Raw genomic sequence first — 144,179 nt, forward strand, 5'->3', positions numbered from 1 at the left:
ATTATTCCATGTTCATCAGCTTCCTTGAGCTATTGACCATCAATTCTGATTCCCTAAGCAACACTGTGATATATTATCCAGCTGTATTCAACAAATGTCTAAGTATCGAATACTGATATAATTTAATAGGAATATCACTTTAATGCAGAAGAATGAACCCCAGGGCAAATTGCCCTCTCCATTAACTTTTTGATTCTATGCATAATAAGACATAACACAAAATTTCTCCCTAAAATATAATAAAATGATCTGTTGATATTGCCATTTCTCCAGCAGTTGAGGAATCTTCTTAGGTAATTCCTGTGCAGCTTCAGTGGATCACTATACTAGTGTATCAATACCACTGTGTCCTTACCGTACTTTGTCATGCAGGCCAGAACTGAATTATTACTAGGCAAGACCATAAAATTATTAATTAGATAATTATATTAATTCTCCATCATATAGTAATATCCTTTATTAATTTATTTCTATTCTGTTTTCATTTCTTCCATTAGAGACATTTTTTAAGAAATATATTGATTCCACCTCCACATAACCAATGGATATGGCAACATTTTTGGTAAAGTTTAGTCTTTTGTCCCCCAATCCTTATTGTTAGAGATGAGCAGACCCAATCCAGTTCAGGCTCAGTAAGTTTGGCTAAACCTTGAAAAAGGTGAGTTTGGATATCCGAACCAACCACTGTAACAGTGGCTTTGTTAATGGCATTTAGAAATGTTAACACCTGCATTCGGAGCCATCCCCCAAAAAACCTGCAATGTTCATCACAGATTTGAATATGGAGGATCGCCTCATTAATCCCTTATATCCGAAAATTTGGTGTACCCAGCATTTGCATTATTGGGGATGGAAAACCTATTTTCAACGTTTTCAATAATTATGAATTTAATTCACTTGGAATCAATGTTTCAGAGAAGGGGTGAGCTTTCTTAACACATAGCAGTACAGGCAGTCCCCGGGTAACATACAAGATAGGGTCCGTAGGTTTGTTCTTAAGTTGAATTTGTATGTAAGTCGAAACTGTATATTTTATAATTGTAGATCCAGACAAACATTTTTTTTGCCCCAGTGACAATTGGAGTTTCAAAATTTTTAGCTGTAATTGGACCAAGGATTATTAATAAAGCTTCATTACAGACACCTTATAGCTGATCATTGCAGTCTGGTACTATAGTAACATCCAGAGAGCTTCACCAGAGGCCACAGTGGCCAGAGAGAGGGGTCCGTCTTTAACTATGGGTTGTCTGTAAGTCGGGTGTCCTTAAGTAGGGGACCGCCTGTATTTCAAAAACTCACTGCTCCCTATAGTACTTAAAAAGTAGTAAAAAACATACATATCCATATATCCAATGATTACAGTAAATACTTTTTTCAAAAACTACTGTTTATTGCATCAATTTTTTATGAAATGATTGAGTATCACATTTTTCCCTTATTACATTTTTTAACTATGCCTAACAAATGCACCAGGTACAAAAACAATCACTTCCCCAGTTCAACCAAAACCCACACAGAGAACCAAGGATAGAAGAAAAGGAACAAACACTCATATTATAAATCTTTACTTTTCATTTTCTCAGACTATTAAATAGGGACAATTTCTCAGTTGTAGTCATGACCTTGAACAATGCACAGCCCTAGGGATTGCAAATATTAATGATTTAGAGATTAATAGTAGCCTAATCCCCAAATCTCTATACGAAGTTAGATAAATATAATGTTTTCAGAAAGAATCTGCATAATTATTTTAGTAAGTAATGTTATATTAACATCAACAGATGTTTTTACTGTTACTCCAGGGGGGAGTTCATGTCACAACAATAAATTGTATCCTATAAACCTTCAAGAATATTGACAGTTTGTATATTAGTATGTAAAAGCCAGGCAGACCTTGAATATTATTGATTTTCTGTTGTTTCTACACACAACACTGTCTAGGTGTTAAACGACTTTTGATGAGTTGGTCGCAGTTCACACCTGCATTCTGTCGCTTCCATGAAAGAAAAAGGTATAAAAAGCATTCATCTGGTAGTTGGTAGTATCCCCTAGGTCAGTGATGGCACTCAGATCACTCTTTGTGGGCACCCACACGGTCAACCCGAACAGTTCACCAAACAAGATTCACGGCATTCTCCTGCAGTCCGAGGAAGTCCAGGCCATGTTGAGTTAAGTGCTATTTTAAAGCATCATATCCTGTGTCGCCTGAGACTAAATGAGGAGGGAGAAGGTGTGGACAGACCTGGATTATCATTGTAGCTCCTGTTTCAGGTTACGCAATTCTTACTCTTCCTTTCTACTGTATTGGTGTCCGCAGGGAGCCAATACAATTGACAGAGCAGGGAGCAAGGACCATGTTCGCAAGTTACAATAAATAACAGGTTTTCATTGTAGTTTGTCTAAAAGGTTTGCCATTACTGTCCTGGGTGGTTGTTGGTGCGGCGGAGTGCATGGAGTAAAAAGACACTGGTTCGGTTACCAGGTACAACATGGAGTGAGGCAAAATTGCAACCAGTTGTCCCACACTCCAAATGGGTAGTGTAGCAAAAAAAGTTAAAAAAACTACATTTTAATTACTACATAAGCTAAAATCCTTCACCCTTCCCACCCTCACTCATATCTCCTCCAATCCTCCAATCCCGGCCAACTATTCCACACACTATTAATCTTTTTCCTCCTATCACCATCAGAATATTCTAATATCATCATTAATGGGTTGTCAATTTTACACCAATTCCTTCCGGTCTGGTTATAGCTAGTGTACAGGTGTGACTCACTTTACAGCCCATGTCGCCCCTTCATGTCCCTTCACGGTATTGTAAGTGGGGAAATGGTCACCATTTCTGGATGTATACAAGAAAATGCAACTTTATCAAGGCTTGTAGGCCCCCCTCAGTGTCTGTTATTAGGTCCAACTTTAGTACATGTGAGTTTACCTTCTTCCAGTAGAATTGTAGATCATTTAGCTTGAACAGAAGGTAACTAATGATCACTGATATCTGACATAACTGAATTTGCAGTATACAATATTTTTCGAATGCTCCATAGACCATGGATTCTGCTATTAACTTCATGGAACATGAACTGCCCAGAGTCTTATCTTCTTACATTTTCTGTGAAGAGATCAGTACCCAATGATTGCTATTTTACCAGCTGTGTCTCCAAGTTGAAATACATGGACTGCAGCTAAGAGAGACAAGTTTTGTTCATACACCACCGAAAATGTAATGTTCATAGAATCAAGTGATAGGTAAAAGGGTCCTTTAAAGCAGAATCTCAGAATTTTCTCATGTTTGTTTGCTTTCTGAATCTATTCATACACAGCTTCAAGCTTTAAGACAAAAAACGCATTTAACTGCAACAAAACGGTAACAATTAAATCCCCTTTATATGACTATGGGGATTCTAAGTGGTAGAGCTTACAATCGTTTACACTTTGCTGACTGGTAAAGTCGGATATCAGTTTCATATGTTCTCATGGGAGGGGGGAGGGGTTGGATTTACCAAGTCTTGTACTGGTATACAAGCTTTGAAAATGTTGCAATGCCAGGAATTGCCATTTGCCTTGCCAGGGCGGCAAGTGTTGCAGATTATAGCACAATTCTATGCCATGAAAAGCATCTCTTAGTATATCTGATGCAACATTGGCGTGGGATGCCAATTCCTCCCACTGCCCCATGTTATTTTTAGCAAGCTTTACGACACTCTATTTTTAAGGTTTTTATTAAGGTTTTTAGGCAATAAACACATTTATTAAAAAAATCAATTTCTCTATATATTTTCTAAATAACTAAAATAATTATTCTATGCCTTTTAAGAAGGTATAAAAGCATCTTTTCCATTATTGCTTTGCATTTAATATAGCTATGAATGTTTACTGGATACTCTTCAATGAGTAAATGGGTTGTCCGACCATTTAAAAATTCTACAGGCGGGTTGGGGAGGGATTTTTTAACCAACCGTCGTCTCTCCAGGCCTTGCCCCGAGGTGTCTAGCCACGTCCACTCATCCTCATATCCCAGCTTCTGTGAGCCTGTAAACAAACAGACAGTGACAACCATATGGGAGTGACAGAGGAGGAGAGTACAGCCTTGTTTTTTTTTTTAAATGCCTCCCCAGCTTGCCTCTAGAATTTTAAAAACAGTGGACAACCCCTTTTAATAGCTCAACCACAAATTCCAATTATGGCGCCATAGATAATGTTTAGATAATGTTTAAGCCATCCCTTTCTGCTTATAAAAAACAAATGTTCTAGAATAGGTTAGAAAATGTTGAAATATTATAAGAAATAGGACCTCATTTTCAAAACATCCTGCTTAAGTTCTCTCATTTCTTGGGTTTATGAGCTTTCACGCGGCTTGACAAATTTCTTGACTTCTTTTGTAGGGTAGTTGTGAAGAATGAAAAAGGATATGTAATTCTTTTGTGTTAATTTAATTGTCATGTACTTCAGAATAAACGGCAGTCAAGCATCGTACCTGTAATAGCGCAGCAGTATTTCATCCATATAATAATATACAGAATGGCAGTTGAATGTACCCATTCTTTCACTTAATGTATTTGACTGCACTCAATCCCTATTAACCTTTACATGGTGACAATGTGTCTCCAGAATTTCCATAGTGAACTCATCGAAATTCATAAGTTGTCTTATTTCTGTTGCCTTCTAAACCGAATTAGAGTACATTAATTCAGTGCTTTGCACAAAAGCAAATGTTCTATCCCTTTTTCAGTGTATTCAATCATAAAACAAGATACAGGGTTTAATAACATTCCCTAACAACATTGTGTCTTTGCTGACTTCATTACTAAACTGCATGTACTCGGAGAGAGATGCAGTATAAAAACAATATGAGTTAATATGCGCTGTAATATGGTTGGTAGTGCTTAACATACAAGTTAACAACAATGGTTGTTTATATTAACAACTGACTGTTAACTATGCACTTATTAAAAATGTAATTATGCAAAAAGCGTTATTGGTTTCTATTCAACAGATCAGAAAAAAAGATTTTTATTATGTTTTCCCATTGAGGAATTTTGTAACAGTCCAATAAACTTACAGATTTCATGTAAAAATCTATAACATGACTGAAAATAAAAAGAAAATGGCAGCACTCCAGGATTCCAAGAAAAAAACATTGTGGGGCAGATTTATCAAGCAGTCTGAAAGTCAGAATATTTCCAGTTGCCCATGGCCACCAATTACAGCTCAGCTTTCATTTCACCAGTGCTCATGAATATTTTAAAGGGGAGCTGTGATTGGTTGCCATGGACAACTGGAAATATTCTGACTTTCAGACTGCTTGATAAATCTGCCCCTGTATGTTTCTTTACATAAGTCCACAGCGACATTTCAATCCGTAATGTCTGGGGCTCAAGCCCTCAAGACCCTCAGGACGGAAACGTTGCTGTGGTCCTATGTGATTAAAGGTACTCTGTTGTCACTCCCTAGAGAGACCATTGTTAAAGGCATATGAAGACTTATAGGCCATGCTGGCTTAATTAAGAATCTTGGGACAGGAATATACATCTAAGTTTTTCTGGATGGAGAAAGTAGAGCGCCATTTATGTTTTTTCCTTTTCTATCAATAGCTAATGCATATCCTCACACAAGTAAGAACAAATTGCTGTATTATACCTGCATTACATTGTAACAATACAAGAGGAATGTAACATATGTTTATATAACTCATTGTACTTAGTACTGATAAGATATGTATAACAACATAATTTTATGTCTTAGTGTATTTGTTTTTCTATTAAAATTCAATAAAAATGTTTAAAAAAAAATCTCTTCCAGCAGCCATTGGGTTTGGTATTTTATTTTTCACCATTTTGCCCTACGGAAGAGGCCAGACCAGGACAGGGACACAAAATTTACTATAGCCTGTGCCTAGGTTATAGTTGAAATCTACGGCAGGTAGGTAATTCTGGCATGTTGAGTGTATTGCCCCAACGATTAAGGCACAGGTTGCATCAGTCTTAATATATTGCCCCTTTTTCTCAAATGCCTCTTTTTAGAAGAGAGCTTCAAATAAAAGACCACAATTATTAAACTGGCTGAGACAGTTTTCGGTCTGACTGTGCAGTGAAAAGAACATGCAATAGGCTTGCACGTGTATTTATAGAGTGTCTGTGCCAGTTTTGTGTTGCAGCTGCACGGTGTCCAACGCACCACAAAATTCTGCACCTAAAGTGGGGTGCTCCACTGCCAATTCGGACGGTGCACCACATTTATTACTGCGACTCAACAGAATTGTGTAACACGCTTTATGTTAAAGGTGCACCAATGAAAAAGATGGTGCCCACTTCCCAAGCAGTGCAGGGGGCGCCAGATTATTGAAGACCATGCACCAGTATTCAATAATCTGACACACACCACACAATAGTGAGGCAAACTGCACTATTATTAACTCAAAATCAAATATATTAGATTCCAAAAGCACATCAAGTAGCCACATGGTGGAAGGTTTTGTTATATTTTACGAAGGGTTTTCTTGTGTGTAAGTTAGTTAGAACACATAATATTAAGGAAATTACCAATAGATAAAGCATATCCTTATTCCTAAAACGCTCACTAATCCATGTAGATGACAGCAGCCATCATGGCTAGTGATAAATATGCATATGAATAATTTATGACTTGGATGACTGGTACTAAAACTGAAGAATACATAATGTCATAGGATTCTGAAACCATATACAGTATAAGCATAGTCCTTGTCTGATAACCTATCACCAGATCATTTCCACATCCTTAAATTATCTCAATTAAAAAAAAACACTTCCCATGAACAGTAAAAACTCCTGTACTTATTAGAAGACATACATGCACCACTGCAAAAATGTCACAAATCATCACTCCTTTGGAAAGTAATTGAAAATTGCTGGGTGCAATTTAACTTGAAGCCCATCTGTCAGCCGACATTATGATGAGTCATTCCAATCAAGATTCAGGAGGCTCCTCTTCATAAACTGAATGATATTCTGATGACAACGGTCAAGTTTTATTTTTCACTTCTGATCTTCTGATATCTTTGTGGCACTGGCTACAGATCAACGCACATTATTACAGTGTCTGAAGGTTTTATGTCATTACTGACAAATAAGGCTCAGCTGCAAGAGATGTCTTCTTGCATTTAGGTTGCACAGAAATGTTTTATGCTTGGATTTACACGTTAAGATTTTTTTAATGCAGTTTTTAAAGTCGATACCGGAGGTAGGTCATAAACAATAGTTGGAGGTGCTTCTTCTGTGACAAATTGTGTAGAGAAATGGACACAACATACAGGATTGAATGAGTAAAGGAGGAACAAACACTAGATCCAGTCTCCTCCAGTTGACAGCACCCTGTGAAGGTCACCTCCAGTCCATTGAGATATTTTATCGAAAGATTTGTGCACCTGTTTTCTTATGAGGCCTAAATTGTTTAATATGCTTAATAAATAAATTTTTAAAAAAGTGTTGACGCCTAGATATGATTTAGGCATCAGTCAATGAAAAGTAACTAATCCCTTGTTATGTAACAGCTTAATTTTTCTATTGAAATATATTTCAATATTTCCAGTGTTTGTGAAGGTCCCATCGGTCAGAACTCTTAGTGATCAGACATTTATGATCTTCTCTCAGAAGATGGGGAAACATTTTAATTCAAATTTTTATAAACACAAGGTTATGAAAAGAATGTTGTAAACTTAAAAAGTAAATTCAATGAACTTTGCCATTAATGATATTGATTTTGGCTTTTTTTCCTTTCAACATTTGCAAATTGTTAATGTATTATCATGACCAGCAACAATTCTGTTTTGTAAATGCAGTCACTTAAGTAAGTCAATAAATCATAAGGACAAATGAAATGTAATAAGGTCATTTTGTATCAAAACATCTTGGCAGCTGTTTGAAATAAAAAAAAATATATATCTTACATTATTTTATGTTTGGGTTAACTCTTTCCCACTCATTGATAATGCCACCTGTTAACCCTAAAGAAATAATAGTTTCACACGTCTAATAATATTCTAGCATTTTGAAAAGGATCAAGGAGTAAGAGGTCTCCTTATAAAGACTGTGCCAATGTATGCTGCCTTGCAGGCATGTGGAGACTTGTAGCCACTGCTGTTCCACTAGGGGATTCTAAGAAATATACAAATAAGTTTTCCAGGATGGAACAAGGAAAACAGTTCTACATTTGCTAACTTGTATGGCGTCAAGCATGACATTTATGACATAATGTAGGAGTAAAGCCAAACCAGTTTATCTATTCCAGGAGGAACAGATTCCCAACTGTAAACAGGACTGTTTCAACATGGCTGAATTTGGTAAGGTGAGTGAGAGCCTTTTGACTAGGATCAGGGAGAATTCCACATCATGTCATTAGGCTTCCTGAAAGTCATGCTTGATGGTAAGCCTTACAGAACAGGCGTGGTTTTCCTTGTCCGTTTCTGGAAATCTTATTTGCATACTTCCCTAGCATTTTGAAAGTACACATCAAAAGAAAAAAATGGAACTAAGCGTGGGAAACACAGCATTCATGCGCCATGTGAATAAAAGGTCAACAATATTACACAGAATCCTACCACAGGTACTCTATTGGCAGCGTTCAATATGTATAACACTATATTGAGATGATTTCCACTAGAAACAAAACTCATCGAAAAGTGTACCTCCATAATATAGTCACTTCTCAAGGAAGGTTGGAACAACTAACCTGCAATTTTAACATCATAAGGATATGATGAGCTAGCGCACAATTTAATACAGCCTGCAATATCCAATATTCTTATTCTTCATTTGCTTCATAAAAATACATTACCATTAAGTTATAGAGCTAAAAATTCCATATTGGTGTGATAATGTGGGTAGTTTTTAACTTTTTTGTTATAAGTAAATATCATATCAGCAGAATACCGAGCTTATGAGAACATTTTAATCATCTTTACCATTATGGGATCATCACAATAGTCTCACAGTCCAAGTTTAATTTCATAATATATCTTTATTGGAGATAATGGGGCACATTTACTAAGGGTCCGAATGCCACATTTTCGCCGAGTTTTGCTTTTTTTTCCGTTTTGCCCTGAATTGCTCCATGTTTTTGGCGCACGCGATCAGATTGTGTCACATCGGCGTTGGCTTGCATGCGACACAAATCGGAGGGTGTGGACGTCAGACAACCCGACTGATTTGGACAAACCGCAGAATTTAAAAAGCAAATTGTGTCGCAAGATCAGCTTTCACCTGCACCAGAAAGAAGAAGTTGAAATCCAGTGGACCTCAGTGGGAGAAGCGACAAATGCAGGAAATTGGACACACAATGTAAGTGAATCACGGCAGACCCGAATCCTCGTCGGACAACGCACGGGCAGATGGGATGCGTAAGTAAATGTGCTCCAATGTCTAAGTTTATTGATTTAAATGATGTATGAAAGATTTATAAATAAGTTTAATTACAATTATTCTAGTGAATAACCTGGAATTATTAATCATGTATGTGTGTAGCTTATCTATATGACTGATGTCAGAGTTTAACAGAAATAGATTAATAGTTGTAACACATTAACAAGGATCAAAATTATGTTTGAAATATCCAGGGAACCAAGGTTTTTCTATAGATATTTATTGGTAAGGGAAATGTCTAACCCTGTGATTTGCTCATATGTTAAACTCATGTAACAATTGTGAATATGTACAAAATGATATTTATCCGCAAAACAAATGGAGGGCTGGTGTTGGATGCGTTAATGTGGAAATTCACAGGTATGCATCAACGTGGCCAATAGGAGGGGGAGACAGAAAGCGCAAAGGATTCAAGTGTATTGTTTGATAAGGAAATATATATAATAGAATGTCTCTCACCTGGTTCAGTGAAAGATAGAGCGTAAAATCGATGGAGGGACTGCTGCCGACGGGACTCAGGTCCGGGCAAACCAGAGTTGACGGACTTGGCTGTGTGCTGAAGAACCACGAGGAGTCGTCCCGTTCTGGAGGCGCTGTCACACTCAGATAATAGACTGGGATGGTGTATCCATAAAATCAGTTTTAATAAAAGGTAAAACACTACTAGTGTTTTACCTTTTATTAAAACTGATTTTATGGATACACCATCCCAGTCTATTATCTGAGTGTGACAGCGCCTCCAGAACGGGACGACTCCTCGTGGTTCTTCAGCATTTATCCGCAAAAGTATTCTATTTATAAATGCCCATTTTGTCCAAAATATAATATTACAATTAGAGGCGAACATTGCAGGTTGGGATCCTCAAGCCCAAACCCAGTTTTGGCTTCAAACTCATACCAAAAAGCTGGTGAACCACCATATACAGGAGCCATTTTTTGCTGGATGCTGTGGCAGTTGGAAGCTCAGTCGTAATGGTTGCTGTTTTTTCACAGGTCACTTAAATGAGATGGTCACTTAAAGAGACGGTCAGAGACAGTCACTGAAAGAGACAGTCACTGAAAGAGACGGTCAAAGACGGTCACTGAAAGACGGTCAGACAGAGACATTCACTGAAGATGGTCAGAGACAGTCACTGAAAGAGATGGTCAGAAACAGTCACTGAAAGAGTTGGTCAGAGACATACACGTAAGAGACAGAGAAAGACAAAGACAGTCAGAGAGAGAGATAGATACATAAAAAATTATTTTTGTTAACCCATTCTACCAAATAATTGGTGTGGTCAATTCATTGTTTCAATGTTTTCTGTTCAAGGAACTGTGTTACCGGTTTTGCTCCTTGACAGGGAGAATTTTTCTACATGAAAATTTTTTGGCTGATTGAGTGAAGAACACAAGGAAGGGACCACATTTTGTCAGAGAAGGTTCTGCTACACACTTGCATTCACTCTGCTATGTAGCTGTATGATAGGTATAACATGTGTGGCATAAAACATGACAAACCATGACACCTCCTCCACGACCCTTCAATGTCTTTGCCCAGTCTTTCCCCAGTTTGTTGACATAATGTTTTCCATCAGCACCCAAAATAATATATTTACTTTCATAACTAAAACAAATTGTGGACCTTCTCTGTCTATATAGCATGCTCCTCACATCTGTTGAGTCTAGCCTTTAGAGGTGTAGTCCCTTGGCATTCAGTTGAGATATTAATGAGACAGATACTTACCCTGTTCCTTACTGGTGAGCAATTATTGCTGCAGTGTTGAAACTATTATCTAAAGAGATCCCATCCTCTCTCGCATTTGTATTTTGAAGGCAACCCCACTTCATGGGGGACTTGAATGAGGTTGTGATGTTGGAAAGATGAAATATTCTAAAAATCACAGACTTGGAATAGCCGACGTCTCTTGCTACGTATGGAAGCTTTGGCATTCAGCTGGACAACCTGCTGCCAGAGTGTTTCAGTCACTTTGGAACAGCACACCATATTTGAAGTCAGTGAAAACTGGAAAGTTAGGCTCTTAGTTAAATAAGGTGTCAGATAAAAAAAGAAATTACCACCAGGTCCCAGATCAACACCAATGACCTTCAGGTTTTCGAAAGTGTTCTCTAATTTTGATCAATGTCACTTTTTATTCACCACATTTACATTTTTGTTTTGCGCTTTAGAATATTTACAATTTATGAAATAAGCTTAAAATACTGCTATTTATCTCATGTTAGGATATATTTACATAGGACTCCACAACGACCTTGACATTTAAGAAATTGGGGCAGATTTACTTACCCGGTCCGTTCGCGATCCAGCGGCTTGTTCTCTGCGCTGGATTCGGGTCCGGCCGGGGTTCACTATAGTAGTTCCTCCGCCGTCCACCAGGTGGCGCTGCTGCGCTGAAGTCCCCCGGAGGCGAGCTGGAATGCCCTAAAATTCACCGGCCTATACCTGGTGAAGGTAAGTGTAATTTTCGCGACACATTTTTTGTCTTAAATGCGGCGGTTTTTCCGAATCTGTCGGGTTTTCGTTCGTCCACGCCCCCCGATTTCCGTCGCGTGCATGCCAGCGCCGATGCGCCACAATCCGATTGCGTGAGCCAAAATCCCGGGGCAATTCAGGTACAATCGGCGCAAATCAGAAATATTCGGGTAACACGTCGGGAAAACGCAAATCGGGCCCTTAGTAAATGACCCCCATTGTATCTTGTTCTCTAATTTTGATCTCCAGTGTATATATACTGATTGAAAATACCATACATCTCTCCTTATCGAAGAAAATAGGAAAACAGTAACCTTGTTGTAAAGCAAATTTAGAAACAACTCCCTGTTCTTCAATAATTGCAGAGATTTGCTTTGGCAAATGTTAAATATATACAGAAATGTTATCATCACTGTCCAGATGGTGCAGATTGCTACACAGCTGCATTGTCTACTGTGAAACTCACACCGTTTCTGTAATTTTTCAATATTTGAAAAAGAAAAGGTTGAACTTCCTGAGATCAGACAACGGGCAAGTCTTTCAAAGCATTTCAGATAAGAAGACTTCACAATTTGAGTTTAGACTTAGTTTTGTACATGATTTATTGTTAAACTGAAATATCTCTCCTGTTTTCTGCCAAAACCTGCCAAAATAAACCCCCTGATGCCCAAATATCCACAATTTTACTAATTTCCCCACATTTATAAAAATGTTGGCGCCAGCTTTTGGCCTGACTTTAAAAGAATGTGCAAACTGCTTTCACATGTATTTATCATAGTATCATAGTATATAAGGCTGGAAGGAGACGCAAGTCCATCAAGTCCAACCTTCAAGAATTAAATAAATGTTTTATCCCCATAACCCGTGATATTTTTTCTCTCCAGAAAGTCATCCAGGCCTCTCTTGAACATGTACATAGAGTCGGCCATAACAACCTCCTGCGGCAGAGAGTTCCATAGTCTCACTGCTCTTACAGTAAAGAACCTTTGTCTATGGTGATGGTAAAATCGCCTCTCCTCTAGGCGTAGAGGATGCCCCCTTGTCCTGGTCACAGGCCGAGGTATAAAAAGATCTTTGGAGAGATCCTTGTACTGTCCGTTCAGGTATTTGTACATTGTAATGAGGTCTCCCCTCAGTCGTCTTTTTTCTAAACTGAATAATCCTAAATTTTGTAATCTGTCAGTGTATTCTAATCCCCCCATTCCCCTAATAATCCTGGTTGCTCTCCTTTGCACCCGTTCCAGCTCTATTATATCCTTTTTATACACTGGTGCCCAAAACTGTACACAATATTCCATGTGTGGTCTGACCAGGGATTTGTATAAGGGCAAAACTATGTCTTTATCATGAGAATCTATTCCTCTCTTGATACATCCCATTATTTTATTTGCTTTAGCAGCAGCCGCCTGGCTCTGGTCACTAAAATTAAGTTTACCATCCACCAATACGCCCAAGTCCTTTTCAGCTTCAGTTTTACTAAGTAATTGACCGTTTAGAACATAATTATACTTTTTGTTTCCATGGCCCAAGTGCATAACTTTACATTTATCTACATTAAACCTCATCAACCATTTCTCTGCCCATCCCTCAAGCTTCCACAAATCCCTCTGTAATGCTAAACTATCGACCTCAGTATTTATTACTTTACACAGCTTAGTATCATCTGCAAATATTGAAACTTGACTGTGTAAACCCACTACAAGGTCATTAATAAAAATATTAAAAAGAAGTGGCCCCAATACTGACCCCTGTGGCACTCCACTGGTAACATCAACCCAATCTGAGAATGTGCCATTAATGACCACCCTCTGTTTTCTATCACTAAGCCAATTACTTACCCAGATACACAGATTTTCTCCTATTCCCAGCAGTCTCATTTTATATACCAACCTTTTATGTGGCACGGTGTCAAATGCCTTTGAAAAGTCCAGATATACAACATCCACAGCGTCCCCCAGATCCAGTCTTGAACTTACCTCCTCGTAGAAACCAATCAGATTAGTCTGACAGGACCGATCTCTCATAAACCCATGCTGACGCTGGGTTATAAGGTTGTGCACAGTGTGATACTCCAGGATAGCATCTCTAATAAACCCCTCAAATATTTTCCCCACCACAGCAGTTAGACTTACGGGTCTGTAGTTTCCAGGATCGCTATTTGATCCTTTTTTGTATATTGGTACCACATTTGCTATGCGCCAGTCCTGTGGAACATAACCAGTCCTCAGTGAATCTTCAAATATTAAAAATAACGGTCTGTCTATCACGGTACATAATTCATGCAGAACCCGGGGGTGTATGCCATCTGGCCCCGGTGATTTATCTATCTTAGTGGTTGCGAGGCGGCGCCGTACCTCTTCCTGGGTTAAACTGTTGACATTATAAAAAGAATTAACATTATTCCTCATTGTGTCTTCCACCAGGGGATTTTCCTGGGTAAAGACAGTTGAGAAGGCAACATTCAGTAGATTGGCCCTTTCCTCATCTCCTTCCACCATGACCCCCATGTTATTTCTAAGGGGACCCACACTCTCTGTTTTTAGTTTCTTATCATTTATATACTTGAAAAATAATTTGGGATTATTTTTGCTCTCCCTGGCAATATTTCTCTCAGTCTCTATTTTTGCGGCCTTTATCTGCTTTTTACAGGATTTATTTTTCTCTCTATAATCCTGTAATGCCTCATCACTACCTTCACGTTTTAGCACCTTAAATGCTTTATCTTTCTCGCTTATTGCTTTCCTTACAAGACTAGTTAGCCACATAGGGTTTTTCTTGTTCCTTTTATGCTTTTTCCCATAAGGTATGTGTTTCTCACAGGACTTTTTCAGAATATATGAGAAAAAGTCCCATTTTTGGGTGGGGCTTTTGTCCTTGAGAGCATTATCCCAGTCTATGCCTTTAAGGTCTTCCCTTAGTTGCTGAAAATTTGCCCTCCTGAAGTTTAGAGTGTTGGTTGCCCCTTCACTAACGCTCTTAGTAAAGCATAATACAAAATCAATGATATTATGATCACTATTCCCCAGGTTCCCCCCAACCTGTAGTTTTGATATCCTATCAGGTCTGTTGGTAAGGATAAGGTCCAGCAGTGCCCCCCCTCTTGTTGGCTCCAGGACTAGTTGCGACAGGTAATTGTCTTTTGTTGTTGACAAGAACCTGCTACCTTTGAAGGACCTGCAGGTTTCTGCCCCCCAGTCAATATCTGGGTAATTGAAGTCCCCCATGATAAGTACTTCACCATGCTTTGAAGCCGCATCCATTTCACTTATCAGCATTTCCTCTGCTGCCTCCATTATATTTGGAGCCTTATAACAAACCCCTAGTAATATTTTATTATTCTTTTTCCCTCCCCTTATCTCCACCCATAGGGACTCCACATTTGCGTTACTGATGTCATCTCGCAGGACGGGCTTGAGGCAAGAATTCACATATAAACAAACCCCTCCCCCTTTTTTATTTATCCGATCCTTTCTAAAAAGACTATAACCATCTATAGTAACAGCCCAGTCATAGCTACTGTCCAGCCATGTCTCGCTGATACCCACTATATCATATTTCCGTTCCAACATCAAGAGTTCCAGTTCCTCCATTTTGTTTGTGAGGCTTCTGGCATTTGTGTACATACACTTTATATGGTTTTCCCTGTCCGTATTCCTTTTGTCCTTATTCCCCAATCTCATTCCAGCCCCCCTTCCTCCCCCATGGACTATGACCCTTCCCAGCTCTCTATGTACACCGTCTATTTGCCCTGCACAAGTGTAATTGCCCTCCCCCCAGGTCTCTAGTTTAAACACTCCTCCAACCTTCTAGCAATTTTTTCCCCTAAAACAGCGGCCCCCTCCCCATTGAGGTGCAGCCCATCCCTACTGTAGAGCTTGTAGCCGACAGAAAAGTCATCCCAGTTCTCCATGAACCCAAACCCCTCCTTCCTACACCAACTTTTGAGCCACTTATTTACCTCCTTGATCTCCCGCTGCCTTTCTGGTGTGGCACGTGGTACAGGCAGTATTTCGGAGAAAATTACCTTTGAGGTCCTTGCCCTGAGCTTATGGCCTAAATCTCTGAAATCATTTTTAAGGACCTTCCACCTACCTGTTACTTTGTCATTAGTGCCAATGTGGACCATGACCGCTGGTTCCTCACCAGCCCCTCCCAGTATGAAGTGTTTGTGCCAGTTTTGTGGCTTCACTATGTACACCGCACCACAAAATTTGGCAACTAAAGGCTCTTTCTATGGGCCAAACTTTGTATAGTGAGAATTTGACAGAATTTCTTTGCATGCTATATGTTAAAAGTGAACCAAAAAAAGGGAAATGTACTGATTAATGAAGACTGCGTGCCAGTATTCAGTAATCTGCCGCACTCTGCACACTCCACACACATTGGGGTACATTTACTAAGGGTTGCAGATCTCACTTCCGTTGGACTGTTCACGATTTTCAGGATTTATGCAGTTTTGACAGGTATTTAACAAGGGATTGTGTTGCACGCGAACAGATTTTGGCGCAGCTGCGCTGGCTTTAATGCGACAGAATTTGTCGGGCAGGCAGTTGGACGATCCGACTGATTCGGACTGAGCACAGGTTTTAACTTTTAAATTGTGTTGCATTGTGTCACTTAAATGCATCGGGAATAAGATGGTGAACTCCGGTGGCGGGGAAGCGGCACATGCAGGATATCGGGCGCACGATATTAGTGAATCGCTACACAGTGCATGATCGTCGGACAATGTACTTTCTGTGAACTTCTCGGACTGGGTGAGTAAATGTGCCCCATTGACTTTTGATAAATGTGGGCCATTGTGCTTGGAGATGATTTATCTTGTTTGTTTAATGAAGTTTCCAATTTACTTTTTGTATCAATTCCTCATAGGTTTTCTAGATCTCTGTTTGCTGTCATTATATAGAATGTTTCTATGTGGATAAAGAGCAGACCATGAGTATGTGATGTCACACAGGTGCACGGCTCAATATAACACACAACTCTGATACACCTGTGTGACATCACATGACCCTGGCCCAGTTATTATCCACTGTAAGTAAACAATGAAGCTTCCGGTAGAATGTCAGCAATTCATGATTTTGAAAACCATAGAAAGCTAAATGTAAAGTTGTATAACTTTATTACACAAACAATATCAATTAATTGTCGAAAGTGGACAATTAGCTTTTATCCTTTTATCTAAACTGATTTACAATTCAACTCTATCAAATTTCTCTATAGTGGTCCAACACTAGGTCATTTTTTCTAATGTAAAGCAACAATTTTCCAATAAAAAATATTGGAAGAGAATGGAGAGACTCTGTGATGTCGCTCTTGATTAAAAAACGTTGGCATCCTCCTGCAGCCTCGCTCCTGGTATCAGAGTTCTAGATATAATTTTATACCCCGTTTTTTGTTCTTTTTGTTTTAACGATTTTAAGTGTTTTTATTCGCACTAAATAAAATCGGATTCCATATTAAGTCATCCAGCGCCATACCTAACGCTCATTAAAACACACATCTTACACTCACTGGACACTTTATTAGGTACACCTTTCCAACTGCTCGTTAACACTTAATTTTTAATCAGCCAATCACATGGCGGCAACTCAGTGCATTTAGTCTGGTCTGAGTATTTCAGAAACTGCTGATCTACTGGGATTTTCACGCACAACCATCTCTAGGATTTACAGAGAATGGTCCGAAAAAGAAAAAACATCCAGTGAGCGGCAGTTCTGTGGGCGGAAATGCCTTGTTGATGCCAGAGGTCAGAGGAGAATAGGCAGACTGGTTCGAGCTGATAGAAAGGCAACAGTGACTCAAATCGCCACCCGTTACAACCAAGGTAGGCAGAAGAGCATCTCTGAATGCACAGTACGTCGAACTTTGAGGCAGATGGGCTACAGCAGCAGAAGACCACACTGGGTGCCACTCCTTTCAGCTAAGAACAGGAAACTGAGGCTACAATTTGCACAAGCTCATCGAAATTGGACAGTAGAAGATTGAAAAAACTTTGCCTGGTTTGATGAGTCTCGATTTCTGCTGCGACATTCGGATGGTAGGGTCAGAATTTGGCATCAACAACATGAAAGCATGGATCTATCCTGCCTTGTATCAACGGTTCAGGCTGGTGGTGGTGGTGTCATGGTGTGGGGAATATTTTCTTGGCACTCTTTAGGCCTCTTTATACCAATTGAGCATCTTTGCAACGCCACAGCCTACCTGAGTATTGTTGCTGACCATGTCCATCCCTTTATGACCACAATGTACCCAACATCTGATGGCTACTTTCAGCAGGATAATGCGCCATGTCATAAAGCTGGAATCATCTCAGACTGGTTTCTTGAACATGACAATGAGTTCACTGTACTCAAATGGCCTCCACAGTCACCAGATCTCAATCCAATAGAGCATCTAACGGGAGATTCGCATCATGGATGTGCAGCCGACAAATCTGCGTCAACTGTGTGATGCCATCATGTCAATATGTACCAAAATCTCTGAGGAATGCTTCCAGCACCTTGTTGAATCTATGCCACGAAGAATTGAGGCAGTTCTGAAGGCAAAAGGGGGTCCAACCCGTTACTAGCATGGTGTACCTAATAAAGTGGCCGGTGAGTGTATGTGTGTTATTCTACAAATAAAAAATATTGGTTGTTTAATAGGGTATAGTACTCACAGCATACTTTTGTAGACTGAACTCAATAGTAAAATAGCCTCGAGTGGTGACTGCACATAGCTAGAATGTTTTACTTTGTGTAATGTCTTTGAAGGTGAGCAGTAGGGTGCCCATACTGCTTATCCTAACACTTCTAGATGTCGAGCCTCCACCAATCTGACATTGATTACCTATATAAAGGAGAAAGCAAAAACATTTTTTCCCTTGAAAACCTCTTTGTCTTTGATAGTAAGGATATAAGGAAAATTCTAGAAAGCCTTTCCTTACAGTATCAACAGTAAATGTCATATGAAAATACTTCCAGTAACATCATGTTACTTCTAATGCTTTAAGCTATGTCATCTGCTAATAAAATTCATTTTGGTCTAGCCTGCTCGAAGATCTAATTGTTATAGTCATAGACAATCCATCGAATAGAGCATAGTGAGCTGATGGCTTCTAGCAATGAGCTACATGGGTAAGGAACATACACAATGGAAATGAATTGAGAATGTAAATAGAGCTTAGTTGATAATTTTTGTAGTATTTGTTGGGTTTTAACTTCAAAAAATGAACATCATAATTCCATTGGATCCAAATGAATGGGGCTCATGGGCTGAGCAATCTTCATAGATGATGGGTGTTTGCTGCATTATTATTATTATTTGTGTTTGCTTTGCTATGGCCACTTAACTGTCGGCGGCAAAGCTGCAAGTAGCAGTCAGGTTCCATTGATGCTTGGGCACTGCCATCTTAGATTGTAATGTCAATGAGGAGCCACGATCGATTTCCATGTCAGCGTGGAGTCTTATAAGACTATAGGGCCTTTCATATGGCAATATCTAAGAGAATACCAGAGCTACACTGTTATAGATCCTTAAAAAATTCCACATATGCAAGACAGTACCCTAGGGGGCCCAAATCATAGTAATAAAAAAATTTAAGAAAGTAAATAAAAGTCTAAAGTCAATTCCCCCAAAAACTGATGTAAAAATAAATAAACAAGTAAAATCTTCCTTACATTTTGCAAGAGGCTTCCTGGTGCATCTGGCACAGTGGGAGGGGTAGGGATAGCATCAAGTGGTATAGTGTGATGCTCCAGCATTTCAAAATACCCGCATAATATTTATCATTGAGTTCTCTAGTATATTGGTCATTATCTCTAGTATATTGATCATTTGTCAAAAAATGGCTTTGTATATTTTATCATGTCATTACTCTGCCATCTCATGCATGTCACAAATGCTTACAGGACAAATTAAAAATTTAAGCAGAAGAACATAAGAGATTCTGAAAAGGATACATAATAATTTCAGTTGACTAGAGGTTAACAACATAATAGAACAGTAATTTACTTTCTTGTAATTACTCAACCAGTTCCACCCATTAAAAGTTAATGATACATTTGTTCAGGGATACTGGACCAGCTAAATATTTCAGAATAATATCAAAGTCAAATAATATCAAAGGCATCCTGGTAATGTATGTGTAATATTTAAATATGCAGGATTTAAGTGGTAGATGATATCTAATACTTGTGCTTTCTGTGAACTCAAAGTAAATAAGATTGTAATTTTACAGTTTTGTCCACTTTATGATGGCTTTTATGTATTTTGAAATTCTATGGCACTATGACTTCTGCTATTTATTTATGTAACTCCACAGTATAAAATATTTTTTTATTTGCTATTTAACTAGTTTGGTATGACTAATACATTGGGGCACAATTACTTACCCGTCCCATCGCGATCCCCACCATGCGTTGTCCGACGAGGATTCGGGTCTGCTGCGATTCACTAAGATCGTGCAGCCAATTTCCTGCATGTGTCGCTTCCCCCGCTGAGGTCTGCTGGAGTTATCCTTCTTGGTGCATGTGAGTGTTGATCTCGCGACACAATTTGCTTTTTAAATTCCACAGTTTGTCCGAATCAGTCGGGTTCTGTGACATTCACGCCCCCCGATTTGTGTCGCATGCAAGCCGACACAATCCGATCGCATCCACCAAAAACCAGGGGCAATCTAGCGCAAAATGGAAAACATCACAAAACCCAACAAAAATGCGGCATTCGGACCCTTAGTAAATGTGCCCTATTATCTATCTTGGGCATGCCCCCTTACCTCAAGATTACTCCATATATCTCTACAATCCATATCTAATGAAGGTCAACTAGACCTTTGGCTTATTTGGGGCTAGGACCCTATACTAGCACCACTGTCTACTTAGCAAGGAGTGCTGTGAGATTCCGATAACCTACAAATCATAACCTGTAAATTCCTTTTATTATTGCTCTTTGACCGTGTCAGAGTCGCCAACTGTTTTATTGTCTTGAACAATATATATTGGGGGATTAATCATGTGCTGGTGCCCCTTTGTGTAATGAAAACTCTGCCCGTCCCACCCTCCAGCCTGGAATGGAATAGCGCTATAACATGTGGCAGTTCTTGGCAAAAGCTATGGCTAGTGTGCAGGTATAGAGCATGACCTCCTTTAATTGTTGCGCAGGTGGCGTAAAAGAGAAAATAGTCACAATTCCCTGCTATGCATCAGGAATTGTGACTATTTCAAGGCTTGTACAACAGAAAACGGGCGTATAACTTTGATAAATCCATATTTATTAAAACATTGAAAGAATATCACATTGGTAGAAAATATTTCACAGCATCATAAGCTCATGACTATTTAAAAGTAAAATACCGAAAAGCGACCCGAATAGAGGAAAATGCCATTAAATAACATAAAACTCAAATTTTTCGAAAAATTCATTAAAATACTAATAGGTTGAATACACAACAATATGGTGCTGGGTACCAAGAAAAAAGTTAATGTATGTACAAGCTAATATACATGTCGTATCTGGATGACAATAGACTGAATCACATATCGGGGCTGGTGCTGGGCAGCACGTCTTTGTGGTTGGTGCTATATTATAGGTATAGCCTGTTCTATTCTTACTTGAATTTGTACTGGAACTTTTTTCAGATTTTTTGCTGCTATACTTTGTCTTCCATGCCAACCAGACTACTACATGCACTTTAGCTTGTACATGCATTCATTTCGCAGCCCAGCACCATATTGTTGTGCATTTATTAGTATTTTTACAAATTAGGAATTTTTCAATAAAAGTTTTATGAGTTTCATGTTATTTAATGGTGTGTTTTTTTCTCTTTGCTTCTCTTCTTGATATTGCAGTATGCGTGTATAGAGGACACAGATACTATTATGTTTGCTTTACTAAATATATAAAAGCATTGGCCCATTAACTGTCGAGTATCATTTGGTTCTGATTTTCTTGGTTTATTCAATAATAAACTCTTAAATTGTTTAGGCTCCAATTATTTGATTCCTGGAAAAAGACTTGGGGTTATTTACCTCCTTTACCTTTCTATACGTTAGCAGGATGTTACCATGGTAACATGCACATGAGTAATGTCATTGATTAGATGACATAACCCATCAGCTAATGAACCAGGGATCAGTAGAACTGTCCTTGAAAACTAAACAGCAAATTTTGATACAACTTTTGTATTTCTGTAATGAGCTCGTTTCCAGATAATAATTGGATTGGGGTAATTATTGTACCGTTTCTCTTCTCCCCAGCATTCCTCTGATGTTACATTTTAATGTGTTTTTGCTGAAGTCAATTCAATTTATCAGAAAGCAAAAGGCATGAAGCATTCCTGATATGCTTTGGATCTTAAGAGGAAAAAAAAATAAACTAGAAAACTCAATTTTCAAGTCTGATCTTTAATCAGAGCAGCAGGAGAGAAACAATAAGTAAGCTTTGGATTTCCATTATTTACAGATATAAAAACATATAATAACATAAAGAAAGTAATAAGACCGATGCAATAGGACCCCTCTGGTAAATTTGCTGACACTTTATTGTATTGGTTTTATTGCTACATGGATAAAATAATTGTGCAGGTACGAATATTGAAAAGTATAGATTTTTTTTGTGTGTGTTATGTTTGCTCCGAGCTTCCGACTGTTTTATGGGGCATCATATATCACCAAATCCATTTTACAGCCTTATAAATCTATGTTATAAAATGTGCATGAAGGACTATGCTTGATTTATAATAAAAAGAATAACCTTCTTGAAAAAATTGGAACAGGCACTAAACCCTTCAAAAGTTCAGGATGTTCTGAAATTCTAAAACTGTAAACTTGGATACTTTAGAAGGCGCACTATATCCTCAGACCTCTTTATAGCACACACCATTTGAGGAGCAAAGTCCTATAGTACCTTATGAATATTAATAATTAGGAAATACACAGATATAAGCTGTTTCATTTTAAATGTAATTTGACTATTAGGTCTTCATTAAGTAAATCTTCATTAAGAGATTGTATCTGGCTCGTAAGAGCCTGTAATATTCATTGTGTACGGTGTATGTGAAAAGAGCGAACAAATTAAACCATATAGAGGTCAGTTAATTGAGAAACAAAGCAGAATTAAACTCATATTTGTGTGATTCGGAATAGGAATACTTTTGTTTTTAATTAACACTTTGAATTATTTATCATAAAAGCTATTAAAATTCTAATTGTGTTCTACAAAAACATAATTATACGTATTCCACTGAATGGATGGGCCACAATCAAGTATGATCAAATAGGGACACTTACTCATAGATCCAGGCACTGTGACTGTGGTAATCTTCTTATATTTCAAAAATCACTTTTTAAAATTATGTTATTGAGACAAAAGATCCATAGCTTCACAGGCTATTACACTGTAGAGAGGGAGCAGAGGGGAAGGTTGAGACAGTTTAACAGCCTGTAAAGCTACAGCAAGTCCTTCAGGCTCATTAGCATAATTTTAGAAGTTGAAAGAAGGAGGTCATGGATAAAAAATACAAGATCACCACAGTCACAATGTCTGGTTCTATGAGTAAGTGTCCCTGGTTTATCATTATGGATTTTGATGGTAGATAAGACTAAGTATAAGCTCAGGAGGTGAGCATATGGCACATGGATTTAAAGGGAACATATCACATTGAAAAGACAGTTATGTAAGCAAGCAGTAAGTTTTATAGTCAGAGGATTGTTTATGGCATCCTATCTACATGCAGCATGTCATAAAGGAGGAGGAGCTAAGCAGAGTGCACATGGTGTCATTTAATACATATCTTTATAAAACATCTTTTGTGACTTTTTTGGGCTCATGGGTGGATGATCCTATTTTGCCAATTTTAGTCAAGAATGTTTGCGGTTTTCCTGAGTGGCACCTGATTTATCTTTGGAATCCAGATGTAGGTCATGTAGGAAAAGGATTAGAATGGGTTGCTTAAAATGTACTACTTTTGCTCACATACTAGATTTAACAACCTCTAAGATAAATCAAATACACTCACTGTATGGATCAGTAATACACATCCATACATGTCACATACCATCACACCCTGTGCTGTCTGCAGCAGCCCTGGCATCCCACAGAGGAGTCTTCAGGCTTCTCCTCCTTCTCTTCGTCCCGATCTCTGAGCTGCCGGATTTCAGCATTACTGCAGCTCCGTGTGAAGAGGTGATAGGGGGGAGAGGGGGAGGTTAACCCATAATGTGCTGTATCACACAGGCAGCTCTGTAGCCTCTACCTGTGCTGTGTCTGTCTGAGTGGGGGAGGAACAGTGCAGGACACAAGTGAAGATGTGAAAAGTGTGTGTGGGCCCCTGGCAGCTCTCTGGGCCCCGGCACTTGCCCAGGTATGCCGGGTGCTGGAGCCGGGCCTGGCTGTGTATAAGTTATCCAGCTCATGTTGATTAGTCCTGTCTTGACTGTTCAGAAAGCTCATTTGTAATGTATGTAATATGGATCCAGCTTTCCCAAGGTCCTGAATTTCATAATAGTTTTTTCAGCAAAACCACTCAGCACAGGGATTAAACAAGATATGATTCTGCATCAGTGTATCTACAGCATTCTCAGTGCATGTTTGGTTCCTAATGCATGAAATCAAATGGTAGATTTTCTTTAAAGACTACATGTTATAGAACTTGGCGGGACTGAAAATATTGTATACTGTCCAATTTTCAGGCAGCGTGCTGGGACAGCTGAGCAGATTTAACATTGTTACTAGAGATGAGCCAGTATACTCGTCCGAGCTTGATGCTCGTTCGAGTATTAGCGTACTCAAAACGGCTCGTTGCTCGGACGAGTATCTCGCCTGCACGAGATCGAGCATTTACTTAAGGAAACACATTGAAGAACAGTGAAGAATACAGTGAAAACAGTGAACACAGAATCATTTAAGTGAAGAGCACAGTGAAGAACACATTGCAGATGTTTCCGTACATCTGCTAACTTATCCGAAGACACGAGTGCAAACATCTACAATGTGTTATTCAGTGTTATTAATCTGAAGACAGCATGTTATAGAGACTTGAGCAATAGAGGAGAGTGCACATATTATCTATATGCAGTCACCATATTGTAGAACATGTTGATCTGAGTAGATTGCAGGCAGCATGTTATAGAGCAAGAGGAGCTGAGTATCCTATCTACAGTCAACATATTATGCAAACACTACCAACACAGTAGACAATGTGGCACATTTACTTACCCATCGCGACGCTTCCCTGAAAGTGCATTGTCCAACCAGAATACACTCTGCTGCAATTCACTATGATCATGCGCCCGATATCCTGCATGTGACGCTTTCCCGCTCATGGCCGCCGGAGTTCACCATCTTCTTCCCGGTGCATGTAAGTGCTTGATCTTGTGACACAATTTGAAAGTTAAAACCTGCACTCAGTCCAAATCAGTCGGGTCGCCGGACGGCCTGCCCCCCAATTTATGTCGCATGAAAGCCGGCACTGTATTTAATTTTAGAAAGGAAAGTGGATGTCCAAAAAACTAAGATAAACACAATCGCTTTATTGATTCATCAAGTAAGAAGATAAAAACATTTTAAAAAGCACATATAAGTACTATAGAAATCCTAATGTCCCCAGTACAGCAGTATAAGTTCACAATCATGGTAGGGCAAGCTTATATATGTATAAAGAATAATCACAATATTTAAATGGTAACCTACACAAGTGTGGTACAAAAGAACATTATTAAAAATAGGATATAGTAACAGCCATGCGTTACCTAAGTAGACACTGGTCATTGCTGGGCACTGGGGGCAATGATTCCCACGCGTTTCGCCTGAATGCACAGGCTTCCTCAGGAAAGCCGGCACTGCTGCACCACAATCCTCAGTTAAATGCCTGTCACAGTGCCACAAATCCTGAAAACATTGGAAAATCTGACGAAAGTGCGTCAGCGGACCCTTGGTAAATATGCCCCAACATATACTCTATTCAGATGGTACTAAGTTGAGCCTTGTTTGTGCCTGGCTTCTTATTTTTGGGAAGACAACTGGTCTTATTGTTTGGATTCTCTCCTAACTAATTTTATGCCATGTGCAATTTACCACCACTTCAATTTAATATACATTGTATATGTTGAAGGGAATCTGTCAGCAGTTTTGACCACGCAAGACTGCCAATTTACATTCATGTAGGTTGTTGGTAGCAGTATTTTTAATCCTTGTTTGTAGCTGGACATGGTCAGGTAGGGGAATATCCATACACTACATAGCAGCTCCCTCATTTTATGAGTGGAAGCTATAATGGGGAAGGTCTTAAAGGGAACCTGTCCCTAGAGGGCTATTTTACACTGGGAATAGGTTCCCATAGACACTGTAAAGTAGATAGCAGATGTGGTTTTTTAATAACTGTGTGATGATTGGCTTGAGAAATATGCAATCTTAAACTTAACCTGGCTCCCTGCCAGCATCTTTCTCCTAGTCCTGGGGAGGTCACTTTTTTTAATCTAACGTCTGTCCCCTCGGTTACTTTTCTCATCACTCTGCTAATCAGTATGCCACCCTACATCCTACCTCTTTTTATCCCTCCCCCTTAAGATGTCAGCTCACTGCACAAGCAAACCTTGTGCATGCAAGGTGAGCCTTCTACCTCCTTCAACCTCAGTGGCCACACCTTATGACTCATTATAACAGATTAAGTTCAAAATGCCCAACCCTGCTACACTGTAGTAAAGCATAATATGGTAGGATTGATGGTAGGGTTAAAGTACCTTACGCGCGTTTAAAAAAACTGATATAAAATAAATATTCACAAAATGTAATTCCTGGTGGTGAAACCCATAATGGAAAATAGTACCCAAATGTTCAAAAAGCCACTTTTTTGTAAAACTTAAATAAAAAGTGATCAAATGTTCGTGCAGTCCCACAAATGGCATTAAACATCATCATCCATCAAAAATGACACCTTAAACATGGAACATACACGAAATTATGAAAAAGTTATTAATGTCAGAATAGAGCAAAATGAACAATATTTTTTGTAGAAAACGTTTAAAACCTAATTAAACCTATGTACATTTGGTATCCCCGTCATCGCACCGAACCAAAGAAGCTGTCATGAGCGTACAATGAAAGCCATAATAACAGAGCCCATAGGAAAATGGTGTAAAGCGACTTTCATCAATGGAGAGGGCCAATAGAGGGTAGAATTTGTAACACGGAAAACAAGCCCTTATAAAGCTCTGTGTGCAAAAATATAAAAAAAAGTTATGTACTTTGAAAGAAGGTGAGCATAAAATGAAAATGCAAAAATGAAAAATTGCATCGAAGGGAAGGGGTTAATGGTTGCTTGATTACATTCATTTATTGCTGTATGGATGAAATACAGGTTTAGTGCAGTTCCGTAGGTAATTTGATTTATTTTTGCAATTCAGAATAGAAACGGCTACTTTATTTCACAAATGAGATGAATTCCCGAGCAAAACAAAAGGTTCACAATAAAATTCAAGCAATTATTTTTTTTCTTGCTTTATTTTTACTCATGGCCACTGTCTAGTCTAGTGATTATCTATCTATTTATCTGTCTACCTATAATATAAAGGAATAGATAACAGATTACTGTATCGGACATCCCACTGCAAACCTGCCCATGGGTTTGCCCATACCTTAACAGCCTAAGTTGACTGGTGAGTGTAGATCATCAACAGGAAGATTTAGAAAACCACAATTATGGGGCCCAGTCCTAAACAAAATAGTTTTGTAATGATGTGCAGGACCATACACAATGGAACTCGCTTGTTTTAGTAATACTCATGTAATACTCTTAAAGGAATGAAAATTTATTGCAGATCAGAACATTGCTCAATTGGCTCCAGGTAAGGATCCTTGGCAAAATTGCAGTGCTCCAGCGGCATTTGAATGATAATATCCTGTAAACATCTGGGTGTTATGGTTGGGGGTGATCATTTGGGTTCAGGAACAAGTCAACTCATCCTTACTCTTGTGTTACATTAGATTTTTTAAATACTCACGTATTTTGTTGACCTGATATCAATTTTTACATAGATTTATCAAATAGGTAATGAAAAAATTCTATAAATGTAGACTGGGGATACAGGAAACATTTAAAGGCCCCTGACAGTATTGTAAGCAGCATTTAAATGGATCAATCTTCGGTGAGGCTGAAGATGCCCTTTCTCACGAAAAAAAAAAAATATTTACATAACAATATATACATAACACATAACATTATTGGGTGTAACTTATCACTACAATTTGTCTTTGACTTGATTGTCTATGTTTAATTCCATCTTTGTTTAATTTGAATTAATCAAATGCGGCTATGTAGGTGTTTTATCTTATCTCTGTTTGTTTTGGCTAGTTTTTTCCTTTTTTTCCAGCTGCTTCTTTGGTGATTTATCAATCTAATTTTTTCCCTTGTGTTAAATTTCTTTTTGAGACATTTGTTACAAATATCCCAAAAATGTTGCATAAATGTCTCAAGTCACTTCTTTCCCATTTTATAAGTTTTCCTTAAGGCTGGTTTTCACTGGAATTTATTTTATTGTGCCAAATATTGTCGTAAAATTGGAGAGAATTCAAAAAGATAAATGTCATTTGAGAGATTTAGAACATCTGGAATAGACGATAAAGTGTTCAAACTGCAATGCGCCAAAAAAAGAAAAAAATTAAGAAAACTAAAGAAAATTGACCCCCACGTATATATGTTGTAGTATATAGGGGTTTTTGTTTGTTTTTTTGGTTTGTCACAGAATATTGCTTTTTGTGTTTGTTGCTAAATGTTTTTTTTCCACGGCAGGGGGTTACTGTAGTCATTTTGCACAAAATCATGCACCATTCTAAAAGTTGCAAAATATGAATGTCACATTTGCACCACATTTATATGTTGCACGCTACCCTTTTGTGGCGGCGTAGCTGCACTAGGCATCGTGCGATAATTAGGGGTAGTTCCAGTGCTCAGTCGACCGCACTCCCGATTCGTCATGCAAAGTCTGAAAGAATTGTGTTGCACACTTCATGTTAAAGGTGAACCCCAAAAAAATGGTGGTGCACTCTGTCAAAGTTGAGCAGGGGGCAGCAGATTCATGAAGAACGGACGTCAGAAATCCTGAATCTGGCGCACCCTGCACTACACACAGGCATTTAGTGCAGTTTGCCCTGTTCTTAGTAAATGAGCCCCATTATCTTTACAATGTATCACCTCATACTGCATTCATTTCCTCTTTTTATCAATCGCAGTCATCATCTCATGAAATTTTCCAGCCTAATAGAGATCAGGTTATAGCATCAATTTATTCTGCGCCAATATTATGTAATTACTGAACATCTTATGAATTACATTTACACAAATACGAACCAAATGCAGAACTGTACATCCTAGCACTTAAACCATATGCTACTTTTTCTCTCTATAATGTCAGCTAATTGATGATCATATATTTCAGGCAGTGAATCATCCTTTGGTATTTTCATTTTTAATAATAATTACTGTTGACTTCCATGACAGATCTTGCTGAAAGTGGGAGTTAATAAGCTTCAGGCTTAAAAGCTATTTAGATTTGCTCTGTAGCGTTCTTGACTTACGGCATGAATTTTTTTTTTAATCAAATAGAAATTTAATAGGCCTGAATCTTCTTTCTACTTCTAGAGAAAATGTCAACTTGACTTTATTTTCAGTTGCGAAAACCTTCTATCCCCGTGTTGGACACCTCAAGCAGAGAGAAAAAAAAAGTATCATATTCAGGTCAAAGAATTTACAGCAATGAGACTTTATTCATTGAACTTCTACAATGTCTTTTATGCTTTGACTCAGTGAAGCATTTACAGCCAAGTGCTGAGTCAAACAGCTGAATGTAATGAAAGATCCCGATATCCAGTAACGTTAAGTTTTCGAGAGTTTATCAAACCCAGTTCATGAATTTCTAAGGTAAATAACAATCGTCTTTATTTAATTAAAGTGAGCGTTAGATAATGTATGTTCTCCTAACCTGGCAGGTGTTTAAAAAGTGAAGAATGAGAGAAAAGTACATTATCTACACACATTGTACATTCGGGAGCTCCAGTATATAGCTCCATCTTTTATGCTGACAAACATTCAGAATTTTGCAATGAGTTGCTTTTTTGTATGAGCATTTCTATTATTTCATGTTGTATAGTATTTATTGCAGAATTTCTTCGGTAACATGAAAAAGGTAAACAGTTTTGTGATGGAAAATGTACAGATATGATAGGAAAGTTGTTGCATGGGTTTGGGAGGGATGGGGGTGCCACATGTCTTGTTCCCTAATTGAAAGGTAATTTCTAGTTATTTTTTAATGGATTATTTATTGATTATTTTGAGGTCTTAAAGGAATTGTCCACTTTCAGCAAACAATGGACATTGTTTGTTTAATAAAATGGTGTAAAATGGTTTTCTAATGTACTTACTATGTAAATTCCTGATGATTTTCTAGATCTCTGTTGAGAAATCTCATGTAAAGTCACACAGATGCATGACTCATAATAAAAATAATAATTTTTATTTATATAGCACCATCATACTCCATAGCACTTTACAAATCACAAATAAAATAAGACATTACAGAGTAAAAACGTAGTCGTATGTAACTATAAAGGGGGTCACACAATAGTTATAAGAGTTTGTATAATAGTCCAGCCATTCTTTATAAGGGAACAGTATAAATAATTTAATAAATAAAAATTCTGCTGCTTGAAACAGTCATCAGCCGCCATCAGGTCCAAGGTAAAAGTGACTGCAGAGAAGCCTAGAACTTGGTGTTTGTTGTCTATTGTATAACAGGTATGAATAGCACACAGGATTAGAGATGAGCGAACATACTCGTCCGAGCTTGATGCTCGTTCGAGCATTAGCGTACTCGAAACTGCTCGTTGCTCGGACGAATACTTCGCCCGCTCGAGAAAATGGCAGCTCCCGCCGTTTTGCTTTTTGGCGGCCAGAAACAGAGCCAATCACAAGCCAGGAGACTCTGCACTCCACCCAGCATGACGTGGTACCCTTACACGTCGATAGCAGTGGTTGGCTGGCCAGATCAGGTGACCCTGGGATAGACTAGCCGCTGCCCGCGCTGCTCGGATCATTCTGTGTCTGGATGCCGCTAGAAAGAGAGAGCTGCTGCTGGTCAGGGAAAGCGTTAGGGTGTTCTATTAGAATAGTGTTAGGCAGTAGTGATTCAACAAGAACCCAACAGCCCTTTTTAGGGCTACAATAACGTTATACTTTTTTTTTTTTGTTTGCTTGTGGCTGGGCTTGCTGGCACTAGAAGTGCAGCTAGTACCATCAGTGTGCTTTCATACTTGGCTAGAAAATAGCCAAAGGAGAATCCAAACGGCTTACTTACGCCTACAATAGCGTTATATATATTTTATTTCTGGTTGATCTGCTGGTGGCTGTCCTTGCTGCAGTGCATATACTAGCCAATTGTCAGGAATTTGGAGTGAGACTTGCGACCGCTGTGTTTAGCGCTTAGTGACGCACATATCCATCGCAAAGACCGAAGTGGGAAAATTTATTAGGGGTTGGATTTCAATTAGGCACAGTCTGCCATTTCCTTTTTATTTTACGTTTATTTTTTCATAACTCAGCGTCATCTCATCAGTGTGCTTTTATACTTGGCTAGAAAATAGCCAAAGGAGAATCCAAACGGCTTACTTACGCCTACAATAGCGTTATATATATTTTATTTCTGGTTGATCTGCTGGTGGCTGTCCTTGCTGCAGTGCATCAACTAGCCAATTGTCAGGAATTTGTAGTGAGACTTGCGACCGCTGTGTTTAGCGCTTAGTGACGCACATATCCATCGCAAAGACCGAAGTGGGACAATTTATTAGGGGTTGGATTTCAATTAGGCACAGTCTGGCAGTTTCTTTTTATTTTACGTTTATTTTTTCATAACTCAGCGTCATCTCATCAGTGTGCTTTCATACTTGGCTAGAAAATAGCCAAAGGAGAATCCAAACGGCTTACTTACGCCTACAATAGCGTTATATATATTTTATTTCTGGTTGATCTGCTGGTGGCTGTCCTTGCTGCAGTGCATCTACTAGCCAATTGTCAGGAATTTGTAGTGAGACTTGCGACCGCTGTGTTTAGCGCTTAGTGACGCACATATCCATCGCAAAGACCGAAGTGGGAAAATTTATTAGGGGTTGGATTTCAATTAGGCACAGTCTGCCATTTCCTTTTTATTTTACGTTTATTTTTTCATAACTCAGCGTCATCTCATCTGGCATAGCAGTGTGCTTTCATACTTGGCTAGAAAATAGCCATAGCAATAGGATAGCATTGTTTGGTTTTAAAAACTAAAAAACACAAAAAAAAACTAAAAAACACAAAAAAACACAAAAAAAAGTTAAAAAAAAATTAAAGTTATAACTTTCATTTTCAAAATGTTTAACCCGAGGGCTAGGGGTAGAGGACGAGGGCGAGGACATGGGCGTCCAACTACTGCAGGGGTCAGAGGCCGTAGTCCTGGGCGGGGTGAGACACCACCTGCTGATGAGGGAGCAGGGGAACGCCGCAGAGCTACACTCCCTAGGTTCATGTCTGAAGTTACTGGGACTCGTGGTAGAGCACTGTTGAGGCCAGAACAGTGCGAACAGGTGATGTCGTGGATTGCCGACAATGCTTCGAGCAATTTGTCCACCAGTCAGTCTTCCACGCAGTCCACCCATGTCACCGAAATCGGCACTCCTCCAGCTCCTGCACCTCAGCCTCCTCCCCCCCAGTCTGCCCCCTCCCAGGAAAATTTGGCATTTGAACTGGCATACTCTGAGGAACTGTTTTCTGGACCCTTCCCACAGTCACAAACCACTTGTCCGGTTGCTGCTGAGCAATTTTCCGATGCCCAGGTTTTCCACCAGTCGCAGTCTGTGGGTGATGATGACCTTCTTGACATAGTGGAAGAAGTGTGTAAAGAGGTGTCCGACGATGAGGAGACACGGTTGTCAGACAGTGGTGAAGTTGTTGTCAGGGCAGGAAGTCTGAGGGGGGAGCAGACTGAGGGATCGGAGGATGATGAGGTGACAGACCCAAGCTGGGTTGAGAGGCCGGGTGAACACAGTGCTTCTGAGACGGAGGAGAGTCCTCGACCAGAACAGGTTGGGGCCAGACGGAGAGGCAGGGCCAGAGCAGGTGCATCAGCGCCAAATGTGTCACGTAGTGAAGCTCCCGTGGCGAGGGCTCCCGCGGCGAGGGCTAGATTTTCAGAAGTCTGAAGGTTCTTTAAGGAAACACCGGATGACCGACGGACTGTGGTGTGCAAACTTTGCCAAACCAGGATCAGCAGGGGTTCCACCACTACTAGCTTAACTACCACCAGTATGCGCAGGCATATGAATGCTAAACACCCCACTCAGTGGCACCAAGCCCGTTCACCTCCGGCCGTGCACACCACTGCTCCTTCCTCTGTTTCAGCTGATAGTCAGCCCCCTGCCCAGGACCCTGGCACAAAAACCCCATCGTCGTCTCCACGATCCTCCACAGCATCCACCAGCGTTCAGCTCTCCATACCCCAGACGCTGGAGCGGAAACTGAAATATAGTGCAACCCACCCGCACGCCCAAGCCCTTAATGTCCACATCTCCAGATTGCTTAGCCTGGAGATGCTGCCCTATAGGCTAGTAGAGACCGAGGCCTTTCGCAACTTCATGGCGGCGGCTGCCCCTCGGTATTCGGTCCCCAGCCGCCACTACTTTTCCCGATGTGCCGTCCCAGCCCTGCACCAGCACGTGTCAGACAACATCATCCGTGTCCTGACCAACGCCATTTCTGACAAGGTCCACCTGACCACGGACACGTGGACGAGTGCTGCCGGGCAGGGCCACTATATATCGCTGACAGCACATTGAGTTAACTTGGTGGAGGCTGGGACCGAGTCTGACCCTGCGGCTGGTCATATACTGCCGACGCCGAGGATTGCGGGGCCTACCTCGGTCCAGGTCTTTCAGGCCTACTATGCCTCCTCCTCCTCCCACCCCTCCTCCACCTCCTCCTCCGAACTACCATCCGTGGGCATGCCGCCATCAGTCGGTAGCTCTAGGCACAGCAGCAGTGCCGTCGCTAAGCGACAGCAGGCGGTGCTCAAACTGCTGAGCCTAGGCGATAAAAGGCACACCGCCCAAGAGCTATTACAGGGCATCACGGCACAGACTGATCTGTGGCTGGCACCGCTGAACCTGAAGCCAGGCATGGTTGTGTGTGACAACGGCCGTAACCTGGTGGCGGCTCTGCAACTCGGCAGACTGACACATGTGCCATGCCTGGCCCATGTGTTAAATCTGATAGTTCAGCGTTTCCTCAAGACATACCCCAATCTGTCTGATTTGCTCTCGAAGGTGCGCCGCATCTGTGCGCATTTCAGGAAGTCCAGCACAGATGCTGCCACTCTCAGGGCAGCGCAGCGCCGCCTCCAACTGCCCGCTCACCGACTGTTGTGCGACGTGCCCAAGAGGTGGAATGCAACAATAACCATGTTATCCAGAGTTTACCAGCAGCGCAGAGCGATTGTAGACTGCCAGATGTCAACTTCCACCAGAACTGGTAGTCAGGTCAGTCAGCTTCCTCAAGTCTACAATGAGGAGTGGACGTGGATGTCTGATATCTGTCAGGTGCTGAGTAACTTTGAGGAGTCAACACAGATGGTCAGTGGCGATGCCGCCATCATCAGCCTCACCATCCCGCTGCTTGGCCTGTTGAAAAACTCTCTGATCAGCATGAAGTCGGAAGCTTTGCGCTCATCACAAGAGACGGGGGAAGAAGAATCCCTTGTTGATAGCCAAAGCACCCTTAGGTCTGTTTCTCAGCGCATATCGGAGGAGGTGGAGGTGGAGGAGGATGAGGAGGAAGAGGAGGAGAATGTTGGCGAGACACAAGAGGGGACCATTGTTGAGTCCTTCACTGTTCAGCGTGTATGGGCAGAAGAAGAGGAGTTGGAGGAGTTGGAGGAGGAGGAAATGGACAGTCAGGCCAGTGAGGGGAGTGAATTCTTACGCGTTGGTACTTTGGCGCATATGGCAGATTTCATGCTAGGCTGCCTATCCCGTGACCCTCGCGTTCAAAGAATTTATTCCAGCACCGATTACAGGGTATTCACTCTCCTGGACCCACGGTACAAGCAAAATCTTTCCACTCTCATCCCTGGAGAGGAAAGGAGTGTGAGAATGCATGAATACCAGCAGGCCCTGGTGCACAAGCTGAAACACTATTTCCCTTCTGACAGCGCTAGTGGCAGAGTGCGTAGTTCTGCGGGACAAGTAGCGAGGGAGAGTAGGCGAGCAGGCAGCTTGTCCAGCACTGGCAAGGGTACGCTTTACAAGGCTTTTGCCAGCTTTTTGTCACCCCAGCAAGACACTGTCACCTGTCCCCAGTCTCGGCAGAGTAGGGCTGATCTTTACAGAAAGATGGTGAGGGAGTACGTAGCTGACCATACCATCGTCCTAAATGATCACACAGCTCCCTACAACTACTGGGTTTCAAAGCTGGACATGTGGCACGAACTGGCGCTGTACGCCTTGGAGGTTCTTGCCTGCCCTGCCGCTAGCGTCTTGTCCGAGCGGGTTTTCAGTGCAGCTGGTGGCATCATCACCGATAAGCGTACACGCCTGTCGACTGACAGCGCTGACAGGCTGACGCTTATTAAGATGAATAAAGCCTGGATTTCTCATAATTTCCAATCTCCACCAGGTGAAGGAAGCTCAACCTGAATAATTTATGCACTCCTCCTCCTCCTCATTTTCCTCCTTCTCCTCCTCTTTGTACAGTAAAGCAGAGGAAACTGGCTATTTTTTGACAGGGCCCACTGGCTCTAGCTATAGTACTTTATGCATTTAATTTTTCTGGAGGGCCACCTACCCGGTCCTCTGTTTTAAACAATTTTTGGGAGTGCCACATACAGGCACTCAATCTATTCAATTTTTCTGGAGGGCCACCTACCTGCTCCTCTGGTTTGAAAACTTTTTTGGACTGCCACATACAGGCACTCAATCTATTCAATTTTTCTGGAGGGCCACCTACCTGCTCCTCTGGTTTGAAAACTTTTTTGGACTGCCACATACAGGCACTCAATCTATTTCATTTTTCTGGAGGGCCACCTACCTGCTCCTCTGGTTTGAAAACTTTTTTGGACTGCCACATACAGGCACTCAATCTATTTCATTTTTCTGGAGGGCCACCTACCTGCTCCTCTGGTTTGAAAACTTTTTTGGACTGCCACATACAGGCACTCAATCTATTTCATTTTTCTGGAGGGCCACCTACCTGCTCCTCTGGTTTGAAAACTTTTTTGGACTGCCACATACAGGCACTCAATCTATTTCATTTTTCTGGAGGGCCACCTACCTGCTCCTCTGGTTTGAAAACTTTTTTGGACTGCCACATACAGGCACTCAATCTATTTCATTTTTCTGGAGGGCCACCTACCTGCTCCTCTGGTTTGAAAACTTTTTTGGACTGCCACATACAGGCACTCAATCTATTTCATTTTTCTGGAGGGCCACCTACCTGCTCCTCTGGTTTGAAAACTTTTTTGGACTGCCACATACAGGCACTCAATCTATTTCATTTTTCTGGAGGGCCACCTACCTGCTCCTCTGGTTTGAAAACTTTTTTGGACTGCCACATACAGGCACTATCCAAATTAAATTGTCTCCATAGCAGCCTCCACACGTTGTCTCCATTGCTACCTCCAAAAGTCGTCCATATAGCTGCCTCCATACATCGTCCCCTTATCAAACGAGGTGTGTCAGGCAGAAATTTGGGTTGTTTTCATGGATTCCACATTAAAGTTGTTAACTTTGTCGCCACCCTGCTGTGTTATCCACAAAATATACTGGCAAACTTTTATCATTTACCAATATTATTTCAGCGCTTCTTGCGCATCTGTTTACATTCCCCTCACCCGCCATATCCTAAACTTATAAGAACGCTACTACACTTGATCTTATACAAAAGGTTCTTAGAAGTGCTGTTTGGGGAGTAGCCTAGAGACAGGGGCTTGGATTGGCGAAAGCTCGCCTGGCAGCGGAGCGCCAGCTCCATGCGCATCATGCGCTTCTTGCGCATCTGTTTACATTCCCCTCACCCGCCATATCCCAAACTTATAAGAACGCTACTACACTTAACTTGGTGCAGGCTGGGACCGAGTCTGACCCTGGGGCTGGTCATATACTGCCGACGCAGAGGATTGCGGGGCCTACCTCGGTCCAGGTCTCAAAGGCCTAGTATACCTCCTCCTCCTCCCACCCCTCCTCCACCTCCTCCTCCTCCGAATTACCATCCGTGGCCATGGCGCCATCAGTCGGTAGCTCTAGGCACAGCAGCAGTGCCGTCGCTAAGCGACAGCAGGCGGTGCTCAAACTGCTGAGCCTAGTCGATAAAAGGCACACCGCCCAAGAGCTATTACAGGGCATTCCACATCAAACTTGTTAACTTTGTCGCCACCCTGCTGTGTAATCCACAAAATATACTGGCAAACTTTTATCATTTACCGATATTATTTCAGCGCTTCTTGCGCATCTGTTTACATTCCCCTCACCCGCCATATCCCAAACTTATAAGAACGCTACTACACTTGATCTTATACAAAAGGTTCTTAGAAGTGCTGTTTGGGGAGTAGCCTAGAGACAGGGGCTTGGATTGGCGAAAGCTCGCCTGGCAGCGGAGCGCCAGCTTCATGCCAAGATCCAACTAACATAGTTTTAACTGCAGCACCTTTAATCTACTACTAGTTCACTGCCTCCATACATGGTCCCCTTATCAAACGAGCTGTGTCAGGCAGAATTTTGGGTTGTTTTCATGGCTTCCATGTTAACTTTGTCGCCACCCTGCTGTGTAATCCACAAAATATACTGGCAAACTTTTATCATGTACCGATATTATTTGAGCGCTTCTTGCTCACCTCCTTTGGTTCCTCTGTGCCACCCATTGGTTTGAAGCCTGAGTCCATTTAGGGTATGTCGCCATGCCACTCTCTAGCCTGCCGCTGCTGCCGCTGCCTCTGCATGCCGTCCCCTATAGTGTCAGGGTCAATTATTGGATGTTTTAGATGCTATCTAGCTTCATTCTGTCACTCTGTCATGGCCATGCTGTTGCCCATAATTTTGGCATAATGGTGTGATTAAGCAACCTCAGAGGCATCCATGCATGCTGCCCCTGCTGTTTCCTGTCCATTTCCGTGGTGTTTCCATCCTTTTCTGAGGTTCCCAGGTGTTTGGCCAAGCTTCCCTGTGCAGAGCCTTGGTCCCCTTGAAAAATGCTCGAGTCTCCCATTGACTTCAATGGGGCTCGTTATTCGAGACGAGCACTCGAGCATCGGGAAAAGTTCATCTCGAATAACGAGTACCCGAGCATTTTAGTGCTCGCTCATCTCTACACTGGACTGGTTAGTAAATAGAGTTGAAGTTTCAAAGGTAATATGATAGGTTTGCCTACAGAGATGGTCTTAAAGAGTTTGTTTAAAGCTTTGGAGGTTTGGTATTAGTCTGTTTGTCTAAGTATTGTATTCCTGAGTATTGGTGCAGCTAAGGAGAAGTCCTGGAGATATGAGCTATTGCATTACTCTCAGTGATTCTAATGAGCTATACACCTGTGTGACATCACATGACCATGGGCAGGTTCTAAGGAGATTCAAAAATTAAGCTTTCTGTTGAATAACAGCAAGCAGAGATTTAGAAAACAGTAAGGAATTGATGCAGAAAATATAATTGTAATTTGGTAATTTTATAACTTTTCATTACTGAAACAAAATCAATTATTTATTGTCCCTCACTCCAGTGGACTCCATGTGTTACATATAGGGACACATTTACTTACCCGGTCCTGTCATGATCCCTGCGGCGCGTTCTCCGTCAAGGATTCGGGTCTTCTGGCGATTCACTAAAGTAGTGCGCCCTATGTCCACCAGGTGTCGCTGCTGTGCCGAGGTACATCCGAGTTCACCAACCTATCCTGGGTGCAGGTAAGCAAGTGTCAAGCGAAACATTTTTTTTTTTTTTTAAATGCAGCGGTTTTCCGAATCTGTCAGGTTTTCTGACAGCCACGCCGCCGATTTCCCTCGCATGCATGCCGGTGCCGATGCGCCACAATCCAATTGCTTGAGCCAAAAACCCAGGGCAATTCAGTGCAAACCGGCGAAAAAGAGCGATTCTGACCCTTAGTAAATGTGCCCCAGAGACCCCATTAACCTGGCAATAAAAACATAGTCGTCAGGATCTTACAAAGCTAGAACTGCAGCGATCATTAAAAACAAAAGGCTGAGGTTGCTAATGATGAAAGTGAGAGTTGTATATCACACCTATCGTAAATAATGTTCATGTATTAAATCACATAAGATATATTTTAGTAGGTTTTCTCATCACTATTTATGTTATTACTAAGGTCATGCTATATAACTGTAAATCTGTTTCAAAGTTTTTGCTTCTCATCAGTGTAGAACGGGAATGTGGTTTTGACCAGGTGACATTTGTCAACCGACTGCATCATTTATGGCAAATAATAAATTATCTTTTTGAAATTTATGAATTATCTCTTGATGTAGGAATAAATCTGATCTTACCTTAATGTTAACTGCCAATTTTATGGTTTGATCCTTGACGCTGAGTCTTCACAGGTCGATTGCACAAGAAAACAATAGATTTTAGAGACGCTTCAAGAGATCAAGATTGCCATATGTTACTCACCAGTCACTGGTTCAGAAACACTTTGGGTAAGGTGCAACAAAGCCTTACTAGATGCAACCTTGTGTAGACTAGATATTAATGTACTTAAGACTTTTTCCTACCATAGCTATGATTGAAAGCCAACGTTTTTAAGATTTTGGAAGAAAATAGTAAAAAAAACCTATTATTACTAATTTACATTTTTTTCTATAAAGCTCAGACAATACGGAAGAGTTAATGATTTTTAAAAATGGTTAGAAAACCAATCAGGTAACAAGTGATGCATCTATAAATTGTTTCCTGGGTTATTTTGCTATTATCTTCTAGATTATAAGTTCTTAAATAACTTCCATTACTGAAAGAAGTAGTGTAAAATTGGCTTATCTGTGAAAATTATTGAGCGACTGTACAAGGCATTGAAATTCAAAACGCATCTGCACTTCTGATAAATAGAACCTCCGGAGCATACATAATAATTACTCCTATACACATAGAGTTCTAACCACTTTATAAACAAAACGTATAAGAACATAAGATTTCTGATTAGAGCTGGTGAAAATGCGCAGATCATTAAAAGAATATTGTATTCCACCTTAGGCTAATAAAGTAGATATGAAAGCTTATTAGTAGATGAGCTCGAATCAATGTTCAATTCAGCCAGACAAATTTAGATCACTTAAACCTGAGGTTTGCAAAATACAGGTACAGAACTATAACACCAAAAGCAGTCAGCTGTACTTATTTAATAAAACAGAAATCTCAGATACCTGTAACTCATTTTTACAATGTTTCCGTTATTTTCACTATATAAAACTTCAAAGTAAAATACATCCAGAAAGTGTATTGGTACAGTAGTTCCAGGACATTAGGAAAACATTCAGTGAATTTTTCAGACAAATCCAGTAATTAGAAATATGGGCCAAAAACAAAATAAATGTCAAATGTCTAGTAAAGATATTTATGAGTTAAGCCAAAAATATTGATGAGTGGAGCCATAGAAAAACCTGAATTGAAAATCTGTTTGGGTCTGGGTTGTGCAACCCGAACCACACCCCCAGTAACTGTTTATGTGCTGGTGGGAGAGTCACCTGTGGCAGTTAAATTGATATTGCCCTCTGTGTGCCACCCTTTTAGAGAGGATTGATACTCCCCATGACATCATTGAGGAGCTCTGATCCTCCCCAAAGTAGCATCAAATTAAATGCCATCCCCTTTCTCGGCTAACACATGCTTTGAGCCAGAAAAGAACCTGGAGGCTTAATGTAGTCCTGACCCACCAAAATTTGGTACGGACTAAAATACCTTAGCCACAAATCAAATGTCCTACAGTTTCAATGAAGTACAGTTATACAGGAATCTAACTTTGATGGGTGCAGATTGTGGTCACCTGTTTGCTTGGTGTCTAAAAAACATGATCATCAATTGGTGAAATATTGCCACGTGGTGATATTTTTGAGACCGAGAAAGGGACAAAAATAATTTACATATGTGCTTAAAGAGAACCCGACAGGCAAATTAACCCCCTAAACTAAATATATTTTCATAAACTGCCATTTGAAAGCATTGCCTCTATCCCTTCATTGTTCCTCTACATGCCTGTAAACTTAAGCAATGAGGTACTAAAGCTGTATGAAAAGGATTTGTGAAATGAGTCATTATTATATTCAAGCTGTCCAGCTTATTCATGAGTGGGAGGCACAGCCAAACCCCCCAGTGACTGCATAATGATGTGAGGTATAATGGTGTAATGGCTCCTCCATGTGCTTCCTGGTGCTTGCGGCCACGACCCCTGCAGCCTTTGTGTGTATGAGATACTCCTATACACATGACTGAAAGCCTGTATAATGATGTGAAGTATAATGGTATAATAGCTCCTCCATGTGAATCCTGGTGCTGGCGCCCAGTGAAGCCTGTGTGTGTATAGGAGAGATACAAAAGCTCCAGGTAGCCAAGTTATAGCAGAATATGCCAGGTACTTGTGTAGCTGATGACTGTGTCTCATACATGTGTATGGGAGGACAGCATGTCAGCAAGTAAAGCACAGACACTAGCAATGCTTTACTATACATTACACACAGACATGAGCAGGGGGAGGAGAGGGGAGGGGTGACAGGAGTGACATCTCTGCCTCTGACCATGTGACCAGCCTCTTTTACATAATAAAAAAAAGATGATTTTACTATGATTAATGTATGAATTGATTAGATAAAGGCTGGGATGGAATCCTTGTGAGCTGCTCCAACAGGTAGAGGTGACAGAAAAAGTGACAGAGACCTGATGACAGGTGTCCTTTAAACAAGGTAAATAAAGAAAGACAAAGTGGAGTCTCCCAGCATCCATAAAGGGATAAAAATCAGTGGCGTAACTAGGAGAGACAGCGCCCCCTAGCAGGCTACTGCATGGGGCCCGCCTTCCCACTTAAAAAATATATATATTAGTATGCTCACACATATAGATACACTCATACATACAGTGCCATATGCAACATACACACATACAGTGTATACAGACACCATATACACATCACAGATACTGCATATATACATCACAGTATGTTATAAACATATTATGATGGACATGTGCAGTACAGTATAGATATAGTGGTGCACATCCTCCATTCTTTTTTGTGTCAGGTCGGATGACGGGGGCCCCCTGACACTGCAGGCCCCATAGCAGCTGCTATGGCTGCTACCACTGTAGTTACGCCGCTGATAAAAATATCTATAAATGTATTCATAATCATATGTATATATATTTTTTTTTAATTTTGAGGACTATTTTGAAGTTCATATATTCATTATATGGTTAATGGATATTTTTGCATACATCTTGTGGATTTTATTTAGATTTATGCATAAATATCAAGAACTATATATACATTTTGAGGGATTTTAATCACTTTTGGTTTCTGGAGGATACTTAGTTGTTTTTCTATACTTATCTATGGTATAAGTCCTGATAGAATATTTCTACATTGGTCATTTCTAGTGTACTAGCGAGGTTTTCTACAGTACAGATAATGCGGTCTGTTCATTATCTACAAAGCAATGAGTTTCATGTGATGCACTAAAGAGATCAGTTAGTGATCGTACTACTGGGAAAATCACTAATCCACAGAGGACATTGATTCAATTGTCTGATTACCCCTGCTGTTCACATTGGCAGTAATATGTGCATTCACTTACAGTATTTTCTAGTGCCTTAATATCGAACACTTGCAGAATTCCCAGACAACCATATTGTCCATCCAACTAATGGAAACAGTTCTTTCAATAGAAATAAATAGAATAAGTTAATTTGTAAAAGCATACCACAAAAAGTAGTAGTATTGTATTGCACAGCTTCTGAGTACAGTGCAAAAACTGAGTAAATGAGAAGACGTAATCCAATAAAAACACATAAATAAGTTTACAAACTACAGAAAAAAATTTTGAATTAAAAAATGTACTGAATATTGAGCATTATACATAAAAAATTAATATCTTTAAACAATAACCATGCAATAATTGGTATTTTCTATCCATAAACGTATGAAGTTATATGAGTAGAAACTTGTCCACCCAAACATTTCAAAATTTCTCATTTATGTTTCTTTTTCTAAAGCATGGAATTTACCAATGACTCCTGGTTTCTAGGGTGGTAAACAAAATTTGTAAACACAAAAGCCAAGCTTTGAGAAATTCTACAAACAACCTCCTACATTTAACCCACTATGATAAGATGAGACCTTGACTACTTATACACTCCATGGGTCTTGATAATCAGTATGCACCAGGTAGACCGAATTACAGAACAGCCAGTTCATCAAGATCTAGGCAAGCATTGACTTGTAGAAGGGACAGAAATTCTAATAATTGACACATCTTTGCAAATACACATCCACTGCTGTGCAACACATTAGAGACACATACATCTGCCGAATAATTACAGGCAAGTATTTTCTTCAGTTATTCCTTATGTTTTTTAAAATAATTTATTTATTTAAGAAAAGAAAAAAAAATAACCTCCAAAAGAGGCGTAGTTTACATAAGAAGGGGGCACGAATCATATTACATATAAATGCATACTCTTATGCAAAATAAAAGAAGGAAGTAAGGGTCAAGATCTGCCGTGCATGTCTCAGTCAGGAAGGGAACCAATGGGACTTATTTACTAAGGGTCCGCGGTCACACTTTTGTCAGTTTTTCCAACGTTTTCGGGATTTGCGCCACCGGGACAGGTATTTAAGTGGGGATTGTGTTGCACACAATTGGATTTTGATGCAGCTGCACCAGCTATCATGCAACAGAAATCAGGGGGCAGGCCATTGGATGATCCTACTGATTTGGACTAAGCGTGGGGAGAAAGAAAAGGCAGAGGAGAGTGGGGGGTGGGGAACATATAAGGGAAACTGGAACATAGGGACGGACTCCCTATGTTACCTAATCTTATTAAGTGGACTGCATTGTGCATGGAAATATAATATAGCGGTTAAATATGTCAAGGATAGAATAAGAGAAGACATGTTATGTGAGCTTATTTCCTAACATTATACTGCAGGAGGAAGAGTGAGAGGAGCCAATGTCTTTCTGGTGGTAAGTATCAGGAGTAGGTGTGCGTGAGTGTGGTGTCTACAATCCACAAACAAGGCTGCCATAGGAAGTGGAATGTGCCAACCACTTCCTCAGGACCATTTTTCCAGAAAAGTTGAGCTTTAGAAGTCTAAATCAGATTTTTATATTTTATCCAACGGGGCCACCTTTTTATAAATGAGTCATGCTATCTCTTCCAACCTGAATATTTGGTCTAGCTTTTGTGATTTTGGGCAGTTCAGCCTTTAAAAAAGGGATTAGAGGTTTGACAGCTTAAATAAGGTAAGTAATCAAGCTGTTTTAGGTGGAGTCAGAATCAATAAAAAAGGCTTTTTCTAGGGAGAAAGCAATTGACTGAGAAGTGATAAACTTAATTTTCAAAACATAGCTGTATTGTACAGCTCCGTCCATGAGCCCTTTCCATACTCCTGCCTCACCACCGTCCAAAGTATATTTATCATGGCCGGTCACGACTGGCTGAATGAGTAGTTTATAATTCTTGTCCTATCATTTTGAGGCCAAGTACACCAGGACGATCCCTCAGTGTCTGCGACAAAGTTTGCATGACTAAAACAAATATTGATGGTGATAATGGACAGCCCTATGATGGTAAACTTAAATTTTTCAGAAACAAATTTGTTGCTTGGGCAAAATCTGTAGAGCCTGTAGGACAGTTAGGGGTTGGGGAAGTTATATAGCTGGGGTAAAAGTCCTTAGACTTCTTTAGCAATATGTTTAGTATCTATAATTTTGGCTTTGTCGGATTTGGGGATAAACTAGGGGTCGTCTGGAAGTCGGGTGTCCTTAAGTAAGGAGACCGCCTATAAATACAATTTTAATCCATTAAAAAACATTGCCATGACACATTTGTGTATTCTCCTAATGCCTCAAAGAAGTAGTAGATATTGACAGACACCTAGTGCAGATATGCTGATTATAAACATGGACATAGAAAAGACTTACATTTCCAAAAAAATATGCATTGTTTATAAAGTCTACTGCTTAATTTTATTTAAGAACCTTTTCCTGTAGAGTCATGCCTTCTTCCATGAGTGATCCCTCTAGGGATAATTACTGCTGCCTGTTAATTATTTAATTTAATCAGTAGGATGAGCTCTAGGGTATCAGCAACTATTGATTATACAATTCTACACACCAAACGTATAGGTAATATGTTAAAGGATATCCCCATGTAGAAACTGTGCAGTCTAATAATCGTCCTTAGCCCTTGCCTGTCGTTTTCACCACTAATCTTCTTTCTGTAACATTGAAGTCAATCTCTCTGTCAATAAAATTTTTTGTCCAGGTAACAAACAAATTGCCCTTATGGCAAAGAAATGGAATATGATTTAAATATCCTACTATGTCTTAGATTACATATCACTATCTCTATTTGGTTTTGTACATTACATGGTTCCTTCTTTCCAGAAAACACTTGAGGAAACCATGGACAAAATAGATTTGATTCGGATTTGTATGGAATTTCCCAGAATGAAACAGACTTCTATGCATGTTTTTCTACAGTTCTGCTGAGTTGGGCCTGAAGCTATAATATCATTGGTAGGTTATAATAGGGGAAAATTTATTAGCCCTAAGTGCCCAAGGAGTTACTCATTGCAGGATTTAATGTATTTTTTGCTATAATTCACAGCAAAAAGCACTACATCCAGCTATGTGCAGCGATCCCTAGGAATCGAAAAAGAGCTTGCTATATGTGTGCTTGTCCTGTTACAAGACTTGAGCAGTTACATGGTTATATCTGCAAGCCAGCACTGATGGGTGTATTGTCAAAAAGCAGGGTTGCAATAGGAACCTGGGATCGAGGGACTATGGGGCAAAGCTCCAAGTCCCAAAACGAGTGACAGAAGGTAGATGCAAGGGAAAAAAAGCGCAGCTTTCGTGTGATACCGTAATTATTAATGATATAGAAGAGTAAGTCAAAACTCTCACCTTGATGAGGATGGTACTAGCATATAATAAAATAGCTACCAGCAGCTGCCACTCCTAGGAAACCATGTTTGCCGAGGACCAGGATCCCAGAACGATGTGGAATGGAGGAAAAGCCCAAAGAGAAGTTTAGGAAGGCGCTTGGTGCAAACAGCAGACATAGAGATCCAATGGATAAAGGAATCTCTTTTATTGTTACTATAAAATTTTTGTTATAAAATAAACGTGTACAAAACGTGTTTAAAATGCAGTGCTAAAAAAGCAGGGTTGGACAAGGAGTTCTACAGGAGCAGTGGATGTTATTTATCTAGATTTTCTAGACTATCTAGGCTTTTCCAAGGCATTTGATACTGTAACGCGTAATAGGTCGTTCTTAGTGTTGAGTAGACCTGAACCGCAAAGTTTGGATTTGTTCCAAACTTTGGGGGTTCAGGTCCTCCGAACCTGACCCTGTACTTTCTTAGAAGTTCAGGTCCAGGTTCTGCTGAAATCCCCCTTCACCCTGTCATCAACGCCCATAATTGGTGCTTGAAACAATTGCGGACATTAACTCATTAAATAGCATTGGCAATCTGGTGGTGTGCAGCACATGCAATAATTTAAGTGCAGCTAACGACTTTGCGAGCACTGTTTTAACAGTAAACACCAGCGATTTGTACCATCACTGATCACAGGTGTTTTTGATTCTGGATTTGGTGCCCGAACCTGAACAGATAAAATTCAACAGGTCTGCTCGTCACTGGTTGGTGCAATAAAAGATTACTAAACTTTGGGTTATTCAGTTTAGAAAAATAAAATGTCTAAGGGGAAACCTTATTAGAATGCACAGATAGCTGAATGGGTAGTACAGGGATCTAACCAAAGATCTCTGTACATGGTCACAATCACTGTCAAAACCTCTGCAACTGCAGAAAGTATATTGAAATATTGTATATCTTTTGGCTGCAATCTCAAAGTTGTTAAACTGGTCTGATAAGATCTGTATTACATTGCAAGTTTCTGTAGCCCTATTCTAACTGACAATCAGATATTAGTTACAGGATACTACAGTCAGTCGACATTTGTACAGAAGAATGGGTCCAGAAGAAAGGAAAAACCCGGTTGTCAATACTAGCACAGAAAACTGGTGATATTCATAGACACTGAATGAAAGGATATCAGATTAAAGAACAATACTAGTAGTGATCAGAAAACCAACATTAAAAAAAATCTTCTGTACCAAATCTGGTGTACCAAACCCAAACCAAACAAGCCCACTTGTAATACCTGGGATTGGTGCTGTCACTGATTGTGGGTGTTAACTGTTAAAATGCCACTGGCAAAGTCACTAGTGGCATTTAAACACTGGCATGCTGGCAGGGCTACACACTACTATTTTGGGGAGGGTCGTGGCTCCCAAGGAAGTACTCAAGAAGCAATGCCAACACTGATCATGGGTGGAGGGGTTGAGAAAAACCTGGACCCAAACCCACAAAGCATGTGTTCTCTGAACACTAGTTTATATATTCCACTGCCATTATAAAGTAGTTGCTTTTAGAAGTAAAGAGTTACTTTGAGCAAATTTTGTGTAGAAAAGTTGTGTAAAAGTAAAAAAAAGCCCTTACTTTTTTTGTCAATGTTTGCTGCTTATTGGTGCTGTTATTAAGGGCTCCCTAGTAAAATGAAGCTAAAGACGGGGCATGTCATAAAAACAGATCCAACACTTGATTCTACTTCGGAAAGCTCAAATCTATTAAACAAAAACATATAAAAGCTCTTTATTGGCTGAACTCTGGACTCTACAATAAAACAGTACAGCTTTCAAGGCCATGAAAAGAAATTCAGCCTTGTCACAATCTGAAAAAAATGGAAGTCAGTGTTTGATTCATTTGTGAACACAAATAAAACACTGCACATGCATCTGTCAAGTGCTCTCTGGCAATGTATGATTAGCATTATAAGTAACATATGTCAAGTAAAATTCAATTATTTCCTTTCAATGATTGCAATAACAGTGGACAAATTTATAATTGAAATGGCATTATCCATATGTGAGCATGTTTTCCTTTCAATGAAAAAGATAATTAAATCTGACAACTGATTTCCAATGCTCAAAGATTTATAAGTTCAAATATTAAGTTTGCAAAATCTGAGCCGGAAAAAAAAAAAAAAACATGATGAAAATGTGGCTACAGCTGTTTTGTAGAGAAACTGTGCAGCAAACACACAACTCACAGGTAGAATTGCGCCTTCGATGTCCAACGCCATTGAGTAATTGTCATCTGAGTCTATAAACTCTTCTACGTTTTCTGCTTTGTCTTCTCATTTTCATGGGAAGTAAATATTTAATGTTTATTGTGTTTTAAGTATCAATTACTTCATGTCGGTATGGATAATTCAATAGGGGAATTAACAAGATCAAATAAAGGTAACAAAATGTGTCCCAGATGAGAAGAATTATATTAACAGCAAGTTTTCATTTCTGTAAGTGTGTGTCCAGGGAGTTTAGAGAGTCCAGGGATGAAGGCATCAAATGAAATAGCGTAATGGTTCTGTTTATAGAACTCCACAATATTGATTATTGGTGGCACTCTGCTGGCATTCATTGTTACCAAGGGAGGACTGTAACAAACAAATATATTCAAGAGAAATTATAACAATGTAGCAAACGGGGAAGATAAAGGAACTGATGTTTTTCGTAATCCATGAACAACTCATAGGAAGAATAAACATTGCCCCAATAAAGCAAACAAAAACATTTCTAGCATATCAATGTATTTCAACGAGCTCTCATTAGAGTAGGGATGAGTTTGTACCAAACCCGGTTCAGGTCTGGGTTTGGGTTCCCCAATGGTAACTGCCACTATCAGTGCACCAATAGCAGGCGCTAACTGTTTAAATGCACCCAGCAAAGTCCGCTATAAATTGATCTGGCATGTTTGACTTTGACAGTGGCATTTTGACAGTTCATAGCCATGATTCCTGTATCCAAGAAAAGATCTAAGGCTTAGTTCACATAGCAGAATTTGTCAACGATTTTCAGTGTCAAATTCTGCTGTAAAAGGGCCACATAGGGTTTTCCAACACATATTTCTCACCAAGGCAAAGAGCAAAGCATCTTGCTTTTTTCTGCAAGTGAGTGGAAAATAGATTTGGCATAAGTCTTTAAAGGACATCTACCACAATGATCAATGATTGTAAACCAGACTCACTGACATACTGGTGTGTGCCCAGAGTACATATAGACAGGAAATTAAAACACACAGATGGAATCATTAATGCGGAGGGTGGACGGTTGTCCAGGAGTGGTTTTGTTGTATATTTTGATAGCTTTCAGGATGAAGGAGTTACGAAAACTCTTCGTGTGGCAATTGATTTGGCGGTATCGCTCGATGAATGTGTTAAGCTGATTTGCTATGTATTGGTACAGTGGGTGCAATTTGTTGGTTGTAATAGCTGAGAATTTGTTGATGCATCTTTCCTGTCAGTCCTCTTCAAACTGACCCAGTTGAGGGCCAACAGTGCCTTGAGCCCTCTTAATAATTTTTTTAATGTTATTCTCTTCTGTTGACAGCGCCCACCCATCAGGTGATAGCAAAGAATAGCACACTAAGAAGCTTAAAACAGAGAAGACAATGGGGGTCATTTACTAAGGGCCCGAATTGTGTTTTTTCCGTCGCTTTACCCAAATATTTCCTATTTGCGCCGGTTTTCCCTGAATTGCCCTGAGATTTTGGCGCAGGCAATCGGATTGTGGCGCATCGGCGCCGGCATGCACGCGATGGAAAACGGGGGGCGGGGCCATAAGAAAACCCAACGGATGCGGAAAAATCACTGTATTTAAAAAAAAAAATAGTGTTGCTTGACACGCCCTTACCTGCACCCAGGGTAGGACGGTGAACTTCAGTGAACTCCGACGGAATGCAGCTCAGCAGCGACACCTAGTGGACATCGGGCGCACTACCTTAGTGAATCGCCAGAAGACCCGAATCCTCCACTGAGAGCGGGCCGCTGGATCGTGACAGGACCAGGTAAGTAAATCTGCCCCAATGGCAGTGGGGGCACACATCAGTATGTCAGGGTCCTTGGTTTACAATCCTTCATGCTGGTGGTAGGTGTCCTTTTAGAGCTTTCATGAAATTCTTCTATATTTTTAAAGGGGGGGGGGCTGTTAATTTGGATTGTATTATGTATTATGTAAATAAACATAAAAAACTAAGACCTAAAGCACACAACTATGAATGGTGGCCGTGATGTAGCCATACAAATTGGAGTTAGCTCATGGCCACTACCAATTTCCACAGGTCTCCCAACACACCATGGACGCATGAACTTAGAATGGACATGGGTGGGGTGAGGTCCCATGTCATCTGGGCTACAAACTACTGGCTGTGTCTCTTTGTTTGCTATTCAGCTGACATAGAAGGGGTGAGCTCAGCTGGGTTTGTGATGATGGTCATGTGCATGTAGCCTAAATTGAAAACTCTAAAGAAGGAATGTATAAAAAGAAACAATTAGATTATATTTTTGCTTGTTGTCTCGAATTTCACTCTGCTCCAGAATGAATCACAAATTGCTTATTTATTTTTTCAGATTATGAAATATATATATATATCATACAGCGGGGAACAATTGCAGCTCTTCTGTGCTGTTTCTCTTCTCTGTAATGTTGCTACTTTGCAATTGACATGAAAATATATAGGTTAAAGGACGGTGTAAAGAACAGCACTATGTGCAAAGCACGTGAAATGGCAGTGATGCGGTAAGTATAGACTAGAATGACAGGACATTGTAGTAGGATCTGGCTTTTGATAGACACACAACAGTGAAAGCTTATCAACTGGTTGCAGGAAGCATGTAGTCAGCATCAAATGCATGTGCTATTCATAGCCTTTATTCTAGGTCAGAAAAAGGAAAAACAAACCAGCCCTGGATCCGGGAAGGTAATGTGTAAGCAATCTTGATTTGTAGCCTTTGCATTTCGAAGTATCTACCTGTTTTGTCTGGGAAATGGAAAACATTTCAATAGAGCAAAGATCCGCAACCAAATCCTGTTAGCAAGAAGAACCAGTTTAGCATAAATATGTCATATATGGAAAACGAGTTTCCTTGGCCTTATTTATTAAGAGAACAGAACATGGAATATGCACCTTAAATAAAAATATAGTATACAAACAGCAAATGAAAAATAATTGCTATGGTGTTAAATCAAGCAAATTTTGTAAGTCATAGCCACTTAAAAAAAAGAGTTCCAGAGACATGGAAACATGTTGTCTACTATGACTTATGAAAATAAAGAATTTGATAATGATCTATCTTACATCACTTGGTGTGCTCAATACCCATCTCTACAAACCAGACTGTTGTGCCTATCATTAATCACAACCCCATCTGATGAACATTAGTACTATTAGTCCTCCAATAATTTATAATATTTTGCCCAATAAGCACTCTCCCCTATATGCCTTTTCATGTTCACCAAAAAAAGTTTAATACACATTGGGTCTCAGAAGTCTGGCTTTGTGCACTTGATTTTTTTGCTTGGCTTTGCTGCTGGTCTGATGTATCTTAGTGTAAAAAAATATATATCCCACTACAATGAAGTAGTAAAAAAATGCCAGCTCACCCAACCACGAGACCTCAAAAGATGGCACTCCCACCTCGGAAAGATGATCCACAGCCTTCTGGATAAAAGGATGAAAAAAAGGTTGCACTCCAGCATTGTGCAAAGGGAATCCTCGTCGAGTCTTAGTCCAATTGAATTATCCTTTATTCATTAAAAAGATGCACAAATTCACATGAGGAAACAATAAGGTTGACGCGTTTCAACGCTGAGCGTCTTAATCATAACCTACAAATGCTTCTTGCGTTACGCCTTATATTAGAACCAGGTGAGCTGAGGGAGGAGTCCCACCTCTCGCTCAGTCACATGACTCAGTAAACACACCTACTCTGTCACATGAACATAGGTAAGTTGCAATATGATTACGTGCACATAAGTTAAAAACGTAACGTACTTAAAAACTACATAACCTAGCTGACTAGCAATGTTGGCAGACCAGGAAATGTATGACGGCAATGGGAAATTGATAACATAATTACCGCTACTATATTGCACGGTAAAACTTTAGTTCCTTAAAACGGACACAATATAACACTGTTAATCATATAAATGCTCCATATAGATGACCACTTAGAAAGAGGCATACATGAGGAAAATCAGGGAAACACCGCCTATAGTTAACATGCTAACAAATGTGTTAATAAACATGTTAACATGTTAAAAAACTAGTTAACATGTTTAAAAAAGTGGAGGGGGCCCCAATGGGGGCAAGTTTCCCCCCTCCCTTGCTAATATTTACATGTCCCAATGGGAAGAACACTTTAGGTTTTCTGAATCCAATCCACACCAAGCGTCCATAGTATGGTTTGGTCGGTACATAGACGACCATGTGTGGATTTGGAATGACACATAAATTTCTTTTCAAAAATTTGTTAAATATCTCAATAACAATTCTATGAACCTCATATTCACCTCTTTTTTCGGGGGTGACAGCATTCCATTTTTGGACGTCACTCTTAAAGGAGAACTGGGTAGGGTGAGAAGTATAACCTTCAGAAAGGAGTTGGCAAGAAACACCACTTTGTTGGCATCTTCATGCCATCCTACGCATGTTACCAACAATATTCCCTACGGTGAGTTGATTAGACTGAGGAGGAACTGTTGGGACGATGGTGATTTTGAGAGAGAAAAGTTGTTAGTAAGAGAAAGACTACGACAGAGAGGATACAAATCACGTATAATTAGGAAAGCAGAAAATAAAATTGCACATACAGATCAACCTGCACTCCTAGTCTCTAAAAATCCACTAAATTCCAATGCAGGAAGAACGTCAGCCCATAATAATCCAGAATGGTCTAAACAACAAGGGACACCTATAGTTTTCTCTACATCTTATAGTAGACAATTCCGTGACATTACTAAAACAGTACGTAAATATATTCCCTTATTGCTACAAGATAAGAGTCTGCACAATATTTTGAGTGAAGGTATACGATGTGTATCCCGGAGGGCCCCTACTTTGAGCAGTGTCCTATCACCCAGTCTACTTTCTAGTAACCCTCTGAGGGAAACATGGCTCAAGACTATAGGTTGCCATAAATGTGGTCATGCACAATACAAGGCCTGCACACACATCAAAACATCAGAATCATTCACATCACATGTGACCAACAGGAGCTATCCTATTAAATCTTACATAAACTGCAATACAACTAATGCCATATATCTATGGCATCTATATCTAGCGAAGAATGTGGAAAGCAATATGTAGGTCACACTACAGGACCACTTAAGATCAGATCAGACGTCACCTCTCAGACATCACCAATGATGCAGTTAACGTATCAATGGCTTCTAAACATTTTAGGGAGGTGCACAAAAAATCTGCTAAATCTTATATGTGGACATGCATTAAAAGGGTTACATGCCTGAATCATTTTGGATCTTCGTACTGGAGAGCAGGACTCCAATGGGTTTAAATAAACGGCAAGATCTTATTCTTACCTATTGATAATTACCGTGGGGGTCCTGTCACCTTGTATTCATATGATCTGGAGCACATCGTGGTGTAGGGAACTGTCACCATCCCTGTGATTCGTTTTTTAACAAGTTTTTTTAACATGTTAACATATTTGTTAACATGTTTGTTGACATGTCAACATGTTAACTATAGGAGGTTATTCCCTGATTTTCCTTATGTATGCCTCTTTCCAAGTGGTCATCAATATGAAACATTAATATGTTTAACAGTGTTATATTGTGTCCGTTTTAAGGAGTTTTACCGTGCAATATAGTAGCGGTAATTATGTTATCAATTTCCCATTGCCGTCATACATTTCCTGGTCTGCCAACATTGTAGTTTTTAAGTATGTTACGTGTTTAACTTATGTGCACGTAATCATATTGCAACTTACCTATGTTCATGTGACAGAGTAGGTGTGTTTACTGAGTCATGTGACTGAGGGAGAGGTGGGACTCCTCCCTCAGTTCACCTCGTTCTGATATAAGGCGTAACGTCAGAAGCATTTGTAGGTTATGATTAAGATGCTCTGCGTCGAAACGCGTCAACCTTATTGTTTCCTCATGTGAATTTGTGCATCTTTTTAATGAATAAAGGATAATTCAATTGGACTAAGACTCAACGACGATTCCCTTTGCACAATGCTGGAGTGCAACCTTTTTTTTTCCAGCAATGTATCTTAGTGGTATATGTGGCATTTGAGAGTTTTGCTGAATTTTTTTACTTTTTAAAAAAAGGTCACAAAGAGTCTCCAAAAGACTCAAACAGCTCTAAGCTAATAGGCATGGATTGGCCCCAAAATTTATGTTTTTGCCACTTTTTAAAAGTCACAACTTTCACAAATAGAATTGGCTTACAACTCAGGAAACACTAGAGAAAACTTGCCCATGGTGGACTATTGAAGGGAGCTACATTTTCTTTGGTGCTGCAAAAAAACTGAAAACTTTCTTATTTCCACTGTAACTTCTTTTTTGTTGGGAGAATTCTTCTTTTGGTATAAAGCCAGTTTCATACTGGCCCACCAGAGCACCAGAGCTTCTACTGGACCCCATAGATGCAGAAGAAGACAAGATCATTTGTAGGCTAGTAGGGTCTATTTTCTGGGGAATGATGAAGGTTGGGCCCCAAGATAATTTTATCTAGTGCTTAGGTGTTACAAGGAGAAGCAGGACCCCATAGCAGACTTCTAAATGCCCCCCCTTCCCCCATAAAAATATGAATGTTACACTCATATATACACACACATTTATATAGATAAACATACAGTTCTTCACTCATGTAAACTCTAACACACATTTATACATTCGCACACACATTTGCACACAAACAGAGCATATACACATCACATATACACACATACAGTGCCATATACAGACATATAAAAATCACATATATGTCATTCATATCATTCTATACAATGTGCAGCATAATATCTATAAAATGGTGCACATCCCCCATTCTTTAGTGTGTCAGGTTGGATGATGGGGGCCCCTGCCACTGCGGGCCTCATAGCGGCTATTATGGCTACTACTGATGTAGTTATGCCACTTATCTGGTGGGCCCAGATCATTATTTCTTTGTCAACCACCTTTTCTTTGACCCAGCTAGATGAAACTGTCTTACATTGCGCATGATTCGCATGATATTGCACATGATTCAGTTTAACATTTTCTTCTCCACAACTGTTATTTGCTGCTTTACTTCATGAGAGAACCAATAACAGAATTGGCACTCAATGTATTGAGACTGGTGCTTAATGCACATCTATGGATCAACAAGACATCTTATTAATGCTGGCGCTACACTCGTGCACCAAAAATTTCATTTACAGTAGTCCAGCGCTAGTGTAGACTTCAGAAATAACCTGCTCCAGTTTTCTGTCGCAATGTATATTAAATCTGTGTGACCAATGTATTTCTGTGATAACAAATTGTGGACCCACCATGCTATCCAAATGGTATACAAGGATCAGAACTTTGTCAGATTTTTCTGGAGATCACAAGCTCACTACCTCTGGTACTGGTCCTAATGTGTAAAGCACCATAGGGTCAAGCAAAGGAAGTCACAAACAGTTTAATAGTCAGGGCAGGTAGCAATCCAACAGATTACGGGTGACAAGCTGAAGGTCAGAGACAGGCAGCAAACAGACAATGTCCAGAGATTCCCACAGGCAAAGGCAGATAAGGATAAGTTGAAACAGAAAGTATATTGGAAAATTGTATAACTTTTCCTTACACAAATAATACCAATTATTTGCCAAAAGTGGACGACCTTTTTAAAGCGGTCGTCCACTTTAATAAAATAATTTATATTGTTTGTGTAAGGAAAAGTTATACAATTTCCCAATATACTTTGTGAATCAATTCCTCATGGTTTTCAAGATCTCCGTTTTCCGTCTGTCTATAGAAAGTATCTATGTTTACTTAAAGTGGGTAGAAATCTGTCCATAGTGATATGATGAACATGTAGGTGCACAAGACTTTAGTATCACAGAGAGTAATCAAAGCTGTGTGTTATAATGGCTCGTGCACCTGTGTGACATCACATGATCATGGACAGATTTCTATCCACTATAAGTAAACATAGAAGCTTTCTATAGAATGACAGCAAGCAGAGATCTAGAAAACTGGGAGGAATTGATATAGAAAGTGAATGGGGAAATTGTATACCAAAACATATAAATTATTTGCCGAAAATGGACAAGCCCTTTAAGCTAATGCAAAATCTCACTAATGCATTTTCAAGTTTGCTATACTTTTTATCTAGTTTATATAAACTGTATGAGCCGATAATGTTATAAGGTGAAACTGCTCTACAGATTCAGCCTGATATTACAAAGCTGGATTTTTTATCTACAAACCCTTATGTACATGTCCGTGAATATCACTATGCTTGATCAGTTCTAAGGTTATTGGTTTGTATTGCGCAGCTGTTTATTATGCTGACATAGGTATTGTGGTAACAATACTTAAGGTGCATTTACACTAAAATGTAATTGCATTTACTAAGTGCGCTGTTGGCTACAGATATACAATAATCCATCAGTATTTTAGAATGTAAAAGCTGCATTAAAAAATAATGTTAACCTAATGTGCATCGGTGAGGGCTCCAAAAAACAATAATTAGGTGCCTCAAAATGGAAAAGTCAAAGAGCATATCCATCTCAAATAATAGAGGATAACTTTAGTACATTAGTTAGTTGCATTTAAATGGCCTGGAACAGACATATATAAAAAGTTATGAGGTATTGTATAACTTTAGAGTGGTCATAATAACTTTAGCTGAAATTGATGGAATGGACTCTTTACCTAAAGGCTATAAGAATCCACCTTGACCAAGTCACAGAGTTCCAGAAAATAATGTATTCTTGTTATCTGTGAAACATGGAGCTTGATAACAAAGTTTGACATTTTCTAACTTCAGATTTAATATTTTTACTTCCAAAAGACATTTCATTTGTTCCTGTCAACACTGGCATTCAGATGAAGCTCCAGTCCAAAAAATGAACAATGTTATAGCATAGAAATCATATACATATTAAACAGCATTTGTGGGTAAAATACGTTTTGGTAGAAATACTTCACTTTGTGGCTAGAATTTTTTCCAGGAACATAATAAGGAGCTGTATAGACAACAGAAGTTGATGATCATTTACTTTAGGTTGTCATCATTATCTGTTGCTTCTGGAATACCGATTTCTTTTGATCAATTGATCACGAGATACAAAGAGGGGAGTTTATCATGCCTTGTAGTACATTTGCTTGGTGTACATAGCATGAAAAAGTCACATGTGATTTTTTTTTTTGCCTGTTTTGGAAATTTGAACTTTGGGAGTGGCAGAGAAAGTCTGACCTGGTGTAGGTTTTGTCACTGAATGCATGGGCTGCATGGGAATTACTAAGAGGTCAGAAACTTTTAGTAAATCATTTGTTGTGCACTGATGTGGGGATTAGTAAGACAATCATGCAATGGGTGAGATTTCTCAAAGTTTGGTACTATATCCCCCTTTATGCCATCGCCACCCCAAGTGGTATGGCGGGTCATGAAGTGGCAGCCATAGTGCACACCTGGGTAATAGTGCATTTCTATGCTAGGCAGTATGCACAAACTCTGTGATAATTCCCCATATGCGTTAGTCTTAGTAAGTTGCACATTTCTATTAAGTCTTTAACACCTACCTTATCCTAGCAGAAAAGTATTCCTATAGTTAAGAACATATCTGATGTTTTAGTAAATAATGGCATTTACTTAAACCGGATCATGGCATTAAAACATGTAAAACAAAACCGAAATCATGCCTAGCTGTAAAATAGATTAAACTGGAGGAAGTTTCAATAGGAGATGCATAGACTTGCATAGGTAAAATAAAGAAAAAAGTGGCTATGTGATCCTTTTCTGCCTCTGTTTGAAGACCTTTCAGCCCCTCCATCAACTCCAAGTCTCTTTCGATATGATACAACTTTACCATACAACTTTAGGCGTTTACAGTGACTCTTTTCGCCAACTTGTGTCCACCTTTTATATTTTGTATGCATTTTGGAAGACCAGAATAAAGAATATTTGCATCCTCTTACATTTGGAGTGGAGTCTTCTATTGAGCGGGTTGTTCATGCTTGTAAACAACTTTATTGTTTCATATCGTAAGAAAGTTTGAGTTGAGGGAGGTGCTGAAAGGTCTTCAATCAGAGACAGAAAATAATCCCATAATATCCCTTTTCCCTATACTACCTAAAAGAAAAGTGCATCTCCTACTGCAAGCTGTTCCAGTTTAATCTAGATCACACCTTAGTATTCTCATTCTGAAGTAGTTGGAATTTTCTTGATATAATTTCCAAGCGATTAATTATTTTTGGGTCTCAACTAACAGATGGAAAGGGACAGGCTGTCCGTTCTGGCACAGAACCACTGACCACTGAGTAAAGCAAAGGATAGAAATTTATTGGGCTGGTAAAGGTTTTAAAATTTCCTTTTTAAGAAAATCCCAAGGATATACTATGGCAGTGATGGCGAACCTTTTAGACACTGAGTGCCCAAACTACAACCAAAACCCACATATTTTTTTGCAACGTGCCAATGTGACAATTTAAGCAGTAACTTATGATTCCCTGCTCTTTCACAGGTTTAAATTGTATAGGCACCTGAGGACACCAATACAGTAGAAAGAAGGAGAGGAATTTTGAATTATCATTGTAGCTCCCTTCTAGGGTCCTGGGCTGCCTGGGACTGCAAGAGGCCTGCGTCCTGTCTGCCGATTTCTGCGCTGGGGTGATGGCAAGGGTGCCCATAGAAAGGGCTCTGAGTGCCACCTCTGGCACCCATGCCATAGGTTCGCCACCACTGTACTATGGTAACTTATCATTAGATTGGCTCCTATGTCTGTCTTTGGAGCTCTGCTTTGGCCCTTAATAAATCTGCTGGTAGTATCTTATATTATGTTGGTTGTTTGTGGAAGCCCCATAAAAAGTTTCAATAAAATGTTGCAGAAAAAAGTTGCAGAAAATAGACCATGGTAAAAAGTAGAATCCATTTGTGGAAAACGGAAAGTCACAAATCATGAATTGTGAAAACTAGTTTACAGTGTAGATTTGTACCGTGTTAGCAATGGAGAGCAGAGTTGAGTGAAGAAATCAGGAGAAACCTTTAAGAGGCTAACTGAGTGTATTTCATGGTGAACTTTTGAGAATACTAGTTCTCTTCATCAGACATGATGTTATGCATGAAACAGAAAATTCCAAGCATTTTATACACCCTGCAGTGATCATCAAAAGATATTACAGAAAACTTTAACATAAAAAATTGATATATACAGGGACCTATTATTTACGACAGACTAAAAACCTGTGGGGCATGACAAGACATCCCTGGCTCTTATCTGCTTGTGGCCTCCAGGTCATGAAGCTGGCATATATGTTAAGACCACATTGTAAGGTGTTGAATCTCTGCATTTATTTATACTCCCAATCTTTCCTTTCCCTCTATTTCTTTAAATGTCCCATTGAAGTAGTAGTCTGCAAATCTTCCATAGTGTGGTCCTCTCTGGAGAAATGTGCAGCCACTGGCAGATCTTTTCTATCATTTTTAATATCAAATCAGTGTGATTTAATGCGGTGATGGAGTCTGACATGTTTCCCCAACATAAAGTCCTGTGGTTGAAAACTGTCCACACATAATAAGGTTTATCACATTAAAAGACCTGCTGGAAAATGTTCCCTTGATCTTATGTACCTGCTGTGATTGAGGTACAGGTACATGATTCTGTCACAGTCTATGGGGATAAGTCCCTTGGGACTAAGTAAGTGGACTCCCTGGACCACCGCGGGAGATAACAACCTTAGCCGCACCCGGGAGCGGAGTCTAAATGATCTCCTGGTCTTCGACAGAGCCCGCCGCAAAGTGGGATGGTCTTGCTGCGGCGGGAGTCACCAGGTCACTCAGCGGGTGCGACTAGGCCCGCAGTGGCAGCCAAGGTAGGGACACCGGGAACACGGTTGGCAGGCAGGACCATGGATGGCAGGCAGGACCACGGATGGCAGGCAGGACCACGGATGGCAGGCAGGACCTCGGATGGCTGCTGGAATACCGGAGAGCCACAGGATACCAGGACCGCCAGAGGATAACAGGACCGCCACAGGATACCAGGACCGCCACAGGATACCAGGACCGCCCAGAAACACCATGGAACACGGGAACACCACGGAACACGGGAACACCACAGAATCCACAGAGGCGTCTGGAAACGCTCGGGAACTCGGAGGGCTTTCTATTCAGTAACAGGACATGAAGATCCGGCATGGGATGCTGGGAGTCGCCAGTCTACATAGCCGAGCCAGGAATGCCAGAGCCAATAAGGAGGACACTGGTCCTTTAAGGCTGGGAGAAGTCCGTGCGCGCCCCCTCTAGTGGCAGGAGCACGCGACTGCATGAAAGAAGCATGCGGCCTACACGCTGGGAGCAAGAGTGCAGGCCTGAGCCAGGAAAGGTAAGTGAGAGCTGGGGGAACGGGGACCACGGCAGCAGACACGGGTACACCCTCAATCCGTACCGAGGATTGCGGGTGTAACCGTGACAGATTCTCTCCAAATAAGAAATAGTTGTGGGTGAGCACAAATTGTATGAGTTCTGTGAATAATGAATTTGGTGCTATGTCAAAGGGTCATGTGTTCATTTGTCGTAAAGGAAAGTAACAAAACAGTATTTGTACAACAACTGTGGCAGAACATCCCCAAATGTAGGCAAAAAGGGATACATACGTTTTTACTATACGTTTAATGGATTTTTGTGTATGTTATTTTCCCCTTGACCTAATAAATCAGTATAGTGAATCATTAGTACATGTGTAGTTGTGTTTCTTTAAACCAGAACTGTTAGGGGCGTTAATATTAGAAAAACATTTTGCAGTAAAACACGACACAAAAACCTCATCTCACTGTTCTCTTCTCTGCTAAGAGCTCTCAGCTCAGTAGAAGTACAAGCCTTTGCACATAGTCCGGAAAAATGCATTAAATATTTGATTCATATCATTTCCTCTGCGCTCGGTTGCTGTGAAGTGTACAAATTAAAGGATAGAATACTAATGTTTTAAAATCTGCCACAATCAAAGGAAAGGACACTTTCTATGCATGCAATGGACAGAATTTTAATAATCTCCCTGAAACCGAGAAAAGAAAACATATCTGGGGAATACTAGCAATTTTTTAACTTTAACAAACTTTCATTCTCACACAATTAATTTAGGGATTCACATTTATTCCTCTCCATATGTAGAACTGTAAGGATCATTATTAAGAATAGTAATATAATTATTATAATATTCTTTTTTTTATTAAGGATTGTGTCTGAAGCCCTTGTTCTTGTGTGGTAAAAAGATTAAAAGAGATTAGATGATATAGTGGGAATACTGAAATTATTCCCTTTTCATATAAAAATGGACAACTTCCAGATTTCTTGCCTTTCACATGCAAGTATAGGCTGTAGTTTTTCAAAAGATCTTATGCCGGTACTGTCAGAGGGGTAACCAGAATTATAATCTGATGATTGGGGCTAACACTATGTCCCTTCATCGATCAACTGTACAACACCTGGGTCAGGATTGGCCATCAATGAAAGATACTGGACCCGATTAATCCCGATTAGTTGTGTCACTTGAACTGGAAAATAGATAGATATAGATACATAGATAGATAAATAGATAGATGCCAAAAGATAGAGAAAATCAGGCAGCACTCTAGACGTCCATATTGAATTAAAGAGGAGTTTTAACCCCTTAAGGACGGAGGGTTTTTCGGCTAATTTCTCGCTCTCCAACTTCAAAAATCCATAACTTTTTCATTTTTACGTGTACAGACCTGTGTGAGGGCTTATTTTGTGCGTAACAAATTTTACGTTCCCGTAATGTTATTTATTTTAACATGCCGTGTACTGTGAAGCTGAAAAAAAATTCCAAATGTGGAAAAATTGAAAAAAAAATGCACGTGCGTCACGTTCTTGTGGGCTCAGTTTTTACGACTTTCACTCTTCGCTCCAAATAACACACCTACTTTATTCTTTGGTTCGGTGCGATTGCGGTGATACCAAATTTATATAGGTTTTATTGTGTTTTAATACATTTTCAAAAATTAAACGAATGTGTACAAAAAAGAAAAAAAATTTTTTGCCATCTTCTGACGCTAATAACTTTTTCATACTTTGGCGCACGGAAATGTGTGAGGGGTCATTTTTTGCGAAATGAGGCGACGTTTTCATTGCTACCATTTTGAGGTCTGTGCGACATTTTGATCATTTTTTATTTCATTTTTTATGTTATGTAAAAAGGTGTAAAAGTCGCATTTCGGACATTTGGGCGCCATTTCCCGCCTCGGAGGTCACCGCCGGCCGTAACCGTTTTTATATTTTGATAGATCGGGCATTTTGGGACGCGGCGATACCTAATATGTCTGTGATTTTTACTGTTTGTTATGTTTTATATCCGTTCTAGGGAAAGGGGGGTGATTTGAACTTTTAATATTTTATTAATTTTTTTTATTTTTTAAACTTTTTTTTTTCTTTTTTTTTTCACTATTTTTTAGACCCATCTAGGGTACATTAACCCTAGATGATCAGATCGCTCCTACCATATACTGCAATACTACAGTATTGCAATATATGGCGTTTTTGCAGGTCTTACATTACAATGAGCCACTGGCGACTTTGCGGGCGGCGTTTAGAGGGTTAATAGCCGCGATCGGTGCAAGCACCGACCGCGGTTATTAGCGGTGGGGGTTTTGTGCAAAATGCAAAAACCCCCACCTCTGTATGAAGAGGACTCAGCCCGTGAGCCCTCTTCATACATCCCTTATACCTCTGCGCCGTAGAGCTACGGCGCAGAGCGTTAAGGGGTTAATGCATGTATGGCATTGTTTTGCTGTAAAGCATTTTTTTCGGCTAGACCATTTAGCGTATACCTGGTCTATCCGTTAAAATAAACAGACATATTTTAGTGTCCTGCGAATAGGCCTTTAGACCTATGGAGAGTAAAATAACTTGCATGAACTATTGTTATATGAGCTTTAGTGGTCGAAAAGAAAGTAAAAATAGAATTAAGAAGGGACATAGGGCAAGGTATTTTAAGGGCCCTTTCATCAAATAATAACTTTTTTGAAGATTGCTCCAGAAAGAGAAATCCTTATAGAAGCGAACATTACTTAGCCCACCTGCTGAGTCATTCATATGCTCGATAAACGTTATATCTCTGCTTGACTTCTGTCTTAGCTCAAAATATATATTGTGTGAAAAATATTGCATGGATAATTAATTTATGTTTTATTCATCTTTCCTTTCTTAGATTGCAAACATCATATTATCTTCTACATGGTATTTTCCGCTTTATAACATACAAGTAGGATTTAATAAGTAAATTTAAGATAATTTATGTAATTTGTGAGAGTCCAACCATCATAAAGTTCAGCAATGCCTGGAATGAAGGGAACAGGATGAATATTGTTTTTCTCTAATTTACCCAGGTACTATGATGATTAGAGATGAAAGAACCCAAACCACAAAGTTCGGGTCCAAACCCAGACTTGAGCAAGACGTCCGGGTTCTACATTCAGGCTCAGCTGCCCTCCTCACCGGCACTGATCAGGAGTGTCAACTCATAACACCCATGATCAGTGAACAGTGTTACCAGTGAGGATGAGACTTTGAAACAGAAGAAATAATCCAGCATGTTGCATCCAGAGATATTTAAAGGGAACCTGTCACCAGATGACCCATTTTTAGCACTCCCAGAGTCCCCACAGAGCATAGTGGGGAACTGCTCCTTTCCAACCCCTCCCATTAGGCAACTGCCTAGTCACACAGCAGATGCTAATGAAAGGTACAATATAACATATCTTTTTTTCTGTAAAACCTATTTTTTATACAAAAAACCCTTTGGCAGTGTATGTACTATGCTCTATGGGGACTGGGGGAGTGCTAAAAATGGGTCTCCTGGTGACAGGTTCCCTTTAAAACATCTTGGGCTTTATTGTGGATACATAATCCCAAAGGTAAAAGTATGATCACTGCCGTAGACACAGTATGGCAGTGTTACAGGATATAACAGTTAGCCCACTGCGGCCAATGCGTTTCCAGTGTCATCCAACACTCTTAGTCATGGCTCAGAGTGTCGGATGACACTGGAAACGCGAAACTGAACCCGAACTTGTCCGTTCATACCTAATGATGATTCATGAATAGGGCTATGGTGCACCTCATGCCACATGCCAGTTTTGAGACTAAGTGTTGAAGAACCAAGGTCTAATGGATAGGCAGAGCAGTATAATCATACCTATAACCATGTTAAGAAAAAATGTCGAACCAAGGAATATATGTGTTTAGAGCCTACCATCACAAGTACCATCATAGAACCTTCATATTAAGTCTCAAGTCTCTTTTCTTTATTGTAAGTTTCTTGTTGCTTCTTCTCATATTGCATGATGGCTCTATTGGTTTCCTTATAGGTCTCCTGATAGACCTTCTGAGAGAGCTTTGGGCACAGCCGTTAAAAGGACAATTATGATTGTGAAACTTAAATGTAGATTTCAGTCTTGCAACCTGCATGAGCATAATCTCACATATGTTTGCACCACTACTTAGTTTCTTATACTAAAAACTGCTGATAGACTTTTTTTCTAAGGGAACCTTCCAACTTCTAGATCATATGTAACTTTACTCAATTTCCCTGTATATTAATAATATTTCATAATATCCATGGCATAAATCTAGAGAAGTCTACATTTATTGATTTGTAGATTAATATGGGCATACACATAATTTCCCTTTGATTAATAGCACCCTATTCTAATGTATAGCTCTGTAAAAGACCCCACAGTTATAGTCATGTTATATTAGAAATTTACATATGAATAAAAATATTTTTATGTATTCATGCCACAGTGTTGCTCTACAAATACATGTATATGATGCAGGATAGCTCACCTACAAGGCCATATGTCTTGTTTATATGTGACCCAGAATCCGAAAGGTTCCCTATAACCCTTCTTCCGAGATTCATTTACTTTCTCTATTGCCATAGGAACAGTAAATGTCAGGACACTAATTGAATAATTATGACACCTTCTGACTACAATATCTATATATGTGAATCTGGCAAATGCCGTAACTCATCTTTATTTATCAGCCAACCAGTGAGAAATAAAGCTAAACTTAATAAAAGCCACCAGATCAAACACTCAAGTTTTAAACCCACTCCAATGCACTTATTCCTACACCTCTGTACATGAATTGATACAAGAACCTAGATGGATTCTGAACACAATGAAGCCCTTATAATCTTGCATAGTAGGATATTATCGTGCTATTGTATCCCATTGATATGTGCGGTTATTTACACAAATGCATTTCAATGGAAAACCAAGAGGGTGAGGGATTGAAATAGTCAAAGAGATCATGTTCAGATTGATTTGGGCTGTTTTATTATTTTATATTATTCCTCTGTGGGGTAAGAAAATGTCTCATACTGAAAATAAATGTTGTATTTTATTGGCATCATTTTGTTAAATACACAAGATCTCTAACCCTTCGTTAATGAAGATTACAATTCAAGGTGAATTATAATTTGGTGTATCTATCCACCTGCCCAGGCCTCTTAAAATATCTTAAATGCCCAAGGCACACATACAAGGTTGCAGTCATTAGAAGTTATTTAGCTCCATTTATGTACATGAATAAATGTTATTGCAATCCAAATACTATTGATCGTAATAAGAGAGCAGCATGTAGCCGCTTCTGTTTTATACCAGCTCAATGAATGTTTCCCTAGTGTAGATTTTTTAAGCAAAATGCTTTTCATTACCAAGTTAGATTGCAAGCTTTTATGAGCTACCGGTGTAGCCTGTACTGGTATTACCTATCAAACTATTCTCAATATTTCTTACTTAAAGGAAACCTACCATTTAGAATGGTAGGGGTAAGCTGTAAGTACCGAGCACCAGCTCAGGGTGAGCTGGTGCTGGTACTTACTTTCGTTAGTGTTATAAACCGCGGTATCGCGGTTTTAACACTTTTTAAACTTTAGAGCAGGAGAGGCTTCGGCACTGCGTGCGCGCGCCTACATAGGAAATAGCGGAGATGTTGCACGCGCATGGTCGCCGAAGCCCCTTCTGCTCTAAAGTTTAAAAAGTGTTAAAACCGCGATACCGCGGTTTATAACACTAGCGAAAGTAAGTACCGGCACCAGCTCACCCTGAGCTGGTGCTCTGTACTTACAGCTTACCCCTGCCATTCTAAATGGTAGGTTTCCTTTAAAGGCTATTTTCATAGTACATAGTACAGAACCCTGTTCTGTGGTCCATCGCCATTTCTCCTGAGCATGATGCAACCTGGTCGGTATACATGAATTTCTTTGCACTATGCACTTTATATACTGGTATGTCTGCTATTGTTAGGCGCTTACCTACCAGGATTTAGAATACAATCTATATAGCTAGTGAAATATTAGGGGCAGTAGTATTGATATGAAACCATATTTTATGGAGGTTCATTAGTACTATTTGATGTGACCGATATTACATGTCGTTAACTTATTCATCTGAACTTGCTTTATTGTAATATTATATCTAGTGCCCTCCAGGCTATTTATTTACCTGTACTGTAATAACACTACTTCAGGAATGGCTATGCACCTTTTTGTCCACCAGGGATTTATGGGTTGGTTTTTAATCATGGTGATCATACATTTGTAATTTTCTGTGTATTATTAATTAATAAAATATATACTTTTTGTCAATAATTGTTGTTTATTTATTTGGACAGTCTTTATGAGGTCTGTTTATAGGTACAAAATAAAAAGTCATTTACTAAGGGCCCAATTCGTCTTTTTGCCGAATTTTTCCATTTTGAGACGATTTTTCCATGTATTGCCCCGGGATTTTGGCGCATGCGATTGGATTGTGGAGCATCGGCGCTGGCATGCACGCAACGGAAATGGGGGGCGTGGCCGTAAAAAAAACCCCGAGGGATTCTGAAAACCCGCACGCATTAAAAAAAAAAAGTGTCGCTCGACACGCGCATACCTTCACCCGCGATGGCTTGGTGAACTTTAGTGCATTCCGATGGTCTTCAGCACAGCAGAGACACCTGGTGGACTTTGGAGGAACTGCCTTAGTGAATCCCGGCCGGACCCAAATTCACCGCAGAGAACACGCCGCTGGATCGCGAATGGACCGGGTAAGTAAATCTGCCCCACAATCTTAGTGAATCGCGGCAGACCCGAATCCTCGACGGACAACGCACGGCGGGGATCGCGACTGGACAGGTAATTATATGTTACATGAAACCTTTTATGAAGTTGGTATGAAAAGAGTTGAGTCTACAAAATCAAGGAACATTTAGCATTCTCCTACATAGATGGAGAAAGGTTGTCATTATTTTCACAACACCCGAGGTCCATATTTTGTTTTCCTCATCCTGGACAAACCCTTTAGTGGTTCCTAAATAACTTACAATAAATATGTTAAACATGATGAGTAAACAATGATTTATTTTATACTATGGCTCACATTTACTAAATCTCCTGCACCAGTTTTATGTCGGACTATGCAAGTTCTTTTTTATGCAAACTGCTTGCACATGTATTTAAGAAGTGTTTGAATGCAACTCATTTGTGTTGTGGCTGAACTATTTCTTGTGTGACACAAATTCCTGCACCGTGCGTTTGTGGGCTCAGTCCGACCGTGCAACACATTTATCATGCAAAGTTCGAAAGAAATGTGCTGCACTCCCTATGTTAAAGGTGCACCAAAAAAAGTTGGTGCACTCTGTCGGGGGCAGTGCAGGGAGTCACAGATTCATGCAGAATCGGTGCCAAAAATCCTGAATCTGGTGCAACCTGCACACTACATGGGCAAACAAAGTACAGTTTGCACTATTTTTTAGGAAATGTGGTCCGATGTGTTGTGATTGTGTAGGGAATCAGTGGAGTCCATATTTAAACACAGTTTATAGTTTTCACACAATGGGACCCATTTACTTACAAGATCACTTGAGTTCACTAAAAGTGCATTCTCTGTCCATAGTGCTGCGTGCAGCGATTCACTAAGATTGTGCATTAGAAATCATGGATGTGTCACTTCCCCGCTCAGACACGACAGAGTTCACCATCTTTTTTGTCTTTCACCTTTAACATAGGGCAAATGACACAATTTGAAAATGGTCAACGTGGTCCGAATCAGTTGGACCGTCTGAAGACAATCCCTCTAATTTGTGTTGCATGGAAGCAGCGCAGCTGCCCCACAAAAGGGTCACATGCAACACAATCTCAGTGCAGACACTTCTTAAATACCTATGCAAGCCATTTTAGCCATGAAAAACGTGCACGGTCCAACAGAAGTGCAGCGCGTGACCCTTAGGCAATGTCCCCCAAAGTGTGTTTTGCTGAGGCCCTGCAGTTGATTTGTAATTTTCTTGCTGGGGTACAGAGCGAACTTTCTCATTCTCTCTATATAGACCTTTTTTGACCCACATAACAAACAGTAGTTAATTATTTGTCATTTGTAATAGACCCTTTTAAATAAGAGATTATGAGGTTGAAGTTCTAATTTCATGAAAACACTGGTCTACAATCACAACATGTTGTAAGAAGTGAAGTATTTTACTATACCAAATATGGTACCAAGCATTTTTCATGTTTATAACAGCCAATATCTAGAGAAGAGCAATTAATCAAAAATTCACTTCATAGAGTCTTTGCCGAATTTTGCAAAAGATTTGGTTTGGGTCTGAATCTATTATATTCAAATCAGTGTTGCAATAATTGTCCTGGAAAGTGGGTAATAATCCCCTCTAGTCCACTAAAAAGGTCTAAAAAATGTTTCAATGAGTCAGAGAGGCTCTAGTCTACATTGACATCTATGGAGCCAGGAGCCCCTTAGGCTTATTTGCATGTTTTTAAAACTTTTTTTGTAAAAACAAGGTCCTAGGAATGTAGGAGACAACAACCCTTACAGACAAGTGTCTAGTGTTGTTGTCAATCATTATCTTATGTGGTTAAAATCACAATTCTTTATTAATATGAATGCACAAGACATTTTTATATTGTCCCTTAAGGAAGGACTTTCGACTATGCATTTCAATTAGACCTGGTGTATTAGAAATTCAGATCAGCTCAGTAACAGGTTATTCTTCTTGAACACGAGTTTTTCAATTATTCCGATGTAAAATTTGTATTCTCAATGAATAAAATTGTAATATGGTGTGACTGTCATAAAATGACTCTATCTGATGTGTTAAGGACGGTGGGGCTCATCTACTAAAGGTTGTGCTGCGCACTTTAGTCTGACCATGCGCCTTTTTCGGGGCTATAACGGCTTGCACAGGTACTTAAGAAGTGTCTGCGCTGGGATTGTGGCATACTCAACCCTTTGGTAGTGCATGCGACCCTTTTTGAGGCGCAGCTGCACTGGCCTCCATGCGACACAAATTAGCGTGGTGTGCCGCCCAACAGTCCTACTGATTTGGACTGAGTGCATGATTTAACTTTTAAATTGTGTTTAAAAGTAAACTCTGTCGGACCTGAGCGGAGAAGCAACACATTCATGATTTCGAGTGCACGATCTTAGTGAATAGCCGTACGCTGCATTATACACGGACAATGCACTTTCTGTGAATTTCGGTGACCCTGTAAGTAAATGTGCCCCACTGTTTCATTGTATAGGTTTAAAGTATGGTTTAGAACAGAACAAAATAGAGCAGGAAAGAGTTTGAACAGATTTTAAAGTAGAATCTTCTTCAGCTAAAGATTTTGACAACAAGTTTTGTACAAGGGGAGTGCGCAGGTATTGTGCCCCAAATTGCCCTCTACATATTGTATGCAGTCAGTCCTTGGGTTAGATACAAGATAGGTTTTTTAGGTTTTTACTAGTTTTGTTAATTTGTATGTAAATCAGAAGAGGTATATTTTATAATTGTAGCTTCTAGGAAATGTTTTTTTTTTCCAGTGACAATTGGATTATCAAATTTCTTTGCTGTCATAAGACAGACATCTTATAGCTGATCATTGCAACCTGGGACTAAAGTAACATCCAGAGAGCTTCAACAGAGGTCACAGTGGGTAGAGAGGTCCCTCTGTAATTAGGGTTCATCTGTAAAGTGGTATTCTCATTTTGGCAAGTTAATCTTATTTTTTTGTATGATGAAAAGTTAGACAATTTTCCAATATACTTTCAGTATTGATTCCTCACTGTTTTGTAAATCTCTACTTGCTGTTATGCTATAAGAACATTCATTGTTTGCTTCCAAAAAAGTGCAGAAATCTGACCATGGTCACACATGGTGCGTCATTTGTGTGTATCATAGAGAGTAATCAAAGCTGTGGGTTATTATGAGCCATGCACCTGTGTGACCATGGTCAGATTTATGTCCACTGACAATAAACAATGAAGCTTACCTTAGAATGTCAGCAAGCAGAGATATGGCAAACCAAGAGGAATTCATATAGAACGTATATTGGAAAATTGTATACATGTTCATCACACAAACAATAACCTTAATTTGCTAAAATGGGAACACTCCTCTAAGTCAGTGACCACCAAAAGACAAAAAGACTGCACTTAAATCCAGTAGTTTGTTGAGTTTTGAGATGAGTGCACAGAGCCTGCTAATCCTGGTTCCATGGATCCAAACGTAACACAGCACCGCTAAGGAATTTTGGATTGCAGTTGCCTTTCTGCTTCTATGTATAAATGAAATGGGTTGTACAAATTTAAGAAGTTAACCCCAATCACACAGGTTAGGTTAACTTCCCAAATGGCGAGGGTCTATAATCGACAATCTTTGTCCATTATAATGGAAGTGAATGGAGCTTCAGAGTTCATGCCTGGCCTGATGCTCCAGCCATTAGTGAGAACAGGACCCTTATTCTCCTAATTGCTCTCAGGTGCTCTTCTCATGACCGAGGGGGGCCAGCTGACAAAATCTTCTTATATTTGTTGTCCATGGCCTCTTACCTCTATAATCAACTTTTATTATTATGGGAATGAGCTTGAATGACTCCTATGGTATTACCAGAGCCCCTCCAGAGACTCTATGCTGTAGATTCAAAAGGTGTTATACTGTCTCACACTATCTCTGCTTCTTGAGCATTTCCCTTCTCCCCAGCATGATAAAATCTCACTGCAGTTGAGGAAATTTCAGCACATGGTGGAAGAGGAGAATGTTCCTGTACAGTGTAATAGCCTGTGAGTCTGCAGCAAAAGTAGATTTTAGAAGGAAGGAGACCATGCATAACTGTCACAAGTGCCCCTGCAATCCATATTCTGGGTCACAGGCGCACCCATGTGCCTTCCTGTGCCCCTGTAGCCTGTCTGCATGATCACTCACCTCTCCCGGCTCCAGCGTCAGCGGTCTCTGCAGTCCCTGAGGTCCAGCGCACACATTCCCATCTCCTAGGGCGCACACGCCGGCTCTGTAAGATTTAAAAGGCATGCGTGCCGATTATTGGCGCTGGCTGGCTGATTGATTAATTCCTGCCCCTTTCTGTGTCCCCTGCCAGATCTTTGTGCTCTATGCCTGAGAGAAAACTGTATTCCTTGCCATTTGCGATTATCCTGATTTCCTGTTTTGACCTTGATTCTATTTCTGATTTCACTGTCCACCAACTCTGATCCTAAGCTGCCTGTCTCAACCTTCCGCCTGTCCCTGACCTCGCTCCTGCCTCACGACTTTGGACTATGCCTTGGCCTCCACAGTGGACACAGTCGTGCTTGTGGAGCAATCTGGTGGTGACACGCCACAGCAAGCCCAACACACTCTGTGGCGGGGTCTGGTGAAAACCGGGTGCCACTTAGACTCCGCTCCCAAGTGTCATCTTAAGTCATCATCCGCAGTGGTCCAGTGGGTCCACTACCCCTGTTGCCTGACAATAACAAATCTAAGAACATTACCACAATCACAATGCCTGGATCTATGAGAAAGTGGCCCTGGTTTATCATGTTTGAATTTGATTCTAGATTTCCTTTAGATTACATTTTGTTAAAGACTTGTTTGCAACATTTTAATGAAACCATTCGGTGGCCAAACATAGACACATGTTCCCCTTTGTAAAATCAGGTGCTATAAAGGTTATCACAATTTTGAGCAATGATCTGCAAATAACAAGAAAACACGGCTCTATGTATAAAGAATGACATATCTGCCAAACACTCCTATTTTCATAAGAGACATCAAACTTTAGTAGTGAGAAGGCGTGTGAAAACAGTGACCTGAAAATCCTGCCATTGCCTTGTGCATTTCATTTATCTTTTGCCCCAGCATTTTCTTCTATTTAAAATGTTGAACACAGAGGTTAATGTTTAAGAAATAGAAGGAGCCTTTACCTGCCGTATGATCTTAATAATCCTGTAAAAACCATGAAATGAATGAACATCAAACAATGTTTTGATCTGGGGTGTAATTACCCTTCACACCGAATATGGTCTCATTGAAGATAATATTATTAATTCAGATTTACATGGTGTGAATATATAATACAGTGTATAATGTCTAAAATTATATGCCATGCCATTCTGTACTATAAGTGGTATACAACTGTAAACAGACCAAGCATCTAATATTTGTGTATGTCCCAATTATTTGCATCACTGCACTAGACTATAATGTAATTATAGAGTTAAAGGGGTTGGCCACCTTCCTGATGAAAACTAAAAATTATTTCAACTAAATTATAAACTTTCTTTTAACGCCCCAGTACTATTTTTGGGTGGCAGTGGTTCTCACTCATCTTCTTTTCAAGGTCACTGCTCCCTCCAGGTTTCTTAGCGCTCCCTCTGCTCACTGAGCGGAGACACAGCTGTGAACACTCACAACACAAGACGGCTGTGTTGCTCTTTTTTTTCTGGACCCAACTTGGACACAGTATCAATGCAAGAAGACGGAAAGTAAAGAATACACCATCAGATCGCCTAGATGGATCAGGACAACACTGGACAATTCCATAGGAAGGTAAGTTGCAATATTATTTGTTTTACTGCCCTAAAGCCCCAGACCAGAATCTATTTAAAGTGACCAACCCTTTTAAAGGGTTATTTCAGTACATACCAGTATTCTTAAAATAAGTCATCAATATGAATTTAGTAGAACATCTTGAACCTCGTCAATCAGCTGATTGAAGCAGTGTATGATGCTTGTACTTCACAAGTTTGTGATATTACATTTATCATATTATAGTCATATGACCTGTGTACCATTATGATCCATACAAAAGAATTGGACAAAGCTATAATACTGAGTAGAACCAATATACAATATATATGTAGATAGGCACTGCAGATTGAAGAAGTCTGAACACTGAAGTGTCTTCCAACAACTGATCAGTGGGTGCTGGATGGCATCACCAATGTAACCTAACCAAACAATAGAAAAAATATAAACATTTTAATTCATTTCTGATTTCATAACTAAAAAGTTGATAACACCTTATAAATGTTCTAGCACTTGGGGAGGGAGATGTTTATTGTCCCTTGATTGTGATCTGGTCCATGGAAGTGATGACCCAACCAGGTCTGCAGAGCAGATTCCTTTAAAGTCATAAGAGGACATAAATCCCTGTTCTGAGAGTGTCAACATTTGTCATTGAATCCATTGTAAGGTAACCCAGATATCAAATAACCAAGAGACAGAATGGTCTTTGTGCACATAATACATATTTAAGTTTCATGGCTTATGTTCTACAACCTTGTCTGTAAGGGGCTTTGTTTGCAGCTCTGCTGAGTTGAAGCTCAGTTATAAACCTGAAAGTTCCCTTCAAAACTATAAAACACTTTGCAAATACTCAGCAAAAATATTAGCATCACTAGTTTGTTTATTTGTGACTATATTTGTCTACATCTGTCCAGTCGATTCAGCCTGATCCAGCAGTCTTAATCTTTTCCATCTGTCTCTTATTTCCTAATAGTAAGAATTGGGTCACTGTTCCAAAAGCAAAATAGTTGGAAACGGTTTTTATAACAATTTCTATTCTTTGGGCAGGTACTCCCTTGATTCCCTTGCTCGCTTTGCTTCAATTAACCAGTGTGTAGTTGAAAGTCTCACTTCTATTATTTGCACAACTTCTTTCCCTCAAAAATTACAAGCAGCATCATCTCAGTTTAAAAAACACTTTTATGCATAAAAAAATGTTCCCAGTCACAAAATCTGGAACATTGGGAAAGTGAGTATGCTTGGACCGATAATATAAGATGATTTTCAAACTCTTTGAAGACACTGGGGCACATTTACTGAAGGTCCGCGGACCGCGATTCTGTCAGGTTTCCCAAATATTTCCTTTTTGCGTCGAATTACTCCGGTTTTTGGCGCACGCGATCCGATTGTGGCGCATCAGCGCCAGCTTGAATGCCACAGAAATCGGGGGGCGTGCCGTCGGACAACCTGACTGATTTGGACAAACTGCGGAATTATGTCGCAAGATCAAGAACTTACATGCACCAGGAAGAAGGTGAACTCTGGGGGACCTCAGCGGGGAAGCGACACATGAAGGAAATTGGAAGTATGACCTTAATAAATTGCGTCAGACGCGAATCCTCGACGGACAATGCACAGCGGGGATTGCGACAGGACCGGGTAAGTAAATCTGCCCCACTGTATAAAAGTAACCCCTTCAAAAACAAAGCAACAAGTAGTGTTGAGCGACTCCGAACTGTAAAGTTCAGGTCTGCATCCAACTTTGCAAGTTCTGGCCTAAATACCGGGCACAAATTCATCCCAAATTTAATAGGTTCATAACAATTTACTAGTTATGTTAACTATTTGAAGTACAGTAAAATCCACCTGGTGGCAACTGTAGACAGACCAAATTTTACCTACTTATTCTCTTTGAAAGCAGGGCAAGTTCTAAATATGCATCAACATATGTCAATCTTGTATTAGCTTTTTTCTGGCATTGGGAGAGTTACCCAAAAGAAACTAATGCCAAAAAGGATCCAATAATTTTCTATAGAATCCATTCTATCAAAGGCTGCACCAGGTGTTGACTTGTACTGCCTGTGGCACACCACAATGCTAACATCCAATTCTGTTTTATCCTAGCTAAAAGTCAAGATTCTAAGATGTTCCAATCACTGAAGTTTATCTAATTAGGTGTTGCAGTCAATAACCATTGGCTTAACAACTTGTAATATAACACTTTATTTATGTAACTATTTAATTATAATCGTAATACCAATGATCCTTCTCATTTTGCTGTGCAGTGTTGAGCTTTGATACCTAGGGCCCAACAGTAAAATCAGTGATCTGTATGATCTACTCATGCTATTGTATGGAAGAAAAGCTGGTCCATCTTTATCTCTTCCCAATTCTGGTGCTTTATAGTCTGGTTAGCAAAGTGGAAGTCAACAGTAGAATCTATGCTCTGAAGATTCTCCTGCTGACATGCTCACTATATAGATACTGTAAGTACAGAATATGTGCTCAATGCATTTACTGCTGAGCTGATATAAATGGACGTTATTAACACAGAAAGAAAGTTATCTATATGTAGACTTTACCAATTAAGGCCACTTATAGGCGTGTACAGACTTATTAGCCATTTATGCTCCACTAGGGGATTCTGGGAAATATGTAAATTTGCTTTCAAGGGTGGAAAAAGGAAAACATTGCCTCTTCATGCTACCTTGAAAGGCAGTCCCCATAACACCAAGCATGACTTACAAGAAACATAATACGGTAACATGATGTTGGATCAAGCCAGACCAGTATATCTTTTCCAGAAGGAACAGATTTCCGACTGTAGGCAGCACTGTTTCGACATGGTTGGATCTCCTCAGTACAGTGTATGGAACTGGTTTGGCTGAGTGAGAGGCTATTGACTAGCATCAGAAGGTAGGAGTTCTCCTCATGGTGACTTTGCCAATTAAGTCCGCCTTATAGGCGTATGGGGACTTACAGCCATTGATGCTCCACTAGGGGTTTCTAGGAAATATGCAAATATGCTTTCCATTTCATACGTTGGAAAACATATTTGCATATTTCCCAGATAGAATGAAATTATATGAAGATTTACCATATCCTTTATCATATTACCAGTGTCTACAAAAATTACACTACCCTGAAGAGCAAGCAAGAAGTATTGTATCGTGGGTAGACATTTTTACATCTCCCCTTGAAGGGTTAACAGTGAGTGAAAGCTGGCTATGTTGCCGATAATATTAAGCACAATCATCTAAGGTGCTCATTTTGTATTTATGGTGATATTATACTTCAGACATGTGAGTTGGAGCACACTCCACATATTTCTGCCATTACATTAGAGAGAGAAAATTGTACTGTGTGCTTTCACCGCAGAATAGGACATTATACTTCAGACAGAGCACACAAATCAGAGAAATCGAAAAATCTGTTACCTTGAATTAATGAGTTTAGTCCTTTTTGTTTGTTTGTACTCAATCTCCTGTACTGCGCAGTATATTGAAAAATACCCAAATATCATCAAAAAGTCAATTTTTAACCACTCTGCAGCTTTTTAGTTTTCCACATCTGGTGAACACAATTACACCGTACTTGTATGTATGTCATGGTTTTGTGATAGATTGATAATATCAGAATATTTTGTTGAAATTTTAATTTGCAAATTTAGACTAAACATCTGTAACTTTTTGTCAATCAGGTCCTTTTTTGTTTTGCCTTTTTCACTACCTGCCTTCAGAAATCTATAAGATTTCTATAAGAGTTGTGTGAGGGCTTGCTTTCTGCAAAACAAATTGCGCTTCCTACTGTATTTAATTTTCCACGCTGTGTACTGGGAAGTAGGAAAAAGATTGGTGAAAAAAATACATTTGTACCATGTTCTTTTGGGCTTGGTGTTGCGGCTTTCACTATGCATCCCAAAAGGCGCATTTTGTTTATTTTTTGGGATGTTGCGTTCATGGGGATAGAAAATTTATTGTTGTTTTATTGTGTTTAAATACATTTAAATAAATTAAAACCTTCATTACTAAAGAAAATTATTTGTTTTGCCATCTTCTGGCGCTAATAACTTTTTTATACTTCAGTTTACTGAGCTGTGTGAAATGTACTTTTTTTGTGGGATGAGCTGAAATTTTGTTTTCTACCCTTTTAGTGACTGTAAGACCTTTCGATCACTTTGTATTAGATGTTTTATATGTTGCAAAATGGCAAAAAAAAGTGACGTTTCCGACATTTCAACGCTATTTTTCGTTATGGGGTTCAATACCAGTAATATACAGGCAGTCCCCGGGTTACGTACAAGATAGGGTCTGTAGGTTTGTTCTTAAGTTGAGTTTGTATGTAAGTCGGAACTGTATAGTTTATAATTGTAATCCCAGACAGAACTTTTTTGGTCTCTGTGACAATTGGATTATAAAAATGTTGGATTGTCATAAGAATCAATATTAACCCTAAATCTTCATTACAGACGCCTGTGATAACTGTTTCAGCTGATTATTGTTGCCTAGGACTAAAGTATAATAAATTACCAATATCCAGAGGTCCGTTTGTAACTATGGGTCGTATGTAAGTCGAGTGTTCTTAAGTAGGGGACCGCCTGTACATTATTATATTTTGATAAATCTGACACTTTGGGACATAGGGATACCTAACAGGTTTATCATTTTAACTGTTTATTTATTTTTATATCATTTCTAGAGAGGGGGGGGTTAATAAATTTTTTTTAACTTTAACTTTTTAAAAAAATTTTTTTTACTACTTTTCAGACCCAGAGGGAACGTTAATCTTTGGTTGTCTGATTAATCCTGCCATATACTACCATACTAGAGTATGGCAGTATATAGTGATTTTACTACACAGGATCTATTACAATATGCCACTAGCACCTTCAGACTTCCACCGGGGATCTAAGGTTTGACCCCCGTGTTACTGGTGGGAGCCCTCTACATGAACCTGCAGCCAACGTATATGTGAATATGTGTGATATATCGCATGTCGCTAAGCGGTTAAAATTATTCAGATTTAACAATGTTTAGATTGCTTAGTATTGATTTATACTAACTATTTGCTGACATTTTGGCACACAATGGGTTGCACCAGCCATTAAGAAACTTGAGCTTCTTGCCTTAGGCAGCAGCACCTGGAGCAATATAGTTGTATGGTTGCAGTCACCTGCTACAAAGCAGGACTAGACACTTAGAATTAGTAAGGCACATTTACTAAGGTCCGCTCGCCAGTTTTCTATTGGACTTTGCACATTCTTTAATGTGCAAACAGCTTGCACATGTATGCAAAATTCTTCATGCGACACACATTTCATCATAATGCACTATGTGGACTATACTCAACATTTAACATGCAAAGACAGACGCGTGTGCTTGGTGCGCTGTGGCTGGCCAGTGCAGTGAGTGCCTTTTTCATGAAGAACAGGCGCAACAAATTATGAATCTGGTGTCCTCTGCAGACTAACCAGGCAAACTGCACATAGTGCATTTTGCACTGAATTTAGTAAATGTGCCCCAGTATCTTTTCTCATCTGATGTCAGCATGGGTATAAGAGACTATATGAAAAGTCCACCTTCTAAAATAAAAATGCCTCATTTATCAACACTGGATGGGGAGCAGGGGGTTGCCATCTATAACTTTCCTCCGGCAGCAAGAGTTTAGGTTCACACCTAAGAACAGACTGCATACAGATAAGCCACACCCATTTGCTGATGAAGCCACTAGGACAATAGGTCAACCCTTTTTTCAGATAAAAGGAAAAAAAGCCACGCATGTAGACCATTTTATGGTAGAAATTACTCCAAAATTCTGGCCCATTTTGATTTCTAAATCTTTCACTGTAAGGTTCCCCCTTCCCCCCAGTAACTTAGGATCTCTCTAAACTAGTGGTTCCTTTTTTACAGTAAGAAAAGATCCAAGCAGCACTATCAAAACAGAAAATGGGTAAACAAAAATAAAAAGCGGGTGCACGCCTAAGAGGGCCGAGAATCAGGTCCTTCAGTTATAAAGACAAAGGCAAAAAAAAAAAAGCAGCGACCAGATCCATGATTGTGTACAGATATATAAACAAAATGGAGGAGGTCATGTGCTCATTATTGACCAATACAGACAAAGTGCAAAGTTCAAGCAATGTGCAAAGTTCAAACAATGATAAGCTGATAAAATTTACTAAAATACAAATATCAAATAGATACATCATTAGATTAAAGTGCATGTGTATGTGTCTCAACATGGTATATGTATACAAATATAGTTTTAGCATACATCGTGATCATCCATTGATGTGTGTGAACACTGACATAGTAAAAGTGAAAAAAAAATCTTAAAAAATCCATAGCTAACAAGCCATAAACAAAGTCCCCATCGTCTCACCACCTTATATCAAAAGAAGAGCTAGTGATAGCCGTATACACCATCGAACTGAACTGGCACGCATGGTGAACCGCACACTGGGAATGGCGACCGTGGGTGTGCGGATCGGCACATTGTAACTCTATGGGCAGAACCACTGCCAATCAAAAGACCAACAGCAGCTGATGTCAATAGACAAAAAATATATGTAGAGGATCGCATCGCTGGAACCATGAGCAAGTAAATAGATGCGTAATGGCAATATGTATGTTAGTATTCACACTGCAGTATGGACCGGACGGTCTGGACAATAAACTGTGGGGGAAACGCACCATGGCAACCTGTGTATCGGCAAGATGTACATATTAGTCACGCTGAAAACGCATAATCACCGCAAGTGAACTGCAATTATTGCGAATAGTTCCTTATAAGGCTGGGGGTGCCAGTTTATGTCTAACCCCTTCCCAGGGGACCTTTTTTATTCTTTTATTCAATAATATTTCTGTCTTGTACTGAAAATGAAATTGAATCATCTGCACACTAATTACACAGTATTGATAAATTATAGAATAAAAATGTTCTAAAATGATTGTTTAATAACCTTAAGGAAAATCTCCTTAGATGGGTATACAATGTATTTGCTGTGGGTGAGCGTATGACAAGGATGAAACGGAGATGATTTCTCCTTGGAGAGTTGTGATAGAATAGACACATACAACTATAAAAAGGATGAATCACCAGCGATGGCAGATATACAGGAGCCTAGGGGACTTGGGGACAACTTTGGTGGGATGATAGACACTGGGGTTATTGTGTACTGGTGTAATCTTTGTTGTGATGTGCACAATAGTCTGTGTATAAAATCTTGTTCATCTTGTCATTTTTGTGATCAAAGATACCAGTATCAAGATTGTGTGTAAAAAGTGTACAGATGCATTATGACTGCTCATTCATTATTTGGCATTGCTCTCTTGATGCTTTTTCTTGTTGAAGGCGCTTAACATTATTCTTGCATTATGTAAATGACCGACATCATGAAAAATGAAGTGGAACTGTCATATGCATATTAGAGATAACAAAAAAAAACTGCCTAACAGTCTGTAGAACCCATTGAAACAAAAAATAGACTTCTGACCTGTAGAGGTATAGACTCCATCATCAATACATCGGCATCAGGTTCTTAAAGACCAGTAAGTAGAATAGAATGGCTTCATGGTTTATGGACTTTTTGCCAGCACATCACATAGATGCTGAAATTAATTGCAGATTTGAAGGCCTGGTCAACACATCAGACTCTATGGGGACAAATGTATCATAGTTTTTTGGCTGCCAAATTTTCAAGTTTCCTGAAGTTGGCCTACTTAATCATTTCAATGTATCCCAGGTTTTTTCACTTTGCGTTACATGTGATAAGTTGCCTGTTAAGTCTCACTTATTTGGGAGCTAGCCCCAAATAGTAGCTCCCAAAAGTAAGTCTGGCTCTAGCATGCTCTGGTTTGGGACGTATTAGGTGCAAGAATGGGACAAGTTGAATGGGAAGTTGAACAAATATCTGAGCTACAAAGATTAATACAGCCACTGCACTAAATCCTTGAGGCAGATAACTTTGGTACGCTGCTTGATTCGGCACCTAAAATGTCTCAAACTGCAAAAATTTGCACAAAAAGTTGCCCAAAAAAAGAAAAAGAAAGCAAGAGTAGTGATTAGAGATGAGCGAACACTAAAATGCTCGGGTACTCGTTATTCGAGACGAACTTTTCCCGATGCTCGAGTGCTCGTCTCGAATAACGAACCCCATTGAAGTCAATGGGAGACTCGAGCATTTTTCAAGGGGACCAAGGCTCTGCACAGGGAAGCTTGGCCAAACACCTGGGAACCTCAGAAAAGGATGGAAACACCACGGAAATGGACAGGAAACAGCAGGGGCAGCATGCATGGATGCCTCTGAGGCTGCATAATCGCACCATTATGCCAAAATTATGGGCAACAGCATGGCCATGACAGAGTGACAGAATGAAGCTAGATAGCATCTAAAACATCCAATAATTGACCCTGACACTATAGGGGACGGCATGCAGAGGCAGCGGCAGCAGGCTAGAGAGTGTCATGGCGACATACCCTAAATGGACTCAGGCTTCAAACCAATGGGTGGCAGAGAGGAACCAAAGGAGGTGAGCAAGAAGCGCTCAAATAATATCGGTACATGATAAAAGTTTGCCAGTATATTTTGTGGATTACACAGCAGGGTGGCGACAAAGTTAACATGGAAGCCATGAAAACAACCCAAAATTCTGCCTGACACAGCTCGTTTGATAAGGGGACCATGTATGGAGGCAGTGAACTAGTAGTAGATTAAAGGTGCTGCAGTTAAAACTATGTTAGTTGGATCTTGGCATGGAGCTGGCGCTCCGCTGCTAGGCGAGCTTTCGCCAATCCAAGCCCCTGTCTATAGGCTACTCCCCAAACAGCACTTCTAAGAACCTTTTGTATAAGATCAAGTGTAGTAGCGTTCTTATAAGTTTAGGATATGGCGGGTGAGGGGAATGTAAACAGATGCGCAAGAAGCGCTGAAATAATATCCCTAAATGGTAAAAGTTTGCAAGTATATTTTGGGGATTACACAGCAGGGTGGCGACAAAGTTAACAACTTTGATGTGGAATGCCCTGTAATAGCTCTTGGGCGGTGTGCCTTTTATCGCCTAGGCTCAGCAGTTTCAGCACCGCCTGCTGTCGCTTAGCGACGGCACTGCTGCTGTGCCTAGAGCTACCGACTGATGGCGCCATGCCCACGGATGGTAATTCGGAGGAGGAGGAGGTGGAGGAGGGGTGGGAGGAGGTATAGTAGGCCTTTGAGACCTGGACCGAGGTAGGCCCCGCAATTCTCTGCGTCGGCAGTATATGACCAGCCCCAGGGTCAGACTCGGTCCCAGCCTGCACCAAGTTAAGTGTAGTAGCGTTCTTATAAGTTTGGGATATGGCGGGTGAGGGGAATGTAAACAGATGCGCAAGAAGCGCATGATGCGCATGGAGCTGGCGTTCCGCTGCCAGGCGAGCTTTCGCCAATCCAAGCCCCTGTCTCTAGGCTACTCCCCAAACAGCACTTCTAAGAACCTTTTGTATAAGATCAAGTGTAGTAGCGTTCTTATAAGTTTAGGATATGCCGGGTGAGGGGAATGTAAACAGATGCGCAAGAAGCGCTGAAATAATATCCCTAAATGGTAAAAGTTTGCCAGTATATTTTGTGGATAACACAGCAGGGTGGCGACAAAGTTAACAACTTTGATGTGGAATCCATGAAAACAACCCAAATTTCTGCCTGACACACCTCGTTTGATAAAGGGACGATGTATGGAGGCAGCTATATGGACGACTTTTGGAGGTAGCAATGGAGACAACGTGTGGAGGCTGCTATGGAGACAATTTAATTTGGATAGTGCCTGTATGTGGCAGTCCCAAACATTTTTCAAACCAGAGGAGCAGGTAGGTGGCCCTCCAGTAAAATGGGATAGATTGAGTGCCTGTATGTGGCAGTCCCAAAAATGTTTCAAACCAGAGGAGCAGGTAGGTGGCCCTCCAGTAAAATGGAATAGATTGAGTGCCTGTATGTGGCAGTCCCAAAAATTGTTCAAACCAGAGGAGCAGGTAGGTGGCCCTGCAGTAAAATGGAATAGATTGAGTGCCTGTATGTGGCAGTCCCAAAAATTGTTCAAACCAGAGGAGCAGGTAGGTGGCCCTGCAGTAAAATGGAATAGATTGAGTGCCTGTATGTGGCAGTCCCAAAAATGTTTCAAACCAGAGGAGCAGGTAGGTGGCCCTCCAGTAAAATGGAATAGATTGAGTGCCTGTATGTGGCAGTCCCAAAAATTGTTCAAACCAGAGGAGCAGGTAGGTGGCCCTGCAGTAAAATGGAATAGATTGAGTGCCTGTATGTGGCAGTCCCAAAAATTTTTTAAAACAGAGGACCGGGTAGGTGGCCCTCCAGAAAAATGGAATAGATTGAGTGCCTGTATGTGGCACTCACAAAAATTGTTTCAAACAGAGGACCGGGTAGGTGGCCCTCCAGAAAAATTAAATGCATGAAGTACTATAGCAAGAGCCAGTGGGCCCTGTCAAAAAATAGCCATTTTCCTCTGCTTTACTGTACAAAGAGGAGGAGAAGGAGGAAAATGAGGAGGAGGAGGAGGAGTGGATCAATTATTCAGGTTGAGCTTCCTTCACCTGGTGGAGATTGGAAATTCTGAGAAATCCAGCCTTTATTCATTTTAATAAGCGTCAGCCTGTCAGCGCTGTCAGTCGACAGGCGTGTACGCTTATCGGTGATGATGCCACCAGCTGCACTGAAAACCCGCTCGGACAAGACGCTAGCGGCAGGGCAGGCAAGAACCTCCAAGGCGTACAGCGCCAGTTCGTGCCACATGTCCAGCTTTGAAACCCAGTAGTTGTAGGGAGCTGTGTGATCATTTAGGACGATGGTATGGTCAGCTACGTACTCCCTCACCATCTTTCTGTAAAGATCAGCCCTACTCTGCCGAGACTGGGGACAGGTGACAGTGTCTTGCTGGGGTGACATAAAGCTGGCAAAAGCCTTGTAAAGCGTACCCTTGCCAGTGCTGGACAAGCTGCCTGCTCGCCTACTCTCCCTCGCTACTTGTCCCGCAGAACTACGCACTCTGCCGCTAGCGCTGTCAGAAGGGAAATACTGTTTCAGCTTGTGCACCAGGGCCTGCTGGTATTCATGCATTCTCACACTCCTTTCCTCTCCAGGGATGAGAGTGGGAAGATTTTGCTTGTACCGTGGGTCCAGGAGAGTGAACACCCAGTAATCGGTGCTGGAATAAATTCTTTGAACGCGAGGGTCACGGGATAGGCAGCCTAGCATGAAATCTGCCATATGCGCCAGAGTACCAACGCGTAAGAATTCACTCCCCTCACTGGCCTGACTGTCCATTTCCTCCTCCTCCAACTCCTCCAACTCCTCTTCTTCTGCCCATACACGCTGAACAGTGAAGGACTCAACAATGGTCCCCTCTTGTGTCTCGCCAACATTCTCCTCCTCTTCCTCCTCATCCTCCTCCACCTCCACCTCCTCCGATATGCGCTGAGAAACAGACCTCAGGGTGCTTTGGCTATCAACAAGGGAATATTCTTCCCCCGTCTCTTGTGACGAGCGCAAAGCTTCCGACTTCATGCTGACCAGAGAGTTTTTCAACAGGCCAAGCAGCGGGATGGTGAGGCTGATGATGGCGGCATCGCCACTGACCATCTGTGTTGACTCCTCAAAGTTACTCAGCACCTGACAGATATCAGACATCCACGTCCACTCCTCATTGTAGACTTGAGGAAGCTGACTGACCTGACTACCAGTTCTGGTGGAAGTTGACATCTGGCAGTCTACAATCGCTCTGCGCTGCTGGTAAACTCTGGATAACATGGTCAGTGTTGAATTCCACCTCGTGGGCACGTCGCACAACAGTCGGTGAGCGGGCAGTTGGAGGCGGCGCTGCGCTGCCCTGAGAGTGGCAGCATCTGGGCTGGACTTCCTGAAATGCGCACAGATGCGGCGCACCTTCGTGAGCAAATCAGACAGATTGGGGTATGTCTTGAGGAAACGCTGCACTATCAGATTTAACACATGGGCCAGGCATGGCACATGTGTCAGTCTGCCGAGTTGCAGAGCCGCCACCAGGTTACGGCCGTTGTCACACACAACCATTCCCGGCTTGAGGTTCAGCGGTGCCAGCCACAGATCAGTCTGCGCCGTGATGCCCTGTAATAGCTCTTGGGCGGTGTGCCTTTTGTCGCCTAGGCTCAGCAGTTTGAGCACCGCCTGCTGTCGCTTAGCGACGGCACTGCTGCTGTGCCTAGAGCTACCGACTGATGGCGCCGTGCCCACGGATGGTAGTTCGGAGGAGGAGGTGGAGGAGGGGTGGGAGGAGGAGGAGGCATAGTAGGCCTGAAACACCTGGACCGAGGTAGGCCCCGCAATCCTCGGCGTCGGCAGTATATGAGCAGCCCCAGGGTCAGACTCGGTCCCAGCCTCCACCAAGTTAACCCAATGTGCCGTCAGCGATATATAGTGGCCCTGCCCGGCAGCACTCGTCCACGTGTCCGTGGTCAGGTGGACCTTGTCAGAAACGGCGTTGGTCAGGGCACGGATGATGTTGTCTGACACGTGCTGGTGCAGGGCTGGGACGGCACATCGGGAAAAGTAGTGGCGGCTGGGGACCGAATACCGAGGGGCGGCCGCCGCCATGAGGTTGCGAAAGGCCTCGGTCTCTACTAGCCTATAGGGCAGCATCTCCAGGCTAAGCAATCTGGAGATGTGCACATTAAGGGCTTGGGCGTGCGGGTGGGTTGCACTATATTTGCGTTTCCGCTCCAGCGTCTGGGGTATGGAGAGCTGAACGCTGGTGGATGCTGTGGAGGATCGTGGAGGCGACGATGGGGTTTTTGTGCCAGGGTCCTGGGCAGGGGGCTGACTAGCAGCTGACACAGGGGAAGGAGCAGTGGTGTGCACGGCCGGAGGTGAACGGGCTTGTTGCCACTGAGTGGGGTGCTTAGCATTCATATGCCTGCGCATACTGGTGGTAGTTAAGCTAGTAGTGGTGGAACCCCTGCTGAGCCTGGTTTGGCAAATGTTGCACACCACAGTCCGTCGGTCATCCGGTGTTTCCTTAAAGAACCTCCACACTTCTGAAGATCTAGCCCTCGCCGCAAGAGCCCTCACCACGGGAGCTTCACTAGTTGACAGTGGCGCTGATGCACCAGCTCTGGCCCTGCCTCTCCGTCTGGCCCCACCACTGCCTCTTCCAACCTGTTCAGGTCGAGGACTCTCCTCCGTCTCAGAAGCACTGTGTTCACCCGGCCTCTCAACCCAGCTTGGGTCTGTCACCTCATCATCCTCCGATCCCTCAGTCTGCTCCCCCCTCGGACTTCCTGCCCTGACAACAACTTCCCCACTGTCTGACAACCGTGTCTCCTCATCGTCGGACACCTCTTTACACACTTCCACTACGTCAAGAAGGTCATCATCACCCACAGACTGTGACTGGTGGAAAACCTGGGCATCGGAAAATTGCTCAGCAGCAACCGGACAAGTGGTTTGTGACTGTGGGAAGGGTCCAGAAAACAGTTCCTCAGAGTATGCCGGTTCAAATGCCAAATTTTCCTGGGAGGGGGCAGACTGGGGGGGAGGAGGCTGAGGTGCAGGAGCTGGAGGAGTGGGGATTTCGGTGACATGGGTGGACTGCGTGGAAGACTGACTGGTGGTGGACAAATTGCTCGAAGCATTGTCAGCAATCCACGACATCACCTGTTCGCACTGTTCTGGCCTCAACAGTGCTCTACCACGAGTCCCAGTAACTTCAGACATGAACCTAGGGAGTGTAGCTCTGCGGCGTTCCCCTGCTCCCTCATCAGCAGGTGGTGTCTCACCCCGCCCAGGACCACGGCCTCTGACAACTGCAGTAGTTGGACGCCCACGTCCCCGCCCTCGTCCTCTACCCCTAGCCCTCGGGTTAAACATTTTTAAAATGAGAGTTATAACTTTTTTTTTTTTTTTACTTCTTTTTGTTTTTTTTGGTGTTTTTTTGTGTTTTTTTTTTTTTTTTGTGTTTTTTGTTTTTTTTTGAGTTTTTAAAACCAAACAATCCTATCCTATTGCTATGGCTATTTTCTAGCCAAGTATCAAAGGAAGCACACTACTATGCCAGATGAGATGACACTGAGTTATTGCCTAATAGAAATCCAACCCCTACTGAATTTTGCCACTTCGGCCTTTGCTATGGATATGTGCGCCACTAAGCGCAGAACACAGCGGTCGCAAGTCTCACTACAAATTGCTCAGAATTGGCAAGTACATGCACTGCAGAAACTACAGCCACCAGCAGATCAACCAGAAATCAAATATATAGAACGCTACTGTAGGCTTCAAGAAGCTGTTTGTATTCTCCTATGGCTATTTTCTAGCCAAGTATCAAAGGAAGCACACTACTATGCCAGATGAGATGACACTGAGTTATTGCCTAATAGAAATCCAACCCCTACTGAATTTTGCCACTTCGGCCTTTGCTATGGATATGTGCGCCACTAAGCGCAGAACACAGCGGTCGCAAGTCTCACTACAAATTGCTCAGAATTGGCAAGTACATGCACTGCAGAAACTACAGCCACCAGCAGATCAACCAGAAATCAAATATATAGAACGCTACTGTAGGCTTCAAGAAGCTGTTTGTATTCTCCTCTGGCTATTTTCTAGCCAAGTATCAAAGGAAGCACACTACTATGCCAGATGAGATGACACTGAGTTATTGCCTAATAGAAATCCAACCCCTACTGAATTTTGCCACTTCGGCCTTTGCTATGGATATGTGCGCCACTAAGCGCAGAACACAGCGGTCGCAAGTCTCACTACAAATTGCTCAGAATTGGCAAGTACATGCACTGCAGAAACTACAGCCACCAGCAGATCAACCAGAAATCAAATATATAGAACGCTACTGTAGGCTTCAAGAAGCTGTTTGTATTCTCCTATGGCTATTTTCTAGCCAAGTATCAAAGGAAGCACACTACTATGCCAGATGAGATGACACTGAGTTATTGCCTAATAGAAATCCAACCCCTACTGAATTTTGCCACTTCGGCCTTTGCTATGGATATGTGCGCCACTAAGCGCAGAACACAGCGGTCGCAAGTCTCACTACAAATTGCTCAGAATTGGCAAGTACATGCACTGCAGAAACTACAGCCACCAGCAGATCAACCAGAAATCAAATATATAGAACGCTACTGTAGGCTTCAAGAAGCTGTTTGTATTCTCCTCTGGCTATTTTCTAGCCAAGTATCAAAGGAAGCACACTACTATGCCAGATGAGATGACACTGAGTTATTGCCTAATAGAAATCCAACCCCTACTGAATTTTGCCACTTCGGCCTTTGCTATGGATATGTGCGCCACTAAGCGCAGAACACAGCGGTCGCAAGTCTCACTACAAATTGCTCAGAATTGGCAAGTACATGCACTGCAGAAACTACAGCCACCAGCAGATCAACCAGAAATCAAATATATAGAACGCTACTGTAGGCTTCAAGAAGCTGTTTGTATTCTCCTATGGCTATTTTCTAGCCAAGTATCAAAGGAAGCACACTACTATGCCAGATGAGATGACACTGAGTTATTGCCTAATAGAAATCCAACCCCTACTGAATTTTGCCACTTCGGCCTTTGCTATGGATATGTGCGCCACTAAGCGCAGAACACAGCGGTCGCAAGTCTCACTACAAATTGCTCAGAATTGGCAAGTACATGCACTGCAGAAACTACAGCCACCAGCAGATCAACCAGAAATCAAATATATAGAACGCTACTGTAGGCTTCAAGAAGCTGTTTGTATTCTCCTATGGCTATTTTCTAGCCAAGTATCAAAGGAAGCACACTACTATGCCAGATGAGATGACACTGAGTTATTGCCTAATAGAAATCCAACCCCTACTGAATTTTCCCACTTCGGTCTTTGCTATGGATATGTGTGCCACTAAGAGCTAAACACAACGGTAGCAAGTCCCCCTGCTAATTCCTCACAAAATGGTAAAAGATGCAAATTAAAATAAAAAAAGTAGAACGTTATTGTAGCCCTAAGAAGGGCTGTTGGGTTCTTTGAGAATCACTCCTGCCTAACAGTAAGCTAATAGAACACCCTAACGCTTTCCCTGACCAGCAGCAGCTCTCTCCCTAGCGGCATCCAGAGACAGAATGATCCGAGCAGCGCGGCCAGCGGCTAGTCTATCCCAGGGTCACCTGATCTGGCCAGCCAACCACTGCTATCGACGTGTAAGGGTACCACGTCATGCTGGGTGGAGTGCAGAGTCTCCTGGCTTGTGATTGGCTCTGTTTCTGGCCGCCAAAAAGCAAAACGGCGGGAGCTGCCATTTTCTCGAGCGGGCGAAGTATTCGTCCGAGTAACGAGCAGTTTCGAGTACCCTAATGCTCGACCGAGCATCAAGCTCGGACGAGCATGTTCGCTCATCTCTAGTAGTGATACATGTCCCCCGATGTCATGTTCTTTAAATAATTTCTGAACAATGTATTTGTCTGGTCAGCAAATATACTGAATGGATTATATGTATAATATTAATAATTCCTTTATTTATATAGCGCATACAGATTACGCAGCGCTGCACAGAGCTTGCCAAATTGGTCCCTGTACCCATGGGGCTCACAATCTAATCAACCTACCAGTATGTTTTTTTAACAGTAAGGAAACCCACATAAACACAGAGAAACCATACAAATACTTTGCAGAACTAGGTGGGACTTGAATCCAGGACCCCAGCGCTGCAAGTGCAAGTGCTACCCACTCAGCCACCGTGCTGCATACACCAACATTGAATTATCATGCAACTTTACAAAATGTTTAATTACAAATATAGTTGTTATGTTCTCGGTAAACAGGTCTGATACTGGTGCTAGCACTCATCATGGGTATTAAAGGGAACCTTTTGAAAGGTTTTACTAAACCACTAGTCCCATCAGGTAGCGTACAGAATGGCCTTTCTGGAATTTCCTAATCTATGGGAAATCTCCCCTGTTTAAATATACAAAATTGCTCCCAACATTATCCAATGTATCTGATAAAATCTGGTAGAAGAGAGACTGATTGTAGGATACGACTATACATGGCTTGTCTACAATCCGTTATCATGGACACACATTGTAAAAAATCTTATTTGCAGACAACTGATCCAATTCTGGATTCCTGAAGTGTGCAGCCAAGAAACCTGTATACATGACACACTTCCCTGATGAGGGGATTTTGAGGGCAGCATGTGTATCTCTGTATCTTATATGTACTTTCTATATTTTCTTTTCCTATTTCTGAGCAATTATCATGGAGATAGGATTTAGGTGGGATTTTATCATTACGTCAGGTTACGACAGGAAAATGGCATAAAATGTCTCACCACTGTCTCAACTGCTAATTTGCAACCTTTTTGGGGAGGACATTTGCCAACATACTCCATCTTTCACTTTAGCCTACATGTGCCATATTTATAAAACGAATCCAGAAGTGCAAGACTATGACTTTTCCAAAAATATAGGTACCAATTCCCTCCAGTCCCTTTCAGGCATTGGAAATATTTTAGATTTTGTTGTGCAATAGTTAGCATTTTTTTTGCAGCTTTTCACCAAAAAGTCTCAATGTTCAACCATGGCACCAACCGTCATTGCTGGGTCTCTGTTCCTATACAGAGACTGATTGGGCCACACGGACGACAGATGCATGCCTGCTATAACTGAAAACTCCTGCTGTAGCAGGTGCATGGCTGAGGTCAGGAGGACTCTGCTGGCCTCTGTAGAAACAAAAACCTGGCAGGGACCATTGTTGCAGCGTGTGAATGGGAGTGTCAGAAGAGTTGAATATAAGTGGTTCATTGTTTTTATAATTCCCCCCCCCCCCTTCCCAAGTCAAATATAATAATTTATCTGCTCATTTGTCAAACATTATAAGCCACTATGATAAAACTGGTACAATAAGCCTGCTTAATGTTGACCCCTCCTCCTCATTGCGATGGCTAGAAATGAAGTAAAAATAGACAGTGGTGGTTATATATCAGGGCTTGTGCTCCGGCATAGACGCTGGTGTAGAAACTCTGAAATAATCACAAACATAAGTGGATAATAATATAGGAGGTTTGGGTGGTAGCCCAGGGCACAAGCCTTCAAGTGGGCCCATAGACACCCAAACCACCTACCAAATGTTATACTGAGAAGGACCTTCACCCATGACATCCTCATACATCTATTCCTCCTCTCTATACACATGTACAGAACAGCCATTTCAGGACCTTTGGAGGTTCTCCAAAGGTTCCTGGACAGCAAATTAAAAGCAGGTAGAAGGAACTCATCCTCCATTCCCCAAGAAGCTGATTCTAGTACCATATGTAGGAAGTGATTCCAAACTTGTAGGGGCTACAATATTCATACAGCCCAGAGCCCATTGCACCGAAGATCGCAAATGCTAGATTATTTCAAGAACTTGCGATTACTTACCCCTTTCCTCCACCTCCACATGAAAAGTTGATGGCTGCGCTTTCTACCAGATACATCAAGAGGCTACATCAACCTTTATTAATCTGAAATTTCTGTAGTCCAGTAACATCACCTTTGTCATGGTGAAAGCAGAGTCATGTGAATCTTTCAAATCTGAGATTTAAGATATAACAGAAGATAAGTGTGTTGTTTGTTGTCAGATAGATGACATTGCCATTCTGTGAATCACCTTACAAGAACATCCATAACCTTTATTTTATACTATGTAGAAATCTCTTGGTTCGCATGACATTAATGTCCCATGAGACTGAGCTCCTATTACATAACGGGAATTTCAGTGTAAAAGAATTCTGTGACTAAATCAATTCTAATTGTGTATTCAATGGGAAAAATCCCTCATTATGTGTCCTGGAATAGTATCAGAAAGTTCTGCTGCTGCATTTTAGTTCATCTTTTAAGGTGAATACGAGCAAAGCATAAAATCTACTTTCTTGAAAGCCTTTCACAGACATTGCCCTTGAGATGAATAGAGTTCGGTACCTAGATGAAGTGAAAAAGCCTTGTTTTCTCATAAATCTTCCTTACGGTACTGACCTTATTACAGTCTGGAACATCAACAACGGAGCAATGGTGTTAACCAAATGTCATGGATAAAATCTGCTTTCCCCTTTCACAATTATGTAGTGCTTTTTTTCTGTGAAAGCAAAACACATCTTAACGTTGTTTTATTTACCAAACCAAAGAAACTGGCCCGAGACACCAATGTTCAACCTTTTCTTGACAGGCCATTGCATACAAGTAGTGGACAGTAGAAATAAGCTGTTTTGTGTCTTCCGTGATATGGATTATGATACATTCTCTGATATGTTACTTTATGTAGCATTGTTAACTGGATGTCGGGTCACATATTCAATATATTTCTATATTCTATTTTATTACTGTAATGTTCTTTCAATGGAAATAGTCATTGGCAGCAAACTCAATTAAATGACATTATATAAATATAACTTAAGAATCCAATATTGGGGGAATTCTGTCGTAGTTTGCACTAAAAAACTGTCTGCACGACATTTATAAAAGGTTTTATGCAGTTTTCTGGCTCTCCTACGACTAGCTCAACAAAAGAGGCGTGGCCAGTTAAAGGGGCGTGTCCTTGCGTGAAAAAGGTCTGAGCGCCAAAAATTCTGCTCACCCGACAGAATTTTGTCCTGCGTAAAGTAAGCCAACTAATAGGAGGTGCAGAATATGATTAGACAGTATTGTACTGCACCAGATTTATCATCCAGCACCAGACACTTATATGAATCTGGTGCAGAATAAGAGGGTCTAGTCTAACTCTGCACTGTCTAACCTTAGGACACTTTTTGTAATCCTGTCCCGTTATGTCTACATATACTGTATTATAATGGTGTCCTTGAGAGGGTTTTAAACTTTCTGTGCTTTAAATAGAGGTAGGGCCAAAACTGTGGGCGTAATTTCCAGTACTGCATACATCAGGGCTGCTGAGGGGCCATACTGGGGAGGCCAGAAACTCAGACTATGAAGCAATAGGGAAAAGATGCAATAGTATTGAATGAAGGAAGCTCAGCATTATTGTGAGTATTGCTTCCTCCACAATCCTTATCTTCCGGCAAAAAGATCTTTTAGGGTGTTCAACAAGATATCATTTTACATGATGGGGTGGATCTATCAAGGCTTGAACTTTCAAAAATAGTCACAATTCCTGAAGCATGGACAGGACTTTTCCCCTCCTCATACAACAACCATGACAAGTGGTGTTGAGGGGGCTCTGTCTGGGTTTGGAGTGGCCATTGGGTAAGGTGTTTAGTGTTTGACACAGATGTGTTTGTATATGCAGACTTTTATGGCTACTTTTAATGTAGATAAATAACTAACTGTGAAAGAACTATTCTTTCCATCTATCCAAATCTTAATAGGAGCCACTATGGAATTCAGGTATGGAAGTGGATCGTCTTCAGTGGTGGAGCCACTACATCCTAGCTTTGATTCAGGAGTGAGCATTGATTTACTTCGATTTGGGCCACGGAGTGGGTCTGTTCCAGGAACTTGTGAGAGTTGAAATGTCAATCTAAGCCAGGCAGGGCCTTGAGCCTTTTGCATATATGTATGATGCACCAGCAGTGGATAAATGCCCCCCAATGTATCCACATGGAGGAAAATGATACTTGTGGTAAATACCACTAGTTGCCAGACCTCACCTGTATTTGCCATTGGTTTAAATATCAGCTACATTCTAGCAATTTAAGGATGCACACATGTAATGGCTTACATCTCACTCTTTATTATGACATTGTTGTATAATTAAACAATACAAAGATCCAATTTTGTACTGCAAACATTCACAGTATGAGTTTGTTTGCTTGGTGGCCACATATATGAGATGTTTCGATGTCCTGTTAATAAAGTAAATAGTCTAAAATTACTATGACTCCTTAAGATTGATCAGTAACTTTCCAGATTCATTGGAAACTAAGGAATTATGATCTTGCACTATGAGTGATATTGAAATATAAGAGGTGATGTAATTCAAGACAAGTTAAGCAAATCATATGAAATGCTATTTAATATAATATTTTATGTTGATGTGAAAATAAATAAGTGCTGCATGTAAAAAGTATATAATATGCTGTAACTGCTGGGACTAAGAAGGGGAAATGAATAAAGTGCTCCCTTTTTTTCTTTTTTTAAAACTTTGAAAATGTTACATCGTCTCCTACTTAGATTTGATTACATATAACCTTTTGCTTTATCAAAGAGTACATTATGCCCATTATGCCATTGAATTGTGCTCAAAGATCCACATGTAGTTCAAAAGTAATAATATACTAAACAAAATGTATTGGATTGCAAAGTTTATACCATAAAGATCTTTCATACTATATAAGTTAGTAGTTAGTAGTGGAAATCAAGACGGTTGATCAATATTTCTGACTCCATTGACTTTCAGCTGTATTCATTGGCAGATGTACGTAACATTGTTAACATATGATTGGGGCATACATAATACTAATATTCAAACATGCTGAACCTAAGCTTCAACCATGGGGTGAAAAAAGCTCGATTGTCTGTGTATCTTTGGGTTGAGTGTGGCTAGTGGCAACCCAGGTTATAAAACTCAATTTTGCATGCTAGTCTTAATTTTTGTGTCACTGCCATACATGCCACAGTTTTTGATTTGACCTTGCACGTTCTGGTTCTTGTTGCGTGGACTTGAACCTCAAACTCTGCGGGTTCAGGTCTCACATACCCAACCCTGAACTTTATTAGAAGGTTCGTAGTAAGATTGGAGATACAGCAACAAATGGATGCATAACACCTGCATAACCACTGCACTAATCACAATTAAATGATGCTTGAGACATCAATCTCCAGGCTAAGATTCTACTTGAGACCTAGTTATGTTGCATACTCGCAGTTTATGACATTTTCATGCATTCTTAACCCCTTAACGCTCTGCGCCGTAGCTCTACGGCGCAGAGGTTTAAGGAGTGTATGAAGAGGGCTCACGGGCTGAGTCCTCTTCGTACAAAGGTGGGGGTTTTTGCATATTGCAGAAAACCCCCACCGCTAATAACCGATCGCGGCTATTAACCCCTCCGTTGCCGCCGGAAAAGTCGCCGGCGGCATTTAAAAGACGGCGGCGCACGGGCGCCGCCATCTTTGTTGCGATCGCCGCGCCCCCGAACGTCATCGCCGAACAGCGATCGGTTTCCATGGTAGCCTCGGGTCTTCGTTTGACCCGAGGATACATGGCTTCTGCATATCCATTACAATGAGCATGTGGCTCATTGTAATGTATAGTGTGCAAAAATGCCATATATTGCAATACAGAAGTATTGCAGTATATGGTAGGAATGCACTGACCATCTAGGGTTAATTTACCCTAGATGGTCTAAAAAAATTGTGAAAAAAAAGAAAAAAAAGTTTAAAAAATAAAAAAAAATTTATAAAATATTAAAAGTTCAAATCACCCCCCTTTCCCTAGAACAGATATAAAACATAATAAGCAGTAAAAATCACAAACATATTAGGTATCGCCGCATCCCAAAACGCCCGATCTATCAAAATATAAAACCGATTACGGTCGGCGGTGACCTCCGAGGCGGGAAATGGCGCCCAAATGTCCGAAATGTGACTTTTACACCTTTTTACATCACATAAAAATGAAATAAAAAATTATCAAAATGTCGCACAGACCTCAAAATGGTAGCAATGAAAACGTTGCATCATTTCGCAAAAAATGACACCTTAAAAACACAATAAAACCTATATAAATTTGGTTTCACCGCGATCGCACCGAACCAAATAATAAAGCTGAGGTGTTATTTTGAGTGCACAGTCAAGGTCGAAAAAATTGAGCCCACATTTGGAATTTTTTTTCAGCTTCGCAGTACACGGCATGTTAAAATAAATAACATTACAGGAAAGGAAAATTTGTTACGCACAAAATAAGCCCTCACACAGGTCTGTACACGTAAAAATGAAAAAGTTATGGATTTTTGAAGTTGGAGAGCGAGAAATGAGCAGAAAAACCCTGCGTCCTTAAGGGGTTAAAGACTTATCCAGTAGATAGAGGATGGAATTCTCCTTGAGTGTAGTGGCCTAAACTCTGCCCTCTCTGCAACTTTTTCTATTAGTATATCCATCGTCAAATTATACTTTGCTATATTTAGTTACTACGGTCATATTTTTGAATGTATTATGGATTAAAAGTCACTTTTTTAGAGTTTAATTTCAATTGGATAGTTGTTGTTCTTTAAATCATGCTTTGAAAAAAAATCTGGTACTAGCATCTAGATTGAGATATTTTTTGGAACTTTCTAGTTATGGACAAAAACTACAGAATTTATAAATTGTGTCCGATCTATTGCTAAAGCCAAGATGGTACATGACCACATTGTCCAAGAAGATGACATAATCACAGAAGGAACAGAGCAAGAAGCAGCGAGGGAGAAACCTACTATCACTTTTAATGTCCTTTTTAATTTTTTATAATTCTGGGAAGAACTCAACAAATATTGTATTCTTAAATGGTATTAGTTCAGAGCAACTACTGTGACTACTGAATTAAGCCATATACTTTACAATGTTAAATTCCATTCCTCTAGATTGTGTCTGGGTTAAAATCTAGTCTCTACACTAGAGAGGCGCCATTGGGTTTGTGAAGTCCATTCAAATTTTATTTATTGCCTTTTAATATGGACTATACTGTCTATATAAAGTACCATAAATGATCTTATACCATACATTGGACCCTACATTTCCCAGACCACTAAGTTACCTTAATCATATATAAAGCTTTTAAGACATTACTGGGCCTTCACACGACTTTACAGTAAATCAATGAAGAGAATTATGGGTCACTGCTCTCTGTGTAAAGTTTTTATATATTTGTTTTCTCTAGTGACTATGTTATGTGACATCACAATATAATCCATGCTTTTTAATGAACAATCTGTCAATTAGTTTCGTTGATTCAATAAGTGATTTATGACATTATAAAACTTACATCAGAGGCATTGAGGTCGATGTCTGCATAATGCATGAACACATTTATTAGCTTATATAAACCGTGGTATAATATCTAACTGTTGTCCTCGGTAATGGGGATACCTCAGTATTTTACCAGGAATTCCAAAAGTTGTTTTCCACGATTTTAAACATTATGATGGAGGAACATAAAAACCTTTACTCACATCCGTAATTCCCATCTGTGTCTCAGACGGCTAATCATTCATTACTTCCTACATTGAATGATGTGTGACTTATTCTAGTGAACCCAGCAGCCAATCACTGGCTTCAGTAGCCATCTCCATGCATTTGGGCATCACCATTATGGTCATAATTTGGCTTCTGCAGTCATGAGTGCATTTACAACAGTTGATGTTGGTACTAATCGTGTTAAGAGTCTTGAGTTCAGTTTTTACACAGTTAATAAAAATTGGTTACAATATTTACAGGCATCACTATAGAAGTGCAAGAAGTGGAGAGGGGGGTTTCCCTACCTCTCCACTTCCTCTTCCCATCTCCTTCCCTCTCTTTGCTGCCCCTTTCCTCCCTCCCTTTTCTCTTACCCTTTCCTTTTTATTGTTATTCTCAACATTTTTTTTGGAGGGACATTTTTGGAGACCCCCGAGTGGGGTCACTGGGTTCTCCCATTGATTTATTTCCTAGAAATATAAAACTGTCTGGAGGGTGGTGGAGGCTGGAAGGTAGATCCTTGTGAATGGTATTTGCATTGACTATACATGATGTATATTTTGTTATTCAAGTTTCATATTTAATCTACTGTGTACTTTTTCCCTCATGCATATTATTTGATGTGATGAGGACTGTTTTCCTGCTACCAATAAAGCAAATTATGAAAAAAAGAAGTGCAAGAGTGCTGAGAGGTAAATGTCTCCTTGAACAAAATGGAGTGTGAGTATTTTCTCCTGTGTAGGTGAGAAGTTTCCGATCAAAGATTCCTATCAAAATTTTTTCTTTTGCCTTTCCTAAAATGCCCTGATGAGATGGGTGAAATCATGAATGAAGCAACACAGGAAAATTGATATAGAATAGGACAACAGGGACAATGGCCCAACAACGTGAAAACTGGTGCACACTGCTTTAGTGTAGTTTGCCTCAGTAATGTGTACTTTACGCCAGATAATTCAATAATGTTGTTTGCTCTTATTCAATCCGGTCTGTTTTCAGGATGTGATATAGTCACACCTTTTTTTGTTGGTGCAATTTTCTTTCAGCTGCTGTAACACAATTGCGACACAATCGCAACTGATACACAAAAGTCGGTGCTGGTTGGCTGGTAGTTTATAGACTCCAAGAATTTGAAAGAAAATTAAAAGAAAATATAAGCATAAGTAGCCCAAAGTTTAGATTTTTTTTTTGATTGTTGGACACAATGCCATACTGAAATGCTTTGAAGTCCAGTGGTGATTGGTTGGTAGATGCCTACAAAAATTCTGAAGAAAATTTTAAAAAAGGAAAACAGTGTAAATTTCTTAAAATAGAGAAGTCTATTAATGGTTGGACACAATGCCAGAATGAAATGCTTTGTTGTCAAACTGTGGACAGTTGGTAGAAGCCTTGGTGTAGATTATTCATAATCACAGGGTTTCCAAATGTGATAATTCACAGCAAAAATGTTCTCATATTGGTTAATATCCATAGACTTCTACACATCAGTAGTCAACTACATATTTTCTTACCCCAGTGGTTTTACAATTTCCAAAATGATAAATAGACCTTTCATTCTCTACTGATGCATATACTATTGTACTATTCATTGAAGTTTAAGTCTTTTAAAATGTGTCACTCTCCTGCTCAGAAACTACACTCTGACAATCTCCTCTGATTTTGCTATCAAACTGCTTTCCAAATGTTTAACAGTCTATAGCTGCAAGTGAAAGGCAATTTATGAATGTTCCCTTTTCCCAGTACTATATCAATAACGTAATGTGTTTCTATTTGAGACACCTGCTGTGTAGGTTACCTTTTTCTTGCTCAACTTGTTTCTTAAACGGTTATTTTTTCTACAACTTTAGATTTCATTTATTCGTATTAATTTTTTATCTCCGTTCCTGTTTCATCTTATTTTTTGTTCCTTGCAGGAGCTAAGAAAGGTTGTGTTCTCTATTTCATCAGACTTCATTGTATGGATGTCCCTTAATTTTGTTTAATACATCCTTTTTCTACTTTAAATTTGCTGTCATCCTATTACACTATGATCATGGCCTGTCACAAATACAGGTACAGGTTATATTTATTTGTCTATACAATACAATACTATATAAATACAATAAACCAATTTACATTCTATTACTGGTTGGTGCAGTCATTTCTTGTATTGTTTACATATTTTTTTAGGATATTTTTATCTTTTCTATTAAGAGCCAACATACCAAAAGTTCTTATTTCAGCAGAATTTTATCCCAATAGCATGCCATTGTAAGGCACGACTAAAGACTTTTATACAAACTGCCGTTTAGATGACTATATTTAAGAATTAAATTACAATTGACAATGATCAAAAGAGTTTTCATATATTAAAAGCATTCGTGAATATAAAAAAAACCTTTGTAATATATTTTATAAGAGAGTACATCTTTACTTACTTATCATCCTCTCCTGCTGCCTTACTTTTTGATAATTCTGTCCCCGGAACCACTGCTAAATTTCAACAAAGTTCTCTGAGGTCTTAGATTACATTGAGTTTCAATGCAGAAGGGAGGGGAGCAGTGACTCATAGCAGCTAGATCTACACCCATCATTGAGTTTCAATGCAGAGTAAAGGGAAGCAGTGACTCCTAGCAGCAAGTCTACACCCATGATTGAGTTTCACTGCCAATGGTAGGGAAGCAGTGACTTGTAGCAGCTAGGTCTACACTCATCAGGCCACTAGATCCAAAAATGATAGATACAAACAAAGTCCTATTCTGCAGAAAGCTTTGTTAAAAGAAATATATGTTTGAAATAAGTGATTACTGCACAAATTTGTCCGGTAAGATATTATTTTGTGCAAATCATATTGAGATTTGTAACTGTAATTGAAAAGTTTTCTGCAACTTCTAGATTGGCAAAATTTAAAGGTCCTGAGTCAGTATGCTGAGGAGCCAATCTGATACATATATGTTGGAAATGCTCCAAAACAAATCCATTTTGGCAAGAACTTGTAGAACTGATGAAAGAAATATGAAGTATAAAATGAGATTGAGAACCTGAATTAGCTCTCCTTACTATGAACATGGAACTCATACCATATGGATTTATATTATCATATGGATTATATCAATACCATACGACAATATTGAGATTATTTGCTGTTATAAAGAAAAATGATCATACTCTATTGGAAGAGTTCCAATCAACCAAAACTGACTGCAGAAAAAAATAATTTCGGACAAATGTATCAATATAAATAAAATTTTTGTATGACAATGGAACTCTTATAACCTCTGATTTCAAGAAAAAATGGAAGAATGGGGTACACTATTTAAACAACAATAATTTAATCCTGTAGTACATTATGATAGTTTTCTGACCCCCTCCTCCCACAATACTTCTATATATTCTGCTCAGATGTTTATTTATTTTTATTTTTCTCTATTTAATATTGCCAATTTATGATATTTGCAATTCCGTTCTAGGAATCTATTCACAGGGATTATACAGTACATGGTTATGTTTATATGTATGTTTATAAATATATAAATATTATATATATATATATATATATATATATACATGTATGTGTGTTTGTTTATATGTACAATATTGTGTTATTTCTTAAAGGTTCATTTTGGTTTTTTTGTCATGTGTTTTAGAATAGTTTAATAATTTCCGGTAAATTATTTGAAAAAAATCTTCTTGGCAAGAAAAGTTACCACACCCCTATATGAAAATGTACTCAATGAGCTGTTTTCTCTTCCCGCTGTCATGTGAGTCATTAATAGTGCAATGTGTATATATATATATATATATACATATATATATATATATATATATATATATATATATATATATATATATATATATATTTAAATTACTCCAAATAAAGATGGCCTATAAGTAGATTAGCAGTTTAACAAGACATGTTGCACTCAGGTTTGGCCTCACTATGGTTGATAAAAGTGCACCTGCTCAGCATCATATCAAGAGGTTATCTTTTCAAAAGATATATTTCAGTGCTGACAGTATTGCTCAAAAAGTAGGGGAACCATTGCTGTGACCATACACTGCATAAAATTGTTCATAAAAACAATACAATAATATAGGAGCATCACAAATGCCTCCCGTAAAGGATAATACACTCAGGCCCCTTTCACACTTGCGTTTTTCACGCGCGTTTTCTGCTCGTGCTTTTGACGTGCAGAACTTGCATTGCACTCTGACCCATTGTAATCAATGGATCTTTTCAGACTTTTTTTTTCACGCGCACACGCAATGCAAGTGCGAGTCCTTTCACGCGCATTACCTTAGGCCCCTTCCACACTTGCAAGTGTCTCAGAGTGCAATGCGTTTTTTATGCACCTCCATAGACTTGTATGGTGCGTTTTTCATGCGTGTGACTTGCAAAAGTAGAGCATGTTGAGATTTAAATGTGCGTTAAAAAAAATGCGAGTGTGTGCGTGAAAAAAATTGAAAGTCTGAAAAGACCCATTGGTTACAATGGGTCAGAGTGCAATGCAAAATGTGCATGAAAAACGGAAGTGTGAAAGGGGCCTTAGTGTGTTCTTAGATTTCTTGGATATCATAAGAGGAAATATAAAGAACTCTAAGTAGACAATATTATCCAGAGCACCACGTCCAAGTGTATTCCACATGTGACCATAAAAATGGTGACCATAAAAATGGTAATAAAATAAAATGGTAAAATTAATAAAAGTTTAATATATCAGACACAATTAAATTAATAAAATAACTTTAAGTTCAATGCATTTAATGAAAGTAGTACTATAAAGTCTCTTAGAGTTTCAATGCAACACCTCTAAAAAATCCATAATGGTAGCTATTTTTGAGCAAATAACGGCAAACATACAGTCCACTCATAGGGTTATTTGCTCATCAATAGTTACCATTACGGAGGAAGAATAAAGCAAAAATTAGCTCAATTGAGCTGGATCCTTGGGATCTACAACACTTTATACCCAATGCTGTAGGATTTAATATACATATACCAGTATTGGATACACACAAAGCGCCAATATTTTCATAGCATAGATGCACGCCGGCTGACATGTGCAAAATAGAATTATCTGGACGCGGAGACGAGAAATATTAAGAACAACACATATGGATACCATGGGTAACTAATGAAGAAATACTGGTTTAACTAAACACTACATTTGTGATAAACAGTCCAAGTTACAATCTATGGAATCACGCACAGTTACTGAGTCTTTTCTTTGACACATTAGACCCCATATGTTTTTGTAGGCACTGTTAGCCACATAGGGATTTCAGATTGGTTGTAGACAATACAGTGTAGGAATCACATTTTAGTCGAGGTGTTGAATCAAAACACATAGAAAGAACTGCATTTCTAAGAGACTTTATAGGACTACTATCATTATATGCATTGGACTTAAAGTTATTTTATTTATTTAATTGTGTCTGATTTATTAAACTTACTTTTATTAAGGTTACCATTTTATCTTATTACTATTTTTATTATTATATTTCTTATTCTTATTTTCTTATTTAGTGTTCATCATTAAATTGTCCATGACTGTCATCCCATAAGGAAAAGTTTACTAAAGATGATGTACAAAAACCCTGTAAACAGTATTCTGAAAACAATAAGGACATGTATTGCTGAAAACCATATACTGTGGTCTGATAAGACAAATATATGTGGTTCAGAGGGTGCCAAGCAAGTGTGGTGGCAACAAGTGCCTACATTTAAGAATGGTGTTGGGACTACATGGCAGTTTTACAACATGATAACAACCTCAAGCACATCCAAGATGTCCACTGCATTGCTAAAGAAACAAAGTTTAAAGGTGATATACTAGCCACGTATGTTTCCAGAGTTAAACCTCATAAAATACTTGTGGAGCATCCTCAAATAGAAGGTGGAGGAGTACAAGCTCACCAACATCTACCTGAAGATTCCAGTGTTAACCTGAAGCGTAACTGTATAGTGACTGACAAAAAATAGCACAGCACAGCTAGGGAGAGCCTTTGAGAACAATTCCAATGATACCTGTATCATGCTTCTGGCTTCTACATATCCTGACATATAAGAGTTAATAGACATATGAGGTTATCTGTAAAATCCAGCCGAGTGGGGCTGGAGCGGGCATGGAGGAGCAGAGCAGGGCTGGAGCAGGCATGGAGGATCGGAGCGGGCATAACGGAGTGGGCATCACAGAGCGGGCATCACGGAGTGGAGCGGGGGCTGGAGTGGGTATGGAGGAGCAGAGCGGGCATCACGGAACGGGCATGGAGGAGCGGAGCGGGGGCTGGAGCGGGCATGGAGGAGCAGAGCGGGGCTGGAGCTGGCATGGAGGATCAGAGCAGGGGCTGAAGTGGAGGCTGGAGCGGAGCTGGCTGGAGCAGGACCAACAGCACAGAAAGAACACAGTGAAGAACACATTGCAGATGTTGCGAACATCTGCTAACTTATCAGAAGACATGCGCGCCGAACGGTGTTCTTCACAATAGTATATGTAGAACATTATGTGTGAAGAACACATTGCAGATGCATGGAAACATCTGCAATGTGTTCTTCACACATATTGTTCATCATATAATATTGTGAAAAATATCGCTCTGCACGTGTGTCTTCCCATAAGTTAGCAGTTATACGGAATATCTGCAATGTGTTCTTCACTGTGTTCTTTCAATGTGTTCTTTCAGTGAAAATATCTTCAAACATCTGCAATGTGTTCTTCTTTAGTGTTCTTTCAATGTGTTCTTTCAGTGAAAAATCATCGGGAAAAGTTTTTCTCGAATAACGAGCACTCGAGTATTTTAGTGCTTGCTCATCTTTAGTCCTAACACATCCCTGTAAACGTAAAAATAAAACAGTTATTGCTTTTGGAATGAGGGGAATAAAAAACGAAAATGAAAATGTGCTGAGTTCTGTAAGAGTTAATATTAGAATGGATTTCCACCTACAATATGACTCTAATTTGGTCATTTTGTGGTTTGCCATTAATGCTTATTTTATTATTTCCAAAATCTTTGAAATAGGTTTCATTATTTAGATAAGCAGCAGATCATAACAAAACTGTCACCTGTTGAGGAAACTCCAGCACAATAGTCACAACAAAACAAAACATTGAAATAAATCACAGAATATGTAATTACATTAAAGAAACAAAGTTGGCTACTGGCCTAATTTCTGATTGACTAAAATATGGTCATTTCTACATTTTAAATTATGTAAATCCTCCAGATGCCAGATGCCTCCTAATTAAATAGGAGATTCTATTATTCATTTTTAATTAAGATTGGTGTGAATTCCTTGAAAAATGACCTAAAGGGAATGGACAGATGAAGGATAAATTTTTGTAATGAAAAGAACCATGTCATCTTAACAATGGTAAGCTAAACTTCTGAAATATTTGTCATGTTATTGTTTCCTAAAATTGCATACCCCAAGCCTATTACTTGCTCTATATCTCCCATTTTTATAAATGAATTTTAAGCACTGTCATAGGTTTTGAAAAGAGTGATAATGCCAATCGTCCTGCGAAAAGGTGATACATTGCAACCTTGAGAAAATCATATAACTTATTGTCTTGTGACTAGATGATATGTTAAAAACTTGGGAGAGCCCATCAAAACTTTAGACCAAAGACAAAAATGACTTAAAGGGGTATTCCCACTAAGACAAGTTTCCTAAATATACTCAGGATAACAAAATAACATGTTCTATAATTCAATGTTATTAACAAAAATACAACATTTCTCAAATATAATTCCAACCTGTCTCTATCAGCCCCAGTCAAAGAACCAGAGTGTTATAATAAAGTACATTTAATTTGAATCGTTTTGAACCCATACAGATTGTCCCCGTATTATGCCACACACTGTGCTAAAATGTATGTGTTCTGTGTTCAGTTAGGACAAAGTACATTTGTAGTTTCCCCATTCTAATACATTGAAATTAAAATGATTTTATGCATGACAAATTGGCAGCTTTTAGGTTGTTATTATTTTCTGCTTTTAGTGAATATGAAGCCTCCAGATAATGTAGTACAGGGTGTTACCAGGGAAAATGTATTTATTTTACTAAGAAATTGGGCAAAATGAAAACAGTAGCTGTAACACTCTGTTCCAGGTAAGTTTAAGAACACACCTTTAGCAGTGTAGAGAATGCTTAATCCCTTTTTATTTAAGGGATATGTACATTTATTTGTCCTCACAAATGTAACTAAGTATTGTGTGTAGTTTGCCAAGAACATTTGAATGTGCATGACCAACAGTTATTACAACTCTTTGAATCCTTCTAAAAATAGTCTATATGAAGAACATATTGTTCTTGGTACAGCTTACCACAAATCCGATACCTTCTCTTTTCATTTCAAATTTCTTCACTAAAATATACTTATCTAAAACAGCCTATTTTAGTCCCTTATGTGACTTAGTGTCCAAAGTTTTACTGTTATCCCACTCTCGGAGTATGATTAGTGAGGATTTAACTACTGACATCCCCCCGTTCAAAAGAACAGGGGTCCTGTTCTCATTAATGAATGGAGCGGCATGCCGAATTGCCAAGCACATTGCTGGAATTGTTCCAACACTCTCATTAAACCTAAATGAAAGTGTTGGAAAAAAGTATGCATGCTTGATACTCCACTCGAATATCTTTGACACTCTTGTGAAATATTACTGTATAATTAAAAATGAAAATGCTTTCATTTTGCACGCTTGTTAAATATTGGAACTAAGATGGTTCCCTGTCTCTGGATTGACCCCCGGTATGTCCCATGTACTGACAGCAAACTTCATGGAATAGATGGATGTCTGGATGTCATGTTCCTGGAAATCACAGAGATTCTGCTACCAAAGTCACAGATCCACTGAGCATGATCGGAACTATCACCGCCATATATGGACTATTGGGAAAGGATGCTGTAGTGCTACATACTTTTGCGATGATCATCTGATAATCAGACAAGCAATCATCTATGTCTTCACTGTGAAGCTCCCCTCCAGAAAGCAGTTGGTATATATTGCTATATATATGTCGGCAATAAAGACCAGAACTACTTCCTCTTTTGGACGGTTACACTTCCTGCTGAAGAAGATCTTTAAACCATACTCCAGTTTTGGTGTGATTTCTTTGAGCTCACTTAGCAGTCTATGTAAAGAATACCTGAGGTCATGTAAGAGAGGGAACCTGATTTTCCTTTCCAGGAATAGTGGAGATCGTCTTTCTGCATTGATGCAGTTTCTTTTGTTCCCGCACTAATTGTTGCAGCAGGACTTGGTCTTCAGCTGTCAGAGTCAGCCAGAGCCACTGGGGAGAAGAAAGAAATGGTTTATTACTGCTTCTGCCTTCTACTGAAGTAGCACTATGCAGGGAATGCAGGAGTCAGGTTTCAGGTTTATTGCCAGATATGTAGGACTTAATCCGAACTTCTCAGCCCAGTACAGCTCTGATGAGAAATCAGCTCCCATGGGGGTCTTCTCTGTAACTGCTATTTTTACAAATCTGCCATAGGCAGGCTAGATAGCCCATATACGGACAGGAAAATTCTAATATAAAACATCACTTTTATTGGCTCAACTAAAAAGGGACACACTGGCTTCATCAGGGGTATGGGCTAATTGTGAATTACAATTAGTCCATGCCCCTGATGAAGCCAGTTTACTGGCGAAACATGTCGGGGGGCTAATGTTCGCCAAATTTTAATGAGCAGTGCAGAGCAGCTGTAGTCAGTCAGCAAACAATCTCTTACTTAAAGAGTTATAGAAAGTCAGTTTATTGTGTACTACATAGGATTCCAATAATGGTTAAAGACTTATAGCCTTCATAGACAGATTGTGAAAGTATCTGACTTCAAAAAGACCAGTTGTTATAAAGATCTCAGTCAGCTATCAACCTATCCTATATGACAAATATTATTTAAGCTGTCCTATGTGATAGACTCCATGTGACTGGCTGCGACGGCAGCTCATTTGGTCTCTTACAATGTTCACACTACATAGCATTTATCGCTCGATCCTTACCATCAGCACTGAGCTTATTGCCTTCCACGCAAGCAACTAATAAATTATGGGTTTATGCATATAGCTGAGAGAGCTGACCGATACAGTCACTATAGGGTGTATAGCTCCTTGACCTCTCACCTACCACGGTTTTGGACACATTTTTCCCAACAACTGCATCACACTACTGTCAATATATTATCTATTTGACATCAATCAGGTTACATTTCAGATTGTAATAACTGGTCCCCTTTGGTCATGTACCACACTGGATCCTATGTCTCAATACTATACTACATGTTGCTGACTAAGCTTGAGATGCAAACTGCACTGTGTTTTTAAACAAACATTCCCCATGTGCACTATTTAGCATGTGTCCCTGTGGATATTTCACATGTTATATTCCAGCGTATGATAGCCCCGCTGCTGCAAATTCGCAGCCTGATACATCAAGAGGGCGGGAGGCTGCGAAGCGTTTATCGTACGCCAGGCAGGGCCTGGCATAGAAATAAATGCAGCCGGCGACTTTTCACGTATGAAAAGTCGCCGGCAGCAGCAAGTGCGCAAGCGCGGGGACAGTAACGCCCCACGCCGGCCCACTCCCGGCCGGCCGTGCCCTCCGCTCGGCCGGCCGTGCCCCCCCTTCACGCCCCTTCACGCCCCACTGTTGGCGGATCAGGGCAAATAATTGCAAAAGCTAGCAATAAGCTAGCATTTGCGATTATTTCAGGGCCTCTGCGCCACTGGCGGTGCGCAGAGGTCCTGATAAATATCCCCCATTTTCTCATTTTGCGGCAAAACATGTGCCTAAATGAAAATTTGTGCCAAATCGCAAATCATGAATTTAGTTCAGTATTGTGAAAACTGGTCTATGTAAATAATTAATTTGCCACAGTTAACCCCTTAAGGACGCAGCCATTTTGCAGGTTAAGGCTCAGCCCGATTTTTTGGATTCTGACCTGCGTCGCTTTATATGGTTATAACTTTTGAACACTGTTACTTATCAAAACGATTCTGAGATTGTTTTTTCCCCACATGTTGTACTTCATTTTAGTGGTAAATTTTGGCTGATAAGTTTTGCGTTTATTTACAAAAAAAAAGAAAATATGATAAATTTTTTGAAAAATTTGCCATTTTCGAAATTCAAAATCATTGCGTTTCCAGGCAGATAGATTTACCACCTAAATAAGTTGCTGAATAACATTTCCCATTTGTCTACTTTACATTTTCATAATTTTTTATATGTCTGGATAATTTATTTTGATGTCACGCAGCTTACAAAAAGAATATCGCTTTTCCGGATTTTCAGAATTGACTATTTTGGGGATAAATACAGTTTGGATTGAAATTTTACATATTTAGCATCAAACCCCCCTATATAATCTACTTATTTTCAAATCTGCACCCCTCAAGCTATCAGAAACCGCTTTTACGAAGATTGTTAACCCCTTGAGATCTTCATAGTAATTGAATCAAAATGGAGGTGAAATTTAGAATGGTCAAATTGTTCCCTTATACGTTCATTTAGCCCTAAAATTTACACATTTCCAAAATATAAAAAGAGAAAACCCACCATACAATTTGTTCTGCAATTTCTCCTGAGTACAAAAACCCCCCACATGTGGCCGTTACTTGTTTTATGGGCGCACAGCGAGACGCAGAAGGGAAGGAGCGCCCTGCAGCTGCCAGGATTTTAGTTTCCTCATTGGCCCCTTTTGAAGGCTATAAAATTTTCGCTTTTGCGTTATTGGGGCCATGTGATGCCATTTTTTTTGCGGGATGAGATGCTTTTTCCATTGTTACCATTTTGGGGTTGGTATCACCTATTGTTGAAAATTTAGGAACTTTTTTTGAGGGCAGGAGTAGAAAAGCATCAATTCTGTACTGGATTTTTTACTCTTTTTTTTTTGGTGTTCACTGTATAGCCTAATAATCCTGATATCTTTATTCTATGGGTTGATACGATTACGGGGATACCAGACATGAATATATTTTCTTACGTTTTACTAAATTTGTCAAACAAAACCCTAATGTGGGGAAAAATCTATCATTTATGTATTGCCGTCTTCCAAGTGGCATAACATTGTTACTTTTTTGGCTATGAAGCTGGTTGATGGCTTGTTTTTTGCGGGACATGTTGTACTTTGCACCAGTATCATGTCGGAGTACACATGGTTTTTTGATCGCATTTTATAGCATTTTTTGTGGGATTGAATAGCTAAAAATCATAATTTTTGGAAGGTTTATAGCAGTTTTTTTTTACGGCGTTTATCGTGGGGGTTCAATAATGATTTACTTTTATTCTACGGGTTGTTACGGACGCGGTGATACTATATATGTGGGGTTTGTGTTATGATTTAGACTTTTTTTTTAGTTATATGTCTCTTTATATGTTTTGGGGGTTTTGGGCATTTTTAGTGATTTATTACTTTATTTTTTTATTGAATAACATTTTTTTTTTTACTTTTTCACTTTTATACCATGGGACATGAAGAAGCAATCTTCTGATTGCTTCTTCATGATAATATTCTGCAATACTCATGTATTGCAGAGTATTATCAGTGTCAGCCTATACACTTGCATAGGCTGGCACTGTGCCAGTAAGATGACGTCACAGACGCCATCTTACTGGCAATTCTTGCAGGTAACTCTGGGGTCCAGATCGGACCCCAGAGTTACTATAGCAACGATCGGCGCACCCCGAAAACGGTTCGGGGGGGCCGATCGTGGGGGAAAGACCCCCCAGATACATGTTAGATGCCGCGGTCGCGCTGACCGCGGCATTTAACGGGTTAAGCACCCGCGATCGGAGACAACTCCGATCGCGGGTGTTACACTGGGGTGCCGGCTATCAGTCACAGCCGGCACCCCGTCTTTCCCGATGCCGGTTCGGCTCAGATCTTGAGCCAAACCGGCATCAGCTCAGCGTCCGATATATCGGACGCTGAGCGCTAAGTCACTGAGCTCAGCGTCCGATATATCGGACGCTGAGCGGGAAGAGGTTAAAGTGGCTTTGTATTATCCTATGCTCATTTGGTGCAATGAAAAGTCGAAAAACAGCATTTGTACCACAACTTTGCCAAAATAACACTGGACAAAATTATCCCCCCCCCCCCATTTTATATATAGTATGGTATGAATTTTATTTATATTTTTTTATATTGTATTTATTTTTCTGTATCAATCTGTAACGCATTCTCTATAGTTCCCATACTGCTTGCATTTACATTCAGCTGTATAGACATAGACATCTCTGGGACATACATTTGGGAGCACCGAATGTACACATGAAAATAATGCTGAAACTTGTTGTGAACTTGTTCTAACATGTGCACCACATGTATCAGACATATTCATCTTCCCTTGCAAACGCAATCTAAAAAGAAATTTGTTTGTGTGTGAAAGACTTAATAATTGAGACAAGATTGTAATATTTTGTCAACATTTTTGTTAAAAAAAAATTTGCGATCCCTGCTGATTCTAATAAAATTACAACACGAATAAAATTAACATCTGGTGTCACTGTCAGGGAAATAGTAATATGCTGTCTTGACAATGCTACCTTAATAAATCAACTCCATGGTGTCTCGAATAAAAATGCCTGCTACCTAGAATAATTATCTGTAGCGGCCCCATTGAGCATGACAACGACTGTCAGATGAGCATTTACATTTTAAAATAATGTTCTTGTTTTAATGGAAGTTGCTTACGTGTTAGTTCTTTTCTCTTCTTTTCATCCTTTCTGAACGGCACTAACTGTAATATACATTATGTACACCATAAACTATGTGATGCCTAGACGCAGGTGTTGTATCCATTACGTAAAATCACACAATGTAGAAATCTCTGCAGCTGTTAAGAAACTATGGAAACAATTATCACTAATTAGAAATTTCCATATTTTTCAGACTATAAGGCACACCGGAATATAAGGTGCACCATAAATAATGTCTGCTAAACCGTCTAGGTTCATATATATAAGGTGCACTAGATTATAAGGATGAATGAACAGCAGGTGGCAGACCTGTGCACAGTTCACGGCAGCTGTTGTCTGTAAGTATGGTTCATATATAAGGCGCCACTGGACTATAAGGCGCACCTTTGATTTAGGAGAAATTCAAAGGATTTTTTTATAGTCTGAGAAATACGATTTAATTTGAGATGTCTGGTGATAGCAGTATGTCCGCCTTTACCACCAATTTTAATTTTAAAAAGTACAAAACATGTACAGAAAGTCACCTATGCTCCTCTTGTGAATTACGATGCAAGGAATCCCTGTCTTTCAGCCAAACTCCAGCACTGACAATATAACATTATTGGTGCAGCTATTCAACTGGCAGACTAGCTCACAGGGCCCTTTCCATGGACCAAGCACTTCCATGTGCAGGGAATATCCACACACAATTTTATAAAATTGTTAAAAAGTCTCTTTGTTAAAGAAAAAAACAGTTTACAGCACAGCTTTAATTTTCAGAGATCAGAATGCATAAATGACTACTATGTTGTGCTTGGATTCTTGAACAATACATCGTTTTTTGTACAATTTGACATGATTCATTATATAGAACTATGTTCTAAACTTAATATTAAAGGAAACCTACCATTTAGAATGGTCGGTGTAAGCTGTAAGTACCGGGCACCAGCTCAGGGTGAGCTGGTGCCGGTACTTACTTTCGTTAGTGTTATAAACCGCGGTATCGCGGTTTTAACACTTTTTAAACTTTAGAGCAGAAGGGGCTTCGGCGCTGCACGCGACCGTGCGCACGCAACATCTCCGCTATTTCCTATGTAGGCCGAAGCCTCCTCTGCTCTAAAGTTTAAAAAGTGTTAAAACCGCGATACTGCGGTTTATAACACTAACGAAAGTAAGTACCGGCACCAGCTCACCCTGAGCTGGTGCTTGGTACTTACAGCTTACCCCTGCCATTCTAAATGGTAGGTTTCCTTTTACATTAAAGCATATTAAAGCAAAAAGTCTTAAGCTACAAATGATATTTTTTCCTTTTTTGTCAATTATTACACAGTAGCAATGTTTCAGCTACAAGGAGGATCTGTTGTTTGCATTACTGAAATTCTTGCTTTGAACAGAGATGGCCGGAGGACCTATTTAGTTCAGCTATGCCCATGGCCACAACGTTTCTCTGTCTGCATTCAGATGCTTAGAGGGTACAAGGTGTCTGCATTTATGGAATGCCATAATTGTGTATAATAAACAGACAAAATATGCATGAGGTTACACAATCCTCATAGATGTAATGTCACAGAATGTAATTCCCAGCATTAGCTATATAGCATTCTTTTTTTATTTTCCGGACTGCTATATGCATAATATTGGTTCTGTTACAAAAGGTTATATAGATTTTTTTTTCCACCAGTAAGTTGGGTTAAATTCAGCATGAATGAAATTGAGCATTATACACTTTCATCGGAACCATGGTGTTTGCAAGAAATTTTCGCCTCATCACTTGGTTAATACACGGTGAAAGAGTAAATGCTCTGTCTACTATTGATTAGTAAGACTTTTAAGTATTCTTTTTAGTTGTGTATCGGAATAAACATATTTTGCACATGCCGTCCTGAGGTTTTTAACACATTACACTCTTGGTAGTGTTTAGGGTTTAGCTGACCCTTTCAGGTTTGGGTTCACCAATTTCGTCAAATGTCAATGCTCAAAGTTTAGTTATTTTCCAGGTATGGGAAGGTTCACCCCCACCAGTAAAACAGTACTGATGGTGGGTGTCATCATTTAAATGCCAATGACAAAGCCTCCGGCGCCAGCTTGTGTGCCACTATTTTTCTTAGTATCGCTATTGGGGGCAACAATATTGTGAAATATGGCAGCATGCATGCTTTCCTGGCAGAGTTTAAACAGTTAACACCAGTTACCATCAAGTAATTGAACCTGAAAGGCACACATGAACAGTAACACCTGGTAGTGCCATGTACATACAGCCACCAAAGGCATGCATTCTTGTTCAAGGTGTTGTGTGGAAGATTAAAGAAAATCTACCATTTGTTGTTATTCATATAAACCAATCCTACCTTGAGACTGCTGTAGCTACACTGATGCAGATACATGTCTTGTTTAATCCACGATATGAGTGGTTTTGCTGAAAAAACAATTATAAAATTATGATAATGAGGCTCTGTCCCTCCTGTGGTGGCCTCAGTGTTCTCCTAACCCTAATTATGCACTGCTCCAGCCTTGTCCTGCCTAGCATAAGCCGAAAATACATAATCTTTGAATTGTCCCTGACAGGCAACAGTAATCAATAGCTGCACCATCCCCCAGCTGCTGTGCATGAGTCATCCAGCTCAGATTGATTAGTCCTGTCTGGACAGTTAAGGTAACTCCTGTGAAAGTGGAAGTAATGTGTTTATGTACTAACTGAGAAAGTACTCATAACATGGCTATCTGTACTTGTGGGTTGACTTTGGAGCTGATGTTGAAATCATACTTTTAATGTACAGTATCCCATGTTATTCAAATAAGAGCTAACCCTATGTACTGTGTAGACCAGAGCTTTGAAAAGTCAGTTTCTAAAATCAGTTCCAGCACTCTATAATTGCATTTTTTACTCCCAGATCTAGTGGTGTTTCCTAATATGAACTTTCACTATAGTTCACTTTTCTCAGACTAAATCAATTAATTTAGATAACTTTATTTTCATGTTCCATCCTTCTGGAAATGTGTTGGTCGATAATCATCAAGATGATTTAAATTCGGAGACTTTGTGGTATTTGCTAAATTGTTGTCATTATGTTCAAACTGTGTCTTCTTAATCCAATTCCACTCCACATTCACGTAATATTTTAAGTATTTTTATGTCTTAAACGCATGTCAGACACTGTTCATTTTATCTTTGAGCTACACTGTGTATCAACCTTTCTTCCTGTTTTATATTCATTATACAAGAAAAATGATATCTAAGTCAAGTTTTGCCCTTTAAAACCAATTCTGATGACTTTACCGAGATTAGAAAGGATTAAGTGTTATGCTTCACACTTCACACATTCAGTCTTGCATAAAAATAATTAAAATGTAATAAAATGTTTTGTAGCTTTATGAAATACTAGTCCAAATAAGTGTTTGCTTGGTATAACTTTATACAACATTGCCATTTGTTTTACTGCTTTAGATTATTTTACAACATGTTTTCTTGACATATTTTTATTGATAAAAATCTCCAACCAGGACAAATAATATTCTTAGGATACATTAACACAAAACGCGCTGGAGAGGAAGAGGGATGAACGCTGATCACCCCTCCCCTCTCCATAGAGCAGAGTTGGGCAGGCGCCATAACAAAGGCAAATGTAGGAAATGTCCTGTATTTTGCCCCATACAATCACATTGAGATGAGACAACGGGGCTCATTTACTAAGGGTCCGCCCCGTTGCACCAGATTTTTGCCTGATTTTGCACTTTCACTCTTAAGTGCAAACTGCTTGCACATGCATTTAAGAAGTGTCCTCAACACTTTTGTGTTGGACGCGACACATTTGTGTCACGGCTGCACTATGCTGCACTACAAGGGGCATTCCAGTGCGCAGTGTGACACATTTATCATGTAGAGTCCGACAGAACTGTGTTGCACACCCTATGTTAAAGGTGCACCAAAAAAAAGTTGGGGCACTCCGTTGGAGCAGTGCAGGGGGTATCAGATTCATGAAGAACATGTAACACATTTCATTAATCTGTTGCATACTGCTGACTCCACAGGTAAACTGTACACAGTATAGTTTGCACTATTTTTCATAATGTGGGCCCGTGTTTTTCTGAAAAAAAGAATTTGATGATATTTCCCCTTTACATTGCTTTTTTAAGGCTAGTAATAATGCCGTTTGGTGAATATTTAGCATGGAAAATAAAAGCGAGTGCTTTTAAACACTATGGAGAATATATTAAGCCATTTGCACCTAAGTATTTACACCGACATTTATCAGGGCTTTTTTTTGGTTTCTGACACTTTTCCAACTTGCTCGACTAAGGTGTCTAGGAAATGGGGAGTGATTGGGCAGAAAAAAATCTGTGTGCCAAAAGTAGAACTATGTACCACATTTTACACCATCTAAAAGAAATCTAAATGTAGATTACAACAGTTGTCAGACACCTGTACAGCAGGTACAACAGTACAACAAAAACCAGATTTGGCACATTCTGTTAGACTGGGTAAGGGTTGCCAAACTCACCCTGCAATGTCCTTGTAGGTTTTGGCCATGCTTACAGCAGATAAACTGCCCTGATAAGGGGGAACTCACTTCTGTTCATCAGGAACCTGCTAACAGACCCTGAGATACCCTGTAAGCTGATAGGAAAAATTTACTTTGTCTTTAAGCTGCTGCACCGTGGAGCAGATGGGTAAGATGAAGCCAGAGAATGACCAGTGTACACACAAGGACACAGAAGTACAAACAACAGATACAGACAAACAAGCAAAGTGGGGCATAACCGGATCAAAACCTAGAAGACGCCTAAGCATCAAATTACTGGATAGAGGTTAAGTAAATGTAGCAGAGGTTGGAAACACAGAATAGCAAAGTAACAACATGCAGAATTCAGGAATAGATATAAGGAGACTGGTATAACCATCAAGGTGTAATAGAACTGGACAAATATATATATATGAGTTCTTGGATGCCGCCCCCTGCAGCTGATTAGACTGACCATCAATAAATCAAGTTAACCGTTTGCTTGACAGTGCTGCACTACAGAAGAATCAGGTGTGGCTTAATTATTCCCAATACAGCAGCAACCTTAGCCACAGTTCACACACACACATAGGAAAATGAAAACTGTCTGAGCTGCACTCTGCGGACAGAGGATTTGGCACGCATGTTACAACAGGCTTGTACTGCACCAGAATCAACATCTGATGCAGCAAAAAACTAGTGCTGTCTGCACTGGCAGATTCTATGACACAGGCATAGGTCTCATGGTGGCAGAAACTTGACAGATGTCTATAAATATTATTCAGCAATTCAGCTTACCAGAATTATTGACTAGCATACGGGTAGTGTCACTAAACAATTTAAGAAGCAGTTACTTAAATATTTTTAATTCAGCTGTTACTTCCACACCACAACCTCCACCTGAAGCTCCTCAACCCTAAATCTGGTCCAACTAAACCTGTTGTTAGCCACCAAAATGCTAATCATTCTTCACTGGTGTTCAAGGCAACTGCCCTCTGTAACTCAATAATCACATAAAATCTCCCAACTATGTAGATTAGAAGATTTTTGCCTGACAGGATTTTGATATTGTATTTTCATTGTGTCTTTCAAATATTTATAACATTCATTACAGCAAACATCACAGATATCAGCTTCTATATGGATTCATGAGCATTGATTTACATGTAGAACTTTATATTATGATATAGAAAATCTATTTTTCCAGTATTCTCAGGTTTCAATAATTGAGTATAACATTATTGTTTTTGTAATGCACAGTTAAATGTGTTATCTTTTTTCCTTTTTCTGTAATATTCTTAATATCTATTAATGTTTTCTATCCCAATATTATACCTACTGTGCATCTACAGAGTGTCTTACAATGTAATCAGCGCTTCTTGAACTATTATAATAATATTAGAGTAAAAGGCACTGGCACAGACAAAAAGTATGACCATTAGAAGTTGAGGCTGGTTCAAAATCTAGAATCTAACAGAACTGAATGTGGGGGTTCTAAAATTACCTGTTATTTAAATTAAATCTACCAACAAAATTCATCATGATAAAATAGGGACACTCACTCATAGATCCTGGGACTGTGACTGTGGTAATATGCTTTTATTTGTTGTCCATGGACTACTTCCTTCTAAAATCAACCATTAAAATCATGCTAATGGGCTAAAAGGGAGCTTTTCAGAGCCTTTTACACTATGCAGGAGCACTTTCCCCTACAATATGCAGGAGCACTTCCTCTGCTGCCATGAGATTACAGCAGGCAAATGAAGGGGGTTGTGCAGAGGGAGCAGGGTGGGGGTGAAACAGTGTAACAGCTTTGGAAGCTACAGCATGGAGAGGCTCTGACAACACCCCTCTAAAACCCTTTAGAGAGGTGATGTATAGAAAATATATACCCCAGTCACAGTGCCTGGATATGAATGCGTGCCTTTAGTTTATCATGCTTGATTTCGATGGCAGATTTCCTTTAAAGCGTATTTGTCTCACAGATGACACAGTCTTTAAAAGTGTTTGAACATTCGGTATTCAACTGCTAGGACCCTGATGAGTCTACAAGTGTACCATAGAGCACCATTGTAAATACCTGGTAATTAACATTGCTTTGAAAACATGGATGTTTCATCTATATTTTTTGTAGACCCATAGATTTCTATTGCCTTTGGTGATCTGCATACATGAAAAAAATAGGACATATTTCATAATTTTTTTTGCCACGGACAACAGATCAGTGAAAATACAAGTCAAAAAATCATTGGACCATGGTGGAGAGAAACAGCGCTAAATGGAAGAAATTGTAGTGTTCTTGTAATTCTCTATTCCAGTGATGGCGAACCTTTTAGCAGCTGTGTGCCCAAACTGCAACCCCAAACCCCCCTTATTTATTGCGAGGTGCAAACCAAAAATTAAAGCATTAACTTATTGCTCCCTGTTCTTCAACAACTTTCAATCATATTGGCCTACTGAGGACAGCAACACAGTAGAAAGATGGAAAATGTTAGCTTCTTTCTGAAAACAGCATGTTTTAAGTTGCTTGTAACTGCAGGAAGATTCTTCGAATCCTGTCTGGTGTGCTAGGGCGATGGCCCGGGTGCCCACAGAAAGGGCTCTGAGTGCCGCCTCTGGCACCAGTGCCATAGGTTCGCCACCACTGCTCTATTCTGTTATTCCCTACAATATCTCAGTGGTTGTAAGCAAGCAATTATCAGCAAGATGTTTTTAGGGGATAACCCTTTAAAATTTACTTTAAATGTTCAGTTCCCACATCCATTGAGCTACATTCTTGAGATACAATAATTGCCCAAGCATTATACCAGATTTTATGTAAAAGTGCCCATTCATATTCATTAACTATATCCATTGTAGTGTCACTGGCTTGGAACAGAGACTGACTTCATTAAATACAATAATGTAGATTATACTTTACGTAAATATTATGAAAATGTTGTTGCTTTCTTTTTATTTGGACCAAACTCCTTCCACTGACAGTAATGCATTCATTCTAAGTGTATCTTCTTCCGCATATGCAAAATAATAGCAGCGCTTTCCCTTGAAATTATGCCTAAAATATTTTGACGGGATTTCACCTTTTCTTCATGTAATGCTAATGAATGAAGCGCCGTTTTGGATGGCGATGTTGTTAGATTAGCCATTTCGCAAAGCAATTGTTCTAATCTTATAACTGAATCAAGTAGCATGAACCGTCCCAGGTGCTTTTAATGGAACTTTAAGAACTACAAACGAGGCATGAAAATTCTAACTCCAGATTAAAGTGTGAAGATTAAGCCTTACATTTTGTTCCTGCAAGCTCTATAGGTTTAGATATATAGCTTTGTACTACATGATTTGTCTAATTCCATGAGGATGGCTTCACTGAATATGTATTGTTCATACAGTATATACTATACAGGATATAGTACAGTATTTTTTGGACTATAAGGTGCACCGGAGTATAAGGCGCACCTTCAATAAATGCTTGCTAAAACATCTAGGTTCATATATAAGGCGCACCGGATTATAAGGCACACCTGATTATAAGGATGAATGACCAGCAGGTGGCAGACCTGTGCACAGTTCAAGGCAGCTGTTGTCTGTAAGTGCAGTTCATATATAAGGTGCACTGGACTATAAGGCACATCTTTGATTTCTGAGAAAATTTAAGGATATTTTGTGTGCCTTATAGTCCGAAAAATACGGTAATTTTAACCATTGCCCCTCAATGTCATAAAATTGATTTTGGTCTATCGCAAGCACTACTATTAAAAAAATATTTATAACTTTTACATCTGGATTCAGGTGATAACTCAGGGGATACTGCAGACTTTGAAAGGAGACAAGCAAATGAGCACAAGCGCCATGAAAGGTCTCAAAAATTAAAGAAAAGGTCAATCCAAAAAATTGTTTCATGTGCCCCACATTGTGAGGTTTAAAGGGTTATCCGGGTTTAAGAAGTTATTTAGAGCTGGGCTGGGGCGAGCTATTTACCGTGTACTTACCTCCTCTGGCGCCGCTGATGTCCCTTGCCACGGTCCGTCTGACCCGTGCCCCTGTTGTTTACAGGGGCACAGAAGCCATGCACTGGGAGCTTCCGGCTGGCGAGGTGGCCATCTCCTCCCAACCATCCCTATCTCTTAGCATTGTAAGCGCTGGGAGATGCTGTCCGATGGGAGCTTCTGGATAGCTGGAAGCTCCCTGTGCGCGCTTGTAAACAAACCGGCAGGACATCAGCAGCACCGGATGAGGTAAGTACACATTTCTTATTTTTAAGTAGCCTGCCCCAGCCTGGCCCTAAATTATTCCTAAACTTGGATTACCCCTTTAAGTATAGATTTACTCTAGCTCCCATTCCTCACAAGAGCTATACTGACTCCATATAGCAATTATTATTCCCTTATTCTCGTAATAGCTTTCTATAATTCTAATATTAAGTATAATGTCTTAAAAATGCAAGAAATCCTAGTTATGATTAATTCACATTTATTACAATTTTATGCAAAGAAATCACATAACATGCTGCTTAATACCATTTCTTCTTCTTCTTTAGAAATTCTGCATGTGATCCTGTTGTTTTTAGAATAAGCAACAGTTAAACTAAATCATGTGCAATTGGCACCCTATAGATATGATTTAAAAATAGATTTCAATATTTCAGCTTGACACTCGGCGTAGCTTAGGATAGCAGGATACAGATTTATGGAAGGGGTCCAAGAAAGATTAACTGGGTTTGTTTGAAAAAGAGCCCAGGAGCAATTCTTGACCAAATGTGATACAGAAATGTAAGTTCTGCATATAATTATTATGTGTGATTTGCTAATGCTTCCAATCCACTCCCAATCTGTTTCATTGCAGCTCTGTGTTTCAAGGGATTTATGCTCCTCTCAGTACAGTACAGGTTATGAGAACATGCTGGTAACATCTCAGGTTGTGTCGGAGATTACGGACCTGTTTATTTAGATTCCACCTTATAGCAGTATGACCCAGGTTAATTAGTGTAGAATACATTTTATTATCAATTAACATTGAATTAATCGAAAATGCTCATAGAGACTCCTAATGTTTAATATGTCACATTTTTTAAAAGTCATTCTGAACTGTCTTTTTTGTTTTTGTCTTTTGTTTGTTATTTAGATATTTAAAGGGAACCTGTCATCAAGAAGGGCATTTTTCACTACAGGTTCCAAAAGGGCGTGTAATGCTAAATTTTAATCAAGTTCTGTTTAGTCCCTAAAGGAAACCTACCATTTGATTTCATGCATTATGAACCAAACATACTGTAAGAATGCTGTAGCTACACTGATGCAGGATCATATCTTGTTTAATCCCTGTGCTGCGTGGTTTTGCTGAAAATACAATTATAAAATTATGATAATGAAGCTTCCCTGCTCCTATGCCTGGCACAGCGCTTTTCTTCTCACATTATTTATGCACTTTCTCAGAGAATTCTAAAATCATTGTGTTATCCCTGAGAGGCAGAAGTAAACAATCGCTGCACCATCCCCCAGTTGCTGTGTATGAGTGATCCAACTCAGGTTAATTAGTACTGTCTACACAGTTCAGGAATATCCGTGTGTTTATGTAGGCATCCAGCTTTCTCAAGGTCCTGAATTGTATAATTGTTTTTTTAACAAATCTACTCAGCTCAGAGATTAAACAAGATGAGGCTTATTTACCAAGGGTCCCACGGGCGCATTTCCATCGGGTATTCCAACATTTTCAGGGATTGCTCTGCTGGGACAGGGATTTAGAAGGGAATTGCATCACACGCCATTGGATTTTGGCGCCAGCTTTCATGCGCCAGAAATGGGGTGGTGTCTTTCGATCCAACGGATTCGGACAGAGAGCAGGATTTAATTTAAAAATTGTGTCCCAAGCCATGCACTTACATACACCGGGAGGAAGATGGTGTCCTCTGGACCGCGTAAGTAAATGTAAATGTTTCTGCATCAGTATAGCTACAGAATTCTCACGGTATGTTTGGTTAATAATGCATGAAATTCAATAGATTGGGGCACATTTACTAAGGGTCCGCAGCCACAAATCCGTCGGGTTTTTCCCGAATATTTCCGTTTTGAGCTGTATTTCACGGGATTGTGGCGCACGCGATCGATTTTTGGCGCAACCGCGCTGATTTTCACGGGACAGAAATCGGGGGGGCGTGGCCGCCGGACAACCCGAAGGATTCGAAAAAACTGCGGAATTTAAAAAGCCATTTGTGTCGCAAGATCAAGCACTCACACCAAAAAAAAGCAAGTGAACTCCGGCGGACCTCGGCGCAGCAGTGACACCTGGTGAATATTAGTGACCTTAGTGAATCCCGGCAGAACCCGAATCAGCGTCGGAGAACCCGCCGCTGGATCGCGAATGGACCGGGTAAGTAAATGTGCCCCACTATCTTTAAATCATTTTACTTCTGTACAATCCTTAAGTTTATTTTACCTGGAAGGGGACATTTGAAACCTAAATAGTCATCTGCTAAATTGCATCCCTCCTCCCTGTATTGTCATTCCTCACTCCACTTAAAAACAGTCCCTTCTACTTACATCCTGTCTCTCTTCCTCCCTCCCCCTACAGACAAGCATTTAAATTTGAAATGCCCCCACACAGGATTCAGGATTCTGGGAGCCAGGTAAGACAAGTAAGGCAAACAATTTAAGGACTAACCAATACAAGATTAATATTGTGCATTACATGCCCTTTTGGAACTTGTCATCACTGACAACAGGTTCTCTTTAAAGTGGTTGACAATCAAGACAATTCTTGTCCATGTCTTTGGCCACATGACTTTATAGAGTGGGATCTCCTGCTCAAAGTCCATTTGTAGAAGCCAGAAATTCTGGGACATTTAAGCAATAACAGAAAGGGTCATAACTGCTGGTGTGACACTCAATGATGTTGGTGTCCCAAGCCATTTTTGCAGCCTGTTTCTTGCTCTTGCTAATTCACATACCCCTTTTTTTAGATATAGAGGGGCAATGTTCTCATTGTGAAGCTTTTCAGTGCAATCAGTTCACACTCCTGGTAATAAAAAGGTAAAAAAAAGCATATGATAAAGGCCACACGCCCCCCCCCCCACCCTGTCTCCACAGTCACATCAAGAGGCATAGGCAACATTATGCCAGGTCAGATTTAAAACTACTACACTTGAGTGTCAAGGTTTGTAGATTTTAAAAATATGAAGGCATGTGGCAGGAACACACTGTGTGGGCCCACTCCACGGCAGTCACACCCCTCCATGCCCCTCCACGTCTATATGGCACGATTATTTCTTCTAAGCCAGAAACTGTTGTAGAAGCAGTGATAAATGTCACCATCTAGAAGTGACTAAGCATTAAGGTTCATGCAAACCTTCTCTCAGTATCTGAACTTCTTTGTTGTGGTCCAGTCTCCATCCTTCGACTATGATTCTGTGCAAAACCCCGGCTTTTCCAGACTCTGATCCGTAAGTGCTTGCCCTAAGCTCTGACCTGTTTCTTGATTCTGTCTTTCTTGCAGCTGGTAATTCACTCAGTGTATACTACTTGTGTTTTAATATATTTTCAACTTAAAATACTAAAATTCTAATATTAACTTTAATTAACATCAATGATGTATACAGTGTTTATGATCCTATATTGTACATCACAGCATTGGAGATGTATAATGAGTTAAATAATGGCTGCTTTACCTAGATATTGCTTACTTTATGTAAACAACAGCCATGTATATTTTAAGTTTTCAGTTCATGTATTCTTTTCCGGTATCTTTTAGGCATGAGATTTTATGAGATTTGCTAAAAACAAAATATATATATATATATATATATTTTTATATATATATATATATATATATATATATATATATATATATATATATATATATTGGAATAGTCTTGATAATGATCCAATATGGGAATTCGCTGTCCTGGTGATTTATCACAATGGATTGCCATCATTTGAAATTATTGGATTGTTCCCGTGGCTGAAGAGAGGCATTCAATACTCTTTATCAATATTACATGAGGGAATGTCCAAATATACAGTATCCTTTAAATTGCAACAAGGTGACTAAAGATTGGGCATCCTGTAACCCTAATTTTTATTTAATAACCCAGACCTGGAACCAAACGAGCTGCCAAAGTGTAACTTTACTTTTTATTTTTAAATCCTCTTGGTTCCCTTTCTCATAAATCCATTTTTCCAAATTGCCTGATATCCTAGAGTTTTCCATGTAAACTGTGTAGATTTAATTTCTCACAGGATCCATTGTAAGTTTACTTGGGGAATACACACATCTTAATCATGTGGATTCAAACACATCTAAGGGAAAGGACAGAAGGCAGCTGAATCAAAGGGCACTCCAGGAGTGTTAGACTTAGTCTGTTTGTGGATGAACTAATGTTAAAGGGAACCTCTCATCACCTTATCCACCCCCTCACCAACAGTACCTTGAGATGTACCTCAAGATAATGCATATTTCTACGTGCCAGCACTTCTAAAAAGTCATATTTTATTCTCATGTAAACCGTAAAGTAGATAGGGCTTTTCTTCCAGGCAGCCCCACCTCCTGACCCCGACTGCCATTTGCTTTGCCCACTCCAAGCATTATGTGAGCCATCCCTGCCTCCTAGCATCCCTCATTCTCTTTCAATGTGTAGTATGCAGCGCTATGTTTATTTGCATCAGAGAAGAATGTGGGGCAGATGTTATGAGGCTGGCACACATTATGCTTGGAGTAGGTAGAGCAAGTTACGGTCGGGAGTGCTGGTAGATGAAATATGTAACAAGGACCTTCGGGGGACATGCATTATACATTTTAGGGGCTTTGGGGGGCTCAGGGTGAATAAAGGGATGAAAGGTTTCCTTTAGTTTAGTGGGTGGAGAACCATACATGTGTGATTCTATTATGTCAGCAACAGCCATCTGCTAATATACATCTATTAAATGTTTTCCACTGCTTACTTGGAACGTAAAGTGAAGCCCCCTGGCTCATAAATGTTTTTTACCCCATTAGCTAATATCCCTATCCATATAATAGCTCGTAAATGATAGGTCATGTGATTCTTAGGATACTTGCAAACGTTGAAGATTGTCATGCTGAATATCCTCATGAAGATCTTGATAGAATCTATGAAACATATCCGGGTCCCTCCCGGTGTCCCGCACCGCCATCAATCCGGCCCGTGCCCCTTTTTGTTTCCAGGGGCTGAGAAGCTGCGATGAGTTCAGCTTAAGGCCGGCCAAAGTCCCCCTATCTGCAATACAAGGAGATAAGTAAATGTTTATTGTTTTTTAAGCAGACCCCTCTCAGCCACATATAATTTGTTTTAGCTCTCAGACAATCCCTTCAATGCAATTGTATTTTAGTGCAGATTTTTTTTTAAATTCACGTAATTTTATTAGTTTTCAAGAATTTTCAAGAAAAGTAACAAGGACATTACAAATTTAGGCTTAGTAGCCTTAATACACAGGCCAGGCGCAGCTGGCAAAATGACAAAACATAGTCAAGAAACAGGCGGAGTTGTACATTTAACATATAAAGAAAATATGTGAGGAAGAGCATGGTGTCCTGCATGTAGATGAGTTATACATTTAACATATAAAGAAAATATGTAAGGAAGAGCATGGTGTCCTGCATGTAGATGAGTTGTACATTTAACATATAAAGAAAATACGTAAGGAAGAGCATGGTGTCCTGCATGTAGATGAAGTAGTGAAGGGCGAAAATATGCACTGCCAATCCTGTTTGACCATTTTTTGTGAAAGGCTTTACTTTTTTGTTGTTGAAATGCTGCTCAAATGCACAGGTTGAGTTGACGATTTCAAATACTTAATTCGGGGAGGGGCAGATTGGGCTTTTCGTTCTGCCATATAAAATTGCTGAGTTGTGTTTTGGTTTGCAAAAATAAGCTCTTGGGAGGAGGGATAGGAAGGGTCCTCAGCAGGTACAGATACTTCAGGAGGACCAGCATTTTATATATAGCTACCCTACCAAACCATGAAGTCATGTACTGTGAATATTCAGTAAACTCCCGGGTGATCTGTGCAATCATTGGAGGGAAGTTAAGTTTATATAGGGAGGCTGTTGGCAAAGACAGTTGAGTGCCCAAATAGGAGATATGTTCAGTTTGCCAGTCTAATTGGTATGTGTCACGTAGGGATTTTAGCTGATCTGGGGGAACCGATGAGGGGAGAATCGGTGACTTTGTTGTGTTGATCTTGTAATAGGACACCTTTCCAAAGCTTTCTAGAAGCTGGAAGATATGGTGAAGGGATGACATGGACTGGGTGTTCATTAATATGATGTCATCAGCAAACAAAGCAATCTTGTGGGAGGTGGATCCCACTTCTATTCCTCTGATCTTTGGATGTGTTCTAATTATTTCGGCGAGGAGTTCAATCGAGAGGTTAAAAAAGATTGGGGACAAGGGGCAACCCTGCCTTGTTTCATTAGATAAGGGAAAAGGTCTACACAGGGCTCCGTTTACAAAAACGGCCGCATTGGTATTAGAGTAAAGGGCCTGTATTGCTGAATATATGTAGCCTGAAAATCCGAACTTATGTAGAGCCGAGAAGGCGTATGACCAATTAACGTGGTCAAACGCCTTCTCAGCGTCCACTGTCAATAATGTGGCAGGTATTTGATGTCACTCACAAAACTGCATCAGAGATATAATTTGTCTGGTGTTATGTGGTGCTTGTCTTCCCCTAGTGAATCCCGTGTGATAATCCCTTATTAGGTCCGGTACATAATTCATTAGCCTAGTGGCCGGGATCTTTGCATATAGCTTAAGATCTTCATTGAAAAGCAATATTGGGCGGAAATTGGAGGTCTCTGTCGGGGACTTGCCAGGTTTCAGAATGGTAACCACTAGTGCCGCTAGGAGATCTGGTGGAAAGACACAGCAGATCCTCTTGTGCTGTGCCAGGGTAATGACAAGGTGATGAAAGAAGTGAATTGATAAACTGGAGTCACAGGATGCCCCTTGTGCACAGTACAAGGAGTGATAATAATAAGACTGAAAAGAAAGGATTAGGTCCTGGAAGGTAGAGCATGCACAGTTTCACATGAAACTTTATCCTAATTTTTGTATATTTACCTTGTATCCCACCCCCTGTACATTACAAAAAAAAATTTAAGCAAAGTGACCAACCCCTTTAATGGATATTTTCAATTAAAAAGTAAAAAAGAATTGTAAGTCTCAATTGAGTGTCAAAATTAGCTCTACTTTGTCATAAACATTCTGAAGTATTTGCTGAGGGAAATGCAGTTCAAATGAGCACAGTTTTTGTTCTTACTGCAGATTGAGTAAGTTCTAACACCATTGAGTAGGTTCATAATCAAGACCAAATAGCCGAAACCCACAGTAAAATGTGTTTTTGTCCAGTTTAATTAGTACCAGGCGTGTAACTACAAAAGGAAGGGATCCATAGCACAATTGTGATTTGTGCTCCTTAATATGTATATAATGGTGTACCTCCTCTATTTTTTAGTGTATCAGGTAGGTTGGTGGGGTCCCCTTACAATGTGGGTCCTATAGCGTGCTTCTATGGCTGCTACCCCTGTAATTATGCCCCTGATTAGTAGAATAACCATTATGGTATCTTCATACAAGCCAACCTTTTTAATATAGATAGTAAGATCTCATTTTGGTATTTTAAAGTTTTTAAATGATTCAGTGGCCTTCTGGCTTCCACTTATATTAAGACAAATCTCCATTAATTTAATTTTGATTAAACTAATATAGCTCAGGTATTAAAGTGTTAAAGGTTACAGATAAACAACTTTAAAAGGGTCTTTCTGGAAATTCTGAAAAATGCCATAGGGGTAGACAAAAGGTAAAAAACAGCTTGTACTGTAGCTTATGCTCCCTGAGAAATCATGGAGGGCGATCAGGAGTATTCTTCTCTGGCTCTTGGTTCTGGCATGATGGTGTCATCACCGCTACCCAGGCCAGGTGATTGCCCTTAGCCAAGAGTGTTGGCAATCCGATGATTGATACAATACTGGAACAGGGAGCCAAAGCAGGGTATGCAAAAGTAAAGTGCTTTTTTTCTTATCCCTACCCAAACACCCTGGAGGGTATCCTGAGATTCTCCGAAAGTTCACAGAGCAGCCTGTTGTTGGTTTCAAGTTCAGGATGGCTACATCTCATAAACGGTACCATAAATTTATATTTACCTCTCACCATGTCCTCATATTTCAGGATCACAGTCAATGTTTACAGTTATTTAATATGTTTAAAGAGGATATAAACTGTGCCCCACTAGACAGCAGCTTATTAAATGGATCTTTAACCTAAACAGCACTGACAAAGAAAAATAATACTCACACGGTTCAGGCTTATCGTATATCTCCGGGAATGTTTGAAAGCAAATATTCATTACACATTACGCTTGTTTTAAAGTTTAATGAAGTCATTTCAGCAAGACTTTGTGTCTCAGGTGTAAGTTCAGGTCCATTGCAATGTAAGATTGACAAGGGAGCAACTTCAGAATGATTAATTATTGAAATAGTAGCACTTGTCCAAGATTAATTCAGAATTAGTTCTGCAACAGCTAGTTTCTCTCTCTCTTGGTAGCTGGAATTTAGATAATGAGGAGAAAATAATCAGCATTATTTTCCTTCTTGTGGCGTTCCTGCTTAATAATTTCATTAAGTAAACAGTTCGAAAATTAAAATTCAACCTTCACTGTGGGTCAAACAGCAACACCTGCAAATGCCTGAATTCAGATAAAATACAAATTAACTTGGTCTGCGTGTCATTTCAATTACCAAACTATAAAAACGTATTCTCTTTTTTTATGATGGGTTGAATTTTGTCCTTTTGCCAGTAAAATGTGAAAACTAACTAATAAGCTGCTTAGTAGGAGCATATTTTACGGTTCTTCAATCTCACTTTTTAGGAAGACACTAAATGAAGTCAAAAACTGTTTCTTCAACCGTTGCATTCGGCAGTGTACTTTTCTTGAGAACAAAAGATTACATATGTCTAAGTTCAAGTCCTAGTTCTTTAACCTGAAATATGCTGTCATGGAGTCACAGCCAGTTTCAGGTTTCCGTAGACCCCTGGGCGACAGCTCCTCAGTGGGCCCATTTGCAGTGAACTCCTGTGCCAGCATTAAAAATTCAGAAACTAAAACTATCTCCTACTATATACCCCTCATGGTTATTTTATATACACACTCCTCATGGTTATTTATATAAAGTCTCCTTCAGCTCCTATGGATTCATTAGATACTGCCCCCTTATACCCATGGATTCCTTATTTACAGCCTTATGTGGGCCCACAGCAGCTCTGGGCTCTGACACTTGCTCGGGTATGCCCAATGCTGGCACCGGCCCTACATGGAGTGCTCCACATCAACCACACAGAGATAAACATTTGCTTGTCATACTAAAATGGTTGGGTTCAAACAAGGCCATCGAAAAACGTTCTCATCAGAGGAATTATTAATTTTTGTCAAAACCTCCAACATAAAATCTTATGGTGCACTATTTGAACCCATCTGGAACCCATAAACGTAACCAGATCAAAAAATGATGAATATAGAATTTTTGTATCCACTTCCTACATAATGGGGCACATTTACGTACCCGGTCCCTGAGCGATCCCCGATCTGAACTGTCCAACGAGGATGAACTCTGCTGCCACTCATGAAGATCATGCACCCTATATCCTGCATGTGTCGCTTCCCCGCTAAGGTCCGCTGGAGTTCACCTTCTTCTTCCCGGTGTATGTAAGTGCATGGCTTGCGACCCAATTTTTAAGTTAAATCCTGCGGTTTGTCCGAATCAGACGGACTGTCTTACGCTCCCCACCACCCGATTTGTGTCGCATGAAAGTTGGTGCCAAAAACTCCTTTTAAATCCCTGACCCAGCCCATGGATTCCTTATTTACAGCCTTATGTGGGCCCACAGCAGCTCTGGGCTCTGACACTTGCTCGGGTATGCCCAATGCTGGCGCCGACCCTACATGGAGTGCTCCACATCAACCACACAGAGATAAACATTTGCTTGTCATACTAAAATGGTTGGGTTCAAACAAGGCCATCGGAAAACGTTCTCATCAGAGGAATTATTAATTTTTGTCAAAACCTCCAACATAAAATCTTATGGTGCACTATTTGAACCCATCTGGAACCCATAAACGTAACCAGATCAAAAAATGATGAATGTAGAATTTTTGTATCCACTTCCTACATAATGGGGCACATTTACGTACCCAGTCCCTGAGCGATCCCCGATCTGAACTGTCCAATGAGGATGAACTCTGCTGCCACTCATGAAGATCATGCACCCTATATCCTGCATGTGTCGCTTCCCCACTAAGGTCCGCTGGAGTTCACCTTCTTCTTTCCGGTGTATGTAAGTGCATGGCTTGCGACCCAACTTTTAAGTTAAATCCTGCGGTTTGTCCGAATCAGACGGACTGTCTGACGCTCCCCACCACCCGATTTGTGTCGCATGAAAGTTGGTGCCAAAAACTCCTTTTAAATCCCTGTCCCAGCGGTGCAAAATGGAAATCGTCGGGATGTCTGACGAAAGTGGACATCCCTAATGACTTGAGCTGAATGAATGACTTGAGCTGACAAATGTGGACGAGGTTTAGATGCACTTTGCATTGTTGTGGACTTAAAGTGTTGTCATACAGTTTTTATGAATAATGCTTTAAAATCCTGATATAATGGATAATCGGATTTTAATAGAATAAATACATAGATCTCATTTACACATGCAGATCTGCCTTCTATTGTCTGTTCCGCAATCCAGCAGAGCTGACTTGCTTTCAGAACCTGACCAGCTTTGAGCACTAATAGTCCCTGCTCTTGCGGCTCCTACATAAGTAAGGTTCTTCAGCGGTGTACTTTCTAGGCTCTTGATAATACCCAGATGAGATGTTGTACAGGAGAAAATTGGAGTGAGAGGGGAACATCCCTTCTGGAGAAAGCTTGAATCAATCTGTATTATCAAAATAACATCCCTGTACTGTGAACTGTGAACTATGGTAATATTATATATATATATATATATATATATATATATATATATATATATATATATATATATATGGCCTACTACCTTCTAAAGTCAACTTTTAAAATTATGATAATAATCCATGAGGTTTCCTGGAGGGCTTGCCAGACCCCCTCTGGCTCCATATTAACAGGCAGTTACACTTTGCAAGATGCACTTCAATCCTTTCATTGTGTGCTGAAACTTCCTCTGCTGTAGTGTGATAAGAGGTAGGTATCAGGTAGAGGGAGGGGGGATTGCTGAGGGAGCAGATGGTGGGAGGATGACTGCCTAACAGCCTTTGAATTGGCAGCACAGAAGGTCTCTAGAAATACCCACAGGAGTTGTTCAGGCATCTTCTTAGCATAGCTTTATAGGGAACCAGTCACCACATCTAAGGTCTTTTAGCCTCCCAATATTAGACAACTGTACCACATGCATGTATCTCCTCACTTAAAGAGATAGCATGCATTCAGGGACTTCTAATCTGCCCCCTTCCTTCATAAAGGCATTCTGTGACTTCATGTGATCATATAGATGCATGGTGCACATGGTATGTTAAGAGGCTAAAGGGCCTGAAGTGATATCAGCCTGGTCACATGACATTATTGATGTATGTTGAGAAGAAGTTGAAGGATTCAACCTGATGAGGACTAGATTTGGCTGTTGGGGGTTGTCCTGGCTGTTGGTTTATCTCTTATCTGAGATAAACAATTTTTGGCTAAAATAAGGGTGCTAGTGAATATGGCTCTATGGGAACCTGCCACTAGATGTATTTGTGAAAATGTGGGGGCAGGTATCCTTTTAAGGAAGGAGCCCATGATGAAGATTGCCACAGTCAAAGTGCCTAGATCAGTGATGGCAAACCTTTTGGAAACAGAGTGCCCTAACTACAACCAAAATCCACTTATTTTCCCGTGAAGTGCCAACATGGCATTTTAAGCAGTAACTTATTGATACCTGTTCTTCCACATCTTTCAACTGTATCGCCCCCCTGAGGAAACAAATACAGTTGAAAGAAGAAGAGCAAATTGAGACTCTTGTTGTGGCTTCTATCCAGGGTCTCTCTCTGTAGGAAAAATGGTTGGTCCAGCAGGATGACCTTCAAAGACATTGCAGTTCTGTTAACACCTTCTCACCTTTTCCCGCAGTTCCTAACAGCCAAAATAGTGCTGAGAGCAGCATCTCTTAAGTTGCCTGGGACTTGGTGGATTTGGTCTTATTTGGTGAACTCTGTCCTGGGGTGATGTCTGAGTGCCCACAGAAATGGCTCCGAGTGCCACCTCTGCCACCCGTGCCATAGGTTCGCCACCACTGGCCTAGATCTATGATCTTTGATATGTGCATGTCCATTTGACTATTCCTTATAGTCTCAGTTTTGTAATATGCCACATTGTCTCCGTTAATTTGTCTTTAGTGTTATTCTGCCTTTGCCACTTTGCTGTACTTGCACTTACAGTAGGGACTGCTGAACATTTGTTGTATGCAGCTAAACATAAGACCGACAAGTAGGGAGGGATAGCAGTAGTTGGAGAGTTCAGAGCCCACTCTTCACCTTTGTAATGACACCAGCTTTACAGAATAACACAACAGAACAACTTGTTGCAATATGATATAATTTGAGTTTTTTTCAGCCTGTCACTATTTTTTTCTAGTATTATAATGAATTGATTTTATGAGAAACTGGACTCAATGGCCAAGTTAAGTTAATGGCTGAGACATTTGTGGGTCAATAAAGAACAAGTTAAAAAAGAAAACTTAGTGCATCATTGAAAGTAGTTTTTCTTCAATAATGAGCATAGGGCTTTCTATGAAATCATTTATTGAAGGAAAAGTCATCTTCCTAGAATGTATATCACATAGAATGTATATTGACAGAATAATCGTCCGCCTCTTTCACACTGCCAGTCATTGGTTATTTTTATACCCTCTTTAATGATTATCATTCCTATAATGGGTGATTGAATACATTACTATGCATCGTCAGTATAAATTACAGTCATGTTGTTATGCTTACGGTTCAAGTCTCTCTCTAATGTCACCTTAAGATCTGATCTCAATGTCTTTCTGGTTAAATGATTAGAAAGCAAGGGATACTGTCACAATGACCTATGCTATTAAGGAACTGTTTACATTGTTAATGCACAAGAGAATAGCTATCATTACTCTGTCTCGTACATCAACCAAATAAACTTACATATCAATAGCATTAAAGATTAAACATGGTGAGCCAACAGCCAGCATCATCTGAGATCTACGGCTTAGTGAGCTTATGTGAAATAAGACACCAAGACTTATGTTACATTTTATGTACGACACTTGCTCTTGAGCAAGCAGAACATATTCCATGACAAGTGTTACTTGTAGATCACCCTTGTCACAACCTCATATGTCTCGAAAAATGTATTCATCTCTTCTGGAACACAATTTCCAAAACACAAGAAGAAAAAAAAATTCTAACACTTGTGGAGACCTAACTGACAGATATAAAAGTTCAGGGAAGCATGAAATGAATGTTGTATTTCTTCAACAGAAGAATGTAGTCTTTATTTTTGACTAAAATACACATTTCTACTGAACAATGAGAACATCACAAGTTGTTAGTTGCTCTTGAATTGATATAAAGAGAACTACCAATGTTTTCCGCATCAAGGTTCTAAGGTCGTAAGAGATTAGCTTCAAGCCCTCATCTCTTAGGCCATGAGCAGAGAGCAAGCCTTCAATCCTACCCGTAGGTTAATTACTTTTCCCTGATGGCCTTTTACATTGACAAGTTAAACCTACTCTAGATCTGGATCCCATTATTGTAACCGTAGATGCAATGTTTTGACAGACAGAAAATCTTGCCAATGTTATTGCATTGAACAATATGGCATGGATGTAGTATGGCTTTGCTTTCATTTTTCACTGTATATAAGCATTACATCACAACAATGTGAAAATAACTCCAGCATTTTACGTGTACACAGTGCAGCATACACTAAAAACAAATAATACATAAAGAATCTTGTGACTTGGCTCTGCTATATCATTAACCATTCCCACAGAAAAGTGGTGGCTGGGAGAGACACTAACTGTGTGAAGAAAAATTAAGCTACTCCTCACCCTTCTCTTAGGAATTCTCTTCAGTTGAGTTGGCAGCATTAATGAGAAGGTGGGTTAGCTTCCCACCTCCTTGACTGGGACAGAGAACATCAACAAATGTGTTTTTAGTAGAATTCTGGCTCTAATCCCTTGGATAGGAGCACATATAAAGAACTCTAAAAGGTACTGAGTGTGGTTTAGAGGGCTTGAGGTTTGGGGTCTCTGGTGACAAGTTCTTTTTAAGTTTACAGTTACAGCTGTATAGAGTTTTTATACAGTAGTTCAAGCTTGCTCCAAGATTTATTGTGGGAAAAGAATATGCAAATAAGTTGTGCTGGATTGAAAAGTACCAAATTTTTTAAAGGTGGCTCCCTATCAGTCATATTAGAAGTCAATTTAAAGCCTTGAAATGGTATTATTATCTATCAAGATAGATAATAGATTATGATTGTATCAAGTGGATTCAACCACCTACACGGCACATAGTGGTGTAAAATAGAGGACATATAATGCTATAAATATTTTTGAATGTGTATTTGCATATTTACTTTGAGGCTTACTCATAAACATTTTTCCAAAACATCATTTGTATAAATCAGATTTATCTGTATGACTTGGCTTTTTATTTGATCACAGGTTTTAGAATGATAAATCTGATACACTGAAGGATAAGAATAATTAAATTTGATACATTTGAGCAATGAAATCCAAATTAGAGGGGGTGATATAATGTGCATTTAAAGTGAAGAAAGTGATTGGCTCATTGCTAACTCCATTTCCAGTAAAGTGAAATACAATAGTAGGTAACATGTCCACTGGAATCTGCAGTGAATAATGTGAGTAATTTACAATTTGCACAAGGGAATTAAAGTCATTCAATTGAGTTGATCAGTATTCTGGGAGCGTAGACCATTAGGACACGTAACACTATCAAAAAGTGTGAATTGACATATTAAAAACAGAATGTTTACTTAAGCAATTTGTATTTCTCAACAGTCTTTGCTGAATTATATGTTAATGTTATCCCCTGTGTTGTTGTGTAGAGATAGCGTGTGACTGACGGGATGTAGTATGTGATATGATCATTGCCTAGAATGGAAGACAGGAGAGTAAGTATTACCGAAGAACAGGTGCCGAATTGTCTGCACAACAGGCACAGTAGATTATATGGGGCTTAGCAGCGGAGAGGCTATGGGACACCACTTACCCTTACATTTTTGGACTCAGCTGCAACAAGACCCTTGAGTCTTAGCAACATTGTACTGTGCTGAAATAGAGCTAAATAACGAGTGTGTTTTATAGAGCACTAACACTGCCGTGAGTTTGGAAGAAAAGAAATAGGAACATTACATTTACATTTCAGACATGTTTCCACGCGTTTGCTATTGTTAAATCTTTTATACTTGTCAGCTGAAAACATATTTGGTCAACATCTGTTGTCCCTGGCAGAACCTACATGTGAACTTCCATAAGACCTCTCCATTTTTATGGATAGTGGGAATGCCACTAAGCTGTTACGAAGATATGCCCTGCTATTTCCTCTTGGTTTTACATGTTCAAATATTGATACCACTTGGTATTATTGAATTATAAAGTGATATACATCATAGGCTTTACCTTGTTTGGCTTGTGAATTGCAACCATTGAAGAAATATTGCATTTAACTGGTCTCAAGAGAAATTGGAGTCCTAAATCAAATTTGGGTTAAGCTAAGGACATACACTCACCTGCCACTTTATTAGGTACACCTGTCCAACTGCTCGTTAACACTTAATTTCTAATCAGCCAATCACATGGCGGCAACTCAGTGCATTTAGGCATGTAGACATGGTCAAGACAATCTCCTGCAGTTCAAACTGAGCATCAGTATGGGGAAGAAAGGTGATTTGAGTGCCTTTGAACGTGGCATGGTTGTTGGTGCCAGAAGGGCTGGTCTGAGTATTTCAGAAACTGCTGATCTACTGGGATTTTCACGCACAACCATATCTAGGGTTTACAGAGAATGGTCCGAAAAAAAAAACATCCAGTGAGCGGCAGTTCTGTGGACGGAAATGCCTTGTTGATGCCAGAGGTCAGAGGAGAATGGGCAGACTGGTTTGATCTGATAGAAAGGCAACAGTGACTCAAATCGCCACCCGTTACAACCAAGGTAGGCAGAAGAGCATCTCTGAACGCACAGTACGTCGAACTTTGAGGCAGATGGGCTACAGCAGCAGAAGACCACACCGGGTGCCACTCCTTTCAGCTAAGAACAGGAAACTGAGGCTACAATTTGCACAAGCTCATCGAAATTAGACAGTAGAAGATTGGAAAAACGTTGCCTGGTCTGATGAGTCTCGATTTCTGCTGCGACATTCGGATGGTAGGGTCAGAATTTGGCGTCAACAACATGAATGCATGGATCCATCCTGCCTTGTATCAACGGTTCAGGCTGGTGGTGGTGGTGTCATGGTGTGGGGAATATTTTCTTGGCACTCTTTGGGCCCCTTCGTACCAATTGAGCATCGTTGCAACGCCACAGCCTACCTGAGTATTGTTGCTGACCTTGTCCATCCCTTTATGACAACAATGTACCCAACATCTGATGGCTACTTTCAGCAGGATAATGCACCCTGTCATAAAGCTGGAATCATCTCAGACTGGTTTCTTGAACATGACAATGAGTTCACTGTACTCAAATGGCCTCCACAGTCACCAGATCTCAATCCAATAGAGCATCTTTGGGATGTGGTGGAACAGGAGATTCGCATCATGGATGTGCAGCTGACAAATCTGCGGCAACTGTGTGATGCCATCATGTCAATATGGATCAAAATCTCTGAGGAATGCTTCCAGCACCTTGTTGAATCTATGCCACGAAGAATTGAGGCAGTTCTGAAGGCAAAAGGGGGTCCAATCCGTTACTAGCATGGTGTACTTAATAAAGTGGCTGGTGAGTGTATATGCCTGTCCTTTGAGAATAAAGAGATCGGACATGTTTAAAATTGACATGATGAATCCTTCTTTTTCCTCGGTCATCTGTCTTTAGTTGAAGCAGATCTCCAGTGACAATGAGTTAGCCCCCATCCACAGGTTAAGGACTAACTTTCTGATCACTAGGATTGTCAGTGATGGGACCTCCACAAATCACAAGAATGGGGTTTGTTGAAACCCTGCTTTACCCCGTAATTAAAAGAGCAGCCATTTGGGCATCTGTCAGCTACTCTATCCATCTCTATGAAACTGACAGAGATAGCCAAACGCCATTCAGACAGTGCCCGAGTTAGGTACAAGATAGGTTCTGTAGGTTTTTTCTTAAATTGACTTTGTATGTAAGTCGAAATTGTATATTTTATAATTGTAACCCCCTATGCAAAGTTTTTTTGGTCCCTCTGACAACTGGATTTCAAAAATGTTGGGTTGTCATAAGAGCCAGGATTAAAAATAAATTTTATTTGCAGACACCTTTGATAACTGTTGTATATGTTTATTGTAGCCTAGGGTTAAAGTACAGTAAATTACCAACATCCAAGGCTCCGTTTGCAACTAGGTGTTGTCTGTAAGTCGGGTGTTCTTAAGTAGGGGACGGCCTGTTCTTGGCTATATCCCGCAGCATCAAAGAGATGAAAAGAGCAGCTGGCGCATTTTTCAACAACTAAAGATGTCTTGATAGTGATAAAGTTCGTAGTTGGACTGCTAAAACCATGACAATAAACTACCATAAATATTAATTTCCTCATTTTAAGACCTTATTCATACGGCTGTTGGGGGACGTATGTACAGCCGACATATACACGTCAGATATATTCCCCCTAGAGGCCAGCAATGGGCGCATGACACCATATGAAGTGGCATGTGCGGCACCCTACTGTTCCAAGGCAGGAGAAAGATAGGACATGTCGATACAGCGCCGTGCCCCATGTTTCTCTGTGGAGAGGGACTGGGGTGAGTGGCCTCAACCCCTCCTCCTCCTCTCCCCGGTGCCGACGTGTGCCCACCATGCTATGGTACAGCGGCACATGTGTGTGTGAATTTAGCCTAACCCTTAAAATTTACAGTATATTTTGTAATGTATGATCAAACTAAGTCCTCCATTACAGAAACCACTGTCTTACTGACTCTCCATTCTGAATAACAGAGTAATGTCCCTAGTGAAAGAGCATAAGGGCATCGTTTTATTATTATTATTATTATTATTATTATTGACAATAATATTAGTGAGTTCTTTTTTTTAATGCTGATTGGATAGTAGTACTTTAAAATGTCAACAGGCACATTTGTGTCTTCAGATAATTAAGGAATATCCCAAGTAGAAGTATTGCCCTATTTAGGCAGAATTTTGTTGCTAGTGATGTTGCAAAGCTTTTTTTTTATTTTTAAGCCTGCTGATTGGGTAGTAAAAATGTTAAAAAAAATAAAAACAGTGTAAGAAGTTCCAAATTATTCTTCAATCAGGCTCAAAGTGGCTTTCCAGCTTTATTGGCCCTGAACCCCTATCAGTAAACTATAATTTACCTATAGGTGACTGATGGAGTGTGGTATAGAGACAGAAGGTATTGATACTTACATGGAAGTATTTTTTCTTCCATTCTGCATAAAATAAAATAACAATAACAATTATAATATAATATAATTATTATTGTTAATGACATGAATTTCATAGTGCGCCATCTGTATAAGTCCTTTTTGGTTCCTCTAGTGATATTCATTTCAAAATAGTAGACATTAAGAGCTTACAAGGTCAATGTGATGTAGACACTGCTGTATGATGCTTCACCAGGGAATTTTACTTGATATCTTTATAGCAGACATGACAATTTTGTTAATGGTCCTGCTAGATATGTCTCAGTAACATTCAAATCACATTTTCTGCTAGTGTAAGTGTCATTTTAGGTAAGGGTTTTACTCAATGGTAATTATAAATTACCACTCAAATTAGTTTATGTGTAATTTCAGATATTTGTAGAGTGAATATCTTGTAAAGAATTAAAGGTGTTTTCCCACTAAAGTTGTCCTGAGATGCTTTAATGCAGTAGTGGGAAAAAATTCTCAACCCGCTAGCATGTGATGTTTAACGCTACGGGTGCATGGAGGTAAAAAGTTATTATTATTATTATAGCTGGTTAGTCTTTGCTGCATATTGCAAGTAATGGTATAGTGCAGGGCCGCATCTGCCATGAGGCGAGATGAAAATCTCGCCTCAGGCAGCAGAATGCAGGTCCCTGTAAAGCGAAATTTGCCGCTCTAAAGTGGGCGACTTGGGCGTTCATTAACGCCCGAATCACCCACCAGCTAAATAAATCGCACCTGTCTCTCTAAGACACAGACGTGATTTATATGTGTGATTTAGCTGCGTCGCTCCATTCTAATCAGTGACACAGGCGTCATGACGTCACGCCGCCTGTGCGGAGACGCGGCTCGCAGAAGAGGGAGCAGCTGTCTGCAGGTGAGTTTGTATTTTATTATTTTTCATGTATTTTAATTAATTAAATATGTCTAATAAGTGTGTGGGGAGGTGTCGTGTTATGTACTGTATGTATTTTATGGGGCTAGAAAATGTTTAATACTGGGGGGGACGCTATATATATATATATCATATGAGGCCATAATTATTTTATACTGGGGGGGGGGAATGATGGAATGCTATATATATTATTTAGGGCTATAATTATTTTATACTAGGGGGGTTCTGTATATTTTATTTGGGGCTATAATTACTTTATACGGGGGGGGGGTGCTGTATATATTATATGGGGCCATAATTATTTATACTGGGGGGGATTCAGTGTATATTATTTGGGGCTATAATTACTTTATACTGGAGGGTGCTGTATTTATTATATGGGGCCATAATTATTTTATACTGGGGGGGATTCAGTGTATATTATATGGGGCCATAATTATTTTATACTGGGGGGGGGGTTCAGTGTATATTATATGGGGCCATAATTATTTTAAACTGGGGGGGGGGATTCAGTATATATTATATGGGGCCATAATTATTTTATACTGGGGGGGGGATTCAGTGTATATTATATGGGACCATAATTATTTTATACTGGGGGGGATTCAGTATATATTATATGGGGCCAAAATTATTTTATACTGGGGGGGGGGATTCAGTATATATTATATGGGGCCATAATTATTTTATACTGGGGGGGGGGGATTCAGTGTATATTATATGGGACCATAATTATTTTATACTGGGGGGGATTCAGTATATATTATATGGGGCCAAAATTATTTTATACTGGGGAGGGGGTGCTAAATATATTATTTGGGGCTATAATTATTTTATACTGGGGGGGATACATATACAGGGGTTGCATATGGGATACAGTATATTACTAAGCTGGGGTGGCTGTATATGGGATACAGTATATTACTAAGCTGCGGGGATGTATATGGGATACAGTATATTACTAAGGTGGGGGCTGTATATGGGATACAGTATATAACTAAGCTGGGGTGCTGTATATTGTGTACAGTATATTACTTAGCTGCAGGGGCTGTATATGGGATACAGTATATTACTATATGTGTATATGTGGGGCAAGATTTTATTTAAGCTGTAGGGGATCTGTATATCGGAGCTGTATATAATTTAATTGGGGGTTGAATAACGAGGCCTTTGAATATATGAGAGCAGGGCTATATAAAAATAAATATATATATATATATATATTCATTAGGGGTGCTATATATTTGATCACGGTTGCACTGTATGTAAAATCATGTAACATAATAACAGGGTAGGATATATTAGTTATAGGATACAATAGATTACTTTGCATCATGTAAGCCAAATGTTGGGGGGGGGGAGTCTGTATTAATAAATTGGGGGTGTTGTATATTGATTGGTGCTTAGCATGCTATAATTCCAGTAGAATATATATATATATATATATATATATATATATATATATATATATATATATATAATGAAGGGATGTTTTATATGTGGGGAGAGTGTTGTGGTCAATTGTGTTTTGATGGGTATATATTATTTAGGAGCACAGTGTTGTTATCCAGGATACTTCATACTGTAAGTGACAGTGGTATTTTTAGGGACGCTGGGTGGAGATGCTGCATGGAGTAGAAGATATCTGGCCGTGAGTTCAGCAGTGATACATCATGGATTGGAGAACCTGGAATAAAGTCCTCCTGATGGAAGAGATTGTCATCTATAAGGTACTAGATGTCACTAATGCCTCTCAGATCCTGTAGTCAGTCACACAGTGTCAGTGCACTGTCTGTAGGGTTGTTAATTGTTAGTAAAGTTTAAGGATTTACTTAACAGGGAGCGGTCAGGAGTGGGGGGGGGGCAGCATTTTAACATTCGCCTCAGGCAGCAAATATGCTAGAATCGGCCCTGGTATAGTGCTAGCACCGATTGCATGAGGTATCCCGTACATCACCACCGGCAGCTTGCTGGGGGCTTCAAAAAGATGGCGGCGCATGGGGGACATCATCGGGGAGCGTGATCGGATGCCTTGACAGTCTCAGGTCTGAAAAATAGTAAAAAAAAATTATATAAAAAAAAACATAAACAAGTTAAGTAAGTAGGTTTTTCACTGTGTTTAACCCCGTAATGGAAAATAGCTCCCAAAGTAAAAAATGGCACTTTTATGCCATTTTGTAAATTATAAAAAATTCAATAAAAAGAGATCAGAAGGGTGTGCAGTTCTAAAAATAAAAGCATTGAAAACATCATCAAAAGTCTAAAAAAAAAATGACACCACACACAGCTCGTACACCAAAGTTAATAGCGCCAGAATATGGCAAAATAAAAAAAAAACATTTTGTACAGGAGGTTTTAATTTTTGTAAATGTATGAAAACATTATAAAACCTATACATAATTGTTATCCCCATGATCACACCGACCCATAGAATAAGTAGACATCTCATTTGGGGCACACAGCGAAAGCCGTAAATCCAAACCCACAAGAAAATGGCGCAAATGTGTTTTTTCACCAATGTGACTGCATTTGGAATTTTTTTCTTGCTTCCCAGTACAAGACCTGGAATACTAAATACCATCACTTTCAATTGCATTTTGTTACGCAGAAAAGCCCTCACACAGGTAAAAAAAAGTTATAGATTTTTGATGATTGGGAGTGAAAAATGGAAATGAAAAACAAAAAAGGGCCAGCTCTTCAAAGGGTTAGAGGGAGTCTTCCAGCAGTCTTGACCATACAAGGCTGCAGACAGTGTTAGGTATTGGCCCTCTTAGCAGCAGGACTGTGAAACATACATTTATATTTCAGGATTATTAATAGACTTGAAGCACTCTGGTGCACTGGTCTGTTAGATCTCTTCAGTGAACACAACACTGCCCCTCTCCTCTGCTATGAGTCACTGCTGTAGCAGGTTTCTGTTTGAATACTAAAGTAGTTACTTAGGGGACAGGGGGTGTGCTTTTTGAAGATATCCCCTACACCAGTACCAGAATACTTCAAGGGGTTGTTCACTTTAGGCACATTACAGCAAATAATTGATATTGTCAACTTTCTCTATCAATTCTTAATGGTTTTTCTAGATCTTTGCTTGCTGTCATGCAATAGGAAACTTCATTCTTTACTTTGTGAAGATAAACACAGCCCATGGTCATGTGAAATCATAGAGGTGCACGGGTCTTTATAACAAAGAGTTTAATCAGAGATGTGTGATACCAATGAGATGGCCAACTGTGTGGCATCACATGACCATGGACCAGTGTTCATCTAGAGCAGTGATGGCTAACCTATGGCACTGGTGCCAGAGGTGGCACTCGGAGCCCTTTCTGTGGGCACTCAGGCCATCACCAGAGATGACTCCAGGTATCTTCCTGCAGTCCCAGACAGCCCAGGACTTGCTGTGCACAGAGCTATTTTAAAGTGACAGCTCTACCTGGGACTATTTTCTGCTTTATTGGTGTCCTCAGGGTGCTGGTATCAATGAAAACTGTGACAGAGAAGGGAGTATAGATCACAAGTATAATGGAAATGTCTATAACTTTCCATTACACAAACAATATCAATTTCGCTGTCCGCTGAAAGTGGACAACCCCTGTCAGGTCCAGCTATATCCTGGAATATAAAACCATACATCAAAATCATGCTGCTACTAACAAGAAACACAAAGGTATAATTATACATCTCTCCATGGCCACTACCTAACATCCTATGCAGTTCTACATTGTAAAAATTGATTACGGATCCCTTTAAAGGACAGACCATTAGGGCAATCAAACAAATTTCTAAAGGGTGTTGATGTACTAGCTGCTTGATCTCACAGAAGAGTAGCCATTACAGTTGTAGCATAAAAAGGTGATCCAGGAAATGAATACAATCAGAATACAAAGTGCAGTGAATGGATCAGTAATCAACAAAAATCCCGGCACTCACGATTGTCATCAGCTGGCTGAGGAAGGCTCGAGATACAAGCCGAAAACGCGTTCCTGTCTCTGCATGAATATGCTGTAACTTCTATTTGCATTAAAGATGCAAGCTGATGACAATCGTGAGTGCCGGGATTTTTGTTGATTACTTATTTAAGACATTGGCCGTACCTGAGCACCGCGTATCTACTGGGTGCCGTCTACATTTTTGTTTCAGTGAATGGATCAGTCCATAAAGAGTTTATCCAGTTATAAGGAACTTTACTAGATTTAGTATGAGTCCCTAATAAGGTCACACAAATCATACTTAGGCTACATTCACATAACCATATGAATTCTCCAGTACCGTATTTACGGGCTGTATGAGCCCGTATATACGGGACGTTTTTCATCCGTATGCAGCACGTATGTAACCCATAGACTTCTAGGGCATACAGAACTTAAAATACGGGAGAAAATAGGACATGTTCTATATTTTTATACGGTTAGTATACGGTACTGTATGGAACGGTGTTAACAACGGCAATATAAATGGTTGGACTTATTGGCCGTATGTAACCTGTAAAAAAACGGTACGGATATGGCCGTTTTCATATGTCCGTGTGAATGTAGCCTTAGACAGGTAAATTGAAAACTTTTTTTGGTAGTCAGGTAAAACCAACTTGGAACTTCTGGTGATATCCCACATCCTGTTGGTTTCCAGTGGAGGAACAAAGCTTTGCAGTCGTGACTGTAAGCAAGATGCCCCCTCATCGATAACCACTCCCATGACAACATTGAGGATAGTGCAGTGGAAATCAGCAAATTTGTCAAATCTTTAAAGGAATTTAAAGGAATACAAGGTTTAATCACCAGAGGCAACAAGGTTTGTTTACTGTGAGAACTGTGGAATAGCCAGCCTCAGGCGCTGGTCACAGCAGGGACAGCAGAGAGCTTCAAGAAGGGTTTAAATGCCTCTAAATAACATTGATGGTTATGTTATATAGAATTGTTTCCCCTAAATCCCTTCCTCATCCAATCCCTTCCCTTCCTTGGTTGAACTTGATGGACAAGTGTCTTTTTTAAACCGTATAAACTATGTTACTCTATGACTATGTCACTAGTCAAAGCTGATTAAGTGAACTATACCTTGTTCAGGGTCTGAAGGGAGGAGTTTGACTCAAAGGTTGTAGGAATACAACAACAATGAATCCTGCTCCTCCCTTCAGGTCCTGCACTATGCATTATTCAATAAATTAGCTTTGACTGGAGTATTCCTTTAAAGGGGGCCTTGTTGCTTTTGCATAGCAATCTTTATTCACGCCCCCAAGTGATAACCACTCCAATGTCAGTGTTTGGAGGGGCATGCTGAGAACATCTACAAATCTGTCAGATATTTAAAGGTGACCCTAGCTGTTTTTGCATAGTAGAGACCTGCCAGCAAGGTCTGTTATAA

The sequence above is a fragment of the Engystomops pustulosus genome, chromosome 9 (genome assembly GCF_040894005.1).
Source record: "Engystomops pustulosus chromosome 9, aEngPut4.maternal, whole genome shotgun sequence".
Lineage (NCBI taxonomy): Eukaryota > Metazoa > Chordata > Amphibia > Anura > Leptodactylidae > Engystomops > Engystomops pustulosus.